This window comes from Rhinichthys klamathensis, unplaced genomic scaffold (genome assembly GCF_029890125.1).
Source record: "Rhinichthys klamathensis goyatoka isolate OS25496 unplaced genomic scaffold, OSU_Roscu_1.1 h1tg000566l_1, whole genome shotgun sequence".
Classification (NCBI taxonomy): Eukaryota; Metazoa; Chordata; class Actinopteri; order Cypriniformes; family Leuciscidae; genus Rhinichthys; species Rhinichthys klamathensis.
In genome coordinates, this window is record NW_026607032.1 from 1618074 (window position 1) to 1727905 (window position 109832).

The 109832-nt window shown below is 37.1% G+C and overlaps 8 protein-coding genes and 2 non-coding genes across 23 annotated transcripts; 8 read left to right on the top strand and 2 right to left on the bottom strand.

The window, feature by feature from the left end:
- Positions 1-3046: 3046 nt before the first annotated feature.
- zgc:136930 (uncharacterized protein LOC563946 homolog) lies at positions 3047-9132 on the bottom strand. Of its 3 annotated transcripts, none has more exons than XM_056239518.1 (9): positions 8374-9132; positions 8184-8244; positions 7976-8071; positions 7277-7456; positions 7058-7183; positions 5686-5906; positions 5060-5097; positions 3338-3370; positions 3047-3187 (listed from the first exon to the last, which is right to left on the bottom strand). In XM_056239518.1, exons 1-9 carry the CDS (start codon positions 9054-9056, stop codon positions 3144-3146), a joined length of 1482 nt encoding a protein of 493 aa, XP_056095493.1. In that variant the 5' UTR covers positions 9057-9132; the 3' UTR covers positions 3047-3143. The 3 variants fall into 3 exon arrangements, with proteins under 3 accessions (XP_056095493.1, XP_056095491.1, XP_056095492.1); XM_056239517.1 differs by lacking the exons at positions 3047-3187; positions 3338-3370 and adding an exon at positions 3464-3625 and having other exon boundaries at positions 8374-8854; positions 8897-9132; XM_056239516.1 differs by lacking the exons at positions 3047-3187; positions 3338-3370 and adding an exon at positions 3462-3625.
- Positions 9133-11646: 2514 nt separating this feature from the next.
- Positions 11647-14538, top strand: bfsp2 (beaded filament structural protein 2, phakinin). 2 transcript variants are annotated; one of them, XM_056239524.1, is made up of 8 exons: positions 11647-12242; positions 12676-12758; positions 12871-13027; positions 13107-13268; positions 13491-13616; positions 13712-13947; positions 14140-14225; positions 14382-14538. In XM_056239524.1, exons 1-8 carry the CDS (start codon positions 11814-11816, stop codon positions 14423-14425), a joined length of 1323 nt encoding a protein of 440 aa, XP_056095499.1. In that variant the 5' UTR covers positions 11647-11813; the 3' UTR covers positions 14426-14538. The 2 variants fall into 2 exon arrangements, with proteins under 2 accessions (XP_056095499.1, XP_056095497.1); XM_056239522.1 differs by having other exon boundaries at positions 11651-12242; positions 13488-13616.
- A 2247-nt stretch (positions 14539-16785) lies between these two features.
- Positions 16786-25343, bottom strand: klhl18 (kelch-like family member 18). Its single transcript, XM_056239512.1, has 10 exons — positions 25157-25343; positions 23434-23564; positions 23198-23338; positions 20701-20899; positions 20385-20545; positions 19580-19716; positions 19263-19485; positions 19006-19110; positions 17824-17935; positions 16786-17725 (listed from the first exon to the last, which is right to left on the bottom strand). The coding sequence occupies exons 1-10, from the start codon at positions 25289-25291 to the stop codon at positions 17339-17341; spliced, it is 1731 nt and encodes a 576-aa protein (XP_056095487.1). The 5' UTR covers positions 25292-25343; the 3' UTR covers positions 16786-17338.
- A 3445-nt stretch (positions 25344-28788) lies between these two features.
- nrbp2a (nuclear receptor binding protein 2a) lies at positions 28789-60264 on the top strand. Of its 2 annotated transcripts, XM_056239514.1 has the most exons (19): positions 28789-29353; positions 39903-39935; positions 49122-49244; positions 49423-49524; positions 49620-49709; positions 49833-49873; positions 50526-50620; positions 51073-51096; positions 51454-51537; positions 51699-51754; positions 51847-51942; positions 52034-52166; positions 52346-52448; positions 52543-52593; positions 52687-52822; positions 53246-53299; positions 53383-53446; positions 53718-53773; positions 57664-60264. In XM_056239514.1, exons 1-19 carry the CDS (start codon positions 29231-29233, stop codon positions 57760-57762), a joined length of 1563 nt encoding a protein of 520 aa, XP_056095489.1. In that variant the 5' UTR covers positions 28789-29230; the 3' UTR covers positions 57763-60264. The 2 variants fall into 2 exon arrangements, with proteins under 2 accessions (XP_056095489.1, XP_056095490.1); XM_056239515.1 differs by lacking the exon at positions 39903-39935 and having other exon boundaries at positions 28790-29353.
- A 906-nt stretch (positions 60265-61170) lies between these two features.
- Positions 61171-81943, top strand: puf60a (poly-U binding splicing factor a). 10 transcript variants are annotated; one of them, XM_056239507.1, is made up of 15 exons: positions 61181-61291; positions 62122-62193; positions 65287-65398; positions 65966-66061; positions 74119-74208; positions 74393-74461; positions 74758-74919; positions 75031-75123; positions 75229-75442; positions 75750-75940; positions 76224-76280; positions 77929-78006; positions 78682-78793; positions 80599-80846; positions 81223-81943. In XM_056239507.1, the coding sequence occupies exons 4-15, from the start codon at positions 65981-65983 to the stop codon at positions 81520-81522; spliced, it is 1695 nt and encodes a 564-aa protein (XP_056095482.1). In that variant the 5' UTR covers positions 61181-61291; positions 62122-62193; positions 65287-65398; positions 65966-65980; the 3' UTR covers positions 81523-81943. The 10 variants fall into 10 exon arrangements, with proteins under 10 accessions (XP_056095476.1, XP_056095482.1, XP_056095480.1 ...); XM_056239506.1 differs by having other exon boundaries at positions 61211-61297; XM_056239505.1 differs by lacking the exon at positions 65287-65398.
- LOC130074041 (small nucleolar RNA SNORA57) lies at positions 73756-73891 on the top strand. The gene has a single exon (XR_008804403.1). It is a non-coding gene; the product is annotated as a small nucleolar RNA SNORA57 (small nucleolar RNA).
- Positions 74546-74682, top strand: LOC130074040 (small nucleolar RNA SNORA57). The gene has a single exon (XR_008804402.1). It is a non-coding gene; the product is annotated as a small nucleolar RNA SNORA57 (small nucleolar RNA).
- A 958-nt stretch (positions 81944-82901) lies between the features above and the next one.
- On the top strand, positions 82902-83887 carry si:dkeyp-73d8.6 (uncharacterized protein LOC100170809 homolog). Its single transcript, XM_056239540.1, has 4 exons — positions 82902-83111; positions 83302-83406; positions 83523-83588; positions 83707-83887. Exons 1-4 carry the CDS (start codon positions 82938-82940, stop codon positions 83827-83829), a joined length of 468 nt encoding a protein of 155 aa, XP_056095515.1. The 5' UTR covers positions 82902-82937; the 3' UTR covers positions 83830-83887.
- A 4494-nt stretch (positions 83888-88381) lies between these two features.
- fastk (Fas-activated serine/threonine kinase) lies at positions 88382-100774 on the top strand. The gene is made up of 10 exons (XM_056239472.1): positions 88382-89027; positions 90587-91397; positions 93875-94348; positions 95091-95239; positions 95400-95616; positions 96595-96754; positions 96841-96932; positions 97865-98537; positions 98636-98750; positions 99597-100774. The coding sequence occupies exons 2-10, from the start codon at positions 90629-90631 to the stop codon at positions 99681-99683; spliced, it is 2736 nt and encodes a 911-aa protein (XP_056095447.1). The 5' UTR covers positions 88382-89027; positions 90587-90628; the 3' UTR covers positions 99684-100774.
- A 1330-nt stretch (positions 100775-102104) lies between these two features.
- Positions 102105-106607, top strand: LOC130074004 (transmembrane and ubiquitin-like domain-containing protein 1). The gene is made up of 2 exons (XM_056239473.1): positions 102105-102188; positions 106009-106607. The coding sequence occupies exon 2, from the start codon at positions 106054-106056 to the stop codon at positions 106579-106581; it is 528 nt and encodes a 175-aa protein (XP_056095448.1). The 5' UTR covers positions 102105-102188; positions 106009-106053; the 3' UTR covers positions 106582-106607.
- The last annotated feature ends 3225 nt before the right edge of the window (positions 106608-109832 follow it).

Below are 109832 nucleotides of genomic sequence, written 5' to 3' on the forward strand. Positions count from 1 at the left end.
ATGTATAGTGGACATCCAGGAAAGAATGTTGACACTTCGGATCAATCATTTCTATTATTATACATCTTGATTTATTTACATTTTTCTAGGGGGATTTTGCCTACACTGAACTCTTGTTTTCAACTCACATGAGTAACACTGGTATTGTCATGATTGCCATGAAATAAAGAAAGAAAACAAGGAAGCATCTGGAACTTTATCATCTTCCCATTTTCACTGTTTTCTAAGGTTTGTTTGTCACTGTGTTGTTCAGTCACATTGATGACATGACATGACAGGATCCAGATTTTTATCAGCACAAGTAAAACACTAATCATTCGCTAGTTGATGAATTAGAGCAATAGCATACACAGCAACCTCTTTACCAACAATTTACACAATACAGATGATATGTCAACACTTCTGATCCTGGCTATGCCTTGATAACGTTTCAAGTTTGATCATAAATAAGCTTTCATTTGCATTTTTTTACACGCAATCCTTGCATGTATGGTTCCTTACTCAAGTGTGAATCTTCGTGCCCCAGACATCCTGTTTATCATTAAAACTGTCACCCCAGACACTTATTACATTTATTTTTTTATGCACTATTATGCCATATCCTGTTTCAAATGACAAATTTCCTCTTTCTCACTGGTCAGACACTACTGCATGTTCTCCCTTGGAGTAAATATAAAATATTTTATTTCATATAACAGTGCAAGTTAATAAACAACTGTGATGCTTAGATATGCAAGATAGTTTTTAGGTCATGCTGTTGGACGGCTTCTCAAAACGAGTCGTTTTGGGTTATCTTGGATCTGTTGTCGCCATTGCTGAATGCAGTACTGATTGCTCAATTTACAAACTCTTATCGCTCGTTTCCAGACATGATTGACAGTGATAAGATCAAAAACATGTTCTGTGTTGGTATAAACTATTTCTGTGCGAAAATGTGTTGGATATGTTAATTTAAAATGCAAACAACACTCAACAACAAAATGTGTACAAATTACCTTTAGCTTGTCATTGGTGCAGTACCATTAAAAGGACAACTTTGTACCTTATGTAGCACCTCTAAGGTAATAATATGCACCTTTTAGGGGTAAAACAAAAAGGTACAAAGATGTCCTTTTAAGGGGACTACCCCAGTTACAAGCTGTTGTACCCCAAAGGTAAAATTTTTGCACAATTTTTTTTGAGAGAGAATGTCTACATCACAAGAGCAAGAGGTAATAGACGTTTGTGCTCTGTGTCTATAATTATACCTAGTGGCCTCCATATGTGACATTTTACGCACGCCAACCATAAACTGTTCCTCTTTCTTTGCAGTTTCCAGTGATCAGGTCAAACAAAAAACACATGCACACACACATGCACTTTTAATCCTTTTCATTTTAGGCCTTCCTCAAACTGTGGTTTGAGCCCTGGTTAAAGTCATAGACTGTAAAAAAAAAAGTTAAAACTCAAAAAACCATTGAGGAGGTAGCATGTGATTCATCTTAGACTGGCTCCAAAACCCTTTCAATGTTAACACTGCTAAAAAAAAAGCTAACTTTTACAGATTCCTTATCTGTAGGTTATTTCACTAAACTGAGGACTGTTATAAAGTTATCAGTCGCAAGTGTAAATAGCAAAAAGCTGATGCAATGCACGTCTTGCTTTAAATCAGTGCAAACTGACGTGAAAGTTGATTTAGGTGGTGGCCCTCCATACGTCAATTTGCATGACAAACCTAGCAACTGTTGTAACACTGAGAGATGAGGACAAATGTCATTTAGTACCTTGTACTACTGAGAACATTCTGCGGTGAACATTTGCACGCCATGCTAAGACCACAAGGTTATAGAGGAACAAAGCACAGATAATGCATCTCATACACCCCCACAAAACTGTTACTCTGAGTGTGGAGGGTTTATGAATTCACTTTGCAGAAAGCAAAAAATGCATTTTAATACTATTATGCGATGAGGCTAGAAAGATTTCAGGTTGTTAGCTGGATGCTAATCTGTAGCTGCAATGCTTGTTTAGTTTTAGTCACTCACTCTTTTGGTTAACTCTCTGCTCTAAAATAAGGCTGAGGTGTACATCTATTTGTGTTTGTTTGTTTGAGTGCCTATGTTTCCATTATACCCTTCTCGGTCACATGATGTTTTGAATAGTGTCATGAGCCCTGTGGTATCACAGTGGTAAAGTGAAAAATTAAACCAAAAAAAGTGAGAAAAACAAATGACATGAGCGTGATTTCACAAAGCGTGACTTCCTCAATTTTTCGTCAGAGCAACATGAGATCTTCTAACAACAACCTTCTGAAACCATAAAAGATTCTGAGGGAAGTTTATAGCATCATTGCGTCTAAAGAAGATAAGAGTATAGTTGATTTCGAAGCATTAAATCGACATGAAAAATATCACCAAATCTATTTTCTAAATGCGTGCTATAGGCCTAGATCTTATTGTGAACAATTAATCTGTGTATATTTATTTTTTTCCTTCTTTTTTTTAAATTCGTAATGTTTAATCAAAAGGTTGTAAGTGGACCTTCCAATGAAAATGACAGACTTCTCTCTGGTGATACCCAATGTACTGTGTTAATATAAGGGATTTTTCCGTATTGATTCTTCACAGGTGTTTGTTTACATTGTGTTGTGTTTTAGGGCTAAAGGAAATCTATTGTGTAATTCCATGTACTTTTGGGTTGTAACTCACTGAAAGCATTACTAACGTTTTACTATTTTTCAATAGCATTACCAACCAATTTGAGTCCCTGTACTATGTATTTGACCCAGTTATGTAAATTATGGTGCTTTTGTTGTATTTCATATAGCTACATTTACCTGTTTAAGTTTGATATTGTCACCCTAATTGGGATGTTCTTTCATTCAAAGAACAAATGTAGTTTGTTACGTACTTGTTGTCCATCTGGCATTCATTTTGAGCAAGTAACTGTGCAAATAAATACAATTACACAATTTTTCATGAGATTTTTTTGCAGTAAATTAATGATACTGAATGCCTTAGAATTACATATTATATTGAGAAAAATGGAACAGCCTAGATTTAATCATATGCAGCTTTATTGAAGAAACAGTGAATGGGACTCCACACTTTGGGCCAGGGGTCTGCATTCATCAAGACTGCATTGACTGAAGGACCTCACAGAATTCAAGAGGATTCAGTATCATCTGCATCAGAGATGACTGATGTCTCTGTGTAAGAAAGATGAGGAAAGTCACATGCTGGTCTTGTTGATGACTGGTAAAAATAGTAAAGTCACATGGCGAATGCAAGGGCAGCTCATGGACAGCACAAATAAAAGTTGACTTCAAATCCAACAGTGGAAATGATTGCGCACATACCTGTAATGATTTCTTTGACCTTTATTTGACCAGCTGTTGGTAGAAAAAAGGGACAATGTAATAAAGGCACACACATTAATAAACATAGAGAGAAAGGGACAAGGGATGAGCACTATTAATTGGCTGAAGTATTTGTCAACATTCATAAACCTGAAGCAGTTTCTGTCCTACACTGCCTTTGCATGTTAGAGTAAAACTTGCCTGTCAGGATGTATCTAGTTTGTATGTCCTTTGGGGCAGGGTTATGGGGGGAGTCCTGGGGGGTGCTGGTGTGGGGCAAAGCCCTCCCTACAGGATGGAAAAGCGCAGATGAGAAAGCGCCCCCCCTCCCCATGCCCCTGGACTTTTCTTTTCAATAAAAATGCCTATCATCACAACTATTTACATTTTATCTAAATGTTATGGATGAATACGGTGTTTTCCTCATAATAACATTTACTAAACAAGTGACAGCCATAAGTCAACAACATGCGTCACTTCATCATGTGCATGAAAAGTGAAAACAGAATGATCATCCTGTCCGCTTTGTGACATCAACGACAATTTGCGTTGCTGTAGGGGTGTATAGTAAGGATAGTTAACCAAAAAATTTAAATTCCGCCAATCATAAGTCATAAGAGTTTCCTTTTTCCATGGAGCACCTAAGTGATATTTTTAAGAGTATCTTGACCACTCTTTAAATATAATGAATGTGAGTGAGGACTGGGGCTGTGAAGCTACAAAATGGCAATTAAAAACCCAACGCATTCTCACCCCAAGGCGTCACTAAAATGACAATTTTGACCATGCTTCAATATTCGACGCTTTAGGCACCCTTTAGCGTCAGTTACATGACGCGATCCTAGGGCGTCATCTTACTGACGCTTTACCTAAGCGTCAGTTAGATGACGCTGGTAGGTTTAGGTCTGGGGTAGGGTTAGGATTAGATAGCGTCATCTAACTGACGTTAAAGGTAAAGCGTCAGCAAGATGACGCCCTAGGATCGCGTCATGTAACTGACGCTAAAGGGTGCCTAAAGCGTCGAATATTGAAGCATGGTCAAAATGATTCCCAAGGCGTCAGTTTCATGACGCCTAGGGATGAGAATGGGCTGAAAAACCATACAAATCATAAACTGCGTCCATATGACTTGATATCATGAATAATTCTTTTGATAGTCTTTTTACATAAACTGGATCCAGTTCACAAACCTGTCTAAATGATTCACTCACAAATCGGACAGATCCGGTTCTCACTAAAGCAATGATGCTGTTAACAGCTCATTGAAGGGGAAGATTATCAGTGAATACCAATGGAAATTTTACTATTACACAGAAGAAAAAAACGTCATAAGGGTTTGGAATGACATGAGGGTGTGTAAAGGATGACAGAATTTTGAAACTTTGAAATCTATCTCTCTCTTATCTCAGATGGCAAGGAGATATTTGTGTCTTCATCATCAAATTCAAACTCATATGTGTACTAACATTCTGTTGGTTTGAGCAGTCATGCAATGCGTATGGTCATATAACTATAACAGTTTTGTTAACAGTAACCAAACACTCAATAAGATTCAACCGCCTGACCACAGAAGCTTTCCAAGGTAGCCAGGAAACTCCCTGATGACTGTCTCCAATGCTTCTGATACCATTGTTGCTGTGGGTCCTTGCGATTTGTTAAACTTACATAAACTTTTGGTTTCCATCTACTCAAAGATATTGAAACTACAAAAGCAGCTCTCACCTGAAAAAGTGTATGATGACTCTGTGAACTCAGGCATCCTGAAAATTAAAAAGTACGAATGAAAAAAAGAAAGAAAGAAAATGAAGCAAACAATGCAATCTCTATAAAGGTAGTTGACTTGACAAACTTTTAGAATTGTCCTGTGTATTGCTAACACTTTCCAATTTATTTATGATATACCAATCAAGCAACAGAATATGTGTATTTCGAAAACGTCATCATACCACAGACCATCACATTAAAATAAACTAGTGAAGGCAAAAAGGTGGAAAAACTCGACATAAAATAGACACTTTCCTTGATCTGCACATATATGTAAATTTTAACCTAAGATCCTGGGGCCAGTTGCATAAACTTGGCCTCTATGTTAAGACTGTGTCAGTTAATAACTAGTTTGACCAACTAGCATTTATACAAGAGGTAATCACTCAGATTCGGATTAGACCAAACTACCTTTTTATGTAACTTCAAAAAGTTGGGACCAATCTTGGAAGAAGAAAAAAATGAGGTTACTAACTTTTAAGACTAGTCTAAGATGTTTATGCAACCGGCCACACTGATGTTGAATTGAATTAATCATGACCATGTTATATGTCAACTAGCCATATGATTATGACAATATTTACTTGAAGTCGTCTCCTTCCAGTAGCTTTCTGTAGGTGGAGATCTCAACATCCAGGGCGAGTTTGATGTCCAGCAGCTCTTGGTAGGCCAGGATCTGTTTGTGAAGGTCTGTTTTAGCCAACTCTATGGCTGATGTGAGGCTAGCAATCTGTGCCTGATACTCAGCAACACCCACACTAGACTGAGCCTGGGCTTCTGCTAAACTCTGCTCCAGAGACATGTTCTGAAAAGATAAACACAAACAAATGTTCTTCTTCATAGATGGCTGTCATGATATGTTATGTTTCAAAGACTAAAGGCCTATTCACAAAAATTATAACTATAAGCGTCCACACCAACGGACGATAGCATGTTGTTTATTATATGTGCCTGCTGCAGTTTTGTTGTCTGCCACTTTAAATGCTCAAGCTCTTTAAAGCAGGATAGATTCTAATTGGCTGTCAATGGATTTTTGATAGAATGGATCAGCTGGGGAAAAAAATGATCTGAAAGTGATTCCAATGATATCTTTGGCTGTTGTTATTGATATAATTATGCGTGGACTCCAATATTTTCATAGAACTAGAACCATTATTAAAACTTTAATTTGTTATCAGTTATCATCCTTGGTGTGTGTGTGTGTGTGTGTGGGGGGGGGGGGGGGGGGGGGGGCAGTAATTATAATAATAAATAATAATAAATATATAATAAAAAATAAATAAATAAATAAATAAGCAGTAATTAAACCCATAATTACTGCTTATTAGTAGTTAGTAAGGTAGTTGTTAAGTTTAGGTATTGGGTAGGATTAAGGGATGTAGAATATGGTCATACAGAATAAGATATGCTTTATAAGTACTAATAAACAGCCAATATCCTAGTAATATGCATGCTATGCATGTTTCATTGTCTTTTCATAGAATAATTGTCCAACTTTACCGCACGGTAAACCAAAAACACCTAATTATTCAGCACTATGATATCTCATGTTCTCAGACATCGAATTTATTGTAAATGATGTCATAAAACTCTTGAAGTGTCTGAGTTGTTTGGGAAACTGCCACTTTTGCAGTAGTGCAACTTCACTTGTAGCATTGGGGCTTTTGCTGCCAATTCGAAACGGCTGAGATCAATAAACCACTTCCTATGTCATCTGTTTCCCGTCTCAGACAGCTGTGATTTATTCAAGAGATGTTTATAATATGCTGAGAACCTGCGCTGAAGCATTTCACACTGCTGACGAACATTGTTTCTCAAGGGACCTGCCACTGTTGAGCCCCACCTGAACAGTCCTAAAAATACCTTTCTCGTGCTTAAGTTAATTAAATTGCACTTAATTTCATTGCTGTCAAAAGTGCCTTGATTTGGCCAACATTACACATCCTTTACACTTACCGTGGCCACAAGCCCTTGCAGCTCTAAATTCAGTGTCTGCAGCTCTTTCCTGGCTACTGTGATTTCTACTTTGGCCGATGACACGGCTTCTGTGTTTTTGGCATTGGTCGTCTGCATCTCATCCATCTAGATTCATAAGTAGAGAGTATAAGAGCTATTAGTTGGAATGCCAAAATTATCGAAACATTCAGACAATGTAAGCACTTCTTGTGTGCAGACCTTGAGTTTGTAATAAGCCTCAGCCTCCTCTCTGTGTTGCTGCACAGATTTATCATATTCCATTCGCATCTTGTTGAGTGCTACAGAGATGTCAAAGGACTTCCCGGTGTCTACTTCAATCATTGAGACTGAAGTGTCCATTGTTGTTGTGCCCAGTTTAGATTGCAAAGATGACAATTCCTAAAGTGATAGACATAACACACAGAGAGAAATTAATAAAAAGAAAGAAATACATTAAATTAATCAAAAATCCCATAGTCTCTTACATTTTTACAAAACATTTAAAAAAATGCTGTTCTTTCAAACTTTCTATTCATTAAAAGAATCCTGAAAAAATGTATCATGGTTTCCACAAAAAATAGTAAGCAGCACTGTTTTCAACAGTGATGATAATAATAAGAAATGTTTCTTGAGCTTAATAATGAATAAATTAAAACATATTTAAATCCAAACAGTTATTTTAAATTGTTACAAAATGTCACCATATTAGTGTTTTTACAGTTTTGATCAAATAAATTTAGTCTTGGTGATCATTAGGTGATCATTGTTTTATTTTTTAATGTTCATGATTGAAAACAATAAAATAATATAAATATATTTGCTTTTTTTATATTTGCAATTTCACATTATCTTGAGAAATTTCACATTATCTTGATTACTCCTTGCATGTATGGATTTCAGGATTTGACGGAAATGTACCTCCTCTTGTGTTTTGCTGACAAAGTCCAGTTCATTTTTCAGGCTGGAGAATTTGGCATCCAAATCAATTCTTAAGTCAGAGGCCAATTCAATGTCCTGAAAAGGGATACAGGCATTTGTGGTCAAAGTTTTGTCTACGAACAACAAATTAAAACAATAACAGATCGTTTTTAGAATACATTATGTTACTGGATGTCATCCTGCTCACCTTTTTCATGGCAGCAATATCAGACTCAAGCTGAAACTTCACTCCTTGTTCAAAGTCAAGCCTTAGTGAAAATCCAAAAAAAGAACAATGTTATTTATTGACAATATGCTGTATATTTCAAGTTTGAATAACATTAAGCATTTTAAGAAAAAGAAAAAAAACTATGCCATTGAAAAAAGGAAACACTCACTTAGCCTTCAGTTCATGGGCAGTTCCACGGACATTGTCCAGCTCAATCTCCAGTTTGACAGTGTCGATGGTGAGAGTTTCCAATGTGCTACGATACTCGCTCAGCTGGGCCTCATACTCCACCGTGGCAGTCACGGATGACTCTTGGGACACATCCGTCCCCCCAGTCAGCTGGGACAGCTTGGCCTCCAGAGCTGCGTTCTCATGCTGTAGCGCCCGTACTTTGGCCATGTATGTGGAAAAGCGGTCATTGAGCCCAGAGAGTGTGTGCTTCTCAGCTGCTCTGGAAAGTGTTGGGGCCAAGGCAGAGCCTGATGCTGGACCGGAGGCGAGTGCGGCGCCTGCACCGAGTCCTCCTGCAGCAACGGCGCGACCCATAGCGAATGCAGGACTGTCAAACAGTGCACCACCACCACCACCTCCCAGTGCCAATCCTGCACCACCTCCAGCACCTCCACCAAGGCCAAAACCAAGGCCAAGACCTCCACCGGCTCCAAAGCCCAGTCCTCCTCCCAGGCCAAGACCTCCACCGGCTCCAAAGCCCTGTCCTCCTCCCAGGCCAAGAGCTCCACCTAAGCCAGCACCACCTCCTAGCCCCAGACCCAATCTTGCTCCACGACTTGCACCAAGACCTCCGTATCCCCCAGACATCCTGGAAGAGGCTAAGGAAACAGACAAAGCCATGGTGAATAGCTATGGATGAGTGCTGAAGGATCAGAGTCTGAAATGAGCAGAGAGTGCAGGCAGAGTGAGAGACTAATGCTCGCAGTTTAAATACACTTAAGGGAGGGAGGGCAGTGCAAAAAGAGACACTCTATTGAGAAAGAATAAGCTGTAACTTGTCTCAGTGGCAAGGTATGGCGTCGGTTGTCTGTTAAACCTCAAAAAAATTCTCACCTTCAGGCATATTTTCCCTCTAGGACGGGACTTCAATCTAAATGCTGTATTTGCAGTGAAAGCTAAAAGATGAATATCACCCTTAGAACTCACCAACCGATTTTTTAAATGGCCTTATTCTCTTTTGGACAATCACTAAACTAAAATACAAAACAATGACTGTTTCCAAACAGGTTTCCCAAACTTTTATAATCAGCTGTCTCATAATTGATTTTTTTTAAGCCAATCGCCTAAGAATGAGACTAATCACAGGAAAATTACATTACTGATTTATGACTAAAAGACATTTTCGTTAATTAAAACAAAGCTATAATATAAATATATTTTTAACAAATTAAATGAGAATTTAATTTGAAATCGTGCCTTAAGTTGAAGTATACTAAAATAAAAATAAATCAAAGATAAATAGAAATATAAAAAAAAAACTAATACAAATGACAAAAGCACATAACAAAATTACTCAAACTTAAACTGAAAATATAAAAATAAAAGCTAAATCAAACTAAAAAATATATAGGAAAAACTATAATAGTACATGGTCTTAAATACTCTTCATTAGCAAATATTATGAGCTGTGACTTCAAAGGGAACAGACAGGAAAAATTTATTAAATATAATTCAATTAAAATAATAAAATAAATATACAATCAAATATACAATTTTATGCTTTTAAGAGCCCTCCATGAAGAATCAGGCACTGGTAAAAACATACTTTCAGAAAATATTAGTGGTATACAAGCTGCTTGCATGTATATTTAATTAAATTTATTCAGATTACATTGCTACTTTAGACCAGTCAATGGTTCTTTTTAGAACCCACACATTACCAGACTTTCACAGTGTTCCAAACACAACAAACTCCCACAGAAGCATGAACCTTGCTGCTAAAAGATGCTTGAAAAATGAAAACAATATGTGTTCTAAAATTGGCTCAATATATCAAACCTGTTTGATCCACTGACTGAATTAAATCATAGTCCGAAGTTAAAAAGTCTGAGCACATCATACACTACGCAATTTTCTTTGAATTTTGTAAGCCCAGCCTTTACGCAATTATTATTACAGATCTCTTACATAAGGTCAGTGCTATCAGTGACATTAATACAATTTGGAATCTGCTTAGTCTTGAAAGTCTATGTTATGCTCAAGGGCAGACTCTACTGATAGGTTTGTGCCTGTTCTGATGGCAGGTGATGCATACCTTCACTCATTTTGCAAATTCAAGGCATGCCCATGGCATAAATACACTCAGCTGCCACATCTGTGATTCATGTTATGAACAATTAAAATTTAATGTAATAGAAACCTTTATCGTATGAAGAGAAAGGCCAAGACAACTCAATTATTGTGAAAAATGTGCAAATTAAATCATTCAATACTAGATTAGGATCCCTGGATCCAGACGCAGAATCAGACATGAAAATCAATGTAATGTATAAAATCCCTTCAACAATAAATGATGGGGAAAGGGAAGGGGAAATCACACCCTGTTGTTCTGATCAGAAGAGGAATTGTCTGTGGTTCAGTGGAAAGCAATGTGATTATTTTTGTTTCTATAAATCCCAGAACAGTCTAAAGTGCACTATGCACTTCTCCTATAGGTTATTTCGAATATTTCGAATATTTATTCTGATACTGGTTTATTGCAAGAGACAAACTCAAAGGTTAGGTTAATCCTTCTTGATTTACATATAACAGTACATTTATTCGTAATGCAGAAATAACTAGTAGAACTCTGGTGACGAATTTGGCTGGAAGTCAAAAAGTACATCAAAATGAATGTGGTGTATCTTATTGGTTCAAAAGGCCCCTTTGAGCAAGATAGTCTAAGAGCTCTTTGCTCTGAGAAACAGTTGCGAAACCAAAGTTGAATCTGGGTTACATACTAAAATGTCGGTGTTTCTTTTAAAATGTATTTTCAGTTTCATACAGTATAGGTCCTGAAAGCCCCTGAATTTACATAAATGTCTTTACATAAAACAAAACGGCAGGACGGATGGATGGATGGATTAGATAGATAGATAGATAGATAGATAGATAGATAGATAGATAGATAGATAGATAGATAGATAGATAGATAGATAGATCTTTCTCTTTCTGTTGCCTATTTTTTCCTCATTTCTTGTTTATTTGAGGTATATATAGCCTATATCTCATAAACACATGGCACATACACATGTAGGCCTACTCACTTGGGTCATTGTGATGATGATAGTTTAGTTTCCGCACTGTCAAACAGAAAACATACTGAGAGGGGGGCCTGGATTGGTCCATAGAGCTTTCCTGAGAAGACCACTGTGCTGAGACAGCTGAAAACTGCCTAGCGGTGATGAACAAAGACCATTGACCAGCATCACCAGGTCTCTATCACAATAGTATTAAAACAAAGAGCCTGCTTTCCAGAAGGCTAGGCCACCATAAAGAGGCATGCATTGGTAGCTGTTGCCGTTTAGCTGAGGGGAGGTCAGTGGACATTTACGCTTGCATTGTGGTCATGTCTATGGACTAATAGTGGTCTGTCACTTAAAAAGCATCAGGACAGAAATGCCTCTGCCACGACGTCGATCCTCCTTCCTGGGCCAGGCTGCAGCGGAGCGGCCCGGCGGTGTGGGCCGCATGAGTGCGACAGGGACCTCTGCGCCTCGGGGAGTGTTTGTAGGCATGGCTCCCACCGGAGGTACCAGCAGCCTGGGTGCACGCGTGTCCCGCAGAGCGCTGGGCATCAGCAGTGTGTTTATGCAGGGCCTTAGAAGCACCACGGTTCCTGTAGTGACCCAGCCCTGGGATCGAGGCCACCAGTATGGCTTCGACAGCCTTAACACATGCCTGTTGGAGTATCGTGATAAAGTTCACGCTCTGGAACAACTCAACCAACAACTGGAGGAACAGATCAGACACTGCTTAGATAGGAAAGCCTTCAGCGCCGGGACATGGACTGGCCTAAAGCAAGACTGGGAGGATGTTTATATGCAGGTATAGGAATTGGGCTGTATAGATCAAGCATAGAGGTCAAAGAGCACACTTTTCATTTAATGAATTAAAACTTTTAATATCTTTTAAATTAAAATATTTCTTTTTTATTTATTTATCCTACAATTTTTTTGTAGAGAAAATATCTTAAATTTAAGTTGACTTTTTTTACACTACACTGAACCCATTTTTTTAAACATAAATCTAACAAAATGTAGCGATATTTATATTTGTTAAAAAAAAACATTTGACCATATATTTAGAGAATATTTATTTATTTAGAGAGAGAGAGAATATTGTCAAACTTTATATTTAAATTAATTTATATATATATTTTCTGGGAACAGGTTAAAAAAAAAAGAACCTCCACTGAGGAGGTAAAAAAGATACTCGTACTTGCTGGCGTACATGCTAACATCTTCCTGCTTTCTGTAAGGTCAGTGAGGCCACTCTGGACAACGCTCGACTTATGCTCCAGACTGAGAATATTCAAGCCAATACAGAGGACTTTAAAGAGAGGTGTGAGTGTGCTTCATTGATTAAAACAGAGAAACAGATTTTCATCGCTCTAGCATTTATCTGCATGAACAGATTTCCAGCAAAGAGTGTGTTTTTATGCACGATTGTGTAGGTACGAGAATGAGCAGCCGTTCCGTAAAGCAGTAGAGGAGGAGATTAACTCTCTGTACAAAGTCATCGATGATGCAAACCTGACCAGGATGGACCTGGAAAATGATATTGACAGCATGAAGAATGAGCTGATGAATCTGGAGCAAAGTCATATGGAGGTGAAATAAGACCACAGCTCAATGATAGAATTATCTTAGAGTTAGAGTAAAATTAGGATCTTCTTTTGCTCTTCTTTAGGATATTAGAGTGCTCTATGAGCAGATGTCAGGGTGTGAGGTTGATAAGCCGGATGCTCCCACTGAGACCAACCTGGACCAGATTCTAGCTTTCATCCGTTCCCACTGGGAGAAGGTCATTGAGAGGAACCGTGCTGAGACTGACGCCAACTTTGAGTGCAAGGTAAACCATAGAACATGAATCATATATATATATATATATATAACGGTTAGTTCCAATCCTTGATTCTGATTGGTAAATAGCTGTTTTATTCACGATAAAACACGGCTATGACCGCTTCACACGGTTCTGTGTATCACTACACAATACTTATTGCTTATATATATATATACACAGTATATACACACACACACACACTTACCCCCATGTGTGAATGTGCAGCAGGCCCACAGTGTGAACAGTAAGCTGAGTCGAGAAGAAGAGGAGCTTGAGAGTCTGAAGACAGAATGCAATGATGCCGGGTGCAAGATTCAGAGTCTGCAGGCCGAGACTGAGTCTATTAGAGCTCTGGTAGGACAACTTTCTCAAAGTGTGATGCAAAAAAAATCATAAAGCACAACAATATTCAATTGACTGAACTTTGTATGATCCCTGATTCCCTGCAGAAACGAGGCCTGGAGAACGCCCTCAATGATGCCAAGCACTGGCATGACATTGAGCTCCAAAACCTGGGCTCTGTTATCGGAAAGCTGGAGGGCGAGCTCACTGACGTCCGTGGGGACATCGAGCAGCAGCGTCGGGACTATGAGACCTTGCACAACAACAAGATGAAGCTGGATCTGGAGATTGGAACGTATCATGGAATCCTGGACGGAGAGGAGAGCAGATTCCACTCCTCAATGTGAGGCTCATTTTCAATCTGCTTTTGACAGGAGGACAAGGACTGTAAAAACAACTAAAGCCCTGACTCAATCTTCTTCCTCGTTCTTCCGAAGTCTTAAGTTCTTTGAAACTCTCCCTAGTTTCAGTTTCTGTGATTCAAGACAGATCTCTCAGGGGATATTGTATGTAACCACAATGTTCTGTACTGTAGGTTCCCCGATGGTTCTTCAGTACCTGAGGGACGAACTGATGCCACATTTTCCACATCTGAACCACAGAGCTGTCCACAGACAGAAGGTACTTTTTCAAAATATATTTTATCTACAAAACATAGTTCTCAAATTATCTGACTGTAGTATGAATATTAAGCATGATGAAGCTTTTTAAATATTTCTTAACTTGATATTAAGCTTTTTGGAGATTAAAAAACATGTTTTTGATGTCCTTCGTCAGGTTCTAATGCTCCTGGTGCTCCAGAAGAAAGAATGAATGAATGAAATATTTTATTCATTTTCATTTGTTTCTCCTCACTTGTAGTTTACAGCATCTATAGACTACATGATTGCTGTGCAGGTTAAGAAATGAATAAAAACAAAAGACATAAATTGAAGATCCAATCATAAAACATTGACTTTATTTTTATTTAGCATTCAGCTGATTTTATATACCAAGACTCTCCAGTTGATTCTCTAGCCTCTATGATTCCATATCCTGATCCTATATGCCTATATTCTGTTTTACTCCCACGGGTACCAAAGCCATAAATGATAGTGTGGGGAAATATGAATAATTGACTATGGTCAAAACTGAAGCTCCTTAACACGATAATGACACCTTGTGGTTATAATGACACGTCTATGAAACTGCCACTTAGACATTACTTCAAATCCATGTTATCGTTCTGAACTATCATTTCTTTGTTTAGGAAATCCTCAAATAGCAGTTTACTGCATGCATGGGGAAAAAACACAAAGCTATAACAATAGACAATAGCGGACTGACATTTCTAGTACAAATAGGTAACCATGGTGTGTTTTAAATAAAACCAGTCCCGCATTCACACTAATTTAAGCAGTTTAGTAAAAACGTACTTAATGTTTTATATATAAAAAAAGTGCAAATTCATGCAAAATTAAGAAATGACAGTCTAACATAGTATACTAAAACATAGCTGCATAAACAGATAAAAAACAAGTTATTCTTTCCAACAGAAACTGAATGTTATTCATATTTAGGTGTATGAATTATGCAGAATTTGGATAAAGCAGATTTCATTTCTCTGGTCTCGTTGGGTCTCCAATAACTGAGAAGCATCCAGCACAGTAACGGGCCGGTTTCTTTGTGTTAGCAGAATTCGCTCTTTTCAGACGGAATCCAAGACTGCTGACCCTCACGTCCTATAAACATCAGCACAGCTGTAATATTCTACATATATGAACAAATAGGTCTGATTGTGTCACATCACAAACACTTCTCACCTGTGAGTTTCCTTGCGTTACACTTTCTGACGGCTGTGGATCTGATGGTTGGACCAGTAGAGGTGTCTGCATGATAAACAACAAATGCATTGCATCAGTTTTTGCTATTCTTTTCAATATAACCAGTTTTAATGATATTCCCATTTAAAAAAAGATTCTTATACCTTCTGAAGTGGCTCCATGGGAAAAGCAGCTGAGAAGTTCAGCATAGAGATGAGCAGCAACACCAGCAGGGATCTTTGCATGTTCCCAGTCATCCTTCACTCTCATACTAACAGTGAACAGGCACACGTCTGTTCAATTAAAACACCACTCAAAGGGTGTGACCCAAAGTTGTTGTGCGTCACAGGGAAAATTACAGCACAGGGCGGCATTGTGTCCATAAAATCAATGTTTATTTAAGACATTTAGGAATTATGTGAAAAAGAATATTTTAGTCCCACACAAAAGATCTCAGTTAATGCCGTTCCTTCAGGTTAAATGGAAATGTTTTTAAAAGATATCAGGGCGACCCGACTCGATATTTGTCCCTGTTGAGCTCTCCCATCTCATACAGAGGTAGCTGAGGAATATATTCAAACACATACAGAAAATGTGATCTATATATTAGATTTCTGTAAAACGTAAACTTGATTCTCATTTAAGTGACTACAATGTGCAATGCTATAAAAAGAATGATAACAGCTAATAATAAATTAAACGTAGAAATACTGCATCACAATTGGAAGTTAATACAAAATCATTAAAAAAAAAATATCAGCAGAGAAATGCAGTATTGGTAATATGAGAAAGAAAATATAAACCGTGTTAAAAATTCACAGCCAGTAATCCTAATTTCAGATGGGTTATTTGAAAGTAAAAGCACAAGGTTAAAAATGTATACAGTCATAAACCATAATTAGGACTTTTTTTGCAGAAAGCACAAGGGAACGTTCTATTTATAGGCTATCTCCAACACTCATACTTCAACATAGTGAATAATCCTGAAAGCACATATCTGACAAGTTAATCGTCAGTTAATGTCAATTTCACTCTCCCTCTTTTTGGTGTGTGTACTGATTCTCAAAGATAAGAGAGAAAGTTAAAAAGAAAAAGACATGGGATTAGATGGGTACATCACAACCCATCCATCCAGTATACAGAGCTGGTGATCGGCAATCCCAAAATCAAAAAGATCTGCACATTAAAACCTGACCCCCCAAAAAGGTAAGAGAATTCAAGTCAATAAAGTGGTGAAATCAAAACACAGTCCCATGTAAAGTGGAAAGTCATGGCACATCTAGCAGATGTTCTGTGCAGACACATTTTGCTCACATTAAATTTCTATCATGTTCTGCAAAACAGCAACATTCATTATGAGCAATATCCCAAATATAACATACGATTAACATACTTCTAAGTAAGAAAGATTCTTGATAAAATAGAATTAAAAACAGCTTTATCCTCAATCATACCCACTTGATTATACTCTTTCTCCCAATTATGGCATGGGTTAACAGTGGTTAACTTTTACCTGTCTAGAAATCTAAATTGGCTTCCAGTTTAGAGGAATAAAAATGACAAATTTATATGTGTACATGATATTACCTAACAACTGATACTTAAAAGGGCCCACAACACACGCTATCTGTTAACAGTGCAAAAGTGCGTTTTTTAGCAGAAGTGCGGCCCAGTTGTTGTCAATGTCTTTGAACGTACGTATGAATTCTACATTTGGTCGTCAAACGAACAGAACAGGATTATGTCACCATTAAAGGTGTACTGGCATATCTGCTTTAGGCTTTTCTTAGAATAAAAGCCTGAATAATGGTACCTCTAATGCAAACATGTGAACCAAGGATCATGAGTGCATTTTTTTAGATTATTCAGTACAAAAACTTCTTTCTTTTTGTTAAATTATCAAAATCCTTTTGGGCTGAGGGAGATGTGGCGTTAAGTTGGCTGTAAGGGTATACAGCCTACCCCTACCCCGCCCTCATGGCAAACCATCGGTGTCATAAGCATCCAGCGGTTCGTTTCTGGGTCGTACATTTCCAAAGAGCTGAGATTGGACTGTCCATCATAACCTCCCACTGCATAGAGTCGACCGCAGTTGGCTACTAGAGAAATGCGGCTGCGTCGAGTGTTCATGGCCACTAGGTGGCTCCACTGATCTGTTATTGAGCTGTACACCTCTGCTCCACTGAGGAACGCAGAGCCATCATAACCTCCTGCCACATACAGATTGCTGCCCACGGCTGCAGCACCATGCCGACAGCGCTTGTTTATCATGGGAGCAACAGGGTGCCATAATGCTGTATGCTGGTTATAGTACTCCACCTAGTGGCAGAGACATGAAACAAGGAGTATTCACAACTTTACATATTGTAGTATTTTGTAAATTATATCCTGCCAATTGAATTATGATGTTCACTTACTGTGTTAAAGATCTGTAGACCATCATGACCGCCCGAAACATATATTCTGCCTTCAAACACAGTAACACCAGCAGCACTGCGGCTTGCACTCATTTCTGTAACTATTGTCCATCTGGTAACAGAAGACACACACACACACACACAAAATCAGACACATTCTGATTCCGAAAAAGCACAGCAAAAACTTTGCTGTTAAACACGTCTTTCCATTAAATATTAATATATTAACAAATTAAATTACGAAAATAAACATCCTTGTAATAAGTAAACACTGCTTCAAGTAATTAAATAATCAGCCAATAATTTCAAATAATCAGCCAATAATAAAATAGAACACAGAACCAAATTATAATAACTAATAGATCAGACGATATTACTGACATTAATGTGCTATTTTAAACATAAAATATAAATTTATTAACACATTAAAAAAACTTTAAAAACATGACATAAGTAAAAACTGTTATACTGTAATAATTACTTGGAAAAACAAAAACTATATAAAACACAGAATCAATCATATAAACAACATCATTATTGATGATATAATAGACAGTATCAAGTCTTTCTTTCTTTCTTTCATTTCTTTATATAGCACTGCTAATACAACCGAAGTTGACCAAAGTGCTTTAGATAGAGGCAGTTCATTCCATAATCTCGGTCCCATAACTGCAAAAGCGCGATCACCTTCACTTAAAATCTATTAGGCTGCTATCATAAAGCAGTGCTCAAATATTGGACAGTGCATGAACACCTTAAATAAGTTCAGCCAAGATTAAATAAGCATTAGATTTTAATAACATTCGCAATGCTGTGGCACCAACTCCAGGCTAGACGGTGGTAAAGACTTAAAATTATTAACATTATGACTTTTTGACTAATTTAATGTACATTTTTTTTCTTTTTATTATTAGTGTCTTTTGCAATATAAATGTTTAACATTAAATAATAAATTGAAACAATTAAATAATTAGTTCATACTCTTTTTGATCCATTTTAAACTCTTTTAAACATTTTTAGATCCAGATATTATTGCCACATAATTATATGTATTTTAAAGGCTTCTTAGTTTGCTTGTTTTTTCAACAAAATTACTTAAAATGCTGATTACAAATTAATCAAGTGACAGCCCTACATTGATCCAATTTTCTAAACATTATCTAAAGAATGTTTATGACTCACCTGTCAGTCTCTGGGGAATAGCACTCAACAGAATTTAGAGAGGACTTGCCATCATATCCACCACAGACATATATATGGCCATCAACAACAACTGTTCCCATTGCACTAATGCAGAAAGAAGAGATGATAGACCAAAAGCATCAGATACATACATACGATCACATGTACCTAAAACTCTTGGTTTAAATCCAGCTTCAAATAGCTTTTCAAATAATATATATTAAATATATTTCCCTCACAATTTCACGATTTCTTACCTGCGTTGAGTATTCATACTAGCAACTTTGGTCCACGTGTCAGTTTCTGGGTTGTAAACTTCCACAGTTCTAAGCCGTGATTGACCGTCGTAACCACCAATGGCATACAGCAGCCCATTCACAACAGCAACACCCACTCGACTGCGGGCTGTGCTCATAGGTTGGCATCGCTCCCAACAGTTTCCAATTGGATCAAATACCTCCACGACATTTAATGAGTCACCTGTGCATAAAACGTTGACTCATTAACAAAAACTGCCACTTGACAGTAACTAGCACATGAGTTTTCTAAAAGGACAGTGTGAAAGAGGAGGTACCAGCACTGTTGAGGCCCCCGACCGCATAGATTAAACCTGCGATGGATGTGCAACATCTCTGTCGGGTCTTGTAGGCTGGGAGGTGCGGCCGTCGCTCTGGCATCAGATGGTAATCTTTTGCCTCATCAACAAGGTCCCTGTTAGAGTAAAGGTCAAATGCATATTCATGCATGGATACTTTTGGAAACGCAGAAACAATTCCCAAAATAATTAATCCCTACATCCTTTCAAAAGTATTACTAAAAAACATTACATAGTCTCAGCCATCAGCCACCTAATAATTATTATTTACATTACATACAACCAAAAAGTCACCATGAAATCAAAATTGATCTTTTTTTAATGGAATATAGAAGTATTTATTATAAATGATTTATCTATGCAAATTCTTTTTTTAATTCATGTGCCCACATATTCTTTAATCAAAATAGCTCTTAATCAAAATAATCTCTTCTCTGATGACGTTTTTTGGGTGCAAGGGCAAGACAACCTGTCACTCACATGAGATCATAATAGAAAACAACAATGATCCAATCAATTTCCGATGACCAAAATAAAGTCCCGTGCAACATTTTTTCTTGTTAGAGTTTCACTCAGTTATACAGTACATCACAATAGGCATGAAAAGATTATCACAACTACTGTTTCATGCTGACTTGAAGTACAATGGTACTCTTAGATACTGTATTGAAAATGTATTTACTGTAGATTTAGATCTGCAAAAATGTCTTAGTTTGGATTCGAAACAGTGTGTTTTTGCCAAAAGGTCCATTTATGGGGCATAAGTTATCTGAAAGAAACGTGCCTGCATTTGTGGCAGCAGCGTACAAGCTCATCTTGTTGGACTCGGTCAGCAAGGAACTGAGGTCGACATAGAGGCAGTCGGGTTTTAGACAGTAACTCCGGTAACCTTGGCTCACGATCTTCACGTGCATGTTGCACCCAAGCAAGCACGGCCTCAAACACCTACAAACAACAAAAAAATTCAGATTTTCTCTAATTTTATAGCCTCTCATTAAAGAAAACACCCAAAACTATGAAACAATGAAAATTTGTGATTTACATCCATCATTCAGTACCATCCTGTTCTTGTCACTTTATGTTAGTCATTAGAATCTGACCTGCTCCTCTGCTTGGACATTGAGCTCGTCGCAGCCCACGAGCTCAAACACCTCCTCCGGCCGAAGGGCCAGGAACTCCTCGGACAAAGATACCTCCACAAAATGCTGGTGAACAAAGATGTTGGCAGCATCGTAAAGTGTGGTGCACATCATAGTCTCTGCGAACTGCCGTACACCAAGACAATTCTTTGGATGCAACCTGTTAAATAGGAGCAAGTCTAGAATGATCTGTGAAATGAATCACTTTTATATGTCCTTTTTATAATCTTTATAACTCCATAACCTGAGAGAGGCCTGTCACAGTTATTTACTGAATTGGGCTGATTGTGATTATTGGATCCTATATTATTTGATTATACAATTATGCATTCACATTATCGTTTAAAGGTTTGGTATCAGTAATGTTTTTGAAAGAAATCTCTTATGCTCACCAAGGCTGTATTTATTTGATCAGAATCCAATAAAACAGTAATGTTGTGAAATATTTGAACGATTTAAAAGAACTTTTTTATTTTAATACATTTAATGCAATTGAAATGCATACTTGGTGAATAAAAGTATTAATTTCTTAAAAATCTTACTGACCCTAAACCTTTGAACCAGTAGTTATTACTATATCTACACTCACCTAAAGGATTATTAGGAACACCTGTTCAATTTCTCATTAATGCAATTATCTTATCAACCAATCACATGGCAGTTGCTTCAATGCATTTAGGGGTGTGGTCCTGGTCAAGACAATCTCCTGAACTCCAAACTGAATGTCAGAATGGGAAAGAAAGGTGATTTAAGCTATTTTGAGCGTGGCATGGTTGTTGGTGCCAGACGGGCCGGTCTGAGTATTTCACAATCTGCTCAGTTACTGGGATTTTCACGCACAACCATTTCTAGGGTTTACAAAGAATGGTGTGAAAAGGGAAAAACATCCAGTATGCGGCAGTCCTGTGGGCGAAAATGCCTTGTTGATGCTAGAGGTCAGAGGAGAATGGGCCGACTGATTCAAGCTGATTGAAGAGCAACTTTGACTGAAATAACCACTCGTTACAACAGAGGTATGCAGCAAAGCATTTGTGAAGCCACAACACGCACAACCTTGAGGCGGATGGGCTACAACAGCAGAAGACCCCACCAGGTACCACTCATCTCCACTACAAATAGGAAAAAGAGGCTACAATTTGCAAGAGCTCACCAAAATTGGACAGTTGAAGACTGGAAAAATGTTGCCTGGTCTGATGAGTCTCGATTTCTGTTGAGACATTCAGATGGTAGAGTCAGAATTTGGCGTAAACAGAATGAGAACATGGATCCATCATGCCTTGTTACCACTGTGCAGGTTGGTGGTGGTGGTTTAATGGTGTGGGGGATGTTTTCTTGGCACACTTTAGGCCCCTTAGTGCCAATTGGGCATCGTTTAAATGCCACGGCCTACCTGAGCATTGTTTCTGACCATGTCCATCCCTTTATGGCCACCATGTACCCATCCTCTGATGGCTACTTCCAGCAGGATAATGCACCATGTCACAAAGCTCGAATCATTTCAAATTGGTTTCTTGAACATGACAATGAGTTCACTGTACTAAAATGGCCCCCCCAGTCACCAGATCTCAACCCAATAGAGCATCTTTGGGATGTGGTGGAACGGGAGCTTCGTGCCCTGGATGTGCATCCCACAAATCTCCATCAACTGCAAGATGCTATCCAATCAATATGGGCCAACATTTCTAAAGAATGCTTTCAGCACCTTGTTGAATCAATGCCACATAGAATTAAGGCAGTTCTGAAGGCGAAAGGGGGTCAAACACAGTATTAGTATGGTGTTCCTAATAATCCTTTAGGTGAGTGTATATCAGTAACACTTTACAATAAGGTCTCATCTGGTAACATTAGTTAAAGTTCACCCAAAACTTTTAATTCTTTCTTTATTTACTCACCCTCAAGTTATTCCAAACCTGTATGTATTTCTTTGCTCCGCTGAACACAAAAATATATATTTTGAGGAATGTCCAAAGTATTTCAATGTGACCCATCAATTGTTTGCTTACTTATATTCTTTAAAATATCTTCTTTTGTGTTCAGCAGAAGAAAGAAATGCATACATGTTTGGAACAACTTGAGGGCGAGTAAATGTCAGAATTTTCATTTTTTGGGTGAACTATCCCTTTAATGTATTAACTAACAGGAACTAACAATGAGCAATACATTTGTTACAGTATTTATTATTATTATTAATAATAGTATAATATTTAGTATTTAGTATTTATTGTCCATGTTAGTGCACAGAGCATTAACTAATGTTAACAAATACAATTTTTTATTTAAATAATGTATTAGTAAATGTTGAAATTAACATTAACTAAGATTAGTAAATGCTGTAGAAGTATTGTTCATTCTTAATTCATGTTAACTAAAGAAGTTAACTAATGAAACCTTATTGTAAAGTGTTACCTCTATATCTATATTATATGTCATGAAGAAATCAAAATTGTTTAAGCGGTACCTCTGCTGTAGAAAAGAGCAGCAGGCATCTTTGACATTTTGAAGCTGCAGGAAACTGGCCCCTATCAGGAGGGCCTGGACGTTCTGTTGGTCTATGGCTATGTGTCCATTGTAGGCAAAGTTTATTAGGGATTCAAGTGCACTGTTTAGAGGCAAAACAGAGATACAAATATTAGCATACACTTACAAACAAAAAAAGACCATGTCTAGAGATCTTGATTGATTTTGTATCTTCACCTGGGATCCATGCCCTGCATGACAATCTCATCCTGTTTGCATTCCACCATGTCATTGGTGAACATGGCATGGAAGTACGGAATAGAAGCAGCAAGGACTATTCTGTGAGCACTGAATTTGTGCTCTCCTACCTGCACACAGACGGGTGCAAAAATTCTGATCAGAAATCATCTCATACACATTATATATTAAATGTCCTGGTTCAGTGTTGTTAACGTGACATTCAGTGCCAAATGAAAAATCTGAAACATTATTATCCCTCCACCCACATTTACAGACAAGTGAAATTGTATTGAATGAAGCAGCAAATGTGGAGAGAAATGGAACATTCAGGCATTAAGAAAACCTGATGTACTGAAAGTATACCATAATCCTTAGCATGATCTGTAGTATGTACTATGAGCCAGGTGTCAGTCAGCAAAGACATGCATACAGCAGGTCAGGTGACAGAGATAAATAGGATTATTGCTCTCTGTGACCCACATAAAGGGCTGATGATGCAACAGTTAAAGCACAGCAGCAGATCAGAGACTGAGCACAGGTTTTAATTAGCTGATGCTTCTACTAATGGTGCTTTATACAGCAACATAATTTTATATATATATATATATATATATATATATGCATATCTTTTAGGTATAGAAAACGTAAGAAATGTGCACTATTTTTCATTGTTGACATTTTCCTTTAACACACTTTCATATTAATATCTCAATGTTTAATTTTTAGTTCTACCTCTCTTTTCTTCTTTTGAGCTGCAGAAACTACATTTCTGTCCCTGTAAGTACTGTTGCATGCTTTATTGAGATGCTTTTAATAAATAAACCTTAACTTGACTGAATTTTGCATATTATAATGAATCTGAAGCAGTGGTTCTCAAATAGCAGGCTGGGACCCACTAGGGGGCCTCAGCACACTTCAATGGGGCCTCAAAAATGTTTAGAACAAATGTTTAGAACAAGCTAAACTAAAACAGCTATTAACAGCATTATTCTTATAATTAAATTATTATCATTATTCATAAAAAATATTTTAATTAATTCCCTAAACAGAGTTAATTCACTAAAAAAGTAATGAATTTTTCAAATTAATATAATTTTTTTCCAAGTTATGTCAAGATGTACAGTACTTTATTGCATAGAAATTGTTATTTGGGAGGGGGGAAATAGTTTAAAAAATAATTAGATAGATACAAAAGAAATAGCTAGAAACTGTTGTTTAAAATAAGCCAAACAGTTTACGATATATTGGATATCCAGCTCTCACAGGTGTTTCTATTAAACTCAGCTTGATAATATAGTTAAACATTAAACATGAGGAAATGAAAACTTCTAAACAGACCATGGAAGGCGAGTTCACAACCCAAGCCGTTTATAATTTCTCTATAGATTGAAATACAAATAGCACTAATAACAGGATGTATTGTTCCTCTTCCGTGCTTTAGTAGTTTATAATATACAGCTGATGAGGACGTTAGCTGTACATGCTAACAAATAACACTGGAATACATCGCCTTCAAAATGTATACAAAACATAGAAAGATCAATTTCAAGAAATGTATGCAATGAGATACATTAGCAAACGACCTGACATGCTTGAAATTACAGCTCTTCCTTCTGTTAACAGTGTCTATACTTCACTAGCCTCTACCATGCTGACAGCCCAGTGCTACTTGGTTAGCATTTCACTAGCAAATTAACCCTAACAAAGAAAAGCACAATACTTTTAGGGTAACATCACACAGTTTCCCTTGTCGTCTGATCTCCTCCATCACTGCATATCCACGAGCAGGCAAATCGGCGACAGAAAAATGCATCAAATCTTCTAATTCTTCAAAAATCGTGTCACCCATCGTCATTGATGGACTGGAGACGACACTTTTTGTCCAAACCGAGACGCCGTAGATCGAGCTGTTAAACCGAGTGCCCTCCACCGGCGGTGTCAGTCATGCAGGGGTCATAGACTGCTCACATCAGATTTATGTGGATGTACTGGTCTTATTCATGTGATTCACACATACTTCATGGCTTAGGTTGAGTTCAGCTCACGTGACAGTTTTGCACAGCTTTTGATGACTCTACGAGACCAGACTAGAGTTCTTCACAGTAAACGGTTAATACTAGGATACAGAGCTATTTATGTCATATATTTATATTTCATCCTTTTTCTCTTGCTAGAAGGCTATAGGCTAAAGCAACGGATAGATGCAGAGTTATAAGAAGTTTAGACTGTTGAAGTTTGAAATGGAGGTTTTTGTAGTCACACAGTAGCCTACATATCCGATTCTTGCTGTTGTAGTTTAATCACAATCCACATTTTTGTCATTTTTATTAAATAAAATCATCAGTTCATTTCATGTTGTTGATATCCTACTGTATCTGTCTTTCTTTGCTTTCTGCTGATTATATCTGCCAACACTAATTCTTGAGACATGAGACATGCCAAACTTTGACTTCAAACTTTACCTGCAGTTAGCTATATTTTAAAATAGCAACATTTTCATTTTTTTGTTTTGTTGTTGAATTAATTAAAGATGATCAATAGAATGTTCTTAACACAAATGTGCCATTTCATTTGATTTTCTCTATGTATTGTTTAGTAAAATGATTACTTTAGAAGAATGTTTAGTAGAATGATCACTTCTTATAGGGCTAGATTATACTGTCAGGTTGTCATGCTTTTGCTAACTTTTAGGAGGGAAAACACCTCCTGGAAAATCTTCTGTAAGCAGGAATGGACTGCAGGACACTCGTCCTTTTGTGTCAAAGCAATGCAGAAGTTTAAGGCACAGAAAGCTGGTTGTGGTAAAATCTACAATTGCAAAAACACAGCAAAATTCTAATCAGTCAATATTCAACTCTCCTCTGCTCTCCATTAGCTATTCTAGGGTGCTCCATCTAATCCCCAGAGCTGTATGTGACTAGTTTGGCTAGATGATTGTTCAAGAAGTTACATTATAGATATTTAAATTTAAAGAGTTGCCTAAAATAACCCTCATTGTATACTCTTGGTTATTGTAAATGTCTTATTCCTGTTCAGGTGACAAAAACTACAGCTTGTACAATGAAACACAACCAAAACAAGTACCCACCATGGTCGATAAGCATAATCAGGGCCGGCGCTAGCCATTTGGGTGCCCTAAGCACAAATGCTTGGTGGTGCCCCCCCCCCCCCCCCCCCCCCACTCCCCCCCCCCCCCCCACTCCCCCACCCCCAACCACTCACCCAAGGAATAACAAGCATTCAGAATTTCTTAGTTAGGTTCTCTTTACTTCCAAAATAACTGCTGCAAATAAATCATTTTACATTAACAATGGCACCAAATATGAAAAGAAATAAATAATATAAAGGTTAAAATTATAAATACCAAAAACCACCACAATTACTAAAAACACAGATTTGGAACATGAATGATATATGTGTGTATTGTGTATAATTATTTTGTATATATATATATATATATATATATATATATATATATATATACACACACATTTGCATGTATGTATTTAAGAAATATTTGTTATTTATATAGAAAATATTTAAATGTATATATAATATACATTATATATAATTATATACAGTATATACATGCAAATATTTCTTAAATATATGTACATGCATATGTGTGTGTATTTATATATACAAAATAATTATACACAGTACACACACATAATTCAGTATTAGATATGAGATATCAGAGCGTTTAAATATCCATACTCTTTTGTAACTACACAACTTTACCAGCAGGTGGCACAAAATATCCAGTAAGAGATGTCTGGAAATTTGTACAAATTCTATTTACAAAAATAAACAGAGAACAGACAGTCATTCTGGCAGGCATGCACTGGCAGGAAAATAAGTTGTTCAGAAGAGCTGTTACCTCAGGGGGGATTTAGTAGAAGTGCTTTTCTAAGAAAGAACTAAGAAAGCGTTGGTTAAAAAAAGAGGAGGATTATTTCAAATAAATTAAATAGAACTGATGTAGGTGTTGGGAAGCTTGGTGAAATAACTGAACTGAACTGAACGGAACTGAATGAAGAAATAATGAGGTAAAAAGTTAGTATTTTCATGTATGCATTAAAAGAAAATTATTAATGCCTTGTTCAAGTACAATTGCTGATGATTGGTACATTATTAGCAACAAATGTATTATACTACACCTAGTAGACTTATGCAATTTCTCAATGGATTTCGCAAGAAAGAGTGTGAGAGATAGCAAGGTACAAATATATATATAGCCCTAAACAGATATGTGGACACTGAACACCTAGCTATAGTCTTACAAATGTCTAAGTGTCATTGCATTCATCCACAAATTAATGATGCAAGACCTTTTCTCAGAACTAACTTCCCTTTTCTAAGCAATTTCTGTAATTTTACTTTTAAACAGCTAGTCTCAAGGTCATTTCTAGTGCATATAGCCTACTGTATAAAGTTTATCTCAAATTTCTTAGAAGAGAAACCACATCAGTTCTTCCGATTAACTATGGACATGTTCCACTAACATTTGAAGAGTCCTATTTGAAAATAAAAGATCTATAATTTAAAGCAGAAATGTATTTTTGTCAAGTGTGTTTATATGCCACTTGGTTTGATGTATGCTATTGTATGTGATTTGACAAAGGGTTTTAAGAGTCTGAGGGAAGTTTTCACACGTCTAAACCCAGTCACCCCATTTAAATACTAGTTTCAAGACTCATGCAAGCCTTAACTTGAGAAATACTAAATCACATACACAATTCACTGTTTACACCCACTGCATAGACTTCTCATTTACAGTTTACCTGCACTGTTAGAAGAAAGTGTTTATTTAGAAACTAAAGGGTTCTGTCAGGCACTTCATACATAGACATTTTAAGGGCATGGGATCATTTTATGGATATATAGTTGGAATGAATTAATGTTTTTTTTAAAATAATTTTTCATCTTAATGCTATGAATTAAACAGCTCATAAACACTCCATCAGTAGAAAGAAAATTAATAATGCATTACAATTTCTCATTATATATATATATATATATATATATATATGGCATAAAGGGTTTTTTAACATTGAGTCAAGAACCCTATGTGTTCTACATATTAAACCGGATTGAACCCTTTTTTTCTAAGGAACTCAATAGGCAACAAAACTGTATAAATGACATTTAAAAAGCAACATTACAAACCGTGTATTGTAATTTGAAAGTGTAGTAGGCCATTTATAGCCCAATCACCCTTTGCACTGTGTAAATTATGACTGGGGTTGAGTAATCTGACATGCACTGAATAGTTTTATGGCACGACAGAAAATTATCTCTGTGTGTGCAAATTGTCTAAGCTTTACGGTAGCATGTTAAAAAGAGGAAATTCAGAAAGCTCCAGCCAGTCGGGAAAGCTGGACGGAGATGAAATGATGCCTGTAGGACGGACTCTTTAGTGTACAACACTGAGTATGTGTAGGGTGGACTGGACTGCGACCCACGTCTCTCACGTATGACGCTGTCTGCTTTCGGTAGCTTTATCGTTTTTCTAAGTATTCGTAAGGATGGGATTAAATTGACCATAACAGTGAATGTTTTGCCTCGCTTTTAAAACGCTTTTCGCGAATTGTGTCGTTTTAACGGCCTGTTGCAGTATTTATATGTGACTGATGACGGAACTGTAACTTGAAATCGTGACCAGCGGTATTCGTCGTCACTCTTCTATATTCAATGAAACACGTTTGCAGCTACAACATCGCTGCAAGCCTCAGGAGGTCCTGCGTGCTCAGTTGGTCTTAAAGGAGCCGTCAAAGCAGTACGAAAGGGTAAAATGACTATGTCCGTTCCAGAGAACATATCGGGGTCCGGGGGGAAAGAGGAGGAGAGTGAAGAAGATGAGAGTGAAATCTTGGAGGAAAGCCCCTGCGGCCGCTGGCAGAAGCGACGGGAGCAGGTACGTCTCGAGGTTAAGGGCATATAGGAATCATCGCTGTAATATCTTGCATAGACGACTGGATCAAACAAAAATGTGTATTTAACAATTATTTAAGTACTTAAGTAGCCTACTTGTGGGTGTCCTCGTGATAAACCAGCCCAGTTGGTTTCTCCACATGGAGAGTTTACAATGATTTGCAGCTGTTAACCTCACTAAGGAATGGCCGTTGTAAAAAAACAACAACAACATGTAAAACGATGCATAAATGATTTAATAACAAGTATTTGTGCTTTAAGCACATTTAACATAATATCAGAAGTGTTACACGTAGTTTTCGTATGAGATCCAATGTAAACATTTGAGTTCACGTACAGCCCCTCCCCCTCCGCTCACGTACACGCGCACGCAAATACAGCGCATACATAGTGTATGTCACTATTACTACTAATAATATTTTTATTCATTTGTGTATCATATTTGCTCTTTTTTGTTGTATGAGATAAAATGGGCGTGGAGGTGTCAGCCCCCTCTTGTCGGCTTGTGTTGAAGCGTGATCTCGGCTTTCTTTGAGATAAGTCACAGATACAGTAAACTAAAGCTTATCAGTCCTGGCACACATTCAGGCTATCTATCGTACAGGACACTGGAAACTTGTAACCTCCTCTTTTAACCACGTGCTTCTAATTGTTGAAATGTATTTGTATGCTATTATTAATGTTAATTATTTATGCTTTAGACAACCTCATCCACCTACAGTGTAAAATCTAATTGGATGATTTTACTTTTAAGAAGCATGCAAACCCTTGACTTTTAATTAAGCATATTTATTTGACTATTTAAAATAAAGTGGACTAGGTATTGCATGTTTTTCCTCTGAGTAAGTTGTGTCATCAAGTTTACCTAAGAGTGAACTTAACCATTTAAAGTCATGAAATCAAAATTGACAATTGGCAGCAAGAGCAGAATGAGGGGTGGCTACGAGGCTTGCCATGGTATGTAAAACTTATACTATATTATGAGGGATGATACCTGTATTTTATAAAGATTTAAAAAGGGAAACAATAAAACGCACTTGACAATAACAGTTCCTAACTAAAAGTTACTGGGCACATCAACAGTTGTTTGATTCATCTACAATATGGGTCTGTGCTCCTGAAGGGCTACGGACAGATCTGGCTGTAATTTTCAAGTAATCCAGAACACTTCCATTAGCTGCTTCAGGTGTTTGGATTTAAGCTACACTGTAACCCTGCTCTACTGCATAACATTAGAACAACATGAAAGTGAGTAAATGATGACAGCCTTTTCATGTTAAGGTTAACTAACTATCTCTTTAAATATTATCTAATCTACATGAAGAATACAACACTGTTGCTGAAAATGGACGCACCATTGAGTCGTTCTGGACATGGTGTTTCTGTCTGACAAGCAGGTCCTGTTCGATGGAAAGCAAGAGCACCCTCAGTTGAAACTGTAAGAATAGTATATTGGCGGAACAGATTTGTACGCTCCAGTGCATATTTGTGTTTGTGCTCAGGGAAGCGTCAAAGGTTTCTATTTACATGTGTTTTTGTTGTGTTGAGCAATGTATCCAATCACAGTCATGTCTGTTGATCTCTTGAACTCAATGGCCGCAGAAGAACGCAGAAGTGTTTAAATTACTCAGAATCTAGTCACCGGTCAAAACGCCAGAGTTTTTGTACAGTGCTAAGTTCTGCATGCCCGCGAATCCTCTCATTATAACAAAGTGTAGACACAATGTAAATAGGAGATTCATTGTGCAGTGTAGATAGCTTTATTGATTATATAATATGATCACTTTAATCAAAAATACTTTATTGGATTACTTTTGTGAGATCGCGATGAACTGAGATGAATGACTGCTTTTTAGTCATTATAAAGGGAGCGGTTTTTTGTGCACTTTCTAGGCTATATAATCTATTCAGATTTTGAATAAAAGTTTTGTTTAAAATTAATGCTGCTAAGAGTTTGGAAGTGACTTCCACATATAAATGCAGGATTCACTCTCGAAATTGCAGTGATTGACATATTGGTAACCATGGCAATCGACTGGACACAAATGTATCAAAATAGATGTGTATTATTAAGCAATGTAAATGTAGATTAATAGATTAAAATATTAGAATTTTCCTATCAAAATATTTTTTTTGAAATGCTGCTGCAATTAGGCTATTTGTAAAAGTAATAACTTTTAAATCTTGTAAATCTCTCACTGTACATTGCTATTCCTGTTATGGTGGTTGCATGCTTACACATTACATCTGCACTCTACTAGAGCACCCTCATTAATTTCAGAAGCATATTCAGTAATTTGATTGTGGAACCGGGCCTGTGGACAAGAGTGCGTTCTTCTTTCAACACTTCAGTTGTACTGCAAGGGCACAGCATGCCCTCCAGTCTGTGAAATTCAGTTAGCCTTTTACACTTAGCCTACTGCAGGGACAGAAATGCGCCTTTATCTGAATGAAATAATATCAGACATGGTTAATTTTCGATATGTGCTTTTAAAGTGACCTAATCGAAGTAAGATAATCTTTTATTAGCCGATGGGGATGTTGACTAAGTTGACGCCCCTCCATAAACCAAAACCTAAAATTGTTTGTACATCAGTATGAGCTGTGTCACTGGTCAGCTTTGGGGTGGCAAAACTCATTTTTAGGGTGGCAGCAGGGCCTGCATGGCCTGCATGAGGGCAGAACAACCTATAACTCACATGAGGTCAATTCAATTCACATTTATTTGTATAGCGCTTTTCACAATACACATCGTTTCAAAGCAGCTTTACAGAAAATGCATGAGTCAGTCCACACTACAATTTAGAGTGATCTGTTATCAGAGGTAACTGTCTAAGTTTGTTATATATTTCAGAAATGTACATATACAAAATTTATTAATTTAAACAATGTAACAATTAAAGGCAGAAACTCAAATCTGTGATTAAAGTAATATTGTTTTAACTTTTTTAATTTTCTCAAAATTATATAAAAATGTAACTGGCATACATATACATTATATACCCTAAATATGAGCAGGTAGTATATAATGTTTTGAAATTATTATATTACATGATATTTAAAGTAATTTTTATTCTGACAGTTTTATTTTTTGTTAAAAAAAACAACTTTTGTGTTTACTGTGTAAAAGTAATTTAATTAAAACAAATAAAATAAGCAAACAATTGCGCTTAAGTTAAGCCAACAAAATAGTTTAATTTGAAATGTCTGTTATTTACAGTGTACTCAAAAGCGTGAAATATAATATACGGGACTCACTTTATGTGCATATTTCTGTAAGTTTTTCATGTTATGTTTACAAGCCGTCTGAAGTTTCTTTTTAGAGGTCAGGGGTGAGTCTCAACTCGGTGCGCCTTATGTGTTCTTTTTTCTTGACACTTGATTGTGAAAAGCAATACAGATGGAAAATTCTAAAGTGGATAAAAACAGTGGGACAAAGTGGCTGCAACACAACTAGTAATTATTTTCTCTTTGTGAATAGCTTGTAAGTGGAAGAATGTTATTAGTATGTGGCTCACTCTCTTATTGCGTCAGTGTCGTTAATGGTGCCAAAGCGCAAAGGGTTGGCTAAGAGAAGGACAGTATACTTGAACAACAAGAGTGAAAGTTTTGTTGGGGGTGGATGTTTTCTTTTCTCAATGACATTTAAATGGTAAGACAAGGATCATGCATCACAGCCAGGGTTGCCAGGTTTACGTAACAAAACCTGTTCAATTGCTATTCAAAAGCCTCCCAATCACGGCCAAAACTATCCCAATCGTAATGTAATGTGAAATGATGTAATGTTGGGAGTTTTTTGGGTTGTTACAAAACTCTGGCATTAATGTTTGTTTCGACAGTTTCAACCTTGTGGCATTAGGATTACCAGCTTTGTTTGTTTAGTAGAGTGGGCTTTACTACATTTAAAAAAAAAAAAGACTTAAAATTATATTAGAATTAAAAAATAAAAAGAATTAAAAAAATATTTTGAATCAATGCAAAAACTTCTGCAATTAATTTGAGGGATATGAAAATTTTGGCCGATACAGATAACCGATAATTTTTTATTTGAAAGCCGATAACCGATATATTGGCCGATAAATCTAAATCCAAATTTGTATATAATTTGAGAGCCTAATTACAAAAACAAGTCTCACCATTAAAAGCCATGTCCCAACAACACAATTATAATGTTCTTATTATATTTTTATGTAACCTATAATATGACAGTCTTGCACTGCTCATATTGCACTGAAATGTATTTTCCTTTTTTGAAGTGATTCCAATCATATTTCAAGCAATTCAAAACCTCAGTGTCTTCAGCTGATGGAAATAATCCATTATTTATCAACTTCAATATATCAGCCAAATTTTCTTATTGGGCCGACAATGATAACATTAAAAATGAACATATATCAGCCGATACCGAAATGGTGGCCAATATATCGTGCATCCCTAATTTTACTTGCGGATAGTTTTAGCACTCTCCATAGTTAAAAAAAAAAACAACCTCTTTGATATCTCATTTCTTTGACCAACAACATTAAATGGTGAGCAAATTGAGAATGGAAGTCTAGTGCAACTCAGATGTTTCTCCTGAGAAAAAGCCACGAGTCTCCATGAGTTAAGAGATCTCAAAATCACAAACTGCAAAAAAAAAAAGTCTACAATAGAAAGTTGGACATTTAATTTTTTTTATGTACACATTTCACACAGACCTCCAAGACCAATTTATCAGAGCTATGTTGTTCACATTCACTTTATAGATCAAGACTATTTTATTACAAGATGCATCTGAGACAAAATTTCCCCTCTGGGAAACCACGTCAACAGTTTTTTTTTGAGCAGACGTTTACCACAGTTCAATCTCTACACTTAATTAGCAGCGAGCACATGTGTGTAAATGAGAAACCTGAGGTGAAAATGACTCAGTGGACAGATGGGCGAGCAATGATGTTTTCTGGTGGTGAAGTGTTATTTTTCACATGGGAATGGCACATTCGAACGAGTCCAAATCGAGTCCATTGTTGGTTTCAATTAGCTTTTATTCTAACTTTCTTTATATCGGTATTCTGTTGTGAATTAGCACATTTTCAAGTTGAGTATTAATTGAGGCGGCAGAATAGTCATTACAGAGATTTATGTGAACACAGCCAGCTTGGCTTTGCTCTTAAAGACTTTTGTTGTGCAACTGTTTTCCACCGTTTTGCTCTTTCTCATGAGACTTTCTCATAAGACTTACTAAACTTATCTTGCAATTTCATCTGATACATGGCTGATACACAGCATGGTTGTAGGTACAGCACAGTTATTTTGGTACTTTTATACAGCCGTTAAATAAACAAGAAGTTTCCTTAATTTTAAACACAATATGTTTATGGATCAGGATCAACCTATTACGAGGACCATAGTAATTGTTGTATAATGTAAGATTTGAAACTTAATGTTGAACCATTCTTTTTTTATCAGCTGTCTTCCCTAAAGTTTCAACACTGCAATAACAAAATCTATTCCAAAGGAGTGTGCTGGGTTACAGATTACATAGTCAATGGAAAATCGGAGAAGGCGAAAAGTGTGCACATGAGTCGGCCTGATCTGCATTAGCATCTCCGCTTTGTCGTAATCTCAGCAGATAGCAGATTTCTTGTCTGAGCAAAATGAGACGCATCCCAGAAACTAAAAAAGCCCAGTCATCATCACTTTCCTAAGGACATCAGTGTATAGGAAGAGAATAATTAGCCTGTGAGGAGGCTCAGTAGGACTAAAGTTCACCTAGTCTCTGTGTTTAATGAGCAGTGCTAATGAAATGTTCTAACAGTTAGATCTGCGACTGTAAAATTTTCCCAGAGGCAAGTGCTTTTCATGGCTATGCCTGCATTTACAAACGGCTTTGCGTTACAGGCACCCTCATTGACACAAATCTGCGTACACTTAGTCATTCTGCTCAGCATGCATATCATCTCTGTCTCCCTCTCCGGTCTTTCTGTCTTTGGCTCGCACACACCAACACAAATGAAAGCACATTCACTAGCACATAGTAAATGTTGTCTTTAACTGCACATTGCCAATGGATTAGCCTTGCCAACCCAATGATCTCATGATCATGTTTCTCAAGGAAACACTTCACTTGCTTTGACATGGCAATGTAATGGCCAATTGCATAGTAGCATTTAGTTTCATTGTTGTTGGTCTTTTTGACTAGTGGTTCTGAACTGATGGTTTGTGACACAAAAATCGTGGTAGATCTGTTCTGATAGGGCCGCAGGAAACAATGGTAAATGCAAATGAGATGCAACTAGTAACCATATAACATGCACATTAAGGATAGCAAAATAAATAGGCTTATTTTAATGTTAATAATTTAGCATTTTTGTTGGATAAATATATATTATACAGTCAAATTTGGGTCTTGAAGCAAAAACAGTTGAGAACTTTTTCACACAGGCTAATATTACAGTGTATGTGTATATTTTTCATATTTTCCATATTTCCATATATAGCATCAGGCAGTTGTTGCTTAAGGTGAAGTTAGTTTTGCATTTAGCCTGCCTTTTTAATTCAGTCCTCACAATGACAAAAGATTCCACAAGCATTTGTGAATAATGCAAACTATCTGCTTGAGGTCTTAAAGGTGAATAAGCTAATGGGTAGTTTGCATTTTTCACAGTTGCTTATAGAGTCTTTTGCCATTCCCCAGAAAGGAATGAACCTTTCTACTGGAGGCCCTCATAGTGAGGCTATGGGAGGAAAAGGATTGCCTTAAAATAGCTCACTTTTCGGTCTTTAAGAGATTCGCTGTGTTTCAGGCGAGTAGCCAGAATATTCTGTCAGGATTACAGATAGAAAACTATGGGTGTTGCCCACATTCACTCAACCTTTCAAACTAAAGCAATTGTTTTGGATAAAGCTTTATTATGATTCACAGAATTGCTTTTACACGGATCACCCATAGACATTTGATGTTTTTAGATTGTATTTCTTTGCACTGTGTGCTGTGTGTTGTGACATTATAGCTGGGAAATGGTAGAGATTCTGTTATACCTGTTTATGACGTTGATGTTGTCATCAGATTCAAAGATGCTATTTAGTGTTGTTGGTAAAGACTGTTTTCACTAACTCTGCCAACTATTGCTCAGATAATTTATCATGTACAAATAGCATATCATGTCTATTTGCACTTCATCTAAATAGTATCATTTACTATTTGCACTTTTACAATATTTACTAAGATGCTATTTGTTGTTATTTACTGTAGCGATGTAAACAGTTTAGGCCACTGCCGCCGGGTTCACTGATTATAATGGGAGCAACGTGGATCACAATGTGGCTCATTAAAGTGTTAGTTCACCCAAAAATGAAAATTATGTCATTAATGACTCACCCTCATGTCGTTCAAAGCCCGTAAGACCTCCGATCATCTTCGGAACACAGTTTAAGATATTTTAGATTTAGTCCGAGACCTTTCTGTCTGACAATACAATGCTTCTTCTACTGTGCAGTCACACCGTCACTGTCAGGAAACATACGTGATTCATCCAGTCATATTTATAATACATTACTGTTTGGAATCTCAAGCTGATTTTGAAATTATCCCAGTTATCATTCATTTGTTATGAAAATGTAATTAGGGATGCACGATATATCGGCATCAGCCGTTATATGTTCATTTTTAATGTTATCATTATCGGCCCGATAAGAAAATTTGGCTAACATATTAAAGCCTATAAATAATGGATTATTTCCTTCAGCTGAGACACTTCAGATGCATGCTGATTGGAATCAATTAAAAAGGAAAATACAGTGAAGTGCACCATGTGCAGCGCAAGTCTGTCATATAGGCTACATAAAATTATAATGATAAAATTATTATAATTGTGTGCTTGGGACATGACTTTTAATGGTGAAACTTTTGTTTTGTAATCAGGCCCTCAAATTTGGATATGGATTTAGATTTATCGGCCAATATATCGGTTATCGGCTTTCAAATATAAAGAATTATTGGGCATGTGTATCAGCCAAAATGTTCATTTCGGTGCATCCCTAAATGTAATGATATTTGAATTTCCAGAAAACATTTCAGGCTTGAGTTTCAAGCAATGATATTTACGCTACTGTTCAAAAGTTTGGGGTCAGTAATAATTTTAGTACTTTTAATGCTTTGTTCAACAAGGACACATTAAATTGATCAAAGGTGACAGTAAAGTCTTTTATAATGTTACAAAATATCTCTATTTTTAACAAAATGCTGTTCTTTTGACCTTTCTATTCATCAAACAATATTAAGCAGCACAACTGTTTTCAACATTGATAATAGGAAATGGAAATTCAAATCCCATCACAGGAATAAATGACATTTTAAAATGTATTAAAATGAATTTAAATTGTAATAATATTGCACAATATTGCTATTTACTGTATTTTTGCACATTTATTTTACAATAAATGCACCCTTGTTGAGCATAAAAATATTATAAAACTCTTTCCGATCCCAAACTTTTGAATACTGTATATTGAGATATTACTGTGTCAAAAATAACCCTCAAACCATAATATAAGATTTTGATCATGCACTCCTGGTGTATTTGTACTGTCATTATCAGACACTCACAGGTAATGGACCCTCTCACCCAATGATAGGTGGTGGTAATGCATTTACACTAATTAAACCAGTGGAGAGGAACAGCAGACTAATTTTTTTGTGTGTGTCTGTGTCTGTGAGACAGAGAGACAGAGAGAGAGTGCGCGCCTTGGCTAATGGCCAGTGTAAAGCAAAACCAGCAAACGCCATCTGTCTCACTGCATTAAGCCATTCATATGGTATTTCTCTATCTCACTCGCTCTTATTGCATGAGCATGTCCAGTTAGGAAAACAATTATGTTGGCCTTATTCTGACCACTGCTCATCTTTCTTCGACACACTATATTATCAAGATGGCTGTATCTGGCACTGGGCTCTAGAAGATTGTGCAAGCCTCTCTCAAAGATCTTTAAGTCCCTTACGTGAAACAATGTTAAAAAGATCTCTTGGTTTAGAGATTTGTTTTGTACCCGTACATTACATTTTAATTGTCATTTAGCCGAACCTTAACATTCGCTTAGGTTGAAGTTGACTCAAAGGGATAGTTCACCCAAAAATGAAAACTATTTAATTATGCGCTCATGTTGTTCCAAGCCTGTCCAACTTTCTTTATTTTCTGTGGAACACAAAATAACATTTTGAAGACGTTCAGATCCAAACAGCATTGAATTGACTCAGGATTTGTCAAAATATCTTCTTTTGTGTACCTCAAATGATGACAGAATTTTCATTTTTGGATTGGGTTTTTGTTATACTGCTTTCAGTAGTATAGATTTGGATGTCGCAGAGACCCTATTCGAGAAATATAGATATTATTGTATTTCTAAACCACTTAGGTTTTCTGCATCACTTTTAAAGTTTCCTCTTTTGCAAATTCAAAGTAAAACTGAATGTGTCCTTTAAAAAAACAGCCACACAATTTCAATTCCATCTGTCTGTTTCAGATGCAGAACAGTTTTTTTTACCACCTTCAATTGCAATAGCGTAAGATTCACTCTTTCTGTCAGGAGTTGGGACTGATTAATTGTGCAAGAGTAATCTGCTGTGCTTCTTCAATCAGTTGAGACAATGCCTCTATTCATAGATGTGAATTTAGAGATGCTAGATGACAGCGATAGGTTGTTCGAACTTATTAGTGTCATGCGTGAGTCTACAGAATGAGCTTTTGATGACAGCTCGAGTATTTCAGCTCACTCATGCTCTTAAGAATCCCAAATGAATCTCATGTGACTGACTAGCAGTAAGATACAAGTTATAACTGAAATTCCATCCAGCTTTCAGCTTTACTTCCTCTGGTGAGGGTTAAATAATGGCTAAAATCATTATTTAATCTATACCCTAATGATTTATTTACACCGTTCCCATGGTCATGGAACGCCTGCAAATATCAAATTGTGTTTTCCAGGCTTGAAAATTAAAATGTTCTTGTTTTATTCTGCTCTGTTTTTGTTTTTTCATCTGCTAGATATTAACTATGTGTAGAGTAAAACTTGCTTGAAGGCCATAATTTGGGGTTTGTGGGCTTTTTTTGGAGTTCTTTTCAGTGAGTCGGACTGATAAATGATTAATTAGCAAATCATTCTGAAATGTTTAAATTCAGGTGCATAGAATGCATTTCTGTGAAATATTAATTTGTGATAAATATTAAGCTTCTTTATATCGCCCCTGATATTTTAACAAGTATTATGTATTTACAAAGAACAGGCATGGAGCAGATGGCATTTTTGATCCATTTGTGGATTATGCCGTGCTGTGCCTTTGTGTGAGCATGTGCACATGCTTAATTGTGCGTTTTTGTTTTTAATGTGCTCGACAGATCACATGTTAAGTCCCCTACTCATTCACATTTCTGTAGAACACAAAAGAAGATATTTTGAATAATGTTGGGATCCAGGCAATTACATTGGAGCCCACTGACTTCCATTGCACGGACAAAATACACATTTCTAAAAATATCTTCTTTTATGTTCCACAGAAGAAAGTCTTACTGGTTTGGAATCACATGAGGGTGAGTAAATGATGACAGAATTTTCTTTTCTTTCTTTTTTTTTTTTTTTTGGGTGGAGTATCTCTTTAGGGAGTAGAATGTGTTTAGTATTTGAAATTGTTTTTCACAATGTCACAAGTAAAGACAAGTGACTCCTAAATGGAGCTTCCCATATCCATGTGTCAGCTTGTAATCTAGGAGATCTTTGTTTACATGAGTTTAATTTGTTTTAAAGTCTCCCTGTAGTCAATAATTGTATCCCTTAAAACTCATATTTGATCACCAAAATGACATGTTTTTCCTGTGAACAAAATATACGCGGATCCATGCATGCATATCACACCAGCTCAGAGATTCACTCAGTCAACTCGTATACAAGTAGATATATCAGAATGGTAAAGAGTTTTATGTATCGCTCTCTACAACGTCGGACACATGATAATAAAGCTAATTAATATGATTAGCCTTTTGCTTGACTACATTATCAAACATCTAATAATGTTACACAAACCATGTTCCCGTTCTTCATCTCAGAGTCAGACAGCTGCCTTCTACAAATCAGTATCCTTAGAAATGCTTCGACCAACTTAGAATGTCTGTGGCATATAGTTTATCATAAGATTGTAATATAAATCCTATACATAATTAACCTGCTATGTTGCTAAATGTACCCGATTTTTTTCATATGAACGGGAAAATACTGGGATAACCTGGCTTCTCTTGAGACTTCCCTGCTAGTTTGCTGTTAATGATATGCTAAAGCCCGTCTTTATGTTGATGTGATTGGTTACAAGGTAGTTTGTGACGTGAGAAACACCAGCGATTTCAAACCACGTTTTTGAGACTGTCTTGTTTTCACTGCAGTTTTAAGGAGAAAATACTATACAATGGTGTTGACTTATGAATTTGCACATGGCTTGTCTTAAAGCATATTAAAAGCACCACATAATGTTGACATATAAACAACATTAAAAACTTGATTTTCACCAAAGGGGGTCTTTAAGACACGATTGTGATTGTTGCATTCAGGCTGATCTCTCAACCAACCAAAAAGTTAGGTGAAAACTACTTGTTTATCTTATCAAAGCTGTATAGTTTTGGTTTGGTTGCTGCAGGTGTTCTTCTCTTGGCACAGCTTTGGAAAATACTAGTTTTCTGAACTTAGCAACAGAAAGCGAAAGCTAGTAGAGAAAGAAAAAGAACCTCTAGAAAAGGAGAGCTTTCAGTAGGTTCACACCATGGCTTCCCACATCTTTAGCGTCACAATACAGGGCATTCATGAGTCGTGAGTGTGGTGACTAACACTGTTTTGTGTGGACATCACATCATGACTTGTGCTCTTTGTTGTTTACTTTCCTCTTTTTGTCCTTCTCTCTACTTCTCTTTTTACTAGGTCATCTGATGTCGTCTGCTACATGTTACCCCTTTCTTTGTTTATGATCCCTCCAACTCCATCAGCATTGATCGTTTTTCGCATTAACCCCTCATTCAAAGCTAGAGCTCTCATCTCGGTTAATGCTGCAGACTTCAATCCTACAAGCCTGCTGTGACAGATCCTCACTTCAAAAGTGTCACTCATGTTCAAACCCAGTGGTGCACTTGTCCTGATGTGGCTTTTAAAAGGTTCAGGTTTATGTAATAAAGTGATGCATTAGGCACCACTGGCCTGTATTTGGGCTTCTGAATCCTGGTGTGTAGAACAATACCATCCTGCAGATCACAAACAGCAACATAATTACGCAAGAGTGCAACTGTAGACCTGCCTTAAACTCCTTTGGTTCCTGCCTTATTTCATCCTCCTACTTTAGAAAAACACCTACTTTGTTCTGTTTACCCGAAAGCAGCGATATTCATCACTTACTGCTGATTTTGCCTACTCTTTTATTTCAAATGTGAGTGCAAGATAAAAGGTTGAGCGCTTTGGGAGAGGGACGCCCTGAGGCAGGAGTTGAAAATACGACGCATCTGTCAGCACTCTTTCTTTGGTAAAAGTTGCACAATACAGCTTAAGCTGGTAGAGGATGCAATGAAAGCTTGATGAGTTTGACACTTTACCCGTAGGATTACCACGTTGAATAGTTCCTTTGAGTGACTGCCAAGTGTGTGAATCTCAGGAATGGTCCAACTGATAGCATGCTCTTCTCAGAGCGTCTAGGTACCTGACGATCAGCAGTGATTGTGATTCATTCCTTTTTGACAATTTGTTATTCCCAATAACTTTAAGGGAAATGTTTAACCAGTAATTTTTAAACCAGGATAAACAAGACCCTTGTGTTGGTCAGACTCACTGGAGTATCTCAGTCCAAAGATTACCTGTTCAATATAGTATAACAGTAGCTTAGAAAGTTATCCTGCTTTTGTGGAAGAAAAATACTACGCCCCTCTTTTCTGACTGGCTATCCGTACTCACTTCTACGTTACACCTGGAAACAATTAGATACACCATTTCTGGGAATTCTGAAAAGTTCAACAAAATGTGGGTACCAGTTTTTACTTTATCTAGCCACAAGGACTAATGATTTATTTATTATTAATTTCAGATTTGTAACATTTACTTTTTGTAATTATTGTAATTATACTTTGTTGGAGAGGTTGGCCTTGTATATCGTCATCCTCCCCTTTAGTTTAATTTTTAATTTTTTTGCATATTGCACAGATTTTTATTGAAGGGTCTTTCTGTCTATTATTGTCTGTTTTTAATGTTTGAAAAACCAGTAAATTATATATATATATATAAAATTAAAAAAGACCCTTGTTCCATTTTTTTTTTTGCTGTTCATTCATATAAACCCTGGGTTACCAATTAATCCTTGTAAGATTTTCAAAAAGGTTTCACACTGCACTAGAGCTGCACAATTCTGGATAAATTGAGAATCGTGATTTTTCGTTTAAAATCTCCCATGATTCTGAATAGACAATTGAACAAAATAACATGTAATTTACTAGAGGTTCTGACAAATTTTTAATTGCTGCAGTCTATTTAAAATATTTAATTAATGTATATTAATTATTTTAAAAAATCTGTTTGAATTAAAGATGACTCAATCCTGAAGACTTCTTTTTTCATTACTGGATGAATCAGCGTTTTTAAACAAACCTCTTGAACGATTCAATGACAATTTTTTTAAAATAGCTTCTTCTTTTTTTATAAATATAACAATAATACCAACGAACGTCAGACAAGACACAAAGGAAAAACACATACACACAAAAAAGGGAGATATCATAGGCTACAATATAAAAGTTAGAAAATTTACTGAAAATCAACAGTTAGATCATCAACAAATGAGATCTAAAATCAACAGTTAGAAAATCCAAATCAATTGATTGAAAATCAATCATGTGTCAATTTTTTAAATAGAATTCAAAAAGGTTTTTCTAGATTTTATAAAAATTCACCTCTGCCCCTCATTGAATATGTGATCTCTAGCACATCAATGTCTTGTTTCCATTTTAATGCAATGCACTTATCTTTTAGCTCTTATCAACAACATTTCAGCAAGCTTAATAGCTTGAACTATGTGGGAGGTTAGAGTCGGTAAAATTATCTTATAAACACACCTCTGGATCCACTGGATAATCAATTCCATGAATATGTGATATTATATCACATACTTGCACCCAAAACACCTTAATTTTAGGACACAACTTTAGAATGCAAAAAGGTTCCTTCTGGACAAGTGCGTTTTTAACAGCCAGCCTTCACCAACTACTGGTGTAATGATGCAATTGATGCAATCTTTATTTGTAGTGTCACGTTACTTTCAAAAGGTAGATTTGCTACCGTAGACATCAGTGTTTATATCCTAACTGTAAACTTTTATCCCATTACTAATGTGATAATTTGAATTATTGTAATAATGATACTGTGTGGTTGAAAAGACTTTTTTTTTTTAAGTCTGTTAAGCTGTGTCATACCCATAGACCTTAGTCAGGGTAGTGCCATTTTTCTTTTTTGACAGGAATGAAAACGAGGCTGTGAGGGACAGAATGAAGTGCATTCAATGGATTGTACTGTTGTTTAACAACATTCCGACTGTTCAGCTGATGAAAGGTCTTTCTGAAAAATTACTTTCAGTATACACATTTTTTTAAAAGTTGAGTTGTGAAAAGTTTAAAAATCTGACCTTTATACATTGCGTGCTATTGGTTAAATTCAATATGGCAGCTAACCTGACTAAGATCTATACATGGCAACTGCTCTCTCTGTGTCAGCGGCAGTGCGAACGCAGATTTGAATGTTTCGCAGTGATCAAACTTATCAAAGGTTTAGATAGCTGAATCGTTGTGGTTTAGGAATAAGATCGTGTAGGTTTTTGAATTGAGATTGTGATCGTGCAGCTCTACATTGCACATTGGTAAACTGTTAGTAATTGTGTTGTTTATTAATTAATTGGGCGATTAATTAATCGACAGCTCTTTCTTGAGTCAATTTGATTTGTATATTTCAGTTATAATGTGTCTAGCTTGCATATAAAAGTAGTTCTCTGTCAGTCAATTTTAGGATTCTTTGATGAATAGAACATTTATAATAACGTGATATTTCATAATGCATATTTTATAATTTCTATAATATTTTATAATTTAACATTTCTATTTATAAATGTATAATAGAAATGTTGTAAAAAAAAAGTTTTAAATAGTTCTGTACATCTTAAAAATTTGTCATGCGTTTTTACTATGGGGCAGTTGAATGCTTGATTCTGATTGGTTGACGGACATTCTAAGGTGTGCAATTATTTTCAGGAAAACGCACGGCTAAAGTGGTTCCAGACAGGTCTTGATCGCACAACAGTTCCATTAAATAATAAAATATATGCTATGCTAATGCAATGGTTCTTAGACTATCTATTTAGGCCATTTCTAAATGTTTCTGTCAGCTCATAAATTGATAGCATCAAACACGCTGCAGGTCAAAGTGCCTTGTTTTCCATTTAAATAGAGGACATTTCTGCTCATCTTAGGCAACTCCTCAATTCTTGGAAAGCTTTACCACAAAAATGCAGAACAGCAGGTCTGTATGTCTTTCATGTCGTGTCATGCAATGTGTTCATCTCCGCCCCTAGACCCCTGAGTAGGTGGTCCCCTCAGGCTGTTTGGTGGTCTTGAGTGACACTGGCACTTTAGCTAACAAGGATTGCTTGTTTTCACATCTGGATCATCTGGAATGGGTCTCTCTCCAGCTAAGAGTGTTACACAAACCATTTTGTTCCAAAATTACAGTACAGACATGATTGTCTCCTAACCTGGTTAAAACCAGACCATTCTCAGTTGTAACTGAGTTATGGTCTGGCAAAGCGTCATAGACAAATCATTTCCAGAGGGGCGTCACCAACGGACGTCGCGGATAGACCTAAAACCAATCAGAGCGATGAAGGAAATGACGTATACAGAGCGGCGGAGAAACATCTTCCGTGTGTTGTTCTTTGCTCGGCTTTTAACAAAAAGGAAACGTTCAAATCGCTTAAAACAGACGCGATAGCTGATTCGAACGAGTGATGTTCGACGGTGGCATCCATCTTTGTAATGTAGGCTACAAAATCTGCTTCAAAATCCCAGCGCTGTCGTCATCGTGTAAAGCCCGCCCCAACGTTTCTGATTGGTGCCTCGATTTCGACGGATTGGAAATGGGTTTGAATGAGCTCTTTGCCAGACTAACTTTCAGAGCAAATCTAAATTTGCCGGATGTTGTCTGGGTTTTCCCAGGCTAATTGTCTCCTGTATGTCAGTTAAAATCAGTGCTCTATGGGATGGCTACCTTTTTGATGGAGAAAGGTGACCTGACGCCACAGAGTGAGGCTCTCCTTTGTACCCAGACAAAACGTTAAGTCCTGTCTATGGGGCCCAGTATGCATCTGGGGTTAGTGTGCTGAATTGAAGCACCATTTTTTATGATAATTGTATATCTGAAAAGCTGTACCTGGATATAAAGCTCCGATTCATTCAGGTATGCATGCAAGCCATTCACATTTTCTCTCTGTTAATCCTCAGATGTTTAATAGGATGTAGAAGAGAAAATTGAGCATTCAGGGTCAGGTTTCCAGAGATGAAAGTGGTTCCACAGAACAACTTATTAGATTTCTTACATAATTTATGCAAGAAGAGGTAATACAGCTGGAAATGTATCTGTGACAGATGCAGGTTAGGGGATGAAAGGGCAGGAAATGAAGATCGTAATGTTTTTGTTTTTATTGGAAAAGCTTTTATGTGGGTTCATGTCAGGAAGGATTTTAAAAGCACTGGGTGTGAGATTTATATCAGCTTTTTTGGGGGGCACAGTGTTTCCTGATATTTGGTAAAGTTTCCAAAAACAGATTCTCAAAACATTCTTTATAAACTTCAGACAAGACAGACCCCAAACCCAGAACTTAACACCACAACTACATTTTGACAGTGGTTTTACTGGTTTATATTATTTGTGGGTATAGTTTGACGCATTCCACTAGATTTTTTTGTCTGTGCTGCAAGTTCTTGATTGGCTATAAAAAGAACTGGCTTATAAGTTATTCGTTCAGTAATCGAATTACACTGGTCACAATGTATGTTGTTGATTCACTTAAAAAAAACTGCTTTATAAGAATCATTCATTCTAGAATCTGATTACACTGGTCACACTGTGTTTTGACTCATGAGTCTTTTGTTCAGTTGGAGTACACTAATCACAAAGTTTGATATTGATTAATCTAAAAGAATCTGTGCATAAAAGTAATTTGTTTGGCAATTGGATTACATTAGAAGTTTATTTTTATTTTTTTATAAACAACCAACTCAAGAATCATTTGTCCAGGAATCGGATTAAACTGGTCATAGTGTATGTTTTTGAGTCACTTAAAAGAATCTGTTCATTAGAGTCATTCGTTTGGGAATCGGTTTACACTGATTTCACTGTATGTTTTTGATTAACTTAAAAGAATCGACTCATAAGAGCCATGTGTTCGGGAATCAGACTTTGTTTGGTCACTTGAGGGCTGCGTCCGAAAGCTTAGGCAGCTGACTTGTTGCCTCGCTGGCCTATCAGTCAATGACTTTGCAGGCAGTGTTTGCGCACGAAGGTACCTCACGAAACTGATTTCGGACAGCGTTCTGGGGTAGCGTAATGGTTTAATGATCTACAGCAAAATAGAGCGAGCTTTGGAGAAAACTAAGTGAATATTTAATGACTAAAATAGTCATTTCTTGCTAGAAATGACACAAGTGAAAAACGTTGATCAAATATTATGTACATTTACATTACACACAAACTGACGACCAGCCGCAACTTTCAGACGCCATCTTTATTTTTCTAGCTCAACTGTCACAGAATGGAAGCACAGGATTCTGGAAAGTCAAAGGCAGCGAGGGATACATTTATGCTGCCTTCAAAAATCGATCAGATGGAGGTATCTCAGAAGACAGGAAGTGAAACTAACATTGCATTCGGACGTGCCTTGATGCCTTCCGATCTTGGAATGCATCCTCTGAAGGCAGCATTTATCAGTTCTCGGACGCAGCCAATGTTTCACACTAGATTCAGTAGTGGCGTTGTGCCGCAGAACTGGACGTCGTTCCATTCCCTTTTTTTTTGGAACTGGTTCTGTATAAAATTGGACTTAAAAAAAAGGTCCTAAATGAAATAGTTTTAGAACATTGCAATAGTTTTAGGGCATGCTAAAGTAGACCTCATGTCAACAACCCATATGCATACTGCATTTTAAACATTGATTTAAAATGCGCCATGGCTAATAGACCATAATTTGATAAATCCTAGTAACATTATATATACGTCACTGGAGCACGCTGAGGTACAATACTTATCCAGGGTCAGCCGCCTTTGATTGCCCATAATTTGTAGTCGCCAGCTGGGTAGAAGGAACTTGAAAGTTTTTTTTATTTGTTTTCAAAGACATTCCTTGTCTGTTTGTGCAGTATCTAGGGAATTAATTAACTCCAAATGTATTTGGACATGTTTTTGGTGTCCTTGTGTTCTCTGCCTTACATAACCCAACTTTTCTGTGCTCTGCCATTATCAGTAAAAGTTCTGTTTTTACTGTTGCCCTGAGGTTGTCTTTTTAATGGTCACTATTTAACCTCTGAGCCTGGAACACAATGGTGACTGGCGAGTGACAGTCAATGCAGTCAATGCAAGTGGCTCAGTGGTTCATGTAGGTTGTCTACAAACCGGAAGGTTGGTGGTTCAATCCCCGGTTCCACCTGACCAAGTGTCGAGGTGTCCATGAGCAAGACACCTAACCCCAGCTGCTCCCAGCGAGCTGGATGGCACCTTGCATGGCTGACACCGCCGTCGGTGTATGAATGAGTGAGTGAATGGGTGAATGTGAGGCAATATGTAAAGCGCTTTGGTGGCCATTGGGTCTGTGAAAGCGCTATATAAATGGAGTTTACCATTTTTACCAATTACATTGTCTGAGCTTGAATTGCTACTTGATACTATTTAGCGTAGTACATTCCATTATAATGACTCTCTAACATGTACAGATTATTCTACTCCTATTTTGTTTTTCCTGAATGCCCTGACAAATGAAAAAGCTATTTGTTGAAACCTACCAAACGGTATTATCAATTTGTAGTCATGTTTTTAAATCTGAGATAGTTAAATCCAAACCAAGGCCTTTTAGAGGGCAGCTGTATCTCAGCGTGACTGGATGGATCATGTTGTGTCTGTCTCCAAAACACATAACTTGTGTTCAATGATCAGCAGGAGGGGAGCAAATTCAGGCTATAAATATAGAAAATCAAAATATGAAAACCCTGGACCGTTTGTTTTCCTTTAGACAGTTGTGATAATAAAAGGTTTGGTTCTGTCCAAAAAAGGTGGAGACTTGAGGTGTTTGAGGAGCAAACAGCAGTGTGCCCTCTTCTGTTTTGTGAGCTTCATTTACAGCATTACAAAGACCAAAACGGACAAGAATTTACAGGCCATTCAAAGTCTGTGTTTTCATTCTCGACCATCACAGCCCAAACCACAACTTGCACCATGGGAGAGTTGTGGAGCAGGGGGGTGGAGAAGGGGGTGTTCTTTCACAGAAATACTAATTTCCTGTACTTACAATACCTAGAAGGTGATACTAAAATATCACATTTGCAAACATTGTAGAAAGTTGTGCAATATGAAGTAAATATTGCAGATATCACTGGCTAAATGGTACTTTGTATGAACTTGGCAGCACTAAAACTCTCTTTCCACTCTTTTCTCTCTCTCTGGTTTAGGTCAGTCAGGGAAATGTCCCAGGCATTGAGAGTGCGTACTTGGCCATGGACACTGAAGAGGGGGTGGAGGTGGTGTGGAATGAAGTGCAGTTTTCAGACAAGAAGGTTTTCAAGTCCTTTGAGGTAGGACCATGCTTGTTTTCCAACATCAGTATTCTGGGAGGGATACTTGGCATGCTACACCACAAACATCTGTGAAATGTTACTGTATTGGAGCGTCATCATTCTGGAATGGTGGTACAGTGACAGACAAAATGCTTGAAATGTAAAACCAAGTGTGTATGTACTTTGTGTTATGCAGGAGCGGATACGAGAGATGTTTGAGAACCTTATGCAGGTGGAGCATCCGAACATCGTAAAATTTCACAAGTACTGGCTGGACATGAGAGAGAGCAGAGCGAGGGTGAGTCTCAAAACACACCTGATAAAAACAAACGCTTCTGTGAACTTTGCCCTGAATTCAGACATTCACGTCTTCTTTCTTTTCGTGCCGCACAGGTGATTTTTATCACTGAATATATGTCATCTGGAAGTCTCAAGCAGTTTTTGAAGAAGACAAAGAAAAACCACAAAACTATGAATGTGAAGGTGAGACGTTTCATCGAACATTGAAAGTGAAAACCCTTCATGCAGAAAAGCTGGAGGACTACACCACCTTCTGGCAGAAATATGACAAACACTTAACACACTGGTACTTTCTGTGTGTCTCAGGCATGGAAGCGTTGGTGCACGCAGATACTTTCTGCACTTAGGTAGGACATTGAGAATTCAATATTATCTCTGAAAATCATCTGTAAATTTGCTGTGAAAGCTGAAGTGTGTAGGTAAACTAAAAATATTTTCCCAGCTTAATAAATAGAGACAGTTTTATGTTGTTTGATTTGTACAAAAGTGTAAACACGGTGGCTCTGTGGCTATCAAAACATTGCTTGTTTGTTTGAGCATCTTGAACATTCTAGCATAGCAACACTGACTCAACCAATGGTGGCAGTTTGGGGGCGGGGCTGTCTGTTTGATTGGCCAATGGCAGATGAGGGGAGTGTTTGAGGGAAAAGTTTCATGGCGCTCGAAGTTACACACTTCAGCTTTTAAACCAGTACAATTTTGATTCTCTTATAAATAATAATTTGTCTCTATATAATTTTATTAGAAATAAAGAAAAACTTTTTTTTTTTTAAATTATAAATGTTTGTTTTGGGCTTTTTTTCTTCAATTTTCAATTTTTTGCCACTTTTATATAAAATTTACATTTATTTATATTTACAATAAAATTATAATGAGAGAAATAGTTTGATGTGTAAAAGGTTCATTTGAATGGAAAAATTAATTTATTATTTTTTAAACACTTTTTTTTTTAGTGTGGGTAATTTGTGGGTACTGAAGTTTTATCCTTTCGTTCTTTAGTTACTTACATTCATGTGACCCGCCCATTATCCACGGTAACCTGACCTGTGACACCATCTTTATTCAGCACAACGGCCTCATAAAGATCGGCTCAGGTTTGACAGTAGTCTTTTACCTTTTATTTAAAGGGTTAGTTCACCCAAAAATGACAATTCTGTCATCTACTCACCCTCGTGTCGTTCCAAACCCGTAAGACATTTATTCTTCTTCGTAATACAAATGAAGATTTTTTTTTTTCTTTTTGATGAAATCTGCGAGCTTTCCGTACTCTCCATTGACAGCTACGCAACTACCACTTTGATGCTTCAAAAAGTTTATAAAGGGACCGTAGAACTAATCGTAGAAAGAATTGAGCGGTTTAGTCCAAATTTTTTGAAGAGACGCGATCGCTTTATATGATGAACAGATTTAATTTAGGCTTACGGGTTTAGAACGACATGATTAATGACATAGTTTTCATTTTTGGGTGAACTATCCCTTTGAGCTCAAAATTATTTGACTTTTGATCATCTCTAACATAGATGTTTATGTCTCTTCTTTCTTTCAGTTTGGCACAGGCTGTTTGTAAATGGTGAGTCCACTGTGAGCTCCATATGCCATGTGCACAGGAATGTGGTTATCTCATCAGAAAGAAAACACAGGCCATACTTAGACTGTTTCTTTCCTTCCTTCCTTAAACAATGCTTTGCGTATATTGGCCCAAAATCCTGGCAGTTGTGTAACGCACTGTAACTTTTCTTGTCAGCTTTGACAATCTGAGACATAAAGAAAGAAAATAAGACCCACATCCCCCTTCAGAGTATTTATTTTGGACTCTAGCCCATGTGCTAGACATTTTATCTATTTATGTTTACTGGCTAAAATTCTTCCATCCATATAATGTTATAAATAGAGTTTAATTTTAATGTTGTGTCTCCGTTTCCCTTAGTATTTGCTGAGGCGATTCATGGGAATGTGCATCAACATCGAGATGAAATGCGGAACCAGCATTTTTTTGCTCCAGAGTATGGAAGTAAGTATCTGATGCCTTTAGCATTTTTACACCTTTTGCAATCTGGAAATGTTTCATTTAAACCTAGAAAATAATTTTTTTTTTTTGTTCAACAAAGAAAAGTTGTTTTGCTTATAATTTGTAATAAAGAATTTTACATTAATATATTTCTTCTTCTCCAGTTGCTGAAGATGACTATGCCATCGATATATTTTCATTTGGTATCTGTGCCTTGGAGGTCTGAAAATTAAAATAATAAATATATAAATAATACTATTTAATCAACACTGATTTATGACCTTTAATGTTGTATTCCACATTCTCCTTTAGATGGCAGTATTGGAAATCCAGGCCAATGGAGACTCTGCAGTTTTGAAAGAGGCCGTTGATCATGCTGGACAGTCACTTGAGGACCCTCTCATGAGAGTAAAAGACTTTAAGCCCATGTTTATAACTAAAACAGCTCTGCTTAATTCTTTTTGTTTAATTGAATGCCTTTATCTCTTCACACTGACAGGAATTTATCCAGTCGTGTGTACGCACAGAAGCCAAGTCGAGACCCACGGCTCATGACCTGCTGTTCCACAGAGTGTTATTTGAGGTCCACTCCTTAAAACTGCTTGCTGCGCATTGCTTTATCAATAACCAGTGTAAGTGGAACATGTAAAAAACACTGTTGTTCATGCCTTCCTGAAACCATACTGTAATAATGCTTTAATTTTGATCTCAGAAATAACAGAAACGTTATGAATGGCCCAATCATCCAACAGGGAATTGTTGTTCCATTCCTCTGTGGTTTAAGTCTTAAACTTTTTTTTATTTCTACCAGATCTCCTTCCTGAGAATTGTGTAGAAGAGAAGACCAAATCTTTTGACCCTAATGGTATCATGGCAGAGATTAATCATCGTGACCGACCTGGAGTCCATCTAAAGTGAGTTTCTCAAACAAAATGTGAAGTGTCTGGTTCTCCTCTGTGATTGTTTCCCAAGTTTAGACATTTTTTTTTCCCTTTTTTTGTTTTCAAGGTATTCTCACGTATCACCCCTGGAACTGGACAAATTTCTTGAGGATGTAAAGTGAGTCATAGAGAAGATCAGCTGATCCTTGATTTAGACTGTGTTTGTTTCCATGCTTGTGGATTTGAAACCTTTCCTCTTCTGCATGAACAGAAATGGCATATATCCCCTGATGAACTTTGCTTCCCAGCGGCCACATCCTATCCCCCGCGCTCTTTCTTTGTCGCAGGAACAGATGGAGACTGTGAAGACCCCAACCCCAGAACCACAGGAGACTGAAACCAGAAAGGTTAGAAGAAGGTTTATGTTAGAAGCAGTGTTGGGAGTAACTAACCACAAGTAGTGATGCTATGCCTCATATGAAGCTTTAGGAAGTCTGAATATGTTAGTGAATCAGTTCCTTTGTGTTAAAAAAAAAAAAAAAAAAAAACACTAAACAGATTTACAGTTCATTTGAAATGCTGTGTTGTATTTTTTGAAGCAAAATATTAGCCAACAAATGTTTGGGTGACTTATGGGAAGTGTGTCCAGTTATGACACTGATGATGAGCAAGGGTCAATTTGAAAAAGCTGACATTTGTTTAAACATTTCCCAGAAATGGTGATCAATGCATCTCATCCATGTACAAACAGTATTTTAGTTACTTTCTATTAGTTATTAGTAATACTGTCCTCTTAAAATACCTGGTGTGTTTGGCTTTTTTTCATACAGGTTGTACAGATCCAATGTAATCTGGAATCAAATGAGGAAGGCACAAGGAGTCATGTGAGTTAAAAAAACATTTTGCCTTGTAGTTTTACTTGGGTTCTGTAAATATTGTGCATAATCTATCCTTTCTTTCTCTGTAGCTCTCTCTCTTTTTAAAGATGGATGACAGACTTCACCGTCAGCTTAGCTGTGATGTTTTGCCATGTAAGTAATTATCACATTCAAATGTGTTCTTGGTGCATTTTTTTCTTTTCTAAAATAGTTTAGGCAAGTAATTATTGTGCAATTTAAAAATTGTATAAATAGAAGTATTTAAGTTAATAAATTAAAGAATAAATGAAAATGAGTGTGTGTGTGTATATATATATTATATATTTTATTTATTCTTTTAAAATATCCCCTTTTTCATATCTATTTTTTATTATATATATATATATATATATATGTTTTGTTTTGCTTGTTTGTTTTTCCACAGCTGACAGTCCCAAAGATTTGGCTAGTGAGTTGGTTCACCATGCTTTCATCAGTGAGGTAAGCATGAGTTCTTCTAACCATCAGGCTTTATTATTTACCTTAGGCTGGAATACGCTAGACTACTTTTTGTTCAAATTTTTTCCCCGATTTGCAGTCGATATAAGTTGACAATAGTTTTGGGCAGTTGGAGTTGACAAATTTCACAGAAAATCACATAGTGTATGATGGGCACAGACTCAATCTTTTTAGCTTCAGATTATGATTCCATCCAGTTGGCAGATATCAAAACATGTTTGATATTGTGAGCTGATTTTAGAACTCATATCGTAGTGTATGACGATTAGCTACCGAAAACCGAAGCTGTCATCTGTCTACCAGTAATAATAAAATAAAATACAATACTAACACAATAACAATACAAAATTAACAGAACAAATTAGCCTCAATATTTGACTCATCAGCACAGATAAAGCTGCCCCACTCACCTCTAAGTCTCATTGTATTTTGTACAGTCCATACTGACTGCATCTACCCACCTAAGAATGATCTAAACAATCAGGCGGTTGGGATTTGTTATATTTCCTCTACATGAGTGTATTGTATAATAAGTAGGTAAAAGTTGGATGCATTATATATCCAACTTTAAATATTTCACCAGTATGGTTTACATTTTGTGACGATATAAACAAGCAGATTTGCGATATATTGCTTTACGTAATTGTACTGTATGTGAGTCAATTTGGATATACTAATTGTATGTTGGAGTTTGAAATGGAATTTGGAAGTTTGGAATTTGTGATGTGGTGATATAGAGGATTATGAAGCCTTTAAGGTTTTGTTTTAATTTATAACATATTGGTGTAGTGACAAGCCTAATTACTATTTGAAGATGTGCATCACTGCCATGGTAAAAAAAGAAGATGAATATAAATGAAAAGGTTCAAATTTGGAACATATCACCCACCCAGGGGCGGCGCCAGATAATTTTTAACGCAGGTGCTGAGGGGGTGCTAGATCATTGACAGGGGGAGCTGCGCAATTAGCCTATATATATATATATATATATATATATATATATATATATATATATATATTAGGGGTGGAACGGTACACAGAAGTCACGGTTCGGTTCATACCTCGGTTCAGACATCACGGTTCGGTACGATTTCGGTACAATGGAGTGAAAAGCAAAGCAAAAATGCAGAAGGCATTTTTATAAATGTCTTAAACCTTGTATTTTTTTAAATAAGTTTTATTAATAAAGGCATAGAACCTGTTTATTTGTAGTGCACTGACAGTAGTTTTATATAATAAGTTTATTAATTAACTTATTAAAAAGACGAAAAGACCTTGAGATATGTTTGGTAATTGTACCTGAATGAATTTAAAATTAATTTGCTATTTCAGATCAAGATATTTGTTTTCCTTCATTTTAATTAACTAACTTTATTCTCATCTGAATTATAAATAATTGATTTCCGTATAAAATAATACTACCATAAAAACTTTTGTTAACAGTTGTAGGTTACAGTTTGACAAGAGTTTAGAGTGTGACAAAAGCACAATGTTGTGTTTTATTTCCAGTGTACACAAATATAAGTAAACAATTTGCAGTTTTAATGATGTCCTGTATGAAAAAAATGACGGAGTATGTTTTTACGTTTCCACTGTTCGATCGCCCGTGCCTCTCTCTCTCACACACACACACACACACACACACACACACACACACACACACTGTTCATCGCGCGATTCGCGCCCGCGCCTCTCTCTCTCTCTCGCACGCGCGCGCACACAAACACACACACACTGTTCATCGCGCGATTCGCGCCCGCGCCTCTCTCTCGCGCGCGCGCGCACACACACACACACACACTGTTCATCGCGCGATTCGCGCCCGCGCCTCTCTCTCTCTCGCACGCGCGCGCACACACACACACACTGTTCGATCGCGCCTCTCTCTCTCTCGCACACACACACACACTGTTCATCGCGCCTCTCTCTCTCTCTCTCTCTCTCTCTCTCGCGCGCACACAGACACACACACTCCTGCATTGCAATCTTGATCGCAGCCTGTTCATTGCTGCGTTAACAGTCACACCAAAAGCGAATAGAGCGAAATTTATCGCTATTTAAGAGTTTTTTTTTTTTTTTTGTACCGTGTATTCTACGTGCAAATTCGTGCACCGAACCGTGACGCCCGTACCGTTTCGGTTCAATACGAATACATGTACCGTTCCACCCCTAATATATATATATACACACACACACACACACACTATTATTTAAATGAGCAAAATTTATGATGAGATGTGCTCCAGTTCACGTGCAATGCAATCGCGCCCGCGCCCGCGCCTCCTTATCTTTATCATATTGTCTGCTATATTTGCTTCTTATATCAATTGGTTGATGAAAAATTGATTAAAATTAAGATACAATTTATACAAAACGAAATTCACTTTAAAAAGGCTTTCTACAAAACAAAACCTAATTTATACTTAACATAAAACAAAAAAATAACAATCCTTTTCCTTTAAATCCTCGCTTGTCTGGCTTATGCTACTCATAAGCAATGTCCGAACTTGGTATTTTGAGCACTTCTTGCATTGTTTTTGTCTTTTCACGATGACTCACTTGGTTTAGTCCTCAGTTGAGTTGCTTTGGATAAAAGCGTCTGCTAAAATAAATGACTAAATGTAAATGTGTAAATGTAAATTTAGTGGTAAAAAAAAATCATGTCTGACCCATCATATCTTCCGATATATCGCGCATCTTACTCATGCTGTTCAATTTTCATAATCAGCATAGATGTAAAAAAACAAACAAACAAACATTATAATATTTTAACAAAAATGAAATTAAATGCGCTTATTTAATGGCTACAACACACATATAGTGGGCCTGACTCTCTAAATATTGAAAGTTAACCTTAACAATGCTGAAATGCAGTTAATTAATAGTAAATGTTAACTGATTTAATTAAGTGTTACCAATTTTTTATACACCGATTCAAAGGTCTTGCTGTGTACTTTAATAACCAAACAATACTAAATACACCACAGGTCTCGTGAGTTCAGTGTTGGACATGTCAGTTGTTTTAACTATCTATTAAAGTGAATGGTTAAAATGAGTCATTCGTTTGCGTATGGGACGTGTCATTAGTGGACGTCTACTGCACGCTTGTGTGATTATCTCGGCAGTTTGGACATCGCAAGATTTGCGTCAATACAGAAAACATATCACTGGATAGGTTTTTTCGTTTATTGAAATGTGGTTTAGGTCAGCTGAACGGGCGGAACGCTTTTTAGAGATCAGCTAGGCAACGTGGTTTTTTTTAGCACAATTCACACACCGCGGTAATTCAGGAGAACAAATCTCCAAATGCTCCACGTGAAACTGCGGTCTTCCGACCTTTTACTATCGTGTCAATTGATTTTGATTAATATGCGCGAGAAGTGTTTGAAGACGTGAGAGTGCGCGCGGCCGGGGGTCTCTCTCTCTGCTCGTGATGCGCCCTGTCAAGCGCAGCAGTCATTCTATTCTACATCACTCAACGATCAAAAAAGGCTTTGGCGGGACAAAAATTTGCCGTTATTATGTCGAAATACCGAGATATTATTTTGAAATAACGACTTAATATCTCGAAATAACATATATTTGAATATAATTTATTCCAGATATTATTTTGGGGGGTGCTATCGGGGTGCTTTGGTCTTTCTTGGGGGTGCTGAAGCACCTGCTAGCCCCTCCCTAGCGCCGCCCATGCACCCACCCCTTAGCAGTTTATCTGAGGAATTAATTTAAAGTCGTGGCATAATACTTATACGTTACATTTTTTAGTCCCCTAGTGTGCAATTCAAAGTCATCTGTGGCAAGGAATGAAAAACATAGCTCATGTAGTTTTGTTTTATGTGTGAATGTGATTGTCTGGTTTTTGTGTCCTGCAGGAAGACTGCGAAAAGTTGGCATGTTTTCTTGAGGATGCATTATGTAAGCACTGGTCAGGGACGTCCACCTCCCCTACTGCCATGGCTGTGATGTACTAAGCCCAGCTGGTCCTAAAATAGACAGACAGTGCTTGAAGACTGGGCCAGAGCTTGAGAAAAAGAGAGAGCAAAAGATCCAGACTGACTAGAGGGAAATAAGACCAAAATGCAACATTACACAATGAAGGTCATGACAAGATGGCTTGAGAATAAGCGATGGGCCTGGGGAGAAAGCTCGTCACACAGCATGATACCTGCACAAACTCCAAAGAGCTCGAACTGTTTACTTAAATCTTGAAGTTTAAATTACTGATGTCATTTTACCATGACGAAGAAATACATTTCCATTACTTGCAGAGATTCTGCCTTCAGTGCCAGCATTTTGGGTTGTGAAATTTTTTTTTTTAAAGACGAATTAACGGATTTTTAAAAACATCTCTCCAAGTCATCGTGTCTATGGCATTATCCATCCACATCTAGCAAAGGAAAAAGTTTCACACAAACTGATGATTTTAGGTTGACAGAGCTTTGGGAACCTGAGGGAGGAGGCTAAGTGTCTAAGAAATGTTTGCTGCTTCCCATCAGGCAGTATGATTGGAGTACGTTTGTTCTAGACTTAAATGTATTATTTATTATTTTAAACAAGTAATACACGGTCTTGGTATACATGTTTAAAAGGAAAATGTATCAAAATGTTTAATTCTACATTTCTATATTGTCTTATTCTGTATGCTTTAACAGGCTGACTTTGAGCAAACGAATGTACGGTACAATGACAAGTGCTCTTGTTATAATTATATTTCTTTTTCAACATTTTTTTCAGACCCTCAACTTCATTTCTTGCTCTTAATATGTGGAGTGATTTATACATACAGAGTTTAGAATGTCTCTGTTCTGAATTGCTTCCGTGACACTATGGTGATCTCAATAGCTTTACTCATGCAGACGGTAATGAACTTTGCAAATATTTGTAAACCGTGGCAATAATGCTATCCTAGAATGGTATACTACCGTTTTAAAGTTTGGGGTCAGTGAGATTTTTATGTTATGAAAGAAATTAATACTTTTATTCCACAAGGATGCATTAAACTGATCAAAAATGACAGTAAAGACTTGCATTGTTACATATGAAATAAATGCTGTTCTTTTGAACTTTCTATTCAAGAATCCTGAAAAAGAAATTCACAGTTTACACACAAATATCAAGAAGCACAACTGTTTTCAACAATATAATAATAAGAAATGTTACTTGAGCACCAAATAAGAAATCTTGAGCATTCAGCTTTGCCATCACAGGAATAAATGATGTTTTAAAATATATAACAATAATATTTCACAATATTACTGTTTTTACTTTATCTTTGATCAAATAAATGCAGCCTAAGTGAAGTTCGATCTGATATTTCCTCATTTTTAATCAATAAAGCAGAAGAGCACTTCATCCAGATGACTTTTACCAAGAAAAAAAACTGAGTAGAACTCCAAATCCATTTACTTTTATTCATTTAGCAGACGCTTTTAAACAAAGCGACTGATACAAACTCAAACAATAAATCCTAAAAGCATTTTGAGCAGCTAATAATAGGTTCACTAACACAGGGGTCCTGTTCATTAATAACAGTGTTATCATGGGATTTTTATTTGCCTTCTTAATGTGAATATGAGCTGATCTTAGATCAGCTGACTGCTCAGAGGTGTTTAACATTTATCTGTTTCTTTGTCTCATACTGATTAATGCATTATGATAACATACAATAAACTGACCATTGACTGAAACAAAGGTTTGCTTTAATAAATCCCTCCTTTGGGTATGAAGGGCTGTTATTATATTAGGCATTTACATATTACCACAGTATGTGTATATTTTATGTCATGTAAAATGAATGATACACTACTTTCTATGTATTCTACATGCAAATGAGAACTTGAACCATGTCAAAGCCAAATATGTACTGGGTGCTGTGATGGCAAGAATGGGTACTACATTGCAAATACAACTTGTCCTGTATTTGACTGACACTTGCATATTCTGTGAAAACAACATCTATGTTGCCATGCTGTCCAGAGCAATAGTATCTATTTTAGGGATGCTTTCAGTACTGTGCTCTCCAATGGCTTTGACTTCCCAATATCCCTTAACGATATATATGCATGTCAGGAAAAGAATGCTTTGACAGCATTTGTCATTTTTGTTATATTGGCATGGATGTATTGCAGCTTTAGAAAACCATTGCAAGAGATTTCTAATCTCCATTTATTCTTGCAAATTCAAATGATTCAGAACATCAGTCAGAAAAAAACAGTCACCATCTTCCCAGTGTTATTATAAGACTCAAATGTCTTGCAATGTGATTCATTTGTATGTATATACGAGAGATATATGAATGTACAGTGAGCAGCTTTTAAAATGTACTCTTCCTAATTCCTGGTCTCCTTTCTCATCTGAATCAAATGCATTAACCAGACTTCTGTTTTGGGCAATTTTATTTTATTTTTTTGTGATGAAGTTGTATACTGTGACATGAAATACTATAACATTAAAATATATTATTAATACTTTAATATGACTGAATTTATTCATGTTTATACATAGAAAAGGTCTAATATATAATGAATGTATATTAACTGAAACATTTAATGGTGCTCTGAGGACAAGGGGATTTTCAGGTCAGGTACAGTCAAAACAAACAAGCCTTTTTTCAAGATTAACACATTTCAATTAATAGTAAAATTCCATAATTTGAATAATCCTTACATATTGTTCATATTATGAATTAAGAATTTTAAATGAGTTAAAAAATAGAGCTTAATAAAACATTTTGAATAAATCTTCTTGAATAAATTTAAACATTTTCATTTTTAAAATGTATGAATATGAATCACATACACTAAATGGTCCATTCCCTTTTATACAAAATGTTTTATTAAGCTCTAGTTCTTTACTAATTTAAAATTCCTAATTCTTAATATGAATAATATGGGGGGGGGGGGGGGTTGTGTAGGGGCAAGTCAAGTCACGTGTTTTAACAGTTTTACATTTATACAATTAGTTAATTACAGAATGTTTTTTATGCATTTTTGATGTTTAGGCCTAATGAATTTTGTTTTTTTCATAATTTATTTTACTGTTGCCGTGCTGAAAATCATATAATAGGCTGCTTAATGCCAGACAATATATTTATTAATAATAATTGTTCAGAGTGTGTGTTAATTTTTTTTTTCTTGGTGATGGAAATATTTAATAGTTTTGTTGTTATTGGTTTTGTTCATTTTTGTTTTGTAGGCCTACGTGTCCAGACAAAAATTACTTTTATAAAACAGGTTTTGGGATCGTCTTATCAGTGGTGCCACATATTATTATAAGAAAACTGAAAAGTTATGTGTTATTGGCCTCTCGAACGTACAGTTATACTTTTTAAGGTCCGAGTCAGAGGCTCTCCTCCTCCAATCAAAGCCTGATCGGCCACACACTGCAGCTGCGCGCCTCTTACCTAACGCGCTCTCTCGATATCGCGAGATTTTATAGTCTTCCTCGCGGTGTGGACGTTAGTGCTGGAAGGTGTGCTCAATGGCGGTGGCTGTTTCAGCGGTAAATGTAATATTTTGCTTAATTTCCCTCTTAATATAAACACGGTATTATTTCATGTGCATATAGTAATGTGTCCGGATAGAGATGTAATTTAAAACAGCTAGATGTACAGGGTTATGGCTAACTAGCTTAGCGCACTGAGAGCGGGATTTTCTTCCCGGCCTGCTGCTGCGTGTCTCTTTTGAAACACAGTGATTATTTAATAATATTCGACTGACCATGTCATTTCTGACAGCTAGGATTTACTTGGAACGGTTGTTTTTAGCGGGTTATTACTAGTATAATAACCTAAACGCATGCGCTTACTCGCTTTCTGAAACGTTACATGAGCAAACGCGTTAACCCGTTCACATTGTCCTCCATGAGCTGAATCCACTTCAATGCTGCACGCGTCAATATAAACGAAGCGCTCTGTTTCCGTGTTTTACACCGAGGTTTGGTTGCACTGCAGGTACAATTCGCTTTTGAAAAAAGGGTGCATCACAGTCACGCATCTTATTGAATACAGTTTAACCCAACATTAGATATAAGGCCTCATGCCTGGTCAGAACGTATGGGATACACATTCAGCATTTATTGAATGCTGCTTTTTTGGCTTCCTAGTCAGTGTGTTTACTTTATTTGTCAACGTTAGGTACGTTAATGTATGTATTGTAAATCGGTAACGTACAGTACTGCATGTACAAGTTAATTAGTCTATCCACCTTCTACAAGTCTGTTTTACAGACATCTCAAAGCCCATGCTATAAGTAAGATGAAATTCACCCTTTTAAGTTGGCAAGTGGGCACAGTGTACATGAGTTTACTAAAACCTCTCTCTTTCCTTATAGACTCCGTTTTGAACAGTAAAAGCTCCCCCATATATAATCTCACAAGACACCCCACCGGAGAGCAGGCGCTAGGTAAGGGGTCAATCCACTGCTCACCCCGAGACCACAATTAGCCTTTGTCTTAAAAGGGGTTTGCAAAGCACCTTCGATATGTCCTATTTCTTTTTTAATTATTGAATTGATCAACAAAAGGTTGCATTAGGCAACCTGTACGTACGTAATATATTGTTCAAATGTCACCAGTATGTGTGTAAAAAGTATCAGAGCGGTAAGGAATGGTAAATAGTTTTTTGCATAGTCATTACAACAAAAACACATTTTCACTATCTTGTTGTTCATTATTTGTCAATCAATCCCATTGTACCATCTTGGTAGCAGACATCCTGTAATTTTTGTATGAATACGAGCAGTGTTCGTGTTTTTAGCACTAGAATTCATGCATTGGGAGATTTTGTTTTCAGTCTATTAAAGGAATAGTTAAGTTAAAAATGAAAATGATTTGCTTATGTTGTCCCAAATCTGTATGCAGGGCTCAACATAAAAAAAAAATCCCCACTGGCCCCTAGGGCCAGTAGATCAGAGTTTTGCTGGCCCCTTCTATATTTGTACTGGCCCTGAAAGAAATAGAATGAAAAGTACTTTTCTATTAAACTGTATTTATTGTATACATTAGGATTAATTTTTCTTGTCCCCTCACAATGACAGTAAACTAATTATTACATTACATGAGTGGTAATGTTACATATTTTCACTTCAAAATGGCGAAATTAGACAAAAGTATATTAGTTTGCCTGATTATTTTTGTCATACGTTTAACATTTATGACCTAAAAAACTGTCAATGAAGAAAAAATGAAGAACGCTTTGAATCTGATTATAACGAGACTGAAGCGAACACAAATTTGTGTAGCTTACACTTAATCACACATTTTTAGGGGGGCTAGGCAGAAGTTTAGGGGGGAATTTGATTACACTATTTTTAGAAAGCCCGTCGGCACTCGGCAGGCCGGTTATGCATTTTGCATTTTGGTCTGCTTTTGTTGTAAATTTCCGGCAACCAAACAGTACATGCCCTCATCGCCTTTCTCCACCCAGGTGAAGGCCTACTGCGTTTTCCATGACACTAGGAATTAGGACTGGGCGATATGGCCAAAAAATCATATCTCGGTATTTTTTGGTTAAATGGCGATATACGATATATATCTCGGTACTTTCTGCGTTTTTCTATTTGGATAAAGAAAATCTGTATTTATTTAAAAAAAAAAATATTTCACATCCTGCTTAATGATATCCAAACAATGTTGATATTGAAGGATATGGAAACAAATACAGTGAATGTAATGTAGGCTATGCAATATATTACATGCAAAAAGGTTAAAATCACATTACATTCTAACATTACAATCTAAAAAACAAAAATAATGCTTTTGTTTTTAAAATGACTAAGGCTAAACTAAAAATGAAAATAAAAACAAAAGCACAACTAATTATATTAGCTAGCCTGCATTTGATTACCCCGTTATAATGCTCACTTTCATAAAAACATAGGCCTACTTGTAGGTTTAAAATTCCACATATGGCACATTTATTGTCTCCAACAACAAATATTTTAGCAAGATGTATATTTTAGTCAGAATTATTGCGCTAATCTTCAATTGTGCTCGTCTGTTAGGCGCGCGTGCTCGCGGCAGCGCTAGTTCACGGAAGCTTGAATTTTAGCGGAGATTCACTTGCAGAAGCTCGTCCTCTCCTGACAGTGAAATAGACATATTTGTTTGACTTTCTAACATTTACAGATGGAGGATATACCTGTAAAATGTAAGTTAAGCACTGAGGAAAGCACCACGTCTCAAACGCATTAAACAGCGCAAGTAGCCTATTTATCTGTCAGTCAGCAACATCTGTCAGAGCATCTGACAGGGCAAGCTGCTTTAAACTTGTTAACTATATCTTACCAGTTATTTTGAAGTGCTTAATATAAGCTTGTGTCATGTTCAGGACAAATTGTACTATGTTTTTTCACTGCAGGAGCTCACACTGCGTAGGCTACTCCTCTATTTTTCAGATGTGCTCGTATCAAACTAGGCTACTGTATCGATATAAACAGTATTGCCTCATTCCATATCGTTTTAAAAAAAATCGATATATTGTACAAACTCGATTTACCGTCCAGCCCTATAGGAATGTCCTCTTTCTCATATCAGCCTCGTAGTTCTTTGACATTTTAACACGTTATAACCTGAAGTAACATTGACACTCTTCGCGCCACTGTATATGACGTTTGCTGTTTGTTTTGCTGATGGCCATTCACTGGCCCGCGCGGGCCAGTGACTGGCCAATCAACTAGCCCGACATACTCTTTTACTGGCCCCGGGCCATCGGGCCATTGCTTATGTCGAGCCCTGCTGTATTACTTTATTCGTTCAGTAGGAGAAATTGAGGATCGGCCTGGTTGCTCTTTTCCATACAACTGTAGTGGACTGGCTTTCAAGCTTTAAAAAGGACGTGAAGTAGTCCATGCATCTCGAACCTTATATTTTAAACCGTCTGAAGCCAAAACAAACAAATTGAAGTCATTAGTGAAAATGTTGACATCTGCCATTACTCTAGAAAATAATATGGGTTTGGAACAACATGAGTAAAGGCTCGTTCACACCAAGAATGATAGCTGTAAATAATAGCTGTTTATTAAGTGTGGGCTGCAGTTATTTCATCTAATGTTTTAAATGCTGTAGCTCATTACATTGGCTGGTATCTGATTGATCATTCATCAGATGGAAAAAAAAGTGTTTCCAATGATATTGTTTCACTGTGTTATCGTTGTAACTGTGGTGTGACGACTTCCTTGTTCTCATGGAATTAGAACGATTAGTAAAACTTTTTAGTTATCATTTTGGTGTGAGGAGTCTTAAATGACAAAAGTTTCGATTTTGGGTGTACTGTCCTATTAAGAATCACTGCCACAAAATATGTTGCCGTAAGGTTTGTCACCAAGCTTTTTTGGTCCTTAACATTAGAGGCAACTCTTTTTTTTTCCCTGGATGTGGATGTCAGTGAATTCAAATTGTTGTCTTCCTATCCAGTTCTATTGTTCTTATTAGGTTTGTGTTTTTCTTTTCCTTTTTTCTTTTTTGTCGTTTCTCTCTATGTGTCGTCTGTGCTGTAGAACATATCTCTTGGTTGTACTATATTTCCAAAGCCAATGGCAGAACTTTTTGGGTTCAAACCTCCTTAAGGGGGGGGGGCAGTGCACCACTCTGGAGTTCATTTGAGCAAAGGTACTTAAGTTTTCTCTTGTGTAGTATTAAATGAGAGGGCTCAATTACTTTAGTATATTCACACTAAGGTTATATGGTCAGATATAACTTGATAACAAAATCAAGTATTTGTTTCCACTGAAAGGGAAAAGTCACCTTGTTCCCCTTACAATTTTGCGAGGATCCTGTAAATTGAATGTATACAGAAGGGTTTTATTTCAACAGTATTTTTGATAAGCCTGGCCTAGGCTAAACTGAAGGCATCCAAAATGTAGAAAGCAGTTTGAAAAAGCTCAGTTATCTATAATCATTTGACATTTAATTATGTAGATTTCTTTCCAGCACTAGCCATAACACTGATTTTTTTTAATGCATTTATAAAGATTAAAAATGTAAATTATTAGCATAAAATGCATAATTAAAAATTTTGTTCAAGAGAAGTATCCTGATGTATTATGACTAATACCATTTGAGTTTGCTCTTAAACTAGATGGTCTTAAAAGCTGTAAAGAAGTTGTCCAGTGTGAATGTACAGTTTCGCTGCAGCTCACATTCATCAGGTCTGACAGATGCCTGTGCTCTGTGCAGGGAGGCGAGGCTCTGATGATGGAGAATGGACAGAGCACAGCCTCGAAGCTCGGCCTGCCGCCACTCACCGCTGAACAGCAGGAGGCGCTGCAAAGGGTGAGACTCCCCAGATGCTTCTACTTCTGCTGCACATTTGTAGTGAAATCAATGATTGTGTATAGGGCTGGGACAACGCGTCGACGTCATCGATGACGTCGACGCAAAATATTCGCGTCGATTCGTCAGACCCAAAACAAAGACGGCGGCGCTGGAGAGTAGTATAGCAACACGAGTGGCTCCTCAGACTTTCAGAAGTGCAAGGCGGCACGCACAATGCATTAGGGGTGGGGGAAAAAATCGATTCTTAGATGCATCGCGATGCGGACGTGGATGATTCTGAATCGATTCACAATTGTCAAAAATCGATTTTCAAAAAAAAAAAAAAAAAATTTTAGATATATATTTATAATAACGTAATATTGACGGAACGCGAAAGACGGAACTCTGAAGCGCGGAAGTGCAGTGGCCGGTCCGTCTGTGGCGTGCACATAACAGACGCGGACGCGATGGCTGAGCGCCAAATCCAAACACCCTCCTCGTTAAAAGCTGACGTGTGGAAATATTTTGGCTTCTGAAGTTGAAGGGGGAAAGGAGCTGGACAAGAGCCACACTAGTTGTAAGCTTTGTAGAGTAAAACTAAAATATTTCGGAAACAAGACACATGAAGCCAAATGACACGTTTCCAGCCAGAGGAGGAAAAACACTCGGCTGTAACGTTACCGGTCGTTGTTATATTATTAATTTACTACAAATATGCTGCTGCTAGTTCAGACACACATGTATTTTCCTGTTGGTTCTTTGCAATGTTAATAAAATATATTGTACGTTAATTCTTTATGGGTCATTACTTTGTACTTTTAAAGCAAAGTATTTATAGTCACACACACACAAAAAAGATTCTGATAATCGATTTAGCATCGAATCGCAGCCCTCTGAATCGTAATCGAATCGAATCGTGAGGTGCCTAGAGATTCCCACCCCTACAATGCATGCGAGAGATGTCGCTGTCATGTTTTTGTTTGGGCCGCAGTTCCGAGATTCCTGTCTGTTGGATTTATTACAGCACGTGAATTCATCAGTTTCTCCCGAAATACATGAAAGTAAGTGGCCGGTGAACTGGGAGAAACTATAAATCAGGGTACCCGCGGGTCTTAAAAGCCTTGAAAAAGTCTTGAATTTGATCATCTCAAATTAAGGCCTTAAAAGCCTTGAATTTAGTATACAAAGTCTTGGATTTCGTTACAAAGGTCTTATATGTGACCCGATCTGGCGAAATGAGTCGGAAGTCGCAATGTTCTATTTTAAGATATGGGCCGATTATGTGGAAAAACAATGAAATAATAGATTTTTTTTTTTTTGTGCTAATTTCAAAGAACAGACATTCAAAAATAATCTCCCAAAGTTTCGTAGTCCAGATAATTGAGTAAAGGTATTTAAATTACTATTAAAGTTTATAAAGTTTTACTAAATTCGCTGGAAATGAACATTGCTTGTCTCAACTCCTCTGGTCACCTCTGAGCATTTCCCGGGTATCCCCTGAAACGTCACTATCTCTGCTCTTTAAATGGTGTTACACGTTGTATAGAACCAATCAAAATGCTTAGAAATGTACACAAATGCTGATCATTTGTCGATGGGAAGCCGTTTCGACTGACCGGCACGCGATTGGTCCAGCCACCCTCCTGTCAGACTCGCAGCGAGCGCTCTGTGTAATAAACAAGCTAGCAGATCTCCTCAGAAAGATTAAATATGATTAATTTGAGAAATGTCGCTTTCAAAAGCGAGCAAAGTTGCCAAAGCGTCATCAAGCCCCCTGGCCATTGCACACTGAGTACGCGTTTTTTTCGTATGCGTTTTTTCGTATTGATTCGGTGGCTCCGAACTGTCAAAACACCATTCAAACTGCTTGCTACGGATGCGAAAAACTTACGATTGTTTTTATATAACGGAAGTTTCGTAGTGTGCACGCGTGATTGACAAATGTGAATGAGTGTAGCTATTTATCTGCAAGCAGAATCCATTACAATGTATTTGATTAACCCAATATTTGTTGGTATCTCCGTTATGAATTTGTTACGCTGTTATTGTCAACTAGCCTACACTAAGATATGATTGCATAGACTAGCATTATTTGATCTCTGTTTCCTTGTCTCTCTGCCTCTCACTCTCTCTCTCTCTCACACACACACACACACAGACACACGCACACACACACACGCACACACCCTCTCTCTCAAGCAATGTAGCACCTCTGTTCAATCTTTCTGATTTTAGTACATTTTTGTAAAAGGTAGGCCTACTGTTAAATTATTTATTCAAATAAAAACTTTAAAATAATTTGAGCTTCAGCCTGGTTTAATAGCATTTATATATTAATGACTTTGGTCAAATTAAGCTGTAAAATAAATAGTTTATCCCTTTAAATGTAATGGATTTTGAAAGATATCAACAAAAAACGGGCAAAAAACTTTAAAAGCGATTTTCTCAGGTTTTCAATTGGAAAAAGAGGGCAGACGACCATAATTCAAATGTGTATATCTTTACAACCATTCAAGGTATGACTTTGACTAGGATATCAATTGAAAGCTTAAGGTCTCCTCTTTCCATTAATACCAAAATCTCAATTTTTAAATTTGGGTCACTGTGACTCATTTTGCTGGATCAGGTCACATATATTTTTTTTCCTTTGCTAGGATTAAGTTCATACCGTAACAAAATTAACTGTTACTAATGTAGGCTAATTCAATATGTATGCAGCGTTGAGTGCACCTCGCGCTCCACGTCATAGCAGAAAAAGCGTGCGCACCGTTACTATGGTTACTAGGCAAGTGAGGTACAGAACAAGATAGCCTAGTTTAATCCGCTGTGGCCACAAATGACAGAATTTAAACCCCAAATAAGAGCTTTTCTGTTAAAAGAACATATTTTCTACCCGGTCTTTTCAATAGTATCTGGCAACCATGCGCGCGCGTTCTCTCTACACTGCTGAAGAAGTGCGGATGATCTGAAAACACAGACAAGCTGGAGTTCAGCGATCTTTATTTAAGATTTTCTACTTAAATTCAAGTGTCATTCAGTCGGTCTGTGTTCTGTCACGAGCCGCTTGCGCTGTTTGTGCGACTAAATCTGCGATCAAAATGCAGGCTGAGATATCCACCAGTGTTCATAAGAGCAAGAATGCAATGTTTCCCGAATATCCACACGATTTCAAACGTGACATTGATTTTATACAACAGTAAAAAAGAAAAGAAAAAAGGGTAACATTAAGTGATGTACTACATTTAAAACAGCATTGTCAGGCTTGCTCTGTTTTGCAACGAAATGTGACTTTGAACGAATCGTGAGATTCAATGAATGAATGACTCAAAGACTCACTCATAAAGATAGTGAGGTACTGCCACCTACTGGCGATTTTAATGTTTTTTAACATTGCAAATTTAATGAACATTGTTTTATTTAAAGCATTATTTCTTTTTTTCTTTTTAAGGTATTACAAAGGTAAAAAATGAAATGGAAAAATGTATTAAAGGGGGCAAATCTTGTCCCTTAATAGAAAAGGTGTGACTGCACCAGGGGGTACGGCACTCTAAAACATTGGAGAACCAAATTATGTAGAACTGCACAAGTGCTACTGCTAAAGAGTGCAATTTCAATAATTTCTCATAAGCTTAATTGAATTGGCCTAGAGAGAATAATTATTATTACATTTTCTGTCTAAAGACTACATGGCTATAAAATAACTACCAAAAGTAAAGTAACTGCAGTTTGACTAAAAGTTGACAAAAAATGCAAAGACTTTTCGTCAACTACAACTATAAAAAACAGGATGACTCAAATGTGATTAAGACCAATAAGCATTTCCGTAAATCAAAAATGGCTGCCAAAATTAACACTGGCCTACATACACGTGCGCGCTACAATGCTGTTGCGTATGTATTAAATATGACTGATAATTTAAGTAAAATGTTTTATTTAATTCAAGTAGCCTCCTTGTACATAATTAGTTTCTAGGGTTAAAAATGTATACAGATTTGACATTTTCCCCTCATACTTCTGTCGGAATGGGTACGAAGTTGGCATTGAATTTCATTTGAAATGGTATTAAAAAGGTCTTAAAAAGCCTTGAATTTAAGTTGGAGGATCCTGGGGGTACCCTGTAAATGTATTGTTTTACTATAAATTAAATGTATTTAAAGAGCAACATGCAGGTTGGACACCCCTATGTAGCATAGTGTATGTTGATGATAAAACAACTAGATTTTCTGAACTGGAGTAATATATATTTAGCCATTAACGATATTTTGAGAGAAATTGTGATAAAATAACTTCCACTAACTTCCAATAACTTCCATAAAGCACTAACCGGAAGTGACGATGGGCGAGGGAGTCTGGTCAAGCTCAGGTTACAAAGGTTACAAACAGAGTTCTCCGATGTTGACGAGCATGCCTATGGCCCACAGGTAGGGATGGGGCCGATCCGATCCAGTGTCGGTATCGGGACAGATACCAGTGTAATTCATGTAACGGATTTTCCCGATCCAACCTGCGGAGATATCCGATATCCTGCTGAAATGACTCCAAAAGTGATTCCCGCCGGCCGGTAGGGGTGGGCGATATGAGCAAAAATTCATATCACGATATTTTTCACTGTCCGGACGATATCGATATTATATCGCGATATGAGAAAAAAAAATTTGGAATCACATAGTACACCTTAGTTAAATTACAGGCAAAATATGTAGTTTAACACTAGATAACTAGAAAAAGGTGAGGCATTTCATTGGACATAGACCTGAAATGTGTTTTTTTATTGTGCCATTTTTTTTCTCAAAAAGTGCAAACGTGCTACATGAGGTAGGCCTGAATGCACTTGTTATGTCTTTCCACTTTTTGCTCGTCTTGTCATAATGAGAACCGGCAGCGAATGAAGACTTTATTGATTTTAGAGTGAGAGCCGTCTTCGGGTGTGCTCTGTCTCCCGGAATATCTGTTGTTATAGTTTTGCTTTTTTAAATTAGTTTTTATTTTAATATCGTTTTCAATTTTGCTTTAAATTTCAGTTTAATTTTAGCTAGTTTCATGAATGGTTTTGTTAGTTTTTATTTTGCAAACACATTTCTATATAGTTTTTATTTTATTTAGTTTCAGCTTTAGTAATAATAGTTTAGCTTTAGCAGAGCAAGCAGAACACTTCCAGTGTAGACCAAAGCGAGACGTTTCATTTAAGTTTAATATTTGCACAGATTACAGTTAACTCTTGTGCAGACATCTTAATAATAAAAATAAAATAATGGGTTGAGATTGAACAAAGCACCAAATAAATAGAACTTAAAAGTATACAAGAAAAAAACAATGAACATTTTCATACAAAATAATTCATTAGTGTAAGGAGACAGAGTAAAGGCCTACAGTTTGTACAGTATAAAACCCATTACGTCTATGGAGAGTCCCCACAAAGATAGTGGACCAGTGTGTGTGAATGCGCGCGCTTATGTGTGTGTCGTGTACGTATGCGCGCGCTCATGTCTGTGTCGTGTCCTGTTATTCATAGCCTAACGTTACATTGCGGGGAAATGTCTCCACGTGGATAATATTATTAGCAGTAAATGTTTTGTAAAAACAAAGATAATAATAGCAGCTTTCAGCCTTTCAACCTTCATGAAAACATGACATCTCAAACATACAGTAGCCTGGAACTTTAACGTTTTTTTGTGCTCGAGGAACTTGTTTTGGTGTTGCACCCGCGTCTCGCAAATGAAACGGCATTCTAAAAATGCAGCGTTTAAGTTAAAAGTCAAACTTGCGTTTTATTACCTTGTTATTTCCCATTCCACTGCAAAATATGCATCCTTTATGAACAGCCGCTTAGCACTAGCGATGTGTTCTACGTTACGGTCCTTCATTGAACGCGTCACAGGACAGCGGTTAATCGCCTCAGCAACTTCACGCGTATGAAGCGCCAAATCAGCCACTTCCTTAAACAGCGTATTCGATTCTGTATCGTCATTAGTGTTAACAGTTGTAAAGAGTACCAAATTGAACAAAACAATATAACTGCAAAATTTGAATTTATGAATACGGTATCCTCGGTATCGCAAAATCCATATCATGGCACAACATAATACCGGTATTCACGTTCATACCGGTATAGCGCCCACCCCTACCGGCCGGCCAGTCTGCTAGCTGGCTGCAAGCTGTGGAATGGATTTCCTGAACGGAGGCGCGGCTCAATGAGACACAGAGACCCCCCTCAGGAAATCCATTCCGCAGTTTGCAGCCAGCAAGCAGGAAAGCATTGAGCTGTGTGTAAATACTTCACACTGGAAACACCGCAGAGCAAGACAGCAAGATGCAATGTTTGCAAATCCGTATTAATTAAACCATGTGTCTGTGATGCAAAAAATCTCCAGGTCTATAATTCTCCGGAGTGAAATGTGCGTTACAAACGAGCGAGTGTGTGGTGACAGACGCGGCAGTGAAGTCTGCTCTCTTCACCTGCACAAAACGCACCCAAGAACGAAAAGCCTTGTTTTTCCTAGAAGGAAAATGATGGACACGATGTCCTGACAGGCTGGAATTCGTGCAACCAGCACAAACACAACAATTTACCATTATGGCATCTCTAATACTCGATCTAAAACTTTCTCTGTCTCTCACTACCGCTCTAACTACAGCTGACCGCGAGCTCTTATTTGCCTCGGCCTACGTCATATGACGCGTTGCTAGCGGGAAAGGCGTATTCCAGAGCCTAGCACATTTTCATCAAAATCTCTACATCAAATGAGATTTCATTAGTAATTTCTACATATGTGTTTTTAAAAGACCTCTTCAGACAATATCAAGTATTAATTCAGTTATAAATTCAACCTGCACGTTGCTCTTTAAATGTCTGAAACCTAAAATAAACATTATGTGGTTAAAAACACTGAACAGTTGTGATATAGCCTATGATGACAAGCGCTGAGCGCGTCCGTCTTTGGCTCAGCGCCAGCCATAGCGCGAAAGCACAGTTTGAATCTGGCAGTGATGTCACGTTACTGTACATTCGCTCCTTAGTGCTCAGCTGCTGCAGAGTGTGCCGAAATCGAAATTGCTGATGAGATATAGAGGAACATATCTAGTGGAAAATGAGAATGTTACGAAAATAAGAATGCATTACTTTGCACTTATATAGTCTTTTATTTTGGAATTTTAAGAGCAATAAACATATTGCAATGTTATATGTAAATCAACATGTATAAAGTGCTATTAGTCAATTAATGGGGAGATAATCGAATCCAAATCGAATCGGACTGGAAAAATGAATTGTTAGATTAATCGATGCATCGAAAAAATAATCGCTAGATTAATCGTTTAAAAAAGAATTGTTTATCCCAGCCCTAATTCTGTATAATTATTGAGAGTGGGATAGTGTACCAGACAGGGGCCCTCATTTATATTTTTGTGATTAGTTACAGCTTACTTTGTTACATTATGATCAGGTTGATCGGAGAGCAATTCGGGGTGTGCACTTAAGGTATTTAAGGAAATCGGCATGAAGAGCTGAAAGAGACTTGCTTCCTGTGCTGCCTTTTTTCTTGCTGTCACAAAATGAAAATAGTAATGAATAACCTATAATCAGTGTACATACTGAAAAATAGTTGTACTTGTATCGTTTAAGAAGAACCATCTTAAGTGCAGCCTTGTGTGATATCTGCACATTTAGCTTGAAGCCAAAGTTTTTGTAATTTTTTGATTTTCTTTTTCCATGTCCTCTAGCTTTATAAGCATGTGTTTGCTCTGTGCACATGTAAGTAAGCAGTGGACAAGAGCAGAGCCAGTGCTATGCCTTCAGTACTAGTGGCGTCTGATTATCTGCTAGTACTATTCTCAATTGCTGGTACACTATTTTATTTAAAGTGGGGGATTATTCTCATTTAACGTTTGTGAATTTTATTTCTATCTGATTTGTGATATATTATTAATGACATGCTTTAGACAAATGAACTAACAGTTTCATCTCGTAAAATTGAATATATCTAGCAAGAGCCCTGGCTGTTTGTGGTCTTGCTGAGCTGGTTTGAAGTTCTTACTTTAGTGGACACTCATTTGGTGTTATGTGCTCTCAATTGTAGGCAAAGAAGTATGCCATGGAACAAAGCATCAAGAGCGTCCTGGTCAAACAGACCCTCGCCCATCAGCAGCAACAGCTCAGCAACCTACAGGTAAAACTGCTCAAGAACGTGGGAAATAGTATTTTTAAACTTTCAATGCTTGGTGTATTCGTAAACGATTGTAATTATGTATCATAATGTGAATGTTATCTCAAGGACCCTTTCTAAACTCAACTGACAACATCCCACTGTGGTACAACAGTCAATGACAGTTGGTTTGTTTTTTTCCTGACAGATCCCTAATTCCCTTCAGATGGCCTCATTAACGATGGGCTTTGGAGATCCCCTCTCACCACTACAGTCTGTAAGTCCAGCACAGTTTCTCCAAGTAACTGCGTAACCTTCATTCCTGGTCTGTTTGTGAATGCAGTAGTAAATGTTTGTTTTCCCTCCTTTTCTTGGCATATATGTAGTTGTTCAGTACTCATGTGTGTAATGTTTGGAGGTAAAGAAAAGCCAGTGCTATGTCTTCGGTGCCAGCATGTTTATTGTCTGCTGGTTCTATCCTCAATCATTGGAACAAGCCTATGAATGATAAACACTTTGAATTAGCAGATGCCTGACTTGGCACCATCTGATCATATCAGTTGTCCATTACAGGTTGCAGCACAGAGGCAACGAGCATTAGCCATAATGTGCCGTGTTTATGTTGGCTCCATCTACTACGAGCTAGGAGAAGACACGATCAGACAGGCCTTTGCTCCTTTCGGTCCCATTAAGAGCATTGACATGTCCTGGGACTCTGTTACATTAAAACACAAGGTCAGGAGGTCTTTTTTTATAATTGTGAGGTGTTTTATAAATTACCATTTAATGTTTGTTTATTGATTATTGCTGTATTTTTAAACTGACGGTAATCTGCTCTTTCTGCAGGGTTTTGCATTTGTAGAGTATGAAGTACCAGAAGCAGCACAGCTCGCTTTAGAACAGATGAACTCCGTTATGCTGGGTGGTAGAAACATTAAAGTGAGCACTTTGTGAAAATGAATTTTAATAACTTGTGAGCCAACTTTTTTCCCCTAAATATTTAAAATGAATTCTATAATTTCTGATGCATTTCAACACTTGTAGGTGGGGCGACCAAGCAACATTGGTCAGGCTCAACCGATCATAGACCAGCTAGCCGAAGAAGCACGCGCCTTCAACCGGATTTACGTGGCATCCGTGCATCCCGACTTGTCAGACGATGACATCAAGAGCGTGTTCGAGGCCTTTGGAAGAATCAAGTCTTGCACACTGGCGCGGGACCCCACGACGGGAAAACACAAAGGCTATGGCTTCATAGGTGAGCGGGCGACTGCTTCACCCATTCGGATGAATATAAATGTATCTGACTGAGAGCAGTCAGTCATGGCAGAATGCTGTTCTCTACATGTCTCACAGGGGATAGAGAAGGGTGGGGGCAGGTTCCTCACATGCTTTCATAGTAAGTTTTTATTTCTGTTGTCGTTGTTTTCTTAGGCTCTGTTACGGACATTTGTGCCATAAGTACCCGCTGGTAATTACACAGTAACTGTCTCAGAGCTCTGGTAGATTTATGCTGAGTCTTCTTGGATGCTTTTGAGTCTTAGTCCTCCCTGTTTCCTCTGTAGAATATGACAAGGCCCAGTCTTCGCAGGATGCCGTTTCCTCCATGAATCTTTTCGACTTGGGTGGGCAGTACCTCCGAGTGGGCAAAGCCGTCACACCACCCATGCCCCTTCTGACTCCAACGACGCCGGGCGGACTGCCTCCCGCTGCTGCCGTAGCCGCTGCAGCCGCCACTGCCAAAATCACAGCACAGGTGAGCATTTACACACCTCACTCATCTATTGTTAGTCAGGGAAAGTGTGTGTGAGCTGCTGCTTCCTTTGACATTTAAAAGCCTTCCTTTGTAAAGTAAGGCAGCGTGATTTTAATTCGCTTAGCCAAGCTAGTGCAGACACTTGGTCCTGTATGTAAGGGCTTGATTTGAATCAGCTAAGGCATTGACTGGCATGAAGACTCAGTTATGACACAACATTACTTATTTGAGACCGAGCTTTTACATGCAGAAAGATAACATAGCGTGTAAACTCCAAAAACAGATGGCATGGAATCTGTCCCAGCCGGAGAATCGGACAGAAGACTTCCTCAACTGTCTGGTAAATCCTTCAGGAAATTCTGTTCAAAGCACGCTGGTGCCTTTTTGTTTTGTGTAGAATATGAGTGTGGGGAGAGACTTGTCTTCAAGACCTCCCAGTAACAGTGATGCTAGGTAGTGAATGTTTTCTAGACAGGCCCATATACTTGAAAGCTGAGCAGATTTAGTCGCAGGTGTCTTTAAGTAGCACCTCTGCCAATATTTTTTTAGCTACATTATGCCTCTTATCTGTAATCTGGGTTCTGGCCCACATATTGATGAATTTGTTATTCTGGATTTCTGCTTAATCTCTTGAGGCTTTTATTATCTCTTGATAGTTCTTTATTAATAGGTGTGCCATTAATATTTTAATACTGAGATAACATTTTGGCATTTTTTTTTTATTGTGGATTACTTCCATTTTAGTTAATTTTATTGCATCTATGCTACAGCATAGATCATGCTAAAGTTGGCAAACTATATGCTACTTAATATATTGTAAATCTGTATGATCAATGATGTAATTGTTCTATGTTGTCTCATGCTTGTCATGCATAGTTTAGTTAAAATTTATATTGTGTAAGCAAATAAATGCATAGGTTTTTAACTTGTTTAGCAGTGTCTAAATTAAATATATAATTAATATTTAATTGATACAGATTTCTAATAATAAATTTAGCTTGTTTTGTTACATGTTCTTGACCTTTATTTCAGGTCTTGGGCCTAGTTGCATGAAATGCCTGAATGGTTAGATGCGCAAACCCTTCAGAACAGACACAGCACTATTGTGTTTAATGTCAAGAAACTTTCTATTTCTTTTAGTGGTTAGCTTTTCACGTTTTTATTTATTTATTTATTTTTATAAATGTACATTTAACTGTTCAAAATTTGGGTTGGGAAGATTTTGTGTATTTTGATAACTCTTTAATGCTCGCCAAGGCTGCATTTATTTGATTAAAAATACAGTAAAAACCATTATTCTCTTTTATTATTATTTTTTATAGAATCTAAAACTGTTGTATTTTTAATCTATTTTAAAATTAAAAAAAATTCCTGTGATGGCAAAGTTGATTTTTTTTTTTTTATATATATAGTCCAATGATCCAAACCCAACTTTGCTTTAGAAATCAATTTTAAAAATTTTTATAAAAATTGTCATTACAGTTATCCACAAAGTTGAATATTTGAATATTCGATCTGCAATAGTTCGAAAATTTAAAAATACTATTCGAATTTAGCTAAATGTTGTTTTGCTGGCCAATAAGTGCAGTGGATTCATGATAAATCTTAAGCATGCAACCTAAAACTCAGTTATAACTAAATGCACTGATTGGCGCTGTGGAGTGTGGAAACGAGTTTATCATATTTGATGAAAGAATGGCGTCGTCTGCCTTTAGGCTCAGCAAAGTTTGGTCAACATGGTCATGTTGGGAGCGAACTTTGTGAGGTGAAACTGAGTTATAATATCACCAACGCGATAAGTAATCACATGAAATGCAGGCAGGTGCAGATGTACCCCTGAGCTAGTTGAGAAGACCACTAATCTGATAGCAAAATGATCTCGAAACATCCTTTAAGTTGTTGAGGGAGACTTGTTTCAGGGACAGAAATCATAAAGCTTTGTAAGAAACGTGGTCGCTTAGCACACTATTATCTTTGTGTCCCTGCAGCATCTGTTGGTGGAGCGCTTTTTCTCCTCATCCGGCCTTATTGTTGACGGACTAAACAGCCGACTTTCATCCGAGCATGTAGATATACTTGTTTTTCTCAAGAACATGTGAAACAATATAAACACACGATAACCATATGCTGACTCAAGTGTATATATACATTCTGTATGATAATTGACAGTCTGATTTATAAGTGCACTGCGTGAGCTTAATGCTTCTGTTCATTTCATTTTTGTCTGCACACATTAATGTTTTAAGCTTAAAAAAACACCTCATGATATAATGTAAGCTTGTTGTGTATATCCTAATCATAAGCTTGTTCAGAAATGGTGACAAATACGTAATGATTGAAAAAAGACGTCTTTCTCGTTAAACTTCATTTAAATAAACAATCGAATATTCAAATATTCGAACACAATATTTTTGAAATGCCCATCCCTAGTTGTAATAAATCTTGTATACAAAGGCTTAAGGGACAGCTGAGCATATAGCGTATAACTGAGCATGTACGTTGAGTATATCTTCTGCTATGGAGAGTACAATACATGTAGATATATTTTATATATGAATGCTGACAAAAAAAATCTTAATTTCTCAATAGCCCATTAGCTCAAACTGCCGATTTTTATGCAGCTGGCCCAAGGCTTGTCTGTGTGTGCAAAGGTCTGTTTGTCCTCTCGTGTTGGTGTTATGTGTGCATTTAACGGGCGCTGTCCAGGCGGTGTTTCTATATGTCCCACTCTGTTCTTCCAGGAAGCGGTAGCGGGAGCATCTATTCTGGGTGCGATGGCCGGGGGTACGGGCCTGAACCTGCCCCAGATTCCACAGGCCGTCATGGCTGCTCAGGCCCCAGGGGTCATTACAGGTAGGTGCAATCAGAAGTGGTTTGTAGTATTTCGTCGGTATTGTGGCCCTCTACAATCAGAGTTTTTTTTTCACTTGTGTGCCTTAATTGTGTTGTACGTCTTCAGTATTTTGGTTCTGCATGTAGTTGAATTATGTATGAGTGGGGCCCTTTACTTGGATGTCTTTTGCATGAATGATAGCATTTCATGTATTTTTTAAAACAGGATTGTTAGGAACATTTACAGGAGTCCGACCAAAAGATAATTAAACAAACAGGCTTTATTTTTCTTTCAAAGTCTTAATTCGACAGGCATGACCGCCCACACATTACTTAGGACTACATAATTAGATAGGAACACTAATTTTAAGTGGTTGTCCTCAGACCTGTTTGTTTTACTTACAAAGCTCATTCTGAACGCCCACCATGTTTTCCCATTTCCACATTAGCTTATATGTGCACAATCTCTCTCTCCCTCAGGTTTCTGTTGTCCTACACAGTACTCAGTTTAACGTGGCGTGTCGTGGGTCGTGTCCACTAATAGATTTCTCTTTTATTTTCTCTTCTCTCCTTGTCTCTTTCTTTCTCCTTTTCTCTCTCCTCTCTTCCCCTCCCTGTCTTTATTCTCCAAATTCGCCATGACCCTTCCCTTTTGCTGCACACTGATCAACCAAGTTTGAAGAGGACTGTTTCTAACCCCTTCCCTCATAAACAAATCTCTCATTCCTATTGGCCAGTGAGTCTCTCAGATCTCAGATGGGTTTTTTTGTGGAATTGATCATGAAGGCAAGCCAAGACGACGGATGGGGGTTTCATATAAAAAGAGGAAAAATGACCCCGATCTTAAATCTTTTTTTCTTTCAAACTAAAAAAAAAAGTACAGTCACCGAGGCAAGAAGCGAGCAGGTACAGAGGGGGAATGCTTAAGCAATGCCAGAACTGTCTGATTTCTACATGTTTTTTCTCCCTTTCTTTTTTAATGATTCATTTACATGAAAGATTTCCTGTTACTGCTGAGATAAATATTTTCTTTAAGGAATAGTTCATTCAAATTTAAGACATTATTCAGTGAAAGTCTTTATCCGCTCTAGCACTCCTTGGCACTTTCATAAGTGAAGTAGCAATGCTGGATTCATGTACAAATTATACTTTAAGTCAGATCTTTTCAATCAGTTGATCCGTTTCATTCACAAACAATGTATCATTGACATATTAATTCTCAAGTTCATCTCCCTCATGCTGGGATCCAGTCATTAGTTAACGTCTCACTGGAGGGGAAGATGATCATCAGTGAATAACTTTATAGTTTAATTATTAGCATTAATTCTGAACATTTATTGTCATGCAAACTAGTGGTTTCAACCTTTTTTTTTTTTTTTGTCCCCTCGTTGTCCAGAAAAATATTCTAAAGCTCCCCAAATAGCAGTAGGCAATAGGCTAATGATATTAAATTAACATGATTTATTTTGGGATTGCGGATTTTTCAAAAAGAAAAGATAATATATTTGTAATGATTTATTGTGCCCTGCCCACCTATTATCTCCATCCAACTAATACACTGCTCATATAGTTTTAAGATTTCCTTTTTTGTTTCATATAAAAAGAAGTGGGTTTGAAATGTCAGCCTAGATGACATTTTTTGGGTGAACTATCTTAACATGCTTTTCATTTTTTTTGAAGTGTTTTCTCAGGGAACAGTTCTGTAATGGCTGTGTAGTCTGTTAATAGTCCATTTCGCAGGCATAGAGGGGGATTTATAGGTGTCTAGCAGAGATTCAGTGTCAGACCACGGTTAATAATATACTGACTCGTGTGTTTTTGTGCAGGGGTGACGCCAGCCCGGCCCACGATGCCTGTTGTGCCTCAGGTGGGCCTTGTGAACCCGGTGTTGGCCTCTCCGCCGTCACTCTCAGCAGCTGTGGCTGCAGCCCAAGAGGCAAAGAAGGAAAAAGAAGAGGAGGAATCCGCTCAAGATGGCACGGGCCAGGAGATGCTCAGTGAACAGGAGCACATGAGCATTTCGGGCAGCAGCGCAAGGCATATGGTCATGCAGAAACTGCTGAGAAAACAAGAGGTTAGTTCTCAAACACTAATGTTTGGGGTTGACAAGAAATGATTTGAAAAGTCTTATGATCAAAAAAACGTAAAAACAGTAATATTATGAAACTTCTATATAATTTACTGTTGTCTATTTTAATACATTTTAAAGTTGTTTTTATTTTTTTTATGATGGCAAAGCTGATTTTTCAGCAGTCATTACTCCAGTCTTAAGTGTCAAATGGTCCTGATCCTGTGTTATCCTTACTGAATAAAAGTATTAATTTCTTTAGAATAAATCAATCTTACAGACCCCAAACTTTTGAATGGTAGTGTATGCAAGTAGATAATTTTGCAATGCTATAATGGAGAGAGGTGAGTTTTAAACACTTTTCTGTATGCTCTTTCCTCAGTCTACGGTTATGGTGCTCAGGAACATGGTTGGACCTGAAGACATAGATGATGATCTGGAAGGAGAAGTAACGGAGGAATGTGGGAAGTTCGGAGCCGTTAATAGAGTGATCATTTACCAGGAGAAGCAGGGTGAGGAGGAGGATGCCGAAGTCATTGTAAAGATCTTCGTCGAGTTTTCAGCAGCATCAGAGATGAACAAGGGCATTCAGGCACTCAACAACCGCTGGTTCGGAGGTCGCAAGGTGATCGCTGAGGTGTACGATCAGGAACGGTTTGACAACAGTGACCTCTCTGCATAGACTGTCAAATACATCCTGACCTACATAACCTTTTCTTCTCTCTCTCCATCTCTCCCTTTTCCTCTTTCTCACTTACACAAAGCAGCCGCCAGCCACTCTTCCCAGTGGTACTGGCTTCTCTTTATAACTTGTAATTATTTTTTATCGATGTTGATATTAATATTATTAATGATCCCTTCTTGGGACAGGCAAGGAGATGCTCATGAATATTTTTTTTATTGTTGCTGTACTTTAATGTGAATGACTGGATGCCCCCCTCCCTTTTTTGGTCCATTGGTTTACTCCCCATTCCACCAATCAGATGTTGTTCAAATTCAGTTTTTGTTGTTTTTGCCCCCCTCTTATTGTTTTAAATATTGTCAATAGCCTGTTATGATGCTCTTGGTTTCAAATGCCAGAACAATAAATTCTTCAAATATGACACTTCGGTCTTTTCACTTTATGAAATTGTATGGAAGTTTATTTTGTTGAAGTACACCAAAACATCTTTTTAGTGGTTGTTGTTTTTGAGCTTTGTCCTCTGTTTAAAAGAATAGCAGGTGCTGGAATTATGGTTAAAGTGAAATAAACAAGGTATAGAGTGGATCTAAATGCAGCCATGAGCCAAAGTTTATATTTGCATACTGTTGGTTTAAGTTCAGATCAAACATTGGTCGTTTTATCAGGAGTTGTGTAAACTTTCCATTTGAACTTTGAAAGCAGAAAAACAAATGGTGAACATGAGCATTAAGTTGCATAAATCTGAGGTCTAAATGTTTGTCTTGACCTTTTTGTGAATCAAGGCCTTTAAAAGGTTTTAAATCAAAGCAGAAAGTCTTTTTTTGTGGTGCAGAAATTTCTGCACCATGTGGCTTAGATTTTTATAACTGTCAGTAACCCGGCGTAGAGGAACTTGATAAATGTGCACAGTTGCATATTTTCTGAACATTGTGTCTTTGAGATGTTAAATTGGGGAAATGCTTGTCCCAAAGAGAATTTGCAATGCTAGTTTTGTCAGTTGTGTTGACATGCATTTAGTTTATAATGGTTTACCACCTTACAAGTTGGGTTTGAGTCATGCTGGTCTTTATATTATATTGGCTAGTCTAAAGACATTTAGATAGACATATCTGAATGTTCTAATAAGAAAATAAAATGGGTTTTGTTGAGCTTCAAGATTTTATGACCAAAGTATGTTTGAAAACTTACTTGCTGATAGTGTCCTTTGATTTATTCTTTAAAATTTCCTGACTTGGTCTTAAAAGGGTCTTTTAAAAAGGGGTCTTAAATTTATCTTCATAAAGCCTGCAGAAACCCTGTCTGGTTTCATCATCTTGGGGAGGGCCTCTGGTTACAAAGTAGACCAATCACAGCAGTTGTGGTCTGTGTAGATGTAAGATCAGGCTAACAGTGCAGAACATCAGTTACTGTGCAAGATGAGAGGTTTACTGTTACTGCTTAGCGCTCTGTTACTGCTGGAGTCAACGGACGGAAACAAAGAATATCATCAACTAAGCCAACATGATGCAAACATTAGTGACAAGGCAATACAACTAGCCAATAAGAAATATGGAGCCAAACACCTTGATTTTGCCTTCATTTTAGAAGCTGTAAGTGATTTAATTCCAATTTAATAATTATACTGTAAATTCCTAATTTTACTGTAATTTGTGTTTTGATTTTGTTTTTTTGTGCTTATGCATCTGCCTTAAAGTGCTTGATAAAAAATAGTTAAACATCTACATGTATGGTTGTCATCTTTATGCTTTACCTGTCTCTTTCCCCTACTGTATATGACAGAATTATGAGAAGCGCATGTTTCATGTGATATTAAAATCCACCTCATGTGACAAGACGACACCGAGTGTCCATCGGAAAGACTGTAAAATCCAAGATATGGCAAGAGTAAGTAGCTCACTCTCACGGAAGGATCTTGATAGTCTAAATGCCTATAGGAGTCATTGTAGAATACACTTTAAAAAAATACTTAGTTTCACACTGCTCTATTGTATTTTTCTCAGCCTCAAGTTTCTTGTGTTGACTGTCGTGGAAACATGACCTGTTCACTTCTTAAAGAAAAAGAGAAGGTACATCACATATTAGTCACATATTGGGGACAAAGACCTTCATTCACCATCATGATCCAACCTTTTTTGTTGTATAAGATATTCCTGCACTAAAAGGTTTTAACTGTTCTCATTGCAGATTAAAACAACTATATCCAAATGTTTAAATCCCCCATCAGGGGGTACTCATCAGATTGGGGGAGCACATACATTGTTTGCAAAAACAGAAGAGGAACAAACTGGATGTCTGGGATGCATCTGAGAAATACAAACGATCAAAGATCTTTGCAACTTGCCATATGAATTAAACAAAAAAACTACTAATGAAATGTAACCTATAAAAATGACCTCTCAGACCAAGTTTCTTTATCTAAAATTTTATTATGAAGATTAATGTGAATTTTTTCTCAATTGTCAGTTTTTTCTCAATGTCATGATGTAATTTTGAGTGAAATATGGAAAATGCAGTAGGCTAGTCTACAATAGTACGTCCTGTGTTGAATAACGTACAAGTCAAATGAATAACTGTTTAAAACATTTCTAAATATTCTTCATAGAGACCTTGTAAAATTGTCCCCAAAGTTTCCATGAAAGAAATGTTACAAATCTTGATCTTTAGACGATTTATTGGCACCGAATTTGAGAGGCCCAGTTTAATCTTGAAAAGATCTGTAAACAGATGTCCTGCGGTGTGACGCTGTTATTTAGTTATTTCGGCTGTTTTCATTTGTGTTTTAAATCAATACAAATTATATTAAGGGACGTGAAGGTCGAATGCTAACTGTTGGCTTTGTTAAGGAATTTTCTTTAATTAAATTAATCAATTGAAAACGAAATATCCCCAACACTTCTGCCAAAGTGTGTGTACGGTATATGTAACAAAAGGGGAAACAAAACTTGACAGCTGTCTAAATATATAACCTCATGACTTGAGTAACAAGCTGAAGTAATCAAATAATCCAGATTTGCTTTTACCTAGTAACAGAAGGGTTTGCTGAATTATACATATAAAGAACTAATCATATTGTAGAAAAATGGTTTAATAAATCAGGTCACTTTTTTCATGCTCCTATTCTATAAAAACTTTTGTACACTTTTTCGAGGGGGGATTCGCCATGAAAATGGTCTGAGATCCTTCCGGCCATGATTAAAGCATATTCGAAGGCATTGTCTGGAGTCTGTCTGATTATTGTTGCGCAGCAGGCTGAACACTAGAGAACCAGAGACCTTATTCCCAAATGATAATGTTCATAAGGGTCGGAGACGGCTAGTATAGTATAAATTTGTCAAATTAAGGCAGGTGTATAGGGGAATTTCTACCACAGATTTAAAGCTATAAAATGGCATCTCAATGTCACATCTGAATAACAATGTCTGACACTTGTGTACAGTATCATAACTCCATTTAAAGCTACTTTTCAAGCTATTTTAAGTAATTCCATTTAATGCAAAAATTTTTAAACTGTTATTCTGCATTCATTCTTTTCATATATTAACTGAGAATTTACAGGGAATATTTACCCCTTTTACAAAAATGTATTTATCTCACTGCATGGGAGTTGAAATGAACTAGTGAAATCAAGAAGGTTATTAAAAGTCAAAAACAACAACAGAATTGGTTATGGCGTACCTTTTACAACCATATAACTACACCGTGTTTATTTCTATAATTAGTTGCTGTATTTACAGTTTTTCTTTATCGCAATTGTCTCAAAATGAGATTCTTTTTTCTCAAAACAATAAGGTCTCGAACAATTAGTTTCTTGTTCACATCAGATTTGGAAATCTTATTGATTTAAGCAAATTGCATGTGTTTTTGTACAATTGTACAATTGTCTACTATTTGCACAACATCTAAATGCACAGGGCTTGTTGATCAAAACTGAGTTGATTCTCAGTGAAACTGTCAAACTCTTCACAAATTCTAAACATTCTTTCATCGTGTGAGCCTTCAATATGCAAAATGATCCATTAAATTATCAAAATCTGTCAGACATGCATGTATATTCCATATACCTATGACATGGAATATGTGTAATGTCTGCTGAATTGGCAAATGGCCTGCCATTGTAATGATATAGGAATAACAGTACTACCAATCAAGTTTGGAAGCATACAGTAGGCTATATGTGCAACAAGCAACTGTGAAATTTCAGTTTTACATGTATTTCTACAAATATGTGCTGTATAAATAAAAATGTTCAGTCCCACTTTATATTAGGTGTCTTTAACTACTATGTACTAACATTTAAATGAATAAATTAACATTGTACTCATATATAAAAAAAAAAAAAAAACTTTATGTTACAGTATTACAGCTAATTAAATCTAGATTTACCAAGCCTGTCCCTAACCTTACCCGTATCCCATCTCAATAGCAGCAAACGTGTTTTTCAATACAATTTGAGCACAATAAGTACACTTTTTTTAAATGTACAAAGTATAGATAAGGACGCCTAAAAGAAAGTGTGACCAAATGTCCATTTTCTTTTTGTGTACTACAGTAATGACTTTTCCTTGTAATTGTTTATACTGCTGAAATCTGTATCGCTCAGTGTGAGAACATTCATCTAGACAAATCTGACATTCTTGTGTAGAAAACAGTCAGTGTCAACTAAAAAGTAGAAAGCACATGTAATTTGTATTTAACAAATATTTCCATGGTGAAAAAACATCTAAACATTTTGACCAGTTTGGCTCACACGATGACAAAAAGCCTTTTTATTTGTGTGGCACTAGCCAAGTTACTGACACAAAAACTAGGTTTTGAAGCATGAGTTAAATGTTTTGGGTGAGTAACTACATTTTGTAGGCATGCAATAGAGTTCTGATGTTTCAGCAAACATTTGTGACAATTGAGCTTACAGTTTAGAGAACGTTAAAACTTTGAAAAAGGTGCCAAACCAATTGAGAAAAACTGTAAATAACTATAAGTAACCATTAATATAATTTAACCACTAAAATTATAACTCTTTTACACAAGTAACAAGAACGATTCAAGTCCACTGGCCGTCAAAGTTTTTATTTATGTGTTCACTGAATAAATGATACAGAGGATCAACACTGGAGAGACTTTGGCTTTAAAGACCATTTGTTTTAGTAATGCCATGTCTTTACAAAACGTCCCAGAATACACCCTATAAACTAAATAATAAAGGCATCTGCTCAAATGTTCGTACAGTCTTTTCTTTTTTGCAGCCTTGCATTTATTGTATGGCAAACTTTAGAGAATGTAGAAAGGTATCATATTTTGAATGAAGATAAAAAGTGTGACAGAGAACATCTGTGATGCTAATGATATAACAAATGAGAAGAAACGTGGATCTTTGCAACTTATTGAACAAAATTGAAGTAGTGAAATATTAAGAGATAACAAAAATAATACCAGTGAATAATCTCATATCTGACAAAAGGTTCATAGATAGATAGATAGATAGATAGATAGATAGATAGATAGATAGATAGATAGATAGATAGATCGATAGTTTTGTTTTCTCTTTTGTTATACACAGTCATGCAAAAAAAATGCCAGGAGTCTATTTTGATCCTCTTCTCCAATTTGACAAGTAAATGCAGTTGTAAAGAATTGCTTCTTTCAACTCAGATCTGTAGCAAAAGTGAAACACTTTCTTTCTAGTAAAGCCTCAAAATTGTGATTTATGCACTAATTTCCTCTCGACTGGATTACTGTAACTCTCTGTACGTTGGCCTATCTCAATCTACACTGTCTCGGTTACAGATGGTTCAAAATTCAGCAGCCAGATTGCTAACAGGAACTATGAAAAGCTGTCTGGTCTCATTGCACTGGTTCCCTATAAAATTTAGAGTCGACTTTAAGATTCCTCTTTTTGCATACAAGGCACTGCTCAATTTATCCCCGGATTATATTTGTGATCTTATTAGGCCATACACAGCCTCTAGGTCACTGAGATCTTGTGAACAGAACAGTCCCTCGTTCATAAATCAAAAGGCGATCGAGCTTTCTCTGTATAGTCTCCCCAAAGCTTTGGAACTGTCTACCTTTGAACATCAGGGCCTCTCCATGACTGGATGCTTTTAAATCCAGATTTATTCTTACTCTCTAATGTTCAAATGATGTTGTGTATTTTGAATAGCTGGTGTTCTACGTTATGCGTGTATGTATTGTATGTATATACATTGATTTTGATACTTGATTTTTTATCTCCATGCATTTCTCTCTTTTTTTTCTTTTCTCTCTTAAATTCTGATTTATTTTTATTGTAAAACACTTTGTATCAACTACAACAGTTGTGTTAAACATGTGCTCTATAAAAAAGAAACTTGACTAATATAACACTTTCAGACACACTAAATTTGGCCCAAGTACTGGGGGACATTTAGTTTTCAAAAGCAGATGTTGATCCCTAAAGAAAAATGAATGTGATTAATTAAAAAGTCCTTAATGATAGACAGATAACGTTATAGATAGATAGATAGATAGATAGATAGATAGATAGATAGATAGATAGATAGATAGATAGATAGATAGATAGATAGATAGGTAGGTAGATAGGTAGGTAGGTAGGTAGATAGATAGATAGATAGATAGATAGATAGATAGATAGATAGATAGATAGATAGATAGATAGATAGATAGATAGATAGATAGATAGATAGATAGATAGATAGATAGATAGATAGATAGATAGATAGATAGATAGAAAAAGAAAGAAAGGTAGAAAACAATATCGAGATTTTAATTGGATGATAAAACAAATTATGATATAACTCAGAAAAAAACTTATATTATGGAAGAAAAAACTGTCCTTCTGGCAAACACGTGTTTCCGGGCTGCCTCTGTTGACTTCCGGGAACATGGCTAACACCGGGGCGGCGGACGACCACTGGCGGAGTGCAAGGGGAGTGTAGCGGAAGACTGGGCACCCTGAGGTTACCAGGCCCTGACAGCGCGGCGACATGAGATTATGAGTCTTTATCGAGATCATACAGAGAAATACGTTAGTTCCGATCAGGCAGCTTTACCTTCACCTACACTGATAATCACTGACTTTAGCTGCTGGGAAAGGAGTCGCGCATGTTGATCAAGCCATGTCCTACTGGATCGCACCAGATTCACGCACTGTATTTTTAGCCATATTTTAGTACAACTCTCAGCGTTTCGCGACACGAAGCAAAACAACCCCAGCTGCAACACGCAGATACTGTGAAATCATCGGTGTAGCAGCTCGTTAGCAGCGCTCAGCTCTGCTCTTCTTCCGGGGCCTCAGCAGATGCTCCATAAATCCAGCTTTTACAACATCATGTCAGTCCCCTTAAAACGTTTATTAAAGATCAGTTTTTGAATGCACACCGCTGTGCAACACAGTCAACCGTCGAATCGGCAATAATCTTGCCAATGCCACCGACTCCTGCGGGCAAATTCATCCTCCTGAACAGAACCTGCACATCCATCCACGCGCCATCCTCTGAGATAAACATGTAAGCCTGCTTTGAACCATCACGCGAGGTCGTATGGCAGCAATTGTAATGTTTAATCTGGTTTATAGTGGTGTATTTTTCAAGACAAATCAAGCTTTTCTGACACGAAACTATTAAAAAGCCGCAAGCGACAAAATGAATGCTAGAAGTTTAGGTCAAACATCTTGTCATTAACTTATTTACTCATCGTCATGTTGTTCCAAACCAGAATGACTTTCTATCTTCTGTGGCACAGAAGATGACGAATGAGAATGTGAGCTGTCAAGCTCCCAAAAAAGCATAATTAAAGTAGTTCATATAACTTTTTATTGTTATTGTCTGTAACCATTATTCTAGTCTTCAGTGTCAAATTATCCAGAAATCATTCTAATATGGTGCTCAAGAAACATTTCTTAATATTATTGATGTTGAAAACAATTATGTTGCTGCTCAATATTTTTGTGTGTGTGAAGAACCATGGTACATTATTTCGATTAAAAAAGCATAATTAAAGTGGTTCATATGTCTATTTTCCAATTGCTGTCTCTTTAAAGGGGACAAATGCTATGGAAATGGCATATCATAGTGACTAGTCCAACCATTGACACACCAACATGAGGACAGCAGATGCATTTAATGTCAATCTCTGTTTACAGCAGTTGAACTTATAATGAAATATTCAATATCCAATATTTCCATTAGTGCCTGTTTGATATCCATTTTTCATTGCTTTAGTATATTTGGTCCCTCTGATCCGATTATGTGAGTGATCACACAACTGTTAAAACTGTTGAAAGATTTGGGGTTGGTTAGGCTTTTTTTTCAGATGATGTTGAAAGTCTCTTATGCTCACCAAGGCTGCATATTGTTACTATTTAAAATAACTGTTTTCTATATTAATGTATTTTGTACTCCAGTCTTCAGTGTCATTTGATCCTTCAGAAATCATTTTAATATACTGATTTGGTGCTCAAGTAACTTTTCTTATTATTATTAATCTAAAGACTAATCTAAATGTATTAATCTTATGTTAACTAAAGTTCCATTTAACCGTTTTTACTTGAGATAGACATTTTTTGTAACATTATAAATGTCTTTAATACCTTTGATTTATTTAATGCATCCTTGGTGAATGAAAGTATTAATTTCTTTTTTTAAATAACCTTACTGACCCCAAGCTTTGGTGTACATCCAAGTCTAGATTCACATTTTATCTGTTTTTAGAGTTTTGTATCTGGATCAACCTCATAATCATAATAATTGTATTGTTGTGTAATGAAAATTCAAAAACGTATATCTTAATTAATAAATGAGGTCTGATTCAGATGTGAGGATGGGATGTCCTCTCCTCCTCTCAGCCCCTGAAGGAAAGGACACATCAGTCTGACAATTCTCAAGTTACCATCTATTTCTGGAGCTGCTCCTGCCTGCTTCATTGGTGTGGAGATGAGTTTCCATAAGTGCTGAACCATAATTTTGCATTTTACTGTGGTTCAGCACTAAAATCTGCTGTATGCAGATTGAAAAAATCATTTGGACTATGAAGTGTTCTAAATAAAGGATATGCTTTCTATTTGCAGGAGTGTTCTCTTGAACTTCACATTTGGACCACCCTATATACCATGCTGGGGCTGCCTGTTCGCTTTGGCCTTTTAACCTGCAGGAGATTCTCCTCGCCCCACCAGCCTTCTCGCCTACTGAGTCTAGGTGCTCTTACTAGTATGTACACCACACGCATGTACAGCGGTGGTGGGGGCAAGCCAGGTCGGCGCATCAGCCTGATGGGAGGAGGGCCGCCCCTGCTGGAGAACCACCATCATCCACTCCCTCCACATCACCCTCATGTCCATCATCCTCAGAGCTACCCACCCGTTTATCAAGCCCGTCTAGATGCCCACCGGCCCCATTACCAGACCCACCAGCACTACCACACCCACCCTCAAGTCGCCCACCTCCCCCCTCCGCACTACCAGCCTCATGCACATTTGCACCACGGCAAGAAGAAGACCTGGAACTTCATCCATGAGAAGATGAGCTACGACACCTTCTTCACCATGAAGCGACTGATCGATCGCTCGCGCACCGTGGATGAAGTCCTCCGCTGGGTCACGCAGAATCCAGGCAAGATCTCGCACAATCATTACCCCATTGCCCTACAGAAGATCGGTCAGCTCCTGGTACTGCTGCAGGCTGGAGGTCAGGCGGGTGGTGGTGGAGGAGCGGGCGAAGGAGCCTTGCCAGCGACCTCTGTTGGAGGTTCAGGGGAGAACGCTATACGACACATTCTGGATAATCAGGACTTTCAGACTCTCTGTGATGCCATTGTCAATGACTGCTCCAAGTTTGACAACTTCAGCATTGTTAACTGCCTTTATGCTGTAGCTGCTCTTGGTGAGTCCTTCACTTTCAGTTCAATGACAATGTAGTCAGATTACATCGACGGAAACTTTTAGCATTTTATTTTTTGCACTATTATTAGTTTATTAATTAAAAACGCACATTTTTGACATTGTCCATGTGACCTCAATCCTTAAAAGGTCAGATTTCCTTACTTCCAATTAGCAGAGTTTGTCCCTGACATATCAGGGAAGGTGATTTACAGGGCTTGAAATGTCAGTTACTTTCTACAATTGTATAATTTTTCATGACAAGTCATGGAGCTTTCTATAATAAATATTACGTTTTATTTAAAAAGCAGTTATGCTCAGTGCAAAAATTGTTCTAAAATATTAGGAAAGTATGTTATTATAATAATCATTCAAGAAAAGAAAAAGAGAAAAGCCTGTACACAATACTCAAAAATATATTTAAGAGAAAAGAAGGTGCAAAAAGTGCTTAGTGGCACAAAATACAATTTCTGTGCCAGCTCAAGTGAATGCTGTTATTAAAGCAAAAGGACATGGAAATACTAAGTACATTATTTTTATGTTTTTTTTTTAATTGTTTAACACAAATCAATAGAACAGTGACCACGGATCACAGTACATTCCAACATAAACCATAGATACATGCATCATCAACAAACAACAACAAAAAATTCATGTTGACCTGCAAAGGTTTTGCCAAAAGATAAGTGAAATCCTGGGACCTATATACTTCATGTCTAAAATGTATCCATTTTCCCTTTTGACCAGTAAGTAATATTTTACAGTGAAAGAAAATCAAATATCACATCACTTTATGCCACTCCGACACTGTTGGCAGTTTATCAAAGGTCCATTTAAGAAAAATGCTCTTACACATTACTGGTGTGCATCTTGAGACAAAACAATGGCACTGATATATTTTAAGATATGTCAGTGCAAGTTACTTTCAGTTAAAACAGCTCAAATATGCTTTTAGTCTGGGCCTAGGCTTAAGCCTTGTCTGTGAAACTGGGGGTTAATCTCCTACAAATCTGTACCCAATAGGCTTTAATATGTATGCATTTCCAAGTGTTTGAATGATAACAACATCTCTTTTTATCAAACAGATCCTTTATAGTGGTTATAGCAACGTCTCTCTACAACATGAAACCATTATCCATTATTCCAGGCTGAAAATCAAAATGTCATTGTATTGGAGTAATAGGTGACAGAGTTTTGGCTTTTCCTTCCCAACTCCTGATTAACTTCCACACATGCAGTGTGTTACTAACAATCCTGTTCTGACCAGATATATTTTAACGTCTAAAACAAAAGGAAGACAGGCCAATGTGATTGGTAAACCATTGCCTAAGTTGAGTGATTCAATGTCCAACCAAACTGAATCTTGATCATCTTCACCCATTCAAAAGTATGCTGAAACTGTGATATCTGGAATCACAAGACATCCTTTATTTCTGGGAAGTTGCATCTTAGTCAATTTTAGTCTTTGTTGCTTCGGTTCCAAATAAAAGAGCTGAACCAGCCATTACTACGTTTAATTATAGTGCACTTTAGAAGAAATGGGATCATGTGAAATAAGTACAAGAAACGAGGCAATACTATCATCTTTATCAAAGCAATCCTTCCTAACATAGACAATAGCAGGGGAGTGCATCTATCCGAATCCTCATGCATAGTTCTATACATTTACTGTAATTTTATATCCTGAAACTTTACTAAACTGTTCAATAATTTCCATAATCACTGGAATATACTTCTCCGGTTGAGTAACAAACAAAAGGATGTCGTCTGCATACAAAGCGATTTTATGTAGTCCTTTATACAAGTATCTATCCAGTGTAAAATTTTGTTAATTAGAATACACACTCCTCTATAATTTAAAGTAAAAGATGCAAAAAATACATGGCACAACAAAGTCTCTCTGGAGCTTCATTTGAAGCAGAGCTTTATTAACCTTTTTATTCTTCAAAAAGGAAATAACTTTTTTTCCAATTAATTGGATTATACATGCCCCGTACGTTCCATCCACAATCAAATTTTTAACGTTTATTGGTCCCTTTCTGTTGAAACATTTCGGTTTCATTTTCAAATAGTTTTATGTCAGCTGAAAAAAATATATCATTTAAATTATTGAAATAAATTATAAAATATTTGAAAAAGCAATATTAATTATTTATTTAAAGAAAAGAAAAAAAACCTACACAATATTCATATAAAAAATCTTTAAGAATATTTATTAAAAGGTTCAAAAAGTGCTCAGTTCCAGTGCAAAATATGTTTCCCATGCCAGCTAAAGTGTATGCTGTTATTTAAGCAAATGTGCTTAGAAAATTGTTATAAAAGTAGAAAAATGTTGTTTAAAATAGTTTTAGGTGAAATACAGCATCTGACACTCCTGTCACTGCTTGATGTGTCATTCAGCCACCAAGTTACAGTATATTTTCTATATCTCTAGTTTCTAGAACTTGACTTTTAATCGTGTGTGCTCTCCATCTCATTTAGGGCTGCCCAGTGACTCTCAGATTGTGCAGGTGCTGGAGGAAGAGTCCCAGGCGCGTCTGTCCCAGTTCAACCAAAAGGACATCTCCATGGTTTTCAGCAGCAGCATGAAGCTGCATCCGTCCAGCCAGCATCCGTTGATCGAGTCGTGTCTCGCTGGGCTAGAGAAGAACATCGAGCGGGAACGCCACCCCCAGACGCTCTTCCTCCTGCTCTCCTACTACCGCACTAAATGGAGAGCGCTGCGGGCGGCGGATGGAGCCTCCCCGGAGCTGCTGGTGGTGAACCGGAAGATCCTGCGGCTGGTGAAGCACACGCTGGCCAGCGTTAGCAGCGTCAGGGACCATGAGATGGCTCTGCTGGATGAGATGCTGTCAGCATGTGCCAGGGAGGCTAGCAACAAGAGCCTCGAGCTTATCTTCAGCTCTCACCTCTTCTACCAGAACAGGCAGGAGAAGTTTGTGAGCAGTCTTGCAGGTGAGTTAATGACACATTTGTCTTCATAAGGTTAGCCTGTCATTTTTTTTTACTAATTCTCTCTGAGCCCTGTAATTTATATATACGCTACCTTTCAAAAGGTCAGGGTCGGTTTTTGAAAGAGTTTAATTCACCAACTATGCTTTTATTTGATCAAAAAATACAGTAAAAACAGTAATATTGTGAAATATTATTACAATTCAAAATAACTGTCAAAAAATCTATCTGTGTGTGTGTGTGTGTGTGTGTGTATGCTTTATATGCTTTATACACACACACACACACACACACACATATATATATATATATATATATATATATATCTGTGTGTGTGTATAAAGCATATTTTCATATAATATATATTTATATATTTCATCTATTACATCAGTATATTTTTCAGCATATTTCTGAAATGTTTTCTATGTATTACATGAGCAATTTCTTTAAGCATAATAGGTGTGCGATGTGTGAAAAGTGATGTATTTAAAAAATCCATCATAAAATGCTTTTAGAAGCCAAAAGATAGACTGTCGTGGTAAACAGAAATTTCTGTTAATAATCTTTTATTATTTAAAATTTGTAATTGTGCCCAAGTCGAAATCTAATGGTGATCTTCCAGCAGGGGCCAAACATTGACCGCTTGATATTTATAATGATAAAATGTTTGCTAAAATTATGCTAGAAATTTCCTGTTGCCAAGAACTGAATGAGGCTAACTTTAAATCCTTTTTTGTCTTTTTAGAGGAGTTGCCTAAAAAGGTTGATAGCATCACGCCTTACACCATGGCCCTCATTGCCAAGTACATCGCTCGCCATCGTCTCAGAGAAACACGCTTGCTAGACACTATCGCTGACTTCTTGGTCAAGAAGGGTGAATACCTGGACAGCAAGGTTAGGCAAATTGACTGGTTTCAGTACTAAAGGGTTGTTTATGTATTTAATAAATAATAAAATAAAATGATAACTGGCTTCCTTTTCTGTGTTATGTAATTGTGTTTAAACCAGTCTATTGTATTTAAGATTTACTCTTTCAATGTTTCATCTTGTCTAGGTGATCCAGAAGCTTGTTTTCCCATTCAGTCGTATGAGTTATCGGCCAGCTAATGAGGCTCAGTTTTTTTCCAAGCTGGAGATGGTGCTTGAACTAAAGGCTCTGAGCTCTCCATTGGCAACTGTAAACATCCTCATGTCCTTGTTCCAGCTGGGACATTTTCCTGGGCTTGTTCTTCACCGTGTCTTTTCTCCATCGTTCATCAGCAATGTCACCAGTGAGTTGGAGTTTGTCATTACTGAATGCGTGTTTTGAAAGCAAGCTAACTGGCATGTTTGTTGAGTGCTAAGAAGACCAGCACTTCTCTCTTGAGAAGATAAAATAGTCAGTCCTTATGTACTCAGATGGTTAATGGCTTCATGTTTGTTTTTTAATGTTTAATGTTTTATTTATAATATCCTAGGCACCCATAAGTAAACACTGAAATTGCTTTGGAGCAGGAAACACTCATGCAAACACATCATAGGGAACATATATCAATGGTGACCTCTGCTGGTGGATTTATTTCTTTAAAAACATTAAAAATGAATTCCACAAAGGATGAAGAAATGTCTAGAAATCTAGAATAAATGTCTAGAAATTAAATGAGCATAATTAAAATTTTGTGCAATTAAATTTCATGTGAAAATAAAGAACATTCTAAAATTATTTTCATGTAAAAATAAACAAGTCTTTGTTCTGTAAATTAAAAATTATAAATTAAATGACTTTTTTTTTTTAAAGCATTTATGCATCATGGCAGTATTTGCTGCACTGAATTTAATTGATACACTACTAATCAAAAGTTTAAAATAACTTTTTTTTCTGTTTTAATATATTTTAAAATGTAATTTATTACTGTGATGGAAAAGCTGAATTTTCAGCATCATTACTCCAGTCTTCAGTGTCACGTCCCGTGATCCTTCAGAAATCATTCTAATGTTAATTGGGTGCTCAAGAAACATTTATTATTATGTGTTATTATTATGTTTGTGTAGACCCTGATTTTTTTTTTCATGACTCTTTGATTAATAGGAATTATTAATGATTATTAATAGGAATTCATTTTTTTTAATTAATTTCAATTGATTTTTTTTATTATTGTGGTTAGTGAAATATCACCCAGACATGTTTTTGTCGAGTGGAGAAGACAGTTATTTCTTTCCCCTCTGCAGGAAAGTTTGAGCTTAATTCTGTTCCATCTTTTTCCATGTAGACAGCCCGTACGCCCTAATCGTACGTCGGTACCTTTCACTACTGGATGCAGCCGTAGAGCTGGAATACAGGGACTACACTGGACCTCGCCTTCAGGACACCCACAAAGTGCTCATGTTTGACCACGCTTTAACTGCAGATGAGGTGAACCGCAAATACAGGTAAGTGACTTTAGAAGTCTGCCAGTATCCTGAAATAGAGTAGTGGCACAAATTTGTCCAGGTTACAGTGAATATTTGTGTTTCAGTTATAAAGGTCTGGTTGCAGAGGCACTCCGGCAGCTTGTTGGCGAGCACGGCTACAAACAAGATGAAGTTCTCGCACCAGGATATTACACCGGTGAATTTCTTTTTGCAATCCAGACATTTGTTGGGTTTTGATGAATTTATTTTGTTCCTCTTTTGCCTCTTTAGGGGCTTTCGCACCAAAGGAACCTTTTCATAGTTCCTAGAACTATTGCTGTAAGTACCTGCTTTTTGGCGTGTTCGCACCGCAGGAACTGGGAACGATTTTTAGTTCTAGGAACGCCTGGGGGAACTAAATTTGCTCCTACTTCAGAGTAAAGTCTAACCCAGCACAATAGGAACTATCAGTGATGTAAGTGTACGCTGATTGGCAGAACGCACCAAACATCAGCACTCGCCATTTAATAAAAAAAGCTGTGTACACAGTCACATACAGTTTATAGCCTATATATTTACTCCACAAACTTACTCTTTGAACATGGAAAACTGTGATAGATGGACCTCTCAACCTTTACTCTAAGGAGAAAATCCAACGTGACTTGGAGGGGACCAAGCCAAACATGATTATGTATTTCTGCTCAGCTAGCGATATTGGGCATCAACCACACGGTAAACGTGTACTGTTTACTTTCTTTGTATAACAGTTCTCTCTAATAACGTATCAGACAGGAGGACTGTTGTAAACTAATGAAGATGGAGATTGGGAGCGCTGTGTGCTCCGGCTCTGGCGTTCTCAGTGCCTTCAAAATAAGTCACAACAACAAGAGCGGCTTGCATCACTTCAGAGTCCTAGTGGCGGTGCGAATGCTACCAGGAAAATGGCCCTAGATCATTTAGATCTCGAGGAACCGCCCTGGTGGCTAGTTCCTATAACTAAGTTCCTATAACTACCCAGTGCAAAAGCCCCTTTTGTCACTTGGAATGAAACCATCTGCTAAATGCATAAATGTAAATTTGTGCCACAAACCTCAAATTCTTTGAGTGCATTTTCATATGAAATTGATGTGCAGTTTTCTCTTACGGCAGATTTCCTGCTGTGGATCGACAGCACAGGCCGCGTCCTCCCCATCAGAACAGGCACACCAGCAGCATCATTAGCAGCAGGTTCAACCCCGTGTGTAGTACTGAACCTTAAATCTCCAGATGGTTCCGGTTCTGTCGCGGCCCTCACTACCGACTTCCATAAGTTCTCCCCCTTTGCCCCGTCACTGGAGGAAGGGGCTGACAAACGAGCTGGAGAGGAGTCTGCCTTCCTCTCCGCTCACATGCGTCCTCCAGCAGCAGCAGCAGCAGGATCTCAGAGGGTCGGCCCTAATGGAACGGTCTCGCTGGACTACAACCCATATTACACCTCTTCAGATTATTACTCGACTCTAGCCAAGGAACACTCTCTGGAGAGTCAGGACAGCTCCACCCTCAGTAGCCCCTCAGACTGCCTGACCCAGACAGGACCCTCCGTTCCAGGGACAGTTGCACCGCAAGACTCCCTGTTCCAGTTCTCCATTGGAAAAATCCTGGAGGATGAGGGGGGTGCTGCGACAGGAGCGAGCACAGTGCCGGACTGTGAGATCACTACGTTTTACGAAAGTGTGTCGTACCCAGAGGGTGGCGAGAGTGATGTAGTGGCCGGTTCTCCACTGCAGCTTCACAACCCTGACAACCCTGAAGCTGACCGGACCACAGGAGAGCAGGTGAAGAGGTCAGTCCTTCCTGAATCATTCAAACTATGTGTCATCTGGGCTTGAATGTCTTGCTCATCATCTTTAACACATTCTTTCTGTCCTTCCTCATATGCAGGGTTATTATGTCTGTAAATGATAAATGGCATTATTGCCATAATTCTGACGTGCTGGTGGGATCCAGGGCCATGAGAGATCGTCACCTGCACTTACTGGGCTACGTTATACTACAGGTGAACACCGAACAATTTAGATTTATTCTGTTATTAATTACTCTGGCAGGCTTAAGATATCATGCTATGTTATGCTGTCTAGTTTATTTAAAACAGTAGAGATTAATTAAAATGTTCTTAATTTTAATAGCAGTATATATATTCTATTCAGCGAGGAAGCATTACATTGGTCAAAAAGTGGCAGTAAAGACATTAATGTAACAGAAGAATTATATGACTAATAAATGCTGTTTTTTTTAAAACTTTCTATTCATCAATGAATCCTAAAAAAGTTAATGGTTTCCACAAAAAATATGAAGCTGCACAACCATTGTCAACGTTGATAATAATAAGAAATGTTTCTTGAGCACCAAATCGTAGCATATTAGAATGATTTCTGAAAGATCATGTGACACTGAAGACTGGAGTAATGGCTACTGAAAATTCAGCTTTGCCATGACAGGAATGAATTACATTTTAAAATATATTCAAATAGAAAACAGTTCTTTTAAATGGTAACAATACTTCACAATATTACTGTTTTTACTGTACTTTTGATCAAATAAATGGAGCTTAGTGTGCTTGTTATATTATAAAACTTTCTAAAAAGGCTATAACTGTTAGTCCTATTAAATTTATCATGTAAAAAATGAAAACAAATACCGAAACTTTGTATAGTGTAAAGGTACCATGGTGCAGTTAAGGTATCACATGCTAGTTCTACTAGTATTGAACAGTAAACTATTGTATTTACATGGCATACCAATGTACTGGAAAAAAAAAATACCATGGTATTAGCAAATATTGTCATCTCACGGTTCTACCTTACTAATGCATGCAGATTTTCTCTGTCTTTTTTTATTGTAGTTGCCCTATCTGGAGTTGGAGAAGCTGAATGGGATTGAGGAAGTGAAGCAGTACCTACACAAAAAGCTCCTGGAGGTTATTTTATGACGACATAAACGAAGCGAGTGTGTGTGTTCATGTGCTTCAGTGAGCATGTGCGACTTCTGCATTTTCAAGAGGTTTTGTTGTTTTCAGAAAGACTATGGTGTATGTATGTGTCTGTGTGTGTATGTGAGCGTCTGTATGTGCGTTTGTACACACAGGATGTGAACAGTCCTTGTTTTCAGGACAAACCATCAGTTGACACAAGGAATCTGGGTGGGTGTTATTGTCATTCTTTAATTATTCAGAGGTCTCCTCTGGGCAAAAATCAAAAAGGTTAATGTAGTAAGTCTAACTGTGCCTGGAAAACAGCTTATTCAACATCATCAAGCATACAGTACTTCCCTCAGTGAGTGATTAAGGACCATTTCATTCTCAATGAACAATATATTCAGCAACACTTCTGAAATGTTTTATATTTTGTCCAGAGTGAGTGTTTTTGGTATATATTCGGGGGTGAGAGGAGCAGGTGGTTAATTATATGTTCCCCAGCATTTTATTTTTTGTTTTTGATGGTGTTCCCACATCCACTTTCATGTCCTCACTGTTATTTTGGTGTGTTTAGGTGCAGGCTTGAGAGTAGGCAATAATTTTGTCTTTTGGGGCAAGTATGAGGAGCATAATATATTTTATGGATGCGGACACAAATGTGCAGAGGTCTGGTGATGAGCCACAGATATTTGTATTTCAGATACTGCCACCACAGCCACTGCTGCTCTTTGGTTTTAAACCTAAAATAATTGAGGGTTTGGGGAAAAATATGGACATATATATTAATAAATAAGTGGAGTTGTTGATTGAAAGTCTTATGATGTGAACTGTATGGAGTTACAGAATAGAAATGTTGGAATGTACAAGAATTATTATATGCAGGAATGGGTTATGTTTATATATTTTATTTTTCTCAAAATGAATGATGCTTTGGTATCATGTGAGGGGGAAAAGCAATTCACAAAGTTGACTGCAGGATAGTTATTAAATTATGTTTTCATCTCCCATGTGGAGAATGTTGCATTTTTAGATTGTGCCTTTAGCATATGGATCTGTCCTCATTGTAATCTTCAGATAAATTCTAAACAAAACGTTTAAAGAAAGTCTTATGAATAGACAAGTCAAATTTAGCAGCAATTTAAAAAATATATGTTAATTTAATACTTGAAAAGAATGTAATCCATGGCATCTAGTTGGATTTGTCACATACATTTTTTTATCCCCGTGACAGGCAACATTCAAGTGTAATATTTAAGTATTATCATAATCTATTTTGCTAAGTACAAAATAAATTTTGCATAGTTTGTTTTAACTAAAGCCATGAAGGTTTGTTCAATCAAGGCCTTGCTTGCCTCTACATGAATATGAAACCTATAAAGATCCTAAAGTCAGATCTTATTAATATGGAAGATGTATTCTGTGCGAGTCAACCATGTACCACTTTATCTGTGTACATTTGCTTTGCTCTTTCTTTAGAGGGAAAGATAATTTATTATGGAAAGTGAATTTAAGTGGACTGTGTGAGTGAATGTCTGTGTCTGGTAGCAGGTGGGGAAATGGATTGAAATGTCTGTTTATATATACATATTAAAATGTCTATATAAAGAATATTATTAAAAATGAAAAAGCAGATAACTGTCTTGAATTTTAATTTTTTTCAAACTAGGAAGAAAGTCTCCCCTGCTTATATCTAGTTGGAACTGATATGCAGTGTTATTTTAGTATAATTTATAGACTCTTATAGTATTTATTAACATTTTAAATTGGCTTTTTTTAAAAATAGTTTTAGTTTTGTGCTTTTTTAAAATTTGTATCTTTTTTTTTATTTGTAAAATTTACTTCAGTTTTATTTTTAATATTTGTACTGCTTTAACTTAAAGCCACCAGGAAATAAAAAAATTATCTTATTTTTTATAGAATATTGCATTATTATAAATTATGAACTCAGAAGTTGTTCAATATTTATTAATATTTCAGCTTCTTTTCAATTATCACTGCTGATATGTCATATTAATGTTCCCATCAAAAGTTGAATATGTAATTATGAAATTTAATATTGGCTTAAAAGGGTATTCTGCAATCATCTTCAACATAATGGATTCTGCCTGTTTAACAGTCTGATCAGATGGTAGTGGCAGCTCGAGTTTGTCATTTACTGTCTGACACATTAAGCATCTGTGTGTGAAAGGACAGACAGTAAAGACAACATCTCAGATTATCTAGTTGCAAAATACATGCACCACGTGGTAACTAAAGAGCAGTGAATGTTCATTTGAATGTAACTCAGAAGCAATATTGGCACAGGCAGCACACTTGACAGGTAAAGTGTTGAGTTCTAAGAATTTTTGACTATATTATTACTTGTAGGATTTGTGTCAAATCAATAAACCTTTATTTTGAAGTGAGATTTTTTTAACCGGAAGTCGTATTTGTGGCATCGTTCTAGCCTGTCAGTGATCAGGAAGCGCAGACGTTAAACGGTGTGAATCATGGACCATCATACGATGTGATATGTCAACGGTAAGTCATTTTGGAGCCTCATAGAGGTTTTTTACAAAGTTTTAACTCTACTAATTTCGAGGACACGTTCAATTGAGGCGTAACAGCTGTCTTGAGCGCGTGTTAGCTGCTCTCGAGCTTGTTTCGTGGCTGTAGCGGTGCGCGAGCGCTCACCTGCCTGCACGTTCACAGACAGATCTTCACTAATAAATACACACCCGATGCTCTTGACCCCTAAACTCGTGGCTTTAGAAAAGATGAGAGTTGGACGTTTTTTGTAAAAAAAACAAAAAAACAGTTAACTTCAACTTTTTCTGTAGGTAATGGCTACGTGGCTGTTGACATTTAGACTGTTCGTTTCCTGTTCTTATTCGTACATTTACATTGTTTCATGATTTAGACGCGTAAATGCACCTGCTGTTCATGTCATCACACCTGTTTATTTAAATATATTTAATTATATCCCTTTTAAAAGGTATTGCCTTTAAAGCGATAGTTCACCTCAAAATAAAAAGTCTGTCATCATTTAACGTTACTCGCCCTCATGTCTCGCCGAATGGCTTTATTTCTATTTTCGCTGAATGACAGCCTCTCTTCACGGTCATTGTATGTAAAAAGATGCTAGGAAAGTGAAAAGACTGAGGTTGTTAGCCCCTGATATTCTGTCTACTTTCTCCTCTTTTGTTCTATCGGTAAAAGGAAGTCATAGATGTTTTAAATATATTCTGAGAAACATATTTGACCCTTTTTGCTTTTGAGAAATGTGCTGTTCAGTGGACTTCATGCATAATGAGAGGAGCTGTCTGTCATCAGGAGGCATGAGATATGGCCTGAAACTTGCTGACAGCCACAGTTAAAGAGTGGGGAAATATCTGGTTTACTGAAGGGACCACTTCACTGCTTTTGTGTTCAAAGGTTGCGGCTTATGCTTGTAACAGTTTAAAGGACTGTACACAGAGATTATTACTGCTTAAACAGTCATGCTCTGGGAAAACATCAACTTTATAGACCAGTTTATTAGCTTAAAATGATCTTTAGTTTTTAATGCAAGACAAAAAGATTTTGGCCTTTCATAACATGTCCTCTTTCAGATTAGTGGAAAGAAAACTTCCAAAATACACATTTAAGTGTTTACTTTAGTACACTTTAGCTATTTGCGTTTCTGGATTTCAATTGCACTACATATCTGTAAAGGCCATTTTCTCAAAATTAGTTTCCCCCCCTCATACGCTGAGCCAGAAATCTTTACTTCAGTATGCCAACAAAATGAAAGAAGAATTTTGAATCTGGCTTTGTCCAATGTTCAGATTTTTTTGTTTTTCGTACTTACTTGATTATTTAAACACAACCTTTCAGAAAACGTCTTATACAAAACAGTTGTCTTATTGTACTTCAATTTGGGAAATATGGTGATATCTATTGGTTAAAATTTGTATCCTATTTACCTGTTGTCTTGCCTTAATTAAAGATGATCTCAATCTTTTATTGCTCTAGAAACTGCACCCATCTGTGATCATTGGTTCAAATTTGGCTCATTTGAAAAATACCTAACTCATGATTTCTTGATTTGGGTACAGTAATATAAAGACTCCTCTTGAGCCTTGAGGGGATTTTTTTCCTGGTATTATGGGTAAAATAAACACTTATTGAATATTAATGGGGTACGAATTTGTGTAAAAAAAAACACTATTTAGATTTAATTTCAGCTAACGGTTTTTCGATAATTTTTGGCATTTCATATTTTATAATAACTACTATATGATGCTGCTATTAGTTACTGAATGATGTACATCTTGAAGGTCACATTCATATTTCACAAATAAATCTTTGTAACCATTGTAACCTAAAGGTGCAGTAAGCCATATCTGAGAATCATCGTTGAACACAGGTTAATATTTGAAATCAACCCAAACAAACACACCCCTCCCTTCATTGCTCCGCCCCCACAAACACGCAATGCAAGAGTTGATGTCTCTTTATCATAGCAGAAGCAAAACAAAATAAAGCTTAGCGAAAAATAAAGCGAAGGAATGACAAGGAACCGTACACGAATATATTAAAGCAAGAGTTTGTTAGTCGCCAGCAGCACACACACATAAAACCAATGTTACTCACTTATGGAGCAGAAACAAAGCAACCTCAGCGCCCGATTTCAGGCCTTCCCGCTTGGGTCTCTCCAGCGCTGGAAATTACTGTGGGTCCTAAAGCTCATAACCCTTCTTTTTACAGTGATATTCCTTTGAACTTTTCTCTTTTGTAATGTCTCTCTTTCTACAGTCTTTCTTCAAATCTCCCTCTTGTGCTCTCTCTCTCCTCCCCCAGTGTATACGCCCCTTACTGCTGATTGGCTACAAGTGTGTTGTGGTGCTCTGTCCAATCCACTTTCAACAGTGTTTTTCAGAAATTGATTACTGCACCTTAAAGCAGATAATATGAGCGTGAGGGCTAAATCTTAGTAAATGTAAAATATTGTGGAGTCAAATCTAAAGCTGTTAAATGCTGAAAGGCCATGACTAATGGCGCTTTTCCACTGCATGGTACGGCTCGGCTCACTTTGTGGCACTTTTCCACTGTATGGTACGCCTCGCTTCAAATGGTACCACCTCTGTTGAGGTTCCAAGCGTATCGTACCGATACTAAAATGTGATGTGAAAACACTACAGATCACTGATTGGTCAGAGAGAATCGTCACTACCTGCGTCATTGGATTTGCAATGCGAGACACCAAAACCCGCTAGATTTAAAAAGTCAGCAACAGCCACCGCAGTATTATTGGTTCGCAATATTTTTATAAACGACTTGATTGAAAAAAAAAAAAAAAACTTGTAAAAAGAAATGGTTGAATCGTGGTTACTGGTCAGTAGACGAGGTGCAGACGTTCCTCTCATTGGTAGCCGAGGAGCGGAAGCTGGATGTTGCGACCGACCAGGAATGAAAAAGTTTTTCAGCAACTTTAACGAGCAGTCTACAATCCCACCCACTTTGAAGCGGTTCTAAACTGCAGTGGAGAAGCAAAGCGAGCCGAGCCGAATTGTACCACGAAGTGGAAAAGCAAAGCGAGCCGAGTCGTATCATGCAGTGGATAAGCACCATAATTCTTCCAACAAGGGTCAGGTTTGATCTGTATAGACCACAGGTGGAACTTTCTTTAAATTGGTCATTTTTATAAGAAAACTGGAAATTTGTTTTTGTGTCTCAACCCCAAAACAACAGAAAGGTTAAAATCTTTGCATCATCATGTCTTATTAATATGATCAGGGTTCCCACACAGTCATGAAAAACCTGCAAATATCTGTGAATTTTAAATGTCTTTTCCTGAAATAGTCAGAAAACAGTTTATTGAATTTCTTCTCTTCTGAGAAAATGTATTCTCTTGGTACCCTTAAAAAGTGTTTTAATCAAGTTACTCGAAATGTAGTTTTAGAAATTATGGGAAAAATTGTTAAATAAAGTTTTCACCATGAAAATAGCCAGAGAAACTGTCATGGCATTAAACAAACAAAATGAGGCAGATCTTTCAAAGTTATTACTTTTTATAGTGAACATTGATTGTTCTAGTATTGCTTCAAAAAGTGCTTGTCCAGTAATAAGTATAATTGTAAATCTAGTCATATAAATGGAAATATGCCTGCGCAATCTCTGTGATTATAGTGTGTGATTAAAAATATTGATAAATGATTTTAAAAAAGCCTTATCCAGTAATGACTGGAAAGGTCAGGACTCAGGATATTTACTGAAAACTGTGGGAACCCTGAATGATGTGTAATGCAGACCTTCCATTTGATTAGAAAAATAATGATCTGGCATGAATGTGATCAGTAATTGTGAACATGTGCTGTAGGTGCCTAGTCTGAAGTTGCCTTAGTCCAGGACACAGCAGACCAGGATGGCTCTAATAGAGGGGGTGGGTGATGAGGTCACCCTGCTCTTTGGAGTGGTGTTCCTGGTGCTCGTCCTGGTTCTGGCCTGGGCTTCCACTCACACTGTTGAACCCCCTGAACACCTCCTCCCACCCAGCACAGGGACCTCCCCCTCCACAGAGACTGACAGCCAGGAGCCGCTCCCCTCGGGTAACACGGACTCGTCGCCCAGCGGTGTCAGGGAGAATGATAAGAGTGAGCCTGGAACAGAAGCAGGAGCGGTGGGACAGTCCTCGGATGATAGTAGGGCTGGAGGAGGTGAGGGAGGCCTCTTGGAGGAAGCAGGGATTGAGAGGGATGGGTTGAGACATCGAGAATCAGCGGGTCCCTCGACTCAACCTCCAGCCAGCGCCCCAAGTGCCACACAGCCTTCGGCCGAAGAAGCACCGAATGACGCCCAAAGGAACATGGTGCTCAGGTTGAAGTTCTTGAATGATACAGAGAGGACAGCGCAAGTGAATCTTCAAGACACGATTGGTTACATTAAACGGTAAGCAACTGAATACTCAACCTAAAAGAAGTTTGGTATCAAATGTTTGTTCTATTTAAGATAAGACACTCAAGGCAGCATACAGATTGCAGCAGATGGAAACAATTAGCCTATTTAGGTTAAAATGGTTTAAAAACAGTTCAAATTGAGCTATATCAATTTTTAAAAATGGCTAAATAACAACACCCCACTGAATTAAATTAAATATTTAACTTTTATATATATTTATATTTAAAAAGATTAAATTAAATTAATACATTTAAGTAATTTTTAAATGATTTATAGTTTTTTGTGTGTGTTTTTTTTAAAGATAGGGGCTAAGTTTCTAGTCTGTAAATTTCTTTGATTTATTTTGTATTTTTATTCTATGTCCTTAAAGGGATAGTCCACCCAACAATCATTATCTACTCTATCTTGTCATTTCAAGCCTGTATGCTTTTCTTTTTTCTGCTGAACACAAAAGAAGATACTTGGAAGAATGTTGATGACCAAACAGTTTCAGTACCCATTAACTTCTATTGTATTTTTTGTCCAATGAAAGTCAACAAAACTGTTTACACATTCTTCAAAATATCTTATTTTGGCTTCCACAGAAAAAGGAAGTCTTATAAGTTTGGAACAACATGAGGGTGAGTAAGTGAAGACAGAATTACAAATTTGGGGTGTACAATCTCTTTAAATATCTGTGAAAAGTTCACAATTTTCTTTTAAAGTTCTCTGTCCTGTTTGGTACAGTACCTCAATTCAAATTCAAAACTTCGATTGGATTTTAACAGGTGTTCTCAATTCAGTACTAAATGCTTCTGCTTCTGTTTGTCTTCTGTTTTCACATTTAAAACAAGATGGTAGATGTATACTGTAGTAACATATTCTTGGTGTTTATTTGATTTTTGCATATGGATTGTATCCTTGGCTACCTGCTAATTGTCATCAGGCACCATATACATTTTTGTCAGTCAATAAGAAAGTTTCTGCCAAGAAAATTTCAGCAAAAACAGCCCACACACAGTTACCGGCCAGAGACCTTTTGTTCCAACGCCACTTCTCTTTCCTATGCAGTGTGTAGCACCATTCTTTCAGTCAGAAGAGTGAACCAAAAAACAGACCTCATGAGACACAATTATCCATTCTTACAAGCAGTAACCATTCTATTAAAATCAGGCAGAATGGTCTTTCAACGTCTTCTGGAAACATGAGGCATTGAGTGTGTGGGAGTTCACATCATGTTTGCAGTAGGTGAATGCACGCTTTTAAGAGGTCAGATTGGAGAGTTTCAGTTTTGAAAAGTTATTCATTGGGAAGGCAGCTTGTGTGTTTGCAAGGAAAATCGCTGCACAATCCTCTACATTTGTTGTGGAGTTTTTCTTCTGTTTTAAATGGAATTTAAACATTGCTGAGCAGCTTTACAAAATATCTACATTCTCTGCAAACGATAGTATTTAAAACAGTATTTCATTCAGTTTTTTTGTTTTTAAATTCTTCAGTTATTCCAAACTACCAAAGAATGTTCCATTAAAATAGTTTAAATGCATCAGCACAGCATTTTTAGATGACAAATCAAATTTATTTTGTGCTTGCATTTTTGCACGGTGTGAACTTGAAAGGTTTTTCTGACCTTTTTTTTTAGGATTTCTGAAGGCTGTAAGGCCTTTTGTTATTATGGTTCTTTGTCATTTGTTTGTCTGGAGCAAAACAATTTGACCAAAAAAATCATATTGCGACTTTGACATTGTCATTTGAACTTTAATATGGTAAACTTTTTACATCTCATCTCATTCTGCTTTTATATCAAAGCTAAAATAAAATCAGAAGGAAAAAACAGCTCTTATATTCTCAACCCAACATAAACTGCTTTTAGAAACCCTGTTATTTAAAGAGTCTATATTATACACTCACCTAAAGGATTATTAGAAACACCTGTTCAATTTGTCATTAATGCAATTATCTAATCAACCAATCACATGGCAGTTGCTTCAATGCATTTAGGGGTGTGGTCCTGGTCAAGACAATCTCCTGAGCTCCAAACTGAATGTCAGAATGGGAAAGAAAGGTGATTTAAGTAATTTTGAGCGTGGCATGGTTGTTGGTGCCAGACGGGCCGGTCTGAGTATTTCACAATCTGCTCAGTTACTGGGATTTTCACGCACAACCATTTCTAGGGTTTACAAAGAATGGTGTGAAAAGGGAAAAACATCCAGTATGCGGCAGTCCTGTGGGCGAAAATGCCTTGTTGATGCTAGAGGTCAGAGGAGAATGGGCCGACTGATTCAAGCTGATAGAAGAGCAACTTTGACTGAAATAACCACTCGTTACAACCGAGGTATGCAGCAAAGCATTTGTGAAGCCACAACACGCACAACCTTGCGGCGGATGGGCTACAACAGCAGAAGACCCCACCGGGTACCACTCATCTCCACTACAAATAGGAAAAAGAGGCTACAATTTGCAAGACCTCACCAAAATTGGACAGTTGAAGACTGGAAAAATGTTGCCTGGTCTGATGAGTCTCGATTTCTGTTGAGACATTCAGATGGTAGAGTCAGAATTTGGCGTAAACAGAATGAGAACATGGATCCATCATGCCTTGTTACCACTGTGCAGGCTGGTGGTGGTGGTGTAATGGTGTGGGGGATGTTTTCTTGGCACACTTTAGGCCCCTTAGTGCCAATTGGGCATCATTTAAATGCCACGGCCTACCTGAGCATGTCCATGGCCCTTTATGGCCACCATGTACCCATCCTCTGATGGCTACTTCCAGCAGGATAATGCACCATGTCACAAAGCTCGCATCATTTCAAATTGGTTTCTTGAACATGACAATGAGTTCACTGTACTAAAATGGCCCCCACAGTCACCAGATCTCAACCCAATAGAGCATCTTTGGGATGTGGTGGAACGGGAGCTTCGTGCCCTGGATGTGCATCCCACAAATCTCCATCAACTGCAAGATGCTATCCTATCAATATGGGCCAACATTTCTAAAGAATGCTTTCAGCACCTTGTTGAATCAATGCCACGTAGAATTAAGGCAGTTCTGAAGGCGAAAGTTGGTCAAACACAGTATTAGTATGGTGTTCCTAATAATCCTTTAGGTGAGTGTATATTGAAAATGTTCATGGATTACTCACTATTTCTATTGCCAATGTGTAAACGGCTTGAAATGAAACTTAAAAAATGAGACCTTCCCCGAGTTCCTAGATTGTTTATGAAAGGCTGTAGACTAATTTTTGTTTGATGGACTCGGGACGTTTCTAC

Bases quoted from the DNA above. Each gene is read 5' to 3' on its own strand.
- zgc:136930 (XM_056239516.1), bottom strand. From the start codon at position 9,056: ATGGCTTTGTCTGTTTCCTTAGCCTCTTCCAGGATGTCTGGGGGATAC. The intron at 8,072-8,183 runs GTGAGCAGGATG...ATCCCTTTTCAG, and splicing joins ATATTGCTGCCATGAAAAAG to GACATTGAATTGGCCTCTGA. The intron at 5,907-7,057 runs GTAAGTGTAAAG...TTATCTTTTCAG, and splicing joins TGCAAGGGCTTGTGGCCACG to AACATGTCTCTGGAGCAGAG.
- bfsp2 (XM_056239522.1), top strand. From the start codon at position 11,814: ATGCCTCTGCCACGACGTCGATCCTCCTTCCTGGGCCAGGCTGCAGCG. The intron at 13,028-13,106 runs GTGAAATAAGAC...GCTCTTCTTTAG, and splicing joins TGGAGCAAAGTCATATGGAG to GATATTAGAGTGCTCTATGA. The intron at 13,617-13,711 runs GTAGGACAACTT...GATTCCCTGCAG, and splicing joins CTGAGTCTATTAGAGCTCTG to AAACGAGGCCTGGAGAACGC.
- klhl18 (XM_056239512.1), bottom strand. From the start codon at position 25,291: ATGACGATGGGTGACACGATTTTTGAAGAATTAGAAGATTTGATGCAT. The intron at 19,717-20,384 runs GCACGTTTCTTT...TTACTCTAACAG, and splicing joins CGCTGCTGCCACAAATGCAG to GGACCTTGTTGATGAGGCAA. The intron at 19,486-19,579 runs GTACCTCCTCTT...TTTTATGCACAG, and splicing joins CGGGGGCCTCAACAGTGCTG to GTGACTCATTAAATGTCGTG.
- nrbp2a (XM_056239514.1), top strand. From the start codon at position 29,231: ATGACTATGTCCGTTCCAGAGAACATATCGGGGTCCGGGGGGAAAGAG. The intron at 52,449-52,542 runs GTGAGTTTCTCA...TTTGTTTTCAAG, and splicing joins CGACCTGGAGTCCATCTAAA to GTATTCTCACGTATCACCCC. The intron at 53,774-57,663 runs GTAAGCATGAGT...TGTGTCCTGCAG, and splicing joins ACCATGCTTTCATCAGTGAG to GAAGACTGCGAAAAGTTGGC.
- puf60a (XM_056239501.1), top strand. From the start codon at position 61,271: ATGGCGGTGGCTGTTTCAGCGGTAAAT. The intron at 75,443-75,749 runs GTGAGCGGGCGA...TTTCCTCTGTAG, and splicing joins CAAAGGCTATGGCTTCATAG to AATATGACAAGGCCCAGTCT. The intron at 76,281-77,928 runs GTAAATCCTTCA...GTGTCCCTGCAG, and splicing joins AAGACTTCCTCAACTGTCTG to CATCTGTTGGTGGAGCGCTT.
- si:dkeyp-73d8.6 (XM_056239540.1), top strand. From the start codon at position 82,938: ATGAGAGGTTTACTGTTACTGCTTAGCGCTCTGTTACTGCTGGAGTCA. The intron at 83,112-83,301 runs GTAAGTGATTTA...TGTATATGACAG, and splicing joins TTGCCTTCATTTTAGAAGCT to AATTATGAGAAGCGCATGTT. The intron at 83,589-83,706 runs GTACATCACATA...TTCTCATTGCAG, and splicing joins TTCTTAAAGAAAAAGAGAAG to ATTAAAACAACTATATCCAA.
- fastk (XM_056239472.1), top strand. From the start codon at position 90,629: ATGCTGGGGCTGCCTGTTCGCTTTGGCCTTTTAACCTGCAGGAGATTC. The intron at 91,398-93,874 runs GTGAGTCCTTCA...CATCTCATTTAG, and splicing joins TTATGCTGTAGCTGCTCTTG to GGCTGCCCAGTGACTCTCAG. The intron at 96,755-96,840 runs GTAAGTGACTTT...TTTGTGTTTCAG, and splicing joins GAGGTGAACCGCAAATACAG to TTATAAAGGTCTGGTTGCAG.
- LOC130074004 (XM_056239473.1), top strand. From the start codon at position 106,054: ATGGCTCTAATAGAGGGGGTGGGTGATGAGGTCACCCTGCTCTTTGGA.